At 49.9% G+C, this 141,684-nt stretch overlaps 3 protein-coding genes and 2 long non-coding RNA genes across 13 annotated transcripts; 2 read left to right on the forward strand and 3 right to left on the reverse strand.

Moving 5' to 3' along the window:
- Positions 1-48,431: 48,431 nt before the first annotated feature.
- LOC131500308 (uncharacterized) lies at positions 48,432-53,210 on the reverse strand. Its single transcript, XR_009256230.1, has 2 exons — positions 53,096-53,210; positions 48,432-50,521 (listed from the first exon to the last, which is right to left on the reverse strand). It is a non-coding gene; the product is annotated as an uncharacterized LOC131500308 (long non-coding RNA).
- Positions 53,170-63,492, forward strand: C17H19orf12 (chromosome 17 C19orf12 homolog). 5 transcript variants are annotated; one of them, XM_058709331.1, is made up of 4 exons: positions 53,356-53,468; positions 55,219-55,475; positions 58,883-59,052; positions 62,428-63,492. In XM_058709331.1, the coding sequence occupies exons 3-4, from the start codon at positions 58,893-58,895 to the stop codon at positions 62,691-62,693; spliced, it is 426 nt and encodes a 141-aa protein (XP_058565314.1). In that variant the 5' UTR covers positions 53,356-53,468; positions 55,219-55,475; positions 58,883-58,892; the 3' UTR covers positions 62,694-63,492. The 5 variants fall into 5 exon arrangements, with proteins under 5 accessions (XP_058565311.1, XP_058565314.1, XP_058565312.1 ...); XM_058709329.1 differs by lacking the exon at positions 53,356-53,468 and adding an exon at positions 53,511-53,799; XM_058709332.1 differs by lacking the exon at positions 53,356-53,468 and adding an exon at positions 53,511-53,799 and having other exon boundaries at positions 55,219-55,365.
- A 2,200-nt stretch (positions 63,493-65,692) lies between these two features.
- On the reverse strand, positions 65,693-103,356 carry PLEKHF1 (pleckstrin homology and FYVE domain containing 1). Of its 5 annotated transcripts, XR_009256229.1 has the most exons (3): positions 90,580-90,711; positions 82,219-83,295; positions 65,693-68,132 (listed from the first exon to the last, which is right to left on the reverse strand). XR_009256229.1 is itself a non-coding variant. In XM_058709323.1 (2 exons), the coding sequence occupies exon 2, from the start codon at positions 83,276-83,278 to the stop codon at positions 82,433-82,435; it is 846 nt and encodes a 281-aa protein (XP_058565306.1). In that variant the 5' UTR covers positions 83,279-83,295; positions 103,097-103,356; the 3' UTR covers positions 81,642-82,432. The 5 variants fall into 5 exon arrangements, 4 of the variants coding, with proteins under 4 accessions (XP_058565306.1, XP_058565308.1, XP_058565307.1 ...); XM_058709323.1 differs by lacking the exons at positions 65,693-68,132; positions 90,580-90,711 and adding an exon at positions 103,097-103,356 and having other exon boundaries at positions 81,642-83,295; XM_058709325.1 differs by lacking the exons at positions 65,693-68,132; positions 90,580-90,711 and adding an exon at positions 91,246-91,266 and having other exon boundaries at positions 81,642-83,295.
- A 20,834-nt stretch (positions 103,357-124,190) lies between these two features.
- Positions 124,191-133,349, reverse strand: POP4 (POP4 homolog, ribonuclease P/MRP subunit). The gene is made up of 7 exons (XM_058706653.1): positions 133,153-133,349; positions 131,147-131,199; positions 129,315-129,538; positions 127,812-127,889; positions 127,583-127,644; positions 125,876-125,977; positions 124,191-124,719 (listed from the first exon to the last, which is right to left on the reverse strand). The coding sequence occupies exons 1-7, from the start codon at positions 133,157-133,159 to the stop codon at positions 124,583-124,585; spliced, it is 663 nt and encodes a 220-aa protein (XP_058562636.1). The 5' UTR covers positions 133,160-133,349; the 3' UTR covers positions 124,191-124,582.
- Positions 133,350-133,491: 142 nt separating this feature from the next.
- LOC131499017 (uncharacterized) lies at positions 133,492-139,125 on the forward strand. Its single transcript, XR_009255705.1, has 3 exons — positions 133,492-133,659; positions 135,725-138,636; positions 138,880-139,125. It is a non-coding gene; the product is annotated as an uncharacterized LOC131499017 (long non-coding RNA).
- Positions 139,126-141,684: the final 2,559 nt, after the last annotated feature.

Below are 141,684 nucleotides of genomic sequence, written 5' to 3' on the forward strand. Positions count from 1 at the left end.
GCCTTGAGGAGCAGAGCTGTTGGGGCTGGGAAGTCTTTGATTACCTACATCTGTTTTTATGGAAACTTCTGGGAGCCGTGGAGGGGAGAGGGAAGTATAAACAGCGCGGCGTCAGTGGCCTCCTCGCCAGATTGTTGATGGGGAATCGCCCGCGAAGGCCTGGCCTTCGATCTGCGGCAGGAGTTATTAAATGATACGAGCGCAGAGAGCCGGATGGAGCCGCAGGAGACGAATCAGGGCTTTATGCCCCTCGGTTCTGTGCAGCAAAAGAAAATAACCCCGTTAAGTGTGAATTAATTGGCTCCGGTAATTGGCGCGTGGCGCTGCCTCTGGCCTCCTGGTGGGCTGCGGGGGATCCGGGGCCCGTCCACGGCGGCGGAAGCCATAAGGCCCGTGAACAGGGTGGGAGTCCACGCAGGTCCAAGCCGCTGATGAACTGCTTCGCCGCCCCGCACCCAGGCTGCTTGGAGGGGCGCTCACTTCTGGCGGGCGTGCAGGTGAGTCCGCAGCCACACCAGACCTGCCCGCCTGGCACTGGCCTTCTTGCCCCTCAGTTGGGGGCTTCCATCTTTGTTTTCACTGGCATCTGGTTGCTGCAAGAGGCTGGGTCCTAGGCAGGGCTGCAGGACGGACACACACACACACACACACACACCCACACACACACCCCACACTGTTCAGCTCCAGAGAGGCGATCTCGGGAGAGCTGATGGAGTCTGCCCAGTGTAGTCCTGATCTTCTAGTCATGGCTATTACACACAGTTGTCCATGTTGCGCACTGCACTCCCTTTGCTATGCCATGTGCCCTGGGACTGTACTCGCTCAGGGAGGCACCTTTCCCAAAGGGCACCATGCCAGCTATCAGAGACGCGCTTCTGGCCCTGACCATACTCCCCACCTAGCAGCCACACCCCGTTATAGCCCCTGCCCGGCACACACCACACTCCTTTCTGTGGTGCTCTTTGCCTCTCTGCACACCAGAGCAGTGTCCACCCTTCGAAGCCCCTACAAGCAGCACCTCCCTCCCAGCTTTTTCTGTTGTGTTTTCCTGTTGCTCCCTGCCTCCTTCTGGAAAGAGTACCTCCTCCCCTGCCCCCACCCCTGCTCACACACTTGCTCTTTAAGGGAACTGCTCCTCCCTCACTCCAGTCCCATGGGTCTGGCAGAGGCCACAACCACCTTCCCTGCCTGCACCTGATCCCTGCCTCAGTTGATTGGCCCCAGGTGGGCACACGACCGGAGCCAGAGCTCTTCCCCAGGCTGTTCTGAACCCTGCAGCTGGAAGGAGAGATTTGGTCCTTTTGTGAGTGGTAAGGATATAACAGCCTCCAGGGACCTTGCTTCCTTCCCTCGTGGAGAAGGCTGCCCTTGGAGAATTAAGGAAATGCAAAGACAGGCAGTCCTGGTCCCTCAGGCTGTGCCCTGGCCCAGAAATCTCTTCCTGCTGAGGGCCTGTCACTGGACACCTAAGGGGTTGCATTGCCCTCTCAGGCCTGGAACTCATGCCTATGTGAGGACGGTGGGCCTCCCAGGATCCTGAGAGGGGTGTGCTGGGAACGTGTGTCGAAGGTGTAGCCAAGCCCGTGCTCTCCCACCCAGACAGCCTGCTGTGCTCCAGCTCCCCTTCCTTCCCCTTCGGATGGGCACAGACAAAACACACCATTGAAAAGAGCGCATGGAATGTTCTAGAGAATTCCCAGGGCTGTTGGCAGCCCTTCTCACCCATGTATCCAAGGGCCCGGCTGGAGCACGCATGTGGGCAGGGCCTCTGGGCTGTGGACCTGTGAGGATTGTCCACGGGGTTGTGGCTCTGTGCCCCACACTTCCAACAAAGGGACCCCTTGGGGTCAGTGGGACCTCAGCCTCTCTGTTCTCTGATCTGTTTTCCAGGAGGGAGTGGCAGGAGCAGTGCTCTGGGCCCCGTGGACGTTGGCGATGTCCGTGCCGTAGGTGTCCAGGTAATGACCAAAAAGCCTGAGGTGCTGAGGCTCAGACCGCTAGAACTGGACCAAGGCGGGGTCAAGTGATGGTTCTGCCACTTGCGCCTCTAAGAGCTCATGCAAGTCACTTACCCCTCACAGCCTCAGGGTCCCTCTGACAACTGGGCTCAGTCAGGACAAAGCAAGCTAATGTGGGAGAAAGCCAGCCCCTGGTGCATGCTGTCATCTCCTTCAGGAGGCAGGCGCTGTTCTTGCGGCTCTTGGCCCATTCCCGACCAGGTGCACCCTCCACTTGCCCAACAAAATGCCTCGAGCCAGAGAGGTGGCAGCCTGAGGTACTGGCCAGACAGCCCCTCCCACGGGAAGTCCTCTGGGCACCCGCCCTTCACCTAGGAGCCACAGGAGGACAAGGGGACATCTGCCCTCCCTGCTTCTGCACTGGGAGGCAGCCCCCCAGCGACACCCCGCCCCCGCCCCGTGCAGGCAGAATTAGATGCAGCCTGCGGAAATTATAGGCTGAGCAATATGTTGAAAAGTGTCCAATTGTGTCTACAATGTAGCAGATGTCTGCATTGCCTCCCACAGAAGTAGTGTCAGAACTTTGCTCTGTGGCACCCGGAGCCTGTGAGGAGTCCCATGTGTTTAAAAAGCCAGCAAACCAGAGGGCTTCCCACCGGACACGCAGACACCCACTCTCCCACTGCAGGGTCTTGGCACCTCAGAGCCTAAAGGGCTCTCTCCCCCAGCTGACCATCCTCCAACAGATTCTCGCAGCTCTTAGAATAAAATCCAACTCCTTTCCAGGGTTCCGGCTGCCTCTCCCTCCTGCTCCCCTGGACTCCCATACTCCAGCCACTCCAAACTTTTGCCTTCCAGAACCTACCACACTAATCTCTACCAAAGGCCCTTTGCATTTGCTGTTTCCTGGCAGGAGAGCTTGTCCCCCAGGCATTGGCATGAATGTCTCTTTCTCCCTGCAAGAGCCCTTCCTGACCTTACCGCAGTCACTCTGTTGCCTGCCCTGCTTTGTTTTCATGAGCTCCCTTTTTTCCACCTTTATTTGTCCCATGCTTTATTTGTGTGTTGGCCACCTGTATCCTTGCAGCCAGACGTGGCCTCTGTGACAGCAGGGGGGCTGAGTGTGCCCTCAGACCCACAGCTCAGTAGCTGTCCCCTGAGTGGAGGGGGACCAAGCCTCAGCCACTCCCACTCTCAGACGGGGACATGTCTCTCGAACCTCTGATGGGCCAGCCTGTACCCTCTGCAGATTCTTTCCTGTACCACCTGCTTGCTGACTCTTGGTAGAGCCCATGACATTGTTTTGCAGCTCTGACCTGAGCTGCTAAGATGAGCCGATCTCTGTCCCTACTACCAGCTGGCCCTGCAGGCTGCTCTCCTCTACCCTGAAAGAGACCCACAGCCCCGCAGAGACACAGACGCAAGATAGGGCACCTTGGCCTTCACTAGGGGCGGAAGTTGTTTCTGCCCTGCTGTTCCTGGGTAATGTCCATTTGAGAAACCTCTTCCCACTTTCGGTCTAAGTGGTTCAGGTGGGGCTTGTTCCGTGGCCGTCCCTAGTTGCAAGGTGAGCCTGTGGGATAGTCCTTGCTAGTCAGAGATTTCCTTTCCCCTGGATGTAAGGTCAGCCCTGGAATGGCCATATGATGCAAGCTAAGACCAAGGAGGGCTTTTATTACACTCTCAGTATGTAATTGCCATTGTCATACGTGTTGCTCTGGAGAAGGGTGGAGTTTTGATGACAGCCCTAAGGGGAGATCTGAGTGGCTGGGTGCAGGGGTATGGGGGCATGTAAGGGAAGGCTTCCTGTGGAGGTGAGCTTTGACCTGATACCTGAAGGATATGTAGGAATTGCCTAGGAGAAGCGGCAAGGGAGTGAAGAGAATCCAGACAACAGTGAGAACAGTGTATGCAAAGGCCCTGTGGCAAGTGTGAGCATATTCTAGAAACTAAAGGTGGGTATGGCTGGGGTGTGGAGCACAGGAGGTGAGAATAAGGAAAGGCTGAGGGTTCGGTGAGTCCAGACTCTGCAGAGCCTTGTAAGCTGGTCTCTGGAAAGGCCCTGAAGTTTAAAGTGCATGTGTTTGGAGGGGAGAGTCTAGGAGCTGTGTCTTGCTGGCTACTGTGTGTCTATAGCTGCTGTGTGAAGATTCTTCTAAACTTCAGCCCTCAAAGGGGTGGACCAAGTCTGTGGTGGCCCTGAGCGTTCTTCTAGAAGCCCTGACTACCCTCTGAGACCACCGACCAAAAGGTTCCTCCTTTCCTCTTTGGCTCTACCCCATCCTGTAGTCTTTCAGTCCCCTCGCCTCATCCAGTCAGCAGAATCACAGGTGCCAGCCAGCTGGGCTCTCCATTGAGGGCCTGGGAGCAGGGCCCGGGCAGAGCCGGGACAGCACTCCTTCTCACTGCACACACCTTCACCAGGCACAGCCCACCCCAAACACACCTCTGGGGTGTGGCTTCCACGTCCATCGAATGGGGAAGTAATCCCACCTGGCCATCCTTACTCAGGCCTGGGAGGCCCAGGGGAACAACAAGGCTGAAAGGTATGTGTAGGTGCATTAAACTTCTCCTAAAGTAAGAGAAGGAGATGGGGAGGGGGAGATGTAGGGAATGGCAGTACTGAGGTTGTACTAACCAGGGGGCAAGCCTGGGCTGCCCCAAGGAGGAGGGCCCACAGGGTGCAGGCTGTGAGGGGGCAGGCCTGAGGGCTATCCCTGTGAGGCACCCTTCGGAAGCCTGAACAGAGAGGCCACCCTTGTGAGCACGTTACTGAACCAGGGTCGCGTGGTTCTCATCCTTGATTCTGGGTTCTCATCTCATTTAGCCACTCGCTGGGGTCCTTGGGCTGAGAACTGCTTAGACTCTTTGGGTACAAGGGGATCTCATGTGGGAAAAGACAAGAAAGGCTCCAGCCCGTTCCCGCGGTGGCGGAGGGAGACATATGGTCTCTTCCTGACACATTCCGGGTATGAATTTCCTGGGACTGCTGTAACGAATTACCACAAACATGGTGGCCCGAGGACAACAGATCTGTTCTGTCATACTTGTGGAGGTCATCAGCCCGAAATCAAGGGGTCAGTGGGGCCACACTCCCTCTGAAGGCTCTTCGGGGGAAATCCTTCTTGCCTCTTCCCGCTTCTGTGGGCTCCCCCAAACCCTTGGCTCTCCTCGGCTGGTAGCTGCATTGTTTCAATTTCTGCCTCCACCTTCTTCCCCACGTGTGTCTCTGTGTCTCTCTCCCGTCTCCCCCTCCTTCTAGGGACACCAGTCATTGGATTTAGGACCCACCCTACTCCAGCATGACCTTGGCTTAACTTCATTACATCTGCAAAGACTCTACTTCCAAATAAGGTCGCATGCACAGATATTGGGGTAAGGACTTCAGCACATCTTTTTTGGGGGGGAACACAATTCAACCCACAATATCCCCCATCTAGAAGTCATCTGGGGAGAAGTGGGCTCAGCCTCAGTGTTGACTGAGTGGAGCCATTATTGCCCTTGAAACAGTTAAGCAGAATCTCCCAGAACTGGAGAAGCACTACCTGTGAGGCAGCATCCGCACCTTCTGATGCGTGTGAGGAGGAGTCGTCTCCCAAGCATGCGAGCAGGTGCCAAAGTTGGGCACTGAGGCAGGAACCCATGGACAGGGTGGCTCCAGGTAGACACACTCTGGGCCCCCGAGTGCAGGGTCAGAAGGAGCAGGCCCACGCCTCCTGACTGGAGAGCAGGAGGAGAACAGGGTGCAGGATTCAGTGTAAGTGTGAATCTGTTGCCTAGACACGTGTGCATGTGGGCACATGGAAATAGGGCTGGGATAGACATCCCCAAAGATGTCAGGATGATGGGGAGGGAGAGCAGGGCCTTTAGCCTTATCTGTGACATTGTTATTGTTTTGCCGGGAGACTATCTTTATAAATAATTTAAAAGAACAGCCATAACCTCCACTAGCCATAGGTGACTTCCAGATCAGGCCACGTCCTTCTTTTCTCCCTTGTACCCTGGGAGTCTGGAAATAGCCCTGAAGTCCAGGTCTTGGGCCCCAGATGCACGGAGGAGGGGTGTGGTGAGAAGGATTGGAAAGAGGGCCCAGCCAGCCATGGCACATATACATATCTGCCCTTGAGGTTGGGCCGCCATGTTCCTCACCTGAGCCATGTTCTAGCCCCCGACAGGGGCAGAAAGTGCAAGACCTATAGCTTGGTTTGGGAAAAGGGGGTCTACCACTCCTGGTTTCTGAGCTCACACAGCCTGGAAATAGCCTTCTAGGCCACTGCTCCGGAACATTCTAATCGTCCTCTATGGTGAGTGGGATGGCCAGCCTAGAAGGGACTTGGCCTGTTCTGGGCGACTGCCCTGACGAAGTGCCCAGCCTGATCCCGAGGGAAGATCTGGAGACTATCAAACATGTCAGCGCAAAGTTCTGAGGACTTTGACACTTTTCCTCGCAAGCTACAGAAGATAAGAGAGTATGGATATCTGAATCCAGAATGCCTCGTCTTCAGATTTCACCTGGCTGATGTCTAGTTTAATCTAGTCGTATAAAAAACTGGGAAGGGAGCCCCTCTGACACTCGTGTAACTAGAACTCCCAATTAACCAGCCCTTCTGCATATCCACACCACAGTGAAAACATCCTTGTGGCCCCACGGATCTGCACGCTCATGGAGCATCTGCTGAATTATCAACAAGACATTTAAAAAGTTCCATGTACATTCAGTATGCTATTACTTACATAACTGCTTGGTTGGTTTGTTTTTGAAAATGGTCATGCGATCCAGAACCCCTAGTGGCTGTATTAACAAGGCAGCCGTGAGGGGCTCAGAGCTGCCGCTCGTTCTGGGAAACGCGTACAGAAAGGTGGTCATCGACCAGTGCTCTGGTATTACCAACACTCCAGGATTACAGGTCATGACTGCTTACTTGAAGGGACTTTAGGTTCCTATTTGACAAATGAAAACACACACTGATTATGCTGCAGTGAGCTAAGTGATCCAACCTCGGATAAGAATCGAGAGATGGCCTGAAACAGGCCCAGTCCCAACATCCAGTTAGAACGAAGAGGGGCTTGGGTGTGTGTAAGGGGTGTGTGTGTGTGTGTGTGTGTGCGTGCGCGTGCATGTGTTCACACGCATGCATGTGTGCCTTTGTATGTGTGGAAGGGCCAGTGGAAATCTGGGGTATCAGTGTGTGTGTAAGGGAGTTGTTGCTAGGGTTTGGTACATGTATACGTGGTCTCTGTATCACTCAGCTCGGGCCACCATGACAAAATATACAGACTGAGTGGCTTAGACAACAGACATTTATTCCTCACAGTTCTGGCGGCTGGAAACTCGAGATCAGGCACGTGTTCTCTCCTCTGGGTACGCACATCCATGGTGTCTCTCTATGTGACCTAATCTCATCTTATAAGGACACCAGTCAGATTGGATTAGGGCCCCCTAATGGCCTCAGTTTAACTTAATTACCTCTTCATTAAAGGCCCTGTCTCCAAAGGCAGTCGCATTCTGAGATACTGGGGGTAAGGTTTCAACATATGATTTTTTTGCGGGGGGGTGGGGGGGCGGGGCACAGTTCAGCTCATAGCACCTAGTTGTGTGCGTGTGTGGGGTTGGCATGTGGGTGTGCATGGAGGTGGTCAGTGGGTGGCCTTCACCCCTCCTGCGCCCCACCCCGCCCCCATGCTACCTCTGGTTACAGGAGCTGCTCTGGAGAATCAGGGCAGGTGCTTTGATTATTCAGCAGACAACACCCTATTGTCCCAACTGGGACATACATTGTATTATTTTCTGTAAATTTAAAATTTTGTGTAATGTGACTCTGGTGCCCATCCCACCTGCCTGTGAGAGACTTTCTTCCTTTTGGGTCTCTCCATCCTTCAGTATCACGCAAAGTGCTCAGTATCTTTACATGAACATTTGGGGGTACCTCCAGTCTTGGGGTTGCTCTGGTTACCTCGAGATGCCCCCTGCTGGCCTTGGGAGTCTCCACTGCTCCCCTGGGCATGGCGTTTTTAGAGCTCAGAGCCTCCAGGCCGAGGCCCAGCTGCACCCTCTCCTCGATGAGGTCCTGACAGGTGCTGAGGTAGAAGACAGTGGCTCTGGAATCTGAGCCCCTCTAACTTGGCCAGGCCTGGGAACATCCACCATCCCCTCCCTGCTCTTGGTTCTCTCCTCCATCGCCCCGGGATACCCAGGAACTCCTATACTGCTGTGCACAGGGCTGTGGCCAGGGAATGAGCAGCTGTGGGGGCAGCAGGGAGTGGTGGGGACTGGTGCCCACTGGACAGGCAGCTCTGCGGAGGCCCCTCAACAACCAAGTGCGACCGTGGTGGTGTGGATTCAGCAGGGGCCAACGCTACCAGAGCCTTTCATTTTCTCAGAGAAGCAGGGAATGTCTCATTTTTAATGTAATTTCTCCCAATTTTTGAACACCGGCAACTTGTGTGCTAATCAGATGTATCCCCTGGGAGAAGAATTCGAGCACCAGGCCTGGGCACTGAAGGGGGTTTTTGGTGGTGGAAGGGCACAGCTGGCTTCTGAAAGGAGTTATGCAGAGCACAGGGAATAAGGGACTGAGACCCCAGCCTCGCTCTAAGGAACTTCCCTCCTATACCCAGGAGGGATCTCAGGTGGGAGAGGGGAGGTGGCTGGCTGGAGAGCACACTGGGGCTTGGTGACAGCTGGGACTGAACGTGTCACCTGACTCTCCCACCAGCCACCCAGTTCACCAGCAGCGGCTGTGTGAAGGTGAGGACAGGGGTCACTTTGGGGCCCTGAATACCCTGTTGTATTTTCAGAGCAATAGTCTGGTGGATGGGAGACAGGGCTGGTGGAGGTGGGATGAGCCTGCCCTTCCTGGCCCCATAGGGTCACCCTGGGACTGGGACACATCACACTCCCCCATCTGCTGCACCACTTGGGGCTGGAGGTGGAGCAGGCCCAGTGGATTCAGTACCCCAGAGGCGGCAGGAGGGCCCTGAAGAGGCAATGCTTGATGTTGTTGTCATCCCAGCGTGGCTCCGGGTGTGGCTGCCACTGAGCACAGTGGGCCCTGGGCTGTATCCTCTCCCTCACCACACCTCAGCCGCCGAGCTTTTGTGCCTTTACCAGCCTGTGCAGAGCACATCCCAGCCCCAGATCTTGCGCTTGCCAGGTCACCCTTCCTCCAGACTGTCACATGACTGGTCCCTTCTCCACATTGTGGAGGCATCACTCCCCAGACCATCCTTCCCTTGTCTCCTTCTCTTCCCTGTTATATCGCTTGTTGTGTTATCTGCATAGGACATACTGCTCTGCAAATGTATCTTGTTTGTTGTGACCTTCCTGCCCCTGGAATATCAGCTCAGTGAATTCAGGGGTCTTGGACTATTTGTTTCACTGCTCTGTCCCCAGTGCCTAGAATAGTGTCCTGTACCTTGCAAGTACTCACTAATTATGTATTCAGTGAATGATGGATTGGTGATGGATGGAGGGATGGAAAGGGACGGATGGATGGATAGGGATGGATGGTGAATGGATAGATGGGGATGGATGAACAGATGGAAAGAGAGAGAGAGGGGAGGAGAGAAGGATGGGGTTGGTCCCGGGCAGTGGGGAGGTCAGCTATGTTGAGATAGCAGTCATGGCAGACTGGTGCAGTGGCCCCAGGCTTGGGCCTGTGGTGGATAGTAGGTGCTGTTGCTCAGAAGTAGTGCTCTGGCCCTGGTTGCTTCCCTAGGGCAGAGGAGGCAGCCAGATTTGGTGCCTGGGGCTTGGCCCAGTGCTACTTCTATCTCACCGGGCGACTTCAGGAAAGTCTCTGCTCCTCTGGGCTCGAGGACTTCCTTCATCATCCAGGAGTTACAGTCCCCAGGCTACCTTCCTCAGAGGGTAGGGGAGGCTCAAAAAAGCTTCCATTTGCGGCTGCTCTGACAAGCTCAAAGACTGTCTTCCCAGAGGCACATGTGTCCAAGGAGGCAAGAATGAGTTTGTTCATGGTGGAATCATTTATGACAAACCATTGGAAATACCCTAAATGGTCAGCTACTCAAAGTGGGACCACACCCCCCCCAACTTATTGTTGGGTACTGGGCGGCACTAACGTGCTGGCCAGCCCCTATGGTGCCCGTGTGGACCCCAGAAAGGAGCCTCCTCTGAGCAGGTGAGTTACGAAGAGGTGCCCCTGCCTCTGGGCTGACAGAGCCACATCTGGCCAGAGAGCAAGGCTGAATTCAGCCCCCAGCCTCAGGACAGCAGCAACAGGAAGACCTCCAAGGCACCTGTTGCAGGGGAAAAAGGCAAGTTGAGGAACAGTATGGTGCATTTCTAGGGAAAAAGCCCCAGAAAAATCTCTCTCTCTCTTCCATCTCTCTCTCTCTCTCTCTCTCTCTCTCTCTCTCTCTCTCTCTCTCTCTCTCTCCCTGTCTCTCTACCTATGTCTCTGTCATGTGTATCTACCTATATGTATAGCATCATTCGTATCTATCTACCTATGTATCTACCTGTATCTATTGGTCAATCATCTATATCTATGTATGTACATATGTATGTATGTATGCATATACCTATGTGAACACATATAGGATAAAAGTCTAGTCGTGACTCCCCAAACTGGGAAACAGTGGAGAGGTCCTGGGTGCAATGGGGTCAAAGGGATCATAGTCTTACTGCAGTGTTTTCATTTGTTATGAGGAAGCCACATTCAGGCATCAAGGGGGTGCTTAAACAATAGGAGAACATCCTGGGCCCTCCTCAGCCCAGGTACCTGCTGGAATCAGAAGAGAAAGCCACGTCTATGCTCTGTGGTATTCAAATGGCACCACAAGCGTCACTCCTTCCCCGCCAGTTGTCAGGAGAATTCTTCAGAGACCCATGAGGATGGGGGCGCTTTGTAGCCATGCGCTGACGGTGCTTTTATGAAGTTGGTTTAGAAGCTGTAACAAATTTGCTGGTAATGGTGTTTTGGTGAATGAGGCTGTTTTTAAAAACACTTAGCAAAGTTGCTAAAAATCACATTCATTCTGGGTAATTGAAACCCTAATGTGTTGCTGGCGTGGCAGTCATGGCATTTCCTGGGCACGTCACTGCAGGGGAGGGGGCCTCTGGTGCCTGCTGCCTACCCCACACCAAGGCCCTTTGGACTGGAGTGTGACAGCAGCTGTGGTCCAGTGAGCTTCTGGCACTCCTCCCGCCCCTCCTGTTCCTCTGCTGACCTGGACACATGGAAGGCCAGGCCAGGCCCAGGTCCACTGTGGTCCACTCTGACCCTCCCTCCCTCTTTCTCTCCCTGTGCTTTCATTTATGCAATAGTATACAAGTGTACCCTAGGAAATACAGTGAAGAACCCGTAAGTTTTAAACCCATAGGGTTAAAGTTCTTTTTGACTAGCACCAAACTCCCAAGAGGCTACCTCTGTGATCAGTTTAACCTGTGTCTTTTAGAGCAGGGTTTTTCAACATTGGCACTGCTCACATTTGGGGCTGGATGATTCTGTGTTATGGGAACTGTCCTGAGCTTTGTCAGATGTTTAGCCTCATAGCTGGCCTCCGCCTGCTGGGTGCCAGTCCCACCTCCTGCTGGTCGTGACAACCCAAAATACTCCAGACATTGCTACATGTCAGGGTGGGGTGGATATCACTTCCCGCTCTGAACCTCACCAGTTCTGCATCCAATTCCCAGCATGTGTTGGGGAGGCCCTGCCTCAACCAGCAAGCGATGTTCCAGCACCGGCCAGGAGCCCTGCCATTCAACTCAGTTCTCACAGTACCTCCTGGGATGCCACTGTCAGATGTCACAGATCACGGGCTCAGTCCTACAAAGCTGGCCCCTGTCCCCCCAATTCAGACACCGATCACAAGCCCAGTTGTCTCCTGTGCTTCTTATCCACTGGCTACACATTGGAGGTTCCCACAACCTCCTCCTTGGCTTTGATCAGTTTGCTTGAGTGGCTCACAGAACTTGGAGAAGCATTTTATGTACTAGATCACTGATTTATTGTAACAGGATAGAATTCAGGAACAGCCAGATGGAAGAGACGCACAGGAAGAGGTACAGGGAAGGGGCTCAGAGTTCTCAAGTCTCTCCCCATGTGCCACACCCCCCAAATCTCCAGGGGCTCTCGTAACCCCGTTCTTTGGGTTCTTATGGAGGCTTCATTACATCGCTCTGACCTATTAAGTCACTGGCCATTGGGACTGATTCAGCCTCCAGTCTCTCTCCCCTCCCTGGAGGTTCGGGCGGTGGGGGCGCTGAAAGTTGCCACCCTCAAAATACAAGATTGGCTCCCTTGGTAACTGGCTCCCATTCTAGAGGTCACCAAGGGGCTTTCCCAAGGTCACCCGATTAACACAACAAAAGACACCTTTAAAGCTCACTCCACTTAGGAAATTCCAAGGGTTTTGGGAGCTCTGTGTGGAAAACCCAGACAGAGACAGAATATGTATGTCTTATTATAAATCACAGTATCACAGAAACACTGCGCAGCTGGTTGGTAATAATACTTTGTGGGGTGGTTTTGTTAAAACAAAACCCAAACCAAAATACAGTCCCATAATATGCTTTTGTGTCATTCTTTATTCTCTAAGATTTCTCCAGAGTAGATCGGAAGAATGCGACTGCTGTATCGTAGAGCGTGTTTGTTTACCATGTTTACATACACCACAGAGTGCATCAGAGAGGCCCCAACTTCTCCCACCCTTGATATATGAGGGTATTTCCCACCACCCTCTCCAACACTTGGTGTTACCATACTTTTACCTTCTTGTCAATTTCGGGGGTGAAACATGGTGTCCCCTTACTCCACCCTCCTTTCCATTCACCGGTATTTGCACATTTGTCTGTGTACTCAGCACTAGTTAAGCCCCTCACGTATGTCAGGCTCTCTTCTGGGTTCTGGGGCCACGGTGTCAGGGACATAGAAGCAGCTCCTGTCCAATAGGAGGTGGGCATAGAGGCCAGGCTCAAGGTCAGGGCCTGCTGCCCAGAGGCAGCAAGGGTGGAGAGGAGAGAGTGTCCAGGCAGAGGGAGCAGAGGGCCAGGGCTGGTGGGCAGTGGAGCCTGTGACCAGCTGAGCAGGGTGACCACTTGTGGCCAGAGCCAGGGTCCTGAGGACCTGGCCACGGGAGCCCCTGAAGAGTCTGAGCCAAGGGGATCAGGCCCTCACAGAACCAGAGGAGCATGAATCTAGCATCTGGGCTGCTGGCCATGCCCATCTGAGTTTCCTGAGGCTGCCCTAACAAAGCAGCTGAAGATAACAGAAATGTATTCTCTCTCAGTTCTGGAGACCAGAAGTCCAAAAGCAAGGTGTCAGCAGGCCTGTGCTCCTTCTGTGCCTTGTCCAGGTCCTGGTGGCTCCCAGCTGGTGGCCGCATAACTCCAGTCTCCGTGTCTGGTCTGTCTCCATCCATGTCTTCCCTCTTGTCTTGTAAGCACACTTATCATTGATTTAAGGCCTGTCAGGGTAACCCAGGGTGAGCTCATCTGGAGAGCCTTAACATATCTGCCAAGACCCTTTTCACAAACAACGTCACATTTACAGCTTCCAGGACATGGCCTAGGTTTCTGGGGACCCACCAGTCACCCCACTACAGTGGCCATCTGGCCTTGCTGTGTGCCTGAAGCAGAGCAGAATGAGGCCGAGAGCACAGAGAAGCAGCAGGCCTAGTCCTTACCCCCATTTCCCTCACCCCAGGCCGGCCACCCCTGGGGAGGCAGGGCGGGAGCCCCTGCCCTGTCTGCCTTCACCTCCCTTGAAGCTTCAACTGCCTGTTTCCAGGTTGGAATCTGGCTTCGGGTTGCCAGAGTTTCTGAATGCGATTATCAAGACAACAAACACTCTGGATCTTTAAGTGAAAACTCTGGTTTTTATACATGGCCTCAAAACTTTTTTAAAACACCAGATAAACGATCGTGGGCCAGCTCTGTCTCCATGGCCAGTTTGCCCTCTCTGTTCTAGATGGACCATTACACGGCAGTCCTTGCCCACTCGCTCTGGTCGGGCTCACCCCACACCGGGCCACGTTGAGAACTTTCTCCTCATCTCAGTTAGGCCTCAACTCCTGTGGGAAGTTCTTATTCTCCTCTGAGACTGAGCAGTGAATGCTTAGAGGCGAGGTCACCTGTCCAAGGTCAGATTGGGTGGAGCTGGAATTTGAACTCTGGCTGCTTGCTTCCTGAGCTGGTGGGTTTAAGAGCAAACATCACAAGGCAGTTGAGAATTCCTTAGAACTTCCTTGCTGGATTATGGGCTCCGTCTGCAACCCTGATCCATTTCCTGGAGGCATTTTGATCTTGGCGGTCTGGTCACCGTATCTGAACCTCAGTTCTCTCATCTGCCATGTGGAGCTAATGCTCCCCACCCTGATTACCTCATAGGACTCCTTGGGGCGCCTGGTGAAACCGGGCCTGAGAAAGCACCTTGAGAAATAACCAGCGCTGTGCACAGGGAGGGAGGCACCATTAACTATGGGGTAATTCTGTTCCCGAGGCTCCTGTTGCTAATCCAGACCTCTGAGGGCCACAGCGCTGATCTTTTCTTTTCTTTTTTTTTTTTTTTATTATTTATTTTTGGGACAGAGAGAGACAGAGCATGAACGGGGGAGGGGCAGAGAGAGAGGGAGACACAGAATCGGAAGCAGGCTCCAGGCTCCGAGCCGTCGGCCCAGAGCCCGACGCGGGGCTCGGACTCACGGACCGCGAGATCGTGACCTGGCTGAAGTCGGACGCCCAACCGACGGCGCCACCCAGGCGCCCCAGCGCTGATCTTTTCTCATCCTCCTTGGCTAATTTTCCCAAACATCAGGCAGCTAGGCGAAAAGCTGCATTTTCAGATGTAAATTTTTCTCTGAACCACGGAAGCTTTAAAACCACCAGATGAAGTATAGAAAGTGCTTGACAATTTCTTGAAGCATCTCTCGTTCTCTGGGTTGGAATATCACGCATGAGTATATGTGTGTGTTGTGTGTTTTTTTTAATCCCGCTATCATGAGCAGCAGGTAGCAAAATGTTGATCTTTAATGTGTTAGTAAAACAGCATACATTTGAATATTGGCTTTTTCTGCCATCTGTACCAGTTGACACTGTTTCTCATACCAGCTTATTACATTTCTTGTACAAACATAACTTTTGGGTGTCTCTGTTGATTTATGCTATAGTTGCTCTGGTATTTGTGTTAAAATAGCATTTTAAAACTTATAAAATATTGCTATTTATTCCGTCCTTGATTCTTTGCCATTTGACAAGCGCTGGAACAGCGTACGCTTCCCGAGGACTACATTTTCGGCTGTGGTTGTGTTGGAGGGGCAGCGGGCTGGGGGCAGGCAAGCCCACAGCTACACAGGTTCAGGGTCCAGCTGGGCCCTCCTATGGTGCTGAGCTCACAAACGCCTCTAGGCAGATTCTCCAGGGTTATTTTTAACTCCAAATGAGACAAAAACACCAAAGGGTGGGGGGGGGGGGGGTGAGGGGAGGGAGTCTTCATAAAGCTGGATTTGCTCAGTTTGAAGAACTTTTTATTCCTTAATTCTGTCCTCTTTCCCTTCCTCATGTCAAAATGTCCTTTCTTAGGTGAATTGAAGAAGATTTTGGATGACAGCTTTTGGGTTGTTGTTGTTGTTTTTTTTTCCCTCTCCAATAGCTTTCCTTGGCAAAATCATGAGTTCTCTAGTTGGTTTGGGGGAGTAGCTTTAGCGATCTGCCAAGTCGACAACTCTGGGGCCCACTTGTGCAAAGCTGGGTGGGGGCTGAGCCCTCTGCCAGATTCTATCGCCGCAGAGGCGGTGGATGGGGCTGAGGTTGGGGCCGGGCTGGGCTGGGTGTCCTCACCTTCCAGGGGGGAGGCTCTGTCGCAGCGGAGGGAGCCTGCAGCCGGCTGGCGCATAGATGAGGCATTCTGCCACTCTAAAAAAAAAATCTGTGCAAACTGCCACAGATGGAGGAAGAGCCAGTATCCAAATTGGAGGCTGTTTCGCTAACACGTTAAAGATTAACGTGTTTTTACTGGCTGCCGCATGCTATAGCAAGATGAGTTTTCTTTTTAAAAAGGAAGGAGAAGAAAAAGAAATAGGAAGAAAAGAAGAAGCAGGAGGAGCAGCAGCCTGTTTAGAACCAGTGCTGGGGTGGGGGTGCGGGGCAGCCCCTCCTGCCTTCTTCGGTGCCCTCCGCCTGAGGGAGCCCAAGGGTTCCGAACACAGCCCCCATCTCCAGCTTGAACGCCCTTGCCCCTTTGTGCAGAGATATTCAGCCCACCTCCGTGCCCCTTATATAGGCTGTGCATCCTTCCTTCTGGCTGGCAGATTCCAGTTCCCTTTTGTTAAGGCTCAAGTTTTGAAGGCATGTGGAACCCAGTTTGAGGTGGTATGATGATATACCACCCAAGTATAATGATGACAACTAAAGTTTCTTGCGGTCTTGACATCCGTGCTCAGCACTCCCCTATGATGTCCTGCGGGATACCCGTGAGAGGCACTCCAATTGCCCTCATTTTATACAAGGGGAAATTGAGGCATAGACAGGTTAAGTGACTTGCCCAGGGCCACACAGCTGAAAAGTGAGGTTTGAGTCCAGGCAGAGGGGTCCAGAATCAGTCTCTGACTCTTGCAGCAAAGGTTAGCTGCTCCCTCCTACCTCTCGCTCCTGGCCAACCAGACCCCCTCTTCCCTGGGCTTCACACCCAGTTCACATTCTTATCCCGGAGGCAGAAGGGTGCAACTCTTATTTCTTCCTTAATTCCCAGCCTGGCCTTAAGGACAGAGCAGAGGTTCTGTGGGTCTTCATGGGTTGAAGTGGGGCTTAATTTTAACTTTTGCGAAAAGGGACACAAGGTGGGGAACTGGTCAGAGAGATCTAACATGTAATAGGTGTAATGGTAGAAAGCCTGATAAACAGAACTGACAGCTCCCATCAGGCCAGTGTGTGTGTGTGTGCGTGTGTGTGTGCGCGCGTGTGTGCGTGTGGATGGAGGCTGTCCAGAGGCCTGGGGTCCAGTCCTAGTTGTTTTCTTCTTACAGATGCTTTGGGCTGACTCCCCAGCATAAGGATGCTCCTGAGCCATCTCCTGATAGGTGCCCTCCGTAGGAGCCTCTGGGCCTGGCACCTTCCCATGATCAGTGGTAGTAATTCAGCTGACTTTACCCTGGGGCAGAAGGGTCCAGGAAAACTGGGATCCGGGGCTTGCAACGGCAAAGAAGTGCCTTCCAGTTGGGAGAGGAAGGTGGAGTGGCGAGGTGGGGGACACCCCCTTACTCATCGTCACCCTGGGGATGCCACTGAGAAGTAAGGCCCTTGACAAGCTCATCTCTGTGGGTTAGGGCCATCCATTACAGGGACAGTGGTGGCTCATCACACAGGCCAGGCTAGGACAGGGGGGAACACTAATGGTTGCTCCTTAGTCTAGTGAAACAGAGTCAGGATCAGCCCTCAAAGATTCAAGAACACTGGTATTTGTGAAAGCTCTCTCCACCCAACCCCCAGGGGCAGCCCGGGTGGGAAGATTTCTGGCAGGCAGCCCCAAGACAGGCAGCAAGAATGCTATGGAAACTGGCTAATCTGGCTAAGCCAGGCCCTTGCCACTCCCTCTGTGCATGGCCTTGTACAAGCTGGAGCCTTGGTTTCTTTATCTCTTTAATGGGCACACTGGTGATCCCAGAGATTACTGCTTCGTGTGTCTGGACTCAGATTCCACTGAACACTTCTCCCTAGAGTGGTCCTGGCAGTGCCCAAGGATGGTTTGAAAAGGAGACACTCCAGCTATGGACACAAGAGGGTCATAGGAGGTAAGGACTCAGCAGGAGGAGCCTGGAAGCCCACTGTGCAGTTGCCCTAGAGCCTGGGCTCTCCAAGTGCCCCACTATCTCCTTCACATACCCCATGATGAACATCATTGGTGGTTTTTTATGAACACTGGCCTCTTGTCCTAGACTATAATCATCCCCTGCACCCAGAAGGTTTCCTGCACACAGCTGGGGTTGAATAAATGTTTGCTGAATGAGCAATGGCTCTCAAGAGTCATGCCAACTGAGCCCCTGCACACAGGATCCCTGGGACCCCCATGCAGTCCACACCTCACTTGTCCCCAGGTCCCTGCAAAAGGAGTCTGTGAACAAATACTTCCTGGGCCTGACCAGGAGCAAGAGAACAAGCAGAGGTTACATACCATGTGCCTAAGTGTTTGGTTTAGACCAAGCTTAGAATATACCATCATAAAGACCTGGAAAGCCAGGTTCCATTGCTGAAATCTCATACTCTTTGGAGCTCTGTGCTGGATCATGGCAGCTGGGGGACCCACTCTGGCCCTACCTCCCACCCACACTCCTCCTCTTTCTACCCTGTGCTCTGTGTTGTGCTTGTCCCACTACGCACAGGGACACCACAGCCCGCACTGTCCCAGTGCTGACTCTCTTTCCCACAAACACTGCCCCTCAGCCGTCCCCCGGGGGCCTAGGGCAGACCTTCTCAATCTGGACACTATCGACACTTCGCACCCAATAATTCTCTGTTGTGGGGCCACCCCGTGCATTGCACAATGTAAACAGCCTACACCCTCAGCCTTTACCCACCAGATGCCAGGAGCACCCCTCCTCCAGTTGTGAAAACCAAAATGTCTCTAGACATTGCTAAATGTCCCCCAGGGAACAAAGTCACTCCCAGCATCTCCTTAAGAACTACTGGCCTAGAGGTACACAGTCCTGAGTTCTGCTCAGGCCCCAGAAATAGGCCTAGGGCTGTTTGGGCAGGGCATTCCAGGTTGCTAGGCACCCAGAGTGTGGTCAGGAAGGGGGCCCAGTCTTGGCGTGGGTGCATTCCCTTGGCCAGGTGGAATTCTCACCTGGTGTGGAGGGACTGGCCAGATGTAGGCTGTCTAAGGGCCGTGCCATCTGCTTGCACACCCCCAGTGACATGGGGCCCACGGAGGCAGCTGGTTCTCTCGTGCCCAGCTCTGACTGGTTCAACATGCCTTCAAAATAAAGCCGAAACCCTTCCCCTTTCCCCCAGCCCCCAGCAGCCAGCCCTGATCCTGGAGGATAAGTGGCTCTCTCCTCCCTGACTGCCTGTAGTCTTTGGGGCTCTGTGGCCCCTAGGTGACCCCTCGAGTAGGCTCCTTGTCCTCACTGAAGGCCCTGATTCCTTCAGTGTGCAGCCAGGGTGTTGTGTGGCCACTCCAGGTGCCCAGAATAAGTCTTGGCAGTGCATGGGTGAATGATGCTTATTTGAATAGTTCCAAGCGCCTTACATTATGAACTTAGAAAAAATAGCACATCAGGCCTAGGATGTCACTGGTGTCTTAAGGAAGGGTGGGAGTTTAGGGGCGCCTGGGTGGCTCAATCAGTTAAGCATTCAACTCTTGATTTTGGCTCAGGTCATGATCTCAGCATTGTGGGACTGAGCCCCACATCAGGCTCTGCACTGCTTGGGATTCTCTCTCTCTCTCTCTCTCTTTGCTTCTCCCCCACCCCCAATAAATAAATAAGCATTTTTTTTTTTATTTTTTTTTTTATTAAATTTTTTTTTTTCAACATTTTTTATTTATTTTTAGGACAGAGAGAGACAGAGCATGAACGGGGGAGGGGCAGAGAGAGAGGGAGACACAGAATCGGAAACAGGCTCCAGGCTCCGAGCCATCAGCCCAGAGCCTGACGCGGGGCTCGAACTCACGGACCGCGAGATCGTGACCTGGCTGAAGTCGGACGCTTAACCGACTGCGCCACCCAGGCGCCCCAATAAGCATTTTTTAAAGAAAGGAAGGATGGGAACTTAGAAGCATTGCCTTCCTACTGGCCAAAGATAGCACAATTTGAGTATCAGGAATGATGGCTGCAGTGGATAGAAATGAATGAACAATGCTTAAATCCGTAACTTTATAATGACACTTAAAACAAAAGGAAACCTCACAGGTCCCCTTTGGAGAGGACGAGTGTGCATTAGGTTTGCCTTGAGTGTCCTAGTTTATGCCTGTTGCCCTTTCACTCAAAGAACTGTCCTACTTTTCATGATACGTTCACGATGAATTATATCCTTACCCGTGCCTCTGCAGGATGCAGGCTAACTAAATTGTTATTTTGAAAACTGGTAAATAAAGCAAATGAATGCAGCATTATCCTACCTTTATTCTCCAAACTAGACCTCAGGGGGACCAAATAATTTTTGACGTAACAGGAGCAAGTCCAGCTTCACAGAGCAGATAAGCTCACGAGGAGAGAGCCCAGTGGTGAGGACACATCAGGGGGCTGGCCCCACATGGGGGTTGCTGGGGTTGAACAAGAGACCCTTGCTGAGACGGCAGATGCCAACCACGTTGTCAGAGACATGAGCTCAGGGCCTCCTAGTAGCCATCACCCTATGCTGGAGCTTACAGCTGTGTTCACTCTTGAATGTAAGATCCCATGAACAGGCATAAAAAGGACAGATGTAAAGCCCAACATCTGGGCCCCATCCAGTGTATGATGCAGAAGGGGAACTTGCTCAATAAGGAGTTATGTGTAAAACTGAGTGCTGGGTATTCAGCCACAGGCAGCCAATGTGGGTCTACAGAACAAGAACTGACAAGAGAGCCAGTGCTCAATTTGGTTGCATGAACAGAAGCACGGTGTCTGAGACAAGGGAGGTGAAAGCTTTCTTCCTGCTAGGCTCCCCAAAGCACAGCTGAAGTCCTGGCCCTGTCTATGGAAGGATGCACAAAAGGTATCAAGGTTCTGATAGTGTTCAAATGACTTCAGGGACAAGGACTGAGGAAGCTAGAAGCCCACCCTGTCCACTGCCCAGAGGGGAGCAGAGTAAGTCAGACATGAGAAGTTTCTTCGCTGTTAGCTGAAACAGCCTAACAGGGGCCCCTCATAGGGGGCACTCTGGCCTTGCTGCCAGGGACTGGGGGGCGGGGTGGGCAAGAGAAGGAAAGTGGGTGGGGAGGGACTGCATCCCTCCAGGCCTCCTTGGTGATATGAATCTCTCTGAATTCATTTTCTAGGGCTGACATGATGAAGTGCCACAGGCTGGGTGACTTACACAACAGAAATTTATTTGCTCACACTTCGGCAGGAGAAAAGTCCAAGACTGGGTGTTGGCAGCCTTGGTTTCTACTGAGGTCTCTCTCCTTGGCGTGGAGATGACTAGTGTCTTCATACAGTCATCCCCTTGTCTGTGTCTGTGTCCTGATCTCTTCTCGTAAGGATGCTGGTCATACTGCATTCTGGCCCCGCAATGACCCCATTTATATGTAATTAGCTCTTACAAGACTCTATCCCCCAATACAGTCACGTTTTGAGGTCCTGGGGGCTAGGACTCCAGCACATGAATTTTGGAGAGGGTGCAACTCAGCCCATAGCACTCCCTAAGCTGGTCCAGGGTATGGACTTGTCCAGAGAGGGTGGTCCCTGCCACCAGGAACGCCCAGCCTGTGTGGTTAGTGTTCTTGTACAACCTCAGCCCGCTCTCAGCCATGTTACCCCATGCAGCTGCTCCCTCAACGTGTCCTTGTCAGTTGGAGGGACTGGGTCCTCTCCTAGTGAATCTGCAGTGCTCGTGTTTCTGTCCGCAGAGCACCAGGCAGCATCCTTGACTCCACCCTCTTCCCCACTCCCAGTCAGCCTCTGTGTCTGTGACGATGCCTTCTCTGTCCCATCAGGATCTGTCCTGGGCCCCTGACAGGCACCGCTCACTGCCAGCCCCGCCCTCTCTGCTGTTCAGTCCAGCACTGGGCACCCGGACTCGGGCTTGTGCCGGGCATTGTCTTCTCCCATGACTGTCTCCTCCTCTGCCTGCCAGCCCAGGATGCCCTGCTTCCAGGACCCCTGTGAACCAGGACCCCCTGTAAGGACCACAGCCCCAGGTCCACCTGGGGTGGGTGAGGGCCGGGTATCAGATCCCCAGGACAAAGGCCCCCACAGTCCCCACCAGTGACTGAGGGAGTCCCCACACTGAGCACTGTGGAAAGAGGGCTCTGCTTTGATGCAACATTTGTTGGCTTTTTAATTTTTTTTTTTTTTTTTTTTTTTTTTTTAGTGTTCAAGCTGTCAAAAAAGTATGTTTGCCGAGTCTGCATGTTTGTTTTGGATTGTTGTTCCCTAGAACAACATGGAAGGGGGTGGAAGTGCCTGTTCTGCACAAGCAGGAGGGTGGGCAGGGACGACTGCCCTGGCTGTGTTCCTGGAGGCAAGCACCTGGGCTTGAGGGACCGGGCAGCCCAAAGCTCGCTCCCCAGCCCTGCTGTCTGGGCCTCACGACCAGGGTGTGATGCGTGGGGGCAGAGTGGAGCCTGGCAGTGTCCCCCTGAAACCCACCGAGCCTCCCGCAGGCAGAGCTGGGTCTTGGTGGTGGCGCCTCCCCACTGCTCTTGCTTTCTGGCTGTTCTGCTTGCACCTACTCCCCTACTCTCTGTGGCAGCTGGGCTTAAGTGACACCTTGTGTCATCGGTTGTGAAACAGACCATTGCTGATACCAGATTTGAGAGAATAAAAGAAAGAAAACCAGGTGCACGTTGATCCTAAGATGCACTGTGATTCCAGCATGTTTGAGGGTGGGAGAAAGAAATCTGGTAACCATCTCTTTGCTCAACACACACTGGCTGCCGAGGGTCTTGTGGCCTCACCCACCCCCAGAAGCCCAGGAGGGGAACGAGAGGCAGACGGATAGTCCCAAACTGGGGAAACGGCCAGACCTGCAGAGGCCACAGCCCCCAGGCCCTGTGCCCATGCTGGAGGGGACTGAGCTGCTGGGAGGAGGGCAGGCCTTCTGGGATAGTGGCTCCACGCTGGGTCCTTCAGCTCCTGTGAGGTGCAGCAGCCCCGGGGTCCATGAGGTCTCTGCCTTCCGTTCCTGATCCTTTTGAATGGGAGGGGATTTTAACGTCGGGTCCCTGCAGCAGGACAGCTACGCTAGTGGGTGTGAGGATGGCCAGGCAAACAGAGGAAAGCCAGGACATGTGGGAAACATGGTGACAGGGTGGAGCTCTTGCCCCAGGCCTGCCTGAAGCCAGTACTTCCCCCTGCACTTTTTATTAACAAGAGCTAATATGTTTCTTTTATTGCTTTAATGTCAGTTTCACTTGGGCTTTCTAACTTGTAACAGAAAGCAATCCCACCCATGTACTGGAGTTGGATTCCCTTCTACCTTCCAGATGCCCTTCCTGAGTTTTACTGCAATCTTCTGCCTCAGTTTCCCCATCTGCGAAATGGGGATGACGGCAGTGCATCTGCCATAAGGTTGTTGTGGTAATTTCATGAGTTAATACTTGGGAAGGGTCTGGAAGAGTGCCAGGGCATAGTAATTGCTGCATAAATGGGTGTGATTACTGCTGCTGGTATGATCATTTCAGTGCCTCCAGGCTGCCTGTGACTCAGCCCCAGACAGCCTACGTCTGCCGACGTCTGCCGCGGGCCACACCTCCGGAACCACGATATAGAGAAACCTCTGAACTAGTGCTGGTTTAAATTTCCAATAATTTATCAAGAATCGAGAGCCAGATTTCCTCTGGGAAATATTGGTTCTTAGGTTTACAAAGTGTCTTGGTTGTAAATACCCATAAAAATGACACTTCGTTGGGCCATATTTATTCCTAAGCTGGTCAAAAGATATTAGCACATCTGACTGTGTAAATCTGCCAGCCCCTGAATTCCTGCATGGCTCTCAGCATGCCCTCCAATCAGGGCACGAGAGAGCAGGATGTCCCAGCCAGGGCTGAGGACCCTGTGTAATGCGGGCCGGGGGGGGGGGGTCGGGGGGGGGAACTTGCCTGGTGGCTGAGTCACGCAGGCAGAAATAGGGCAAGCTATGGCCTGGTCAGGGCAGACCTTTGCATGGAGTGGTCCCTGGGGCCAGGAGAGCCACAGTGAGAGGCCAGCTGGGTCTGACTGCCTGAGGGGGACTGGAATCGGCTGGAAGGAGCCAGGCTTCTGATTGTGGCTGAGAATGAGCTCATGCGAACAGTTATAGGAGCACCTTTTGAGAAGCAGCCCGGAAGGTCCTAGTGTTCTGACCGTGACTGCCTTTCATTCCCCCACATGTTTTACCTCTAGAGACACTCTTTCTGTCTCTCAGATGCTGCCTCCATGGACAGTGCCCCTCCAGGCCTTTGCCTAGGCTGTGCCCAGTGCCTAGAATGCCCCCCTCTCCCCACCTATCCTGACTGTATTTACAGGTGGGATTCAACCCACGCCCTCCTCTCTGATCTGCTGTAGCAATAATGACACCACCCAGCGATTTCTTCTTTCTTGTACACAAGAACAAACACAGTCTCCTCCGAGGCAGAGCCTGGGCTGGAAATCTCTTGGCCCTCTGAGCACCTAGGACAGAGCTGGCACACAGCCTGTCACCTGGTCAGCGTGTCCCTGATGGTGAAAACCAACACGACAGTAATTGTCACTATTTTCTGCCTGCCCCACATTGAACTGTTGCTGGCTACGGGGTGGTTATACTCATTTTGGAGATGCAGAAACTGAGGCTCAGAGAGACTAAGTGGCCAGCTAGCGACTAGCAGAGCTGGGACTGAAATGTGGGCCACAGTCCCGTCCAGCCTGGTATCTTCCTCTGTGGCTGTGTGCAAAGGGAAAAAACAGAGGAAATCGTTCCCGAAGTGACTCGGGTAATTCAGAGAGGGAGGGCTGCTGTTTAGGAAAACGGGGTTCGGCTGCTAACTTCAATCCTCTGTTTGAGTGTAGACATGGCTCCTGACATTGTGGCCAATTTCTAGATATTGATTTCTGCCTTGGGAAATACTGCGTTGTATGAAATGCAGAAATCTTACAGGCATCTGTAAGCAGCAACTGACACAGGTGAATGTACACAGTTGGCATTCAATAAAGACTTGTACATGGTATCGATTAGCGAATGACACCAAGGCCCACTGCTCCATGTGGCCTGCGTGAAAACAATTCTCAGCGTCGTATAAAGTGCCCTATAAGGGCATCCGTCTCTGGGAGGCAGCAGAGTTTTTAAGTGCAAGAAAGAGATCAAAACAAGAACGGTGTTAGGGGCAGCGTCTGGGTGGCCTGGGGAGAGGGCAGGGCTACTTGGACACGAGGTTTCATAGATAAGGAGCCCAGCGGGAGCCCTCGAAAGAGCCTGGCCCTGCCCATTTCTGTGAAAGCCTCACCTTCCCAGGTAAGCACTGCCCACTCTCGTTTGCTAGATTGCTGATAAATCATGAGTTCTTCCTCACACATAGACACTCTCTGCGTTTTTATTCCAAACATTTAACTTGCAGAGTTGACAGAAAGGCTATAGATTTCCCCCCAAATATCCATTTGCCTTGCCATTTATCTACTTCGATCTGAAATACAGAACATGATGGGTGCCCTAGGTAAATCAAGCATTTCCTGTCTTCCGAAATGGGTTTGCAAACGCTTATTTCATGCCATTACCATTTTTCTGTTTCTAACAGTAAATCAAAAAAGTATCGCCCATTCATCCACTTTAAAAGTAATGCCTTTCTTATGCGTGATTACACATACCCAGTGGAGATCTGTGTGTGTGCACTGTAAATCTACTCCTTTAAAAGGTTTCCCCTAAGTACACTAGTGACATAAATTGGTGTAGAGCAAATTTATTTATTTAATGGGTTTATTCTTTTAACTGGTCTGATAACCATTACTGTTCACTGTTTGGTTTGGGGGGAGGAGGGAGTTCTTATTAATGTATCTGATTTATTTCCATGGCAGATATTTATGGAAAAGGGCTCCCCTGGAAATGAGGGTGAGTGTAATTTATTGGTTTAGGAGGGTTATTCTTAACTGGCCCTCAGGCAACCCACATGGTGTTCATAGAAATCAGGAGAGTCTCTTAAAGTAATTGAAGAAGGAGATGCTGCAGACCACTGGGAGAGAATTTCGGAAGGCTGTTTTCAGACAAAAGTTTTCCTAAATGCTAAAATAAAGGAGCACAAGTCATAAAACCTGAGTTGATTAAAAAAAAAAAAAAAAAGGAAGGAAGAAAAGAAGAGGAGAGAGAAAAACAGAAAGAGAGAGAAAAGAGAAGTGTCTCAATAATAACATCCCCAAAATGTTTTGGCAAATTGAAGAGAAAAGAGAATCTGCTAATCAGGCCCGTGTAAACTTGCTCGCTTTTGTAAATCTTGTTTGTAGCTCCTGATGGTGTTGGAGTGAAAGCAGACAGGCCCAGCTGGTGGAGGCGAGGGAGAGAAAAGCTGAATTTTTAGCAGATCAGGTTTATTTTTAGGCATTTAAGAGTATCTTTAGCTTCCCAATAAATGAGTCCATCAGAAGGCCGTATATGAAATAATCAAAATGTAAAAGTATGGAACAAAAATCTGAGGGCCCCCTGACTATGATGTGTACTGCAGGACCTCTCCGGCCCGGCAGGGATGAGGACAGCCAGCTTCCTGTCCCCTAGCCAGGCTGCCCAACCTTGCCTGCAGGTGGCTGCAGGGGCTCACGGGCCCTAGGCATGCTGTCCTCTAACACCTGCTCTTTCTGCATCCTTGCTCAAGGGCCAGTGAACCTGGACGGAAAGCCAGAGAACAGTGACCTTCTAGGAACTGAGAGCCTGGTTCGTGGGGGACGGGGCTGAGAGCTGCATGAGTGACCGTGGTCTAGAGCTTGCCTGGGAGGGAGCGGACAAGGCTGGGCCATCAGGAATGAGCCTTTCAGGATAGGGAAGAGGGGCGAGTCTCAGAGAATCTTTGGAATCCGAAAAGAATCTGAGGTCCTGAGGTCCTGCCCAGCAGAGGCCCTGAGGCTGATGATCAGAGGTAACCCATTTGCTGGGCCCACATATTGAGTCAGCCCATCTGTTCACGCAGAACTGGGAGGCATATCAGAGCCTCCATTTCTTCTGGAACCTCCTAGGAACACAGCACGGTGCCAGACACTGGGCAGAGCAAGCTGGCCTGGTCCTCACAGCTTTTTATCTGGTAACACTGACAATCCTTTATATGAGAAATCAATATGTACGCACATGATGGGCCCTGTGCTGGCTTTGGCAGCAACACCTTTTTTAAACCATGCTTTGCTCCTGCCCCCAAAGCGGGCTCCATGTCTGGGGTAGACGAACAGCCCGACGGTGGCAAGGTGGGAACGTCTGTGACACAAGCTGGCCTCTGTCAAGTGCTGGGGAGGCCAGAACACTTCTTGGCAACATTCATCCAAACTTTTCTCTGTGACCTTGGGGCCGGGCACATGGTAGGTGTTTTTGTGACAGGCAGACCCAGTGAGGTGGGCAGGGCGCCGGGTGCCGAGGGTCATCCCTGCCCCACAGATGTGCAAAAAGGGACATGCTGAGAGCTATGTGGGTCCTCCTGCAGAGAGGCCTCGGCCCAGCCATCCAGCCTCACCCCGGGGACCACAGCCACTGCTGGTGAGGCCAGGCTCCATGTTGCTTCCAGGTGGCCCCGGAGGAGACGTGGTGCCCTCGTCCATGCAGTTTGGGCCCTGGGTGTGCACTGCTGCTGAGCGAGTTACGTTCTGTAAATGTGTGCATCAAAACACCAGGTGGGTTACAATTACCAGTAATAAAAAGGGAGACATTGTTAGGGTCCCCGTTCCTTCCCAGGGCCTGACCAGAAACTGCTTTCAAGCCTGCCGGCAAGCCCGGGATGGTCAAATTCTTTCCTAAAGTCAGAGACTTAACGAGATTCCCAGGGTCCTGCCCTGTCCTGCTGAGGATTTAAAGGGGATGTTCTGGGTAAGAAGTAACAAACTACCAACTGGATGACTCTGCAGTGGTTTATTGTTTGTTTGCTTTAAATTATCTACTTTCTTATATGAGCAACAATGTTGAAAATGAGTGGTATTTGCTCTTTGGACAGTCTCAGAGGCGCCCTGCCCAGCCTCTGCCTCTGGTTCCCCACGGGTGACAGGTCTGGGCGCCCTGTCTGCTCCAGGAGCCCTCGTCAGGGGATCAGCAGAGGACCAGAGAGCCCTGCAAGAGAGACCCAATGGAGGTCCCAGGCCACCCCAGAATGCCCCAGAAGCTCCTCCATGCTCTGTGCCTCTGCTCTGGCTGTTCCCTCTGCCCAGCCCTCTTCCCCAGTCCTTGCGTGTCTCCTTGTCACAGATGTCACCTCTTCAGGGAGGTCTTGGGCCGCCTGCTCCAAAGTGCCCTGCTTTCCAACCTCTCACCTTCTTTATTTTTCCTGTGCCTGTGCTGTTATCTGAATTGTCCTCTTTGTCATCCACCTCTGTCAATGAGAACGTGGGCTCTGTGACAGCAGTGACCTCTCTCTGTGTCTACTGCTCGGATCAATGGTGAGAACAGGGCCCGACGCCCACAGCAGGAGCCCTGGTAGGTGTCTGCAGAATGAAGAAGAATGAAGGAAAGACTTGCTGCAGACATCAGCCTTGCTGGGCACATGGCTGAGACAGGGAGCTGGGGCTCCTGGCCGCAGGACCCTGGACAGTTATGCAGCTGACTGCCCATACCGTGTCCTCACCCCTGCAGATGCTGATCTAGTTCACTGAGGTATAAGTGTTGGCGGGAGGGTGACTTTTAAAACTTAGTGTTTTCATTGTGCTTGGCTTCATTCTCCAGTTTTCTGGGTCTCAGAGGCCAGGCCAGAGCTGTGCAGATCTCTCTCCTGCTCCGAGTCTTGGTGGTGGCTGCCAGCCCCTGCTTTCCTGGCCGGCCGCTGCTCGTCTTTCTTCTCTATCCCTTCCCCTAAGGGAGCGTGTTCCCTGCCCGGCATGGCTCGTTCAAGCACCCCAGTTTTCCTTTCTATCTTTCTCCACTTTCAGTCCCTGCCTTTTGTGTGCAGCCCACCCCCAGCCACAGCGGAAGCTTGGAGGGGGCAGGGGTCCCATCCACGAGAGGGGAGGACCCCATGATTTGAGCCGCAGCTGAGGCACCACGAGAACAGCTTCAGGGCAGAAGTGAGGCCCTGGATCGGGCTGGTCCTGCAACAAGCCTCCGCCATGGGCTGGCTTTTCGATTATCCTGGACGGGAAGTTTCCTTCCACGCTGACGGATGCGTGCCTCCCCACAGCCTGTGTTCTGTGCAGACATCTTTACCCGTGGACACAGAGCTCGGGTGGTCTTTGGCCATTCCTCAGGGAAGAGGAGCCCCTCCTCCACAGACGTGTGGAGTCATTCAGTGCCCGAGAATTCTGGTGGCCTCGGTCACCCACTTTGGCCGATGGCCTTGATCACATACCCTCGGGGCCTCGCCACACTGTGTGCATGGCAGTAACGATGTCCCTGAGAACCATGTGGGCAGCCAAGGAAAGAGGGTCCAGCGACCCCATGACAACAGAAGGGTGTGTGTGGGCCGGTGTGAGGAGGAGTTGGGGCCCACTGAGCCCTCTGGCCCGGGAGCCTTCCCCTGCTGCACCCCACTGCATTTGTCAGCCGGGTTATCAAAGTGGCCCCGGGGGAGGCAAGTGTGACAGAGATGCCAACAATTAGGTTTGTAAGCTCCCTGTGTCAATTTGCTCTGAAAGCAGTGAGTACATCTTTGTCAGGGTAGGCCTCATCTTCACACTCCGAAGCTGTGGAGGGTAAGCATTTTAAGCCGCAAATATCGTTATTCATAATAGGTTGGCAAATATTTTCAGATTAAGCTAAGTACCAAACTCTGGAATTATGACAGTGAATCCTTCAGCTTTCCGTGATCATTCTTCTTGCCCTGGTCTTAGGCTGGGAGGCCCCCAGAGCAGGCGCTGTCCTTAGGGGCTGTGCAGTCTGACCTCCCCACCCCCGTAGCAGGAATCTCCTCACCCTCTTCCTCCCCTGGACGGCGTCTGTGTGTGCTCTCGGACACCTCTCGGGAAGGGCCATTCATACCTTCAAAGGCAGAATGCATTCCACAGCTGGCCTGTTCTAACTCTCAGAAGATGCTTCGGGTTACGTAACCCAACCTACAGATCTTGTGTTTAACTATACCGATGGCATGCGTCTGTGTGTCACCAAAACCCCTCCTCACGTGTTTGCCAGGATTCAGAAGAGAAGAAAGCGTGACCCCTGCTCATGAGAAGCTCATCTCCATTGTTGTGGAAGTAGACAGAGCACACACGGCTCTTGGGTCAGACAAAAGCGGGGAACAGAAGGGCTGAGAGAGTTCAGGGGAAAGAAGCGGGGACGCTGAGGCTGGCCACGAAGGATGGACACAGCATGGATCTGCAGAGTCGGGGGGATGGGGGGTGGCTTGCAACCGCAGGACCCTCCCCACAGAGGAGGACAGCCAGGGCAGAGTGTGCTTGCGCGGCAACATAGGTTGTGGGGAGACGGTTGGGGTAAACGTATTGAACTAAGAGCCCGTGAAGGCAAGGCCTTACCACAGTAATCCACTGCTGCTCTCTTCTGGGGGTGCCTCTGCGCAGCTCCCCACCGTCCCGCTGCCTTCCACCTCTTGGGCCTCTCCCTGACCAGACCTCCGATGTGGGGCATGCTCCAGGGCAGGAGCCTCCACAACAGAACGCCACCCCCACCTGCTACCCTCCATGGACCCCAACCCAGAGCAGACTCTGTCTTCCCTAGGGCTCCAGCTGAGACCTGGGAGACATTCCTGATGCCCCTTCTCTTCTGTCCCCACATGCAAACTGTCATCAAGTGGGTCCATCGGTACAGCATGTGTCCCATACCCTGTCTGCCCCCCTCCCCACCTGGCTGTCACTCTGCTCCATCATTCGTGGAGTTAGAACCCCAGTTAGCTTCCTGTCTTAGCTCAGGCTGCCATACAAACAGACCACAGAGTGGCCGGCTTAAGCAACAGGCATGTATTTTCTCACGGTTCTGGAGGCTGGAAGCTGCAGACAAGGGTGCTAGCATGGTCGGGCTCTGGTGAGAGCTCTCTTCCTGGTTCACACTCTGCCTTCTCCCTGTCCTCAGACGGCAGAGGGAGGCAGAGGGAGGCAGAGGGAGGGCCAGCACAGTGGCGTTTCTTCTGATAAGGGCACTAATCCCATCATGAGGGGCCCAACCTTGTGACCTCATCGAATCCCAATCACCTCCCAAGGGCCCCACCTCCTAATACCATCACATTGGGCATTAGGGCTTCAACATATGAATTGGGGTGAGAGGAGGTACAGACAATCATTCAGGTCCTGACACCTCCCCCCAACCTCCTTTATTCCCCCAGTCCCTGCTCCTCACATGGGGCCCTGTTTCAAAGTCAATCTGATCAGCTTTCTTGCAGGCCCCAACCTGCCCCCACAACCCGCCTAGTGGCCTGCTGTAGCATCTAGAACAAAGCCCCATGACCTAGTGGGCCCAGAAGGCCCTGCAGGCCCAGCCTGCCCCCTGCCCCACCCCAGCTGCTCCCGTCTCCCCTTTACCCTCAGGACGTGGAGGCACAGAGTGTTTAAGGGACTTGCCATAGTCATGCAGCTGCAGTAACAGAAATGCTGAAAACATGAATGTTGGGGCCCTGATTTTTCCTGCCCTCCCTTGTTCCCCAGTCCCTAACTCCCAAGCCATGACAGCCAGCTCTTGACCCCATTACTCACGCATGGCCTCTGCAGGCTTACTGCCCTGCCTCCCCAGCCAGCTTCTACTTCTTCTGGGCACTTCCCCTACCTCTTTCCCCACCATCGAAAGCTCTCTCCTGTGTCCACTTCCTTTAGGACCATATGACACAGGCACCTAATCAAATAAATAAACACTCTGGGCTAATGGGCTGTTAGGAGTGAGTGGGTGACTGGGCTACCCCACCAGGTCACTCTTGTCTTTAACTGGGACTGTGGGGGTTACTTGGTCTTAGTGAAGGACTAGAACAATGGTGGGGTTTGGGGTAATTCATCAGACCCAACTGAGTGGTGGTATGTGATCAAAGGGTATTCCGCTGGCAAATCCTTGTAGTCTAAAGTCGATCTTGGTTACTTAAAGCAAAATAATGAAAGGAGACCTTCTTTGCCCTTAAATGAAAGTATATACTAGGAAAGATGGTCTAATGAGAGGGCTGGGCTTTGTCTCAATACACCCAAGTCCCCAGTGAGGCTCTGAGAGGCAGGGCCGAGCAGCAGAGCAGCCCCTCTGGCGGGACACCTTGAAGTCTAGACCTGGAGGGAATTGACTGCGTTGCAGGCAGGCACCTGTCGGGAGGGAACGGGTGGGGAAAACCAGGCAGGTGGGGGTAAAACTGGCCTAGTTAATGACTCAGCGCAGCAACCAGCTGTGTGACTGTGGGAAGTCGTCTCCCCATCTCAGCTTCATTTTCACCTCTGACAAAGAGTGAGGGGTGGCTGCCGGAGGAGACTTCCTGTCCATGCTCAAGGACTCCCGAAGAGCGACCCCCCAGATCTTACAAACTAGCTAAGTAAGCCTGCCCTTGAGGGTGTTCTGTAACAGGTGCACAGTGGAACAGGAACCGCAGGGCTCTGGGTGAAAGGACTTTTCAGCCACTTGTTTGGCAGCACAGCATAAAAATGAAAGGGGAGGCCAGTTGGGAGGGCCATGGCTAGCCCTGGGGCACAGAGGAGGGCAGCCCCAGAGCCCATGTGGCTCTGTGAAGTCTGCAGTCGCCTTAGCTCTCATGCCCAGGACTATTTCCAGTATCAGTGATGCCCATGGATGTGCATCAGAAGCAGTTAAATGTCCTGTTACCTGGAAGTCTCCTTGCTCGAAAAGCAAGGATGAAGGTCTGGCTTCTCAGGCAAGTCTGTGTCCAGAAGAAAGGATACTGGCCACACAGAGGAGAGGATCCTGGTTTGTGAGATGGTTATTTTCTTGCTACCCAAGGGGAACTTAACCCTGTGCAAATAAACCCTGGGCTCACGTGTGGGGTGCTGAGTATGAGGGGGTTAGTCACATGGAATGACTGGGGTGCCTGCAGGAGGAGGAGCAAGCACCCCAATCCCACCTAGGTGCTGAGCTCAGAACCTGCAGGCGCAGCAGAGGAAGCCAGCCGGGGAGGAGCCAAGAGGACACAGCCATGGGTGCAATCTTGGGTCAAAAGGTGGAGGACACCAGAGTGTCCTGAGCACAGAAGCTGGCAGGGACTGCCATGGAGTGGGTGTGGGAAGAAAGATGGGGGCCTGTGACTACCTCAGTTCCCCGCAGTCCTCTCAGAGTGACGACCTCAGCAGGTGGCTAGGCTCCAGGAAAAGGAACATGGAGGATGGGGAGGGGCAGGGGGCCTGGGATGGAGGTGTAGATAAGAAGGCAGCCATTGGTGGGGCTGAAGGGACCCTGCATTGCCCCTCAGAGGGGGTCTGTAGGTCCCCCTACGATGGGCCAAGGTGATGCCAACATACTATCCCCTAGAAAGAACCCCCAGCAGGTGGGAAAGGGAAGTTCAGCATCAAGTGGCTGAAGGCCGTACTTAGTAAAATGCAGTAATTTTACTTCTTACATCAGTGAAACGCAGTGCCACAGAGAAGTGCCCACAGACATAAAGCTCACAGCCCAGAGCTGGCAAAATCACAGTAAATGGTGGCCATGATTACTGTCTCCAATTTCAAGTACTGATTCAACTTAAAAAGAAATATTCCATTTTCTTAAGACTTATTTTTTTTTTAAGTTTACTTATTTTGAGACAGAGAGAGTGCACATGTGCAGGCACACACAAACAAGGGAGGGGCAGAGAGAGGGGAAGAGAGAGAATCCCAAGCAGGCTCCATGCTGTCAGCACAGAGCCAGACACGGGGCTCAGACTCACAAGCAGTAGATCATGACCTGAGCCGAGATCAAGAGTCAGACGCTCAACCGACTGAGCCACCCAGGCGCCCTGAGACTTATTTGTTTAGAGCAGTTCTAGGTTTACGACAAAAGTGAATGAAGGTGCAGAGATTTCCCATTTACCCCACCCCCACCCCCCCATCCCAACACTTGCACAGCCTCCCTCCTTATCAACACCCCCCCACCAGAGTGGTGCATTTGATACTAGTAATGAACCTGCACTGACACATCATCATAGTTTCTGGCTCACTCTGGGTGCTGCACACTCAATAGGTTCTGACAAGCGTATAAGGACCTGCCTCTATTATTATGGTGTCTCACAAGGCATGTCTGCTGTCCTCAAAATCCCCTGTGCTCCATGTAGTAATCCCTCCTTTACCTCCCTTTTAAAAATCACTTTTTGAAAGACCCCAACCTTCACTTAACACTCATGTTTTTTAAATGTTTAATTACTTGAGAGAGAGAGAAGAGAGAGAGGGAGAGAGAAAATGAGTGGGGGAGGGGCAGAGAGAGAGAGAGAGAGAGAGAGAGAGGGAGAGAGAGAATCACAAGCAGAATCACGTGGGGCTCAAACTCATGACCTGTGAGATCATAACCGGAGCCAAGATCAAGAGTAGGACGCTTAACCAACTGAGACACCCAGGTGCTCCTTAACATGCATTGTTTTGACTGTTAAGGATTGAGGAACTACCAGGAACCAGGTAGGAGGATTTTGAGTACATGGTTAGAACCATTTAATCAGAGAAGCTGCTGGTCTTTCACAAATGTCTCTTTCTCCCTCTGTCTCTCCTCCAGCAGACCTCACAGGGTCCCTGATTGCATAGAACTAGGAAACCTGGTGAATGGCAAGCTTCCTAGAAATTCCTCAGAAGAAAAGTCTCTGCTGCTCCACAACCCCGTGGCTCAGGCAGCTTGGAGAGCATGCAGGGGCCTCCTTAGCCCCGTAGCCACAGTGACACAGTGCAAGGGAAGCAGAAACCCTCGGAGTCCACATACACACAAATCACTCAAACTTCGTTTTCTTGCCGACACCAGAATTTCTCTCTGCCCAGCGTGGCAGCATCTTGGTCTGACTCTAGCATGTTTTAAACTTCCATCAATAAAACGGAGATGGGATGCAAATCGTCTATGAAGTGGGGTTGAAAATCCTGACAGAGACCAAGGATTTCATGAAATTGATGAAAATAGTGTTGGAGAGTTTCTGGGATCATGTGGAAAGCCCTGCGCCTCTGGCCAAGTTAGATCAGATAAGGATCAAAAGAAAGAAAATCGACAAAAATGTTGACGTGATAGGAGTTCAAAGGAGGATGATTCGAATATCAAATACTTGGAGCCTCACATGGTTTTAGAAGAATGATATTTTTGTGATCACCCTGTGGAAGTTGTAAGTAAAGGATGCCAGAGCATGGCATGTACTTTTGGCAGAAAACCACTCTCCCCCTAAAAATAAGACAGTCATAAATAATATAAAAGTTATAAATGAAATGTTATGAAATAAATAAGATAAAATAAAATATGAAAGCTATAAATAAAAAAATAGTCGATCCATCCTTTGTCCTAAGATTTAGAGCATAGCGGTCATATTAACCTAGAATTTAGTTTAGTAAAATACTGAAAACAAACTTCTTGTCAATAGTTGATAGGTTCAATTTTGTAGACAATAACCAAATCATATTTGTACCCATTTTAAGTGGATTCTGTTTGGGGCTTTTTGTTCTAAGAGCACAAAGATGTCCTAAGGAGTCAAATGTATTGTTTGTTTTAGTTTTTGATTTTAATGAAACTGGTAATTCATGACTAAGATTGGTAATTATAATTATTAATGTATTTATTTCTAACTTTTATTTTGAGATGATCTCAAACTTACATAAAAGTTGCAGAAATAGAAAGAAGATTCCTGTATATCTATCCCTCAGATTCTCCAAATGTTTCATGTTACTATACTTTGTCTTATCATTTTCTTAATTGACAGGTAGAAGTATAGATGTATAATTTCTTTCCTGAAACACTTGGGAATAAGTTGCAGATGCACTTCCCTATTTTTCTTAAGTATTTCTGTGTATATTTTCTAAAAACAAAAACATTGTTTTATATAACCACAGTTGAATTATCAAAATCAGGAAATAACCACTGATATAATAGTGTTGTCTAATCTACAGATATTGTTCAAATTTCACCATAAGTTGCTCTTTTGACCCTGTGAGAACCTACTTCACACAGGCAACTTGGCTGATGTCTTGGGAGAAGTTCCAAGGAGATGGAAATCCATTCACGTATTTTCCCATCCAACCAACCAACCAACATTTACTGACCCCTTGCCATGTGCCAGGGACTATGCAGGGGCTGGAAACCAGAAAGAAATCCTACATAGATGCTTAGAAATGACTTTATTAAACTAAGAATCTAAATGTCATGAATAAGATAGCACCTCAGTACCCTCTGTCACAATACAGCCTGAAAAGTACAATCGTGCTCCGTTATAACATTAGGCCAAATGGACCTGGTAAACAGCAAGTGGCAAGCATTGGATGTCCTAGTAAGAAAACACTTGCATGCCAAGGATAGAAAGGGAACCCTAGAAATATTCAGGGGATGCCATGTTGATGAGGTTTTTAGAGGTCTCACTGGCCTGGGACATGGCAGGATTGTTGTATCATCTCCTACTAAGAAAGAAGCACAGTACTTGGTTTACCCCTGGGACTCTAGGAACAGCACACTTGGTAATATTTCTCCAGATTCATTACTCAGATGACTTGGAAGACTACCAGTTTTGAGGGAGTCCAGAGCAAGAGAGGGCTCTACAGCAATCTGCTCTTCTGCTCAGGTTGTATGACTGGAGGAACCAATGGTGATAGACTCAGTATCCTCTATGATGGAGAAAGGTTCCATGTTGAGTCTCTGGCAAGCCCCAGTGGGAGAGTCACAGTGTAGACCTTCAGCATTCTGGAGTAAGACCATTCCTTCTGCTGCAGAGAACTACTCATACTTTAAGAACCAGGTCCTGTTGTGCAACTGGGTCTGGTAGAGACTTAGTGCCTACTAATCAGAGAGCAGTGACTGTGCTGTTGGACTAACCATAATGAGTTGGGCATTGTCAGACTCAACAAGTCATTGATTGGAAGGGCACAATAGTGATCCATCATGCAATGAAAATTGTGTATTCAGGATCAGGTCCACTCAAGGAAGTCCAATAGAAACATGTAAATTATGTGAACAGGTGGCTTAGACCCTTAGATCATCTGTCTCTGATGCAATGACACTTCTCCTTTAGCTCACACTTAGAGCCAGTTATGGTCTGAATGCTTGTGTTCCCCCCAAGTTCATACATTGAATTCCTAACACTAAACGTGGTGGTATTAGTAATGGGGACTTTGGGAGGCCATGAGGATACAGGCCTCATAAGTGGGACTAGTCCTCTTATAAAAGAGACCGCAGAGAGCTCCCTAGCCCTTTCTACCACATAAGGACACAGGGAGAAGTTGGCACTCTGCAACCCAGAAGAAGACGGTCACAGGACACCGAACCTGCTGGTGCCATGATCTTGGACTTCCCAGACTCCAGAACTGTGAGAAATAGATGTTTATTGTTTATAAGCTACCTGGTTCCTTATGTTCTGTTATAGCAGCCCAAAAGGACTAAGATATGACCTTCTGGGCTTATGGTGGGGTGGTAAGAAGCCTTACGAATGACATATATAGTCGATTAACACATAATTTGTATGTTATATGTAGTATATACTATGTTCTTACAATAAAGTAAGAACATATGTGCCTATGTCCCCCTGACTCAGGAGGAGAAAACTTGGATCTGGCTTACAGACAGACTGGTTCAACATGTGGATGTTAAGTAAAAAACTATTGCCCTCAGGCTGGGACAAGGATAGCCCTCACTTTGTGTGAAAAATGTATTGATAGTGAAGAAAAATGTTAACTATAATATTTAAAGGGTCAAAATTAATGTAAAAAAAAATCCATGATGAGTAAAATACCAAAAACCTTTTTTTTTTTTTTTTTTTGAGAGACAGAGGGAGAGAAACAGCACATACGCTTGAGCGAGCACAGGAGGAACAGAGGGAGAGGGCGAGAGAGAAAATCTTAAGCAAGATCCGTACCCAGGGCAGAGCCCAATGAGGGGCTCGATCTCACGACTATAAGATCATGACCTGAGCTGAAACTGAGAGTGGGACACTTAACTGACTGAGCCACCTAGGCGCCTCCCAAAATACCAAAATTTGAAATAAACAGAGGATCAGTAACAGTACTGTCCTGGGCTATATTGGAGCTTGAGGCAAAAGGAGAAATCAGTGATACTAATCTATGGAAATGGGCACCAGTGTACCAATCTTTGGCCTTATTTTAAGGCTCCACCCATCCCAGAAAGCATCTTGTGCAGAGGAAGCACTCAGCATCTAGGAAGATAAGGCGATTCACTCTATGGATCCATTATCAGCCAACCCACTGTTTGGACAATAAATAATTTCATGAATGGCATGGCCACGGTGGCAAAGATCAGGCTATATGTGGGCCTAACATCATGTGTTTCCTTTTATTAAGGGTGATCTGGCTACTGCCACTGCTGACTCTTACCTGCCCGCAACATAAACCAATACTGGGTGCTCAATATGACACGATTTGTTAAGGAGACCAGGACACTGGTGAGAAGTTAATTATGTCAGATTCTTTCTGCCCTAGGGGAGACAGTGATTAGTCCTTGCCAGAGTCAACACTTATTCTAGATATGGATTTCCTTCCCTGCCATAGTGTCTTCACCAGCATAACCATCCAAGGACTTACAGATGCCTGGTTTATTGGCATGGGATTCAAACATTGCCTCAAGCCTAGGGATCTGTTTTACAGTAAAGGGAGTAGACAATGGACTCATGACCAAAAGATTCATCCAGAAACAGTTGGCCTAATAGAAAGTCAGAATGGCCTATTGCAAGGCTGTGAAGGGGAAAACCTGGGACAGCACACTGTGTAGGTGGGGTGCTATCCTTTAGCATATGTGCTAAACTCCATGTTGGTCCTATGTTCCCAATAGCTGAAATCCATGAGTCGGGAACCAAGGGGTGGGGTTAGAGTGGCTTCTCTTACCATCACTCTCAGTGACTGACTTGAGAAATCTGTGCTTCTTGTCCCCACAACCTTGGGTTGTGCTCTGGCAAATAAGCAGTCTTGGTTCTTGGTGAGGGAAGAGGGAGTGGAGGGCAGTCTCTCCCACTAGGGGACATTGCAAATGTCACTGAATTTAAAGCATAACTACCACCTGGTCACCCTGGGTTTCTCATGTAAGTGGGCCAGAGGCAAAAACAAAAGGGGTGGGCAGGCAGAAGCTAGGACAACTAGATTTCCACATGTAAAAAACTGAAGAGGGACACTCTACCTCACACCATTCATAAAAATCAACTCAAAATGGATCAATGACCTGCATGTAAGAGCTAAAACCATAAACATCTCAAAAGAAAACATAGGGGTAAATCTTCATGACCTTGGATATGGCAATGGGTTCTTAGATTATGACACCAAAGCCATGAGCAGCACAAGGAAAAATAAATCGGACTTCATCAAAATTTAAAACGTGTGCATCAAAGGACATTCTCAAGAAAGTGAAAAAATAATCTAGGGAATGGAAAAGATATTTGCAAATCATACGTCTAATAAGAGTTTAATATCCAGAATATAGTGGACTCTTGAACAATGCAGGACTTGGGGTGCTGACCTCCACACAGTGGAAAATCCATGTATAATTTGTGACTCCCCCAGAACTTAACTACTAGTAGCCTACTGTTGACGGGAAGCCTTACCAATGACATATACAGTCAATTAACACATAAATTGTATATTATATATATTATATACTATGTTCTTACAAAAAAGTAGGCTAGAGAAAAGAAAACAATATTAAGAAAGTTATAAGGAAGAGAAACTACATTCATAGTACTGTACTGTATTTATCAAAAACAAAAAAATCCACAAGGAAGTGGACCCACACAGTTCAAAAGTGTGTTTTCTTTGCTTGTTTTTTTTCAAGTTTATTTATTTTCAGGGAAAGCGTGTATACATGAGTGGGGGGAGGGGCAGAGAGAGGGAGAGTGAGGATCCCAAGCAGGCTCTGCACTGTCAGTGCAGAGCCCAACACAGGGCTTGACCTCACAAACAGTGAGATCATGACCTGAGCCAAAACCAAGACTCCGGCGCTTAATGGACTGAGCTTCCCTGGAAGCCCCAAAACTGTGTTCTCAAGGGTCAACTGTATATAAAGAACCCCTACAACTCAACAACAGAAAGACAAACAACTCAGTTGAAAAACAGGCAAAGAACTTAATAGATATGTCTCTAAATGAGACCTACAAACGCCCAAAAAGCACACGAAAGTTGTCCAACACCACCAGTCATGAAAGAAATGCAAACCATAACAAGATACTGCTTGACCCCCATTGGAAACGCTACTAGAAAAGAAAAGAACAAGTGTTGGTGAGGATGTGGAGACTTTAGACCCCTTGTGGTGGGAATGTAGAATGACACAGTGGCTGTGGGAAACAGCAGTATGGTGGTTCCTCAAAAAATTAAAATTAGAGTCACCAGCGATTCCATTCCCAGGTATATATCCAAAAGAACTGAAAACAGGGACTCAAACAAATACTTGGAAGCCAATGTTCTCTGCAGCACAATTCACAATAGCCAAAAGGTGGGAACAACAGAAGGGTCCCTCAACAGATACATGAATAAACAAAATGTAGGGCAGACATACAATGGGATATTATTCAACCATAAAAGGGAATGAAATTCTAATACATGCTACCACATAGATGAACCTTGAAAGCACTATGCTGAGTAAAGTAAGCCAGGAAGTAGATTAGGTTACCAGGGGCTGGGAGAGGGGGAATAAGGAATTATTGCTTAATGGGTACAGAGTTTCTGTTTGGGCGATAAAAAAAAAGTTCTGGAAATAGAGAGTAGTGATGGTTGTACAATATTGTGAACATAATTAATACCACTGAATTGTATATTTAAAAATAAGTTTGGGGGGCACCTGGGTGGCTCGGTTCAGCATCTGACTCTTGATTATGGCTCAGGTCATGATACCAGGGTTGTGGGATCCAGCCCCGTGTAGGGCTTCTCGCTGGGAGTGGAACCTGCTTAAGAGTCTCTTTCTCCTTCTGTCCCTGTTGTGCATGTGCACTCTCTCTCTCTCAAAAAAAGCAAATGTTCTGCTGTATTTACTACCACAACAATAAAAGGTAGTGATTATGATGGATGGGAAGTCAAGTCCTGATTATTATGAAGGACAGAGGTGTTGCTACACAGTGAGGGAGGGCCAGGTATGTCTCATCTCAGGGGATTCACATAGGCACCTCTTGGTGAATGTGTGTCCCGCAGTAAAGATAAATGGGCAATTGTAGCAACCATCGGCTAAAAAGAGCAACTAAGGACCTAGGATGCTCCGGGGTTGAGGTCTGGTCACCTCGCCTGGCATATAATTTAGACAAGTTCAAGTGCTGGCCAAGAGAGCGGAAATCTAGAATGGTTGGTATTAGTATGCGAGATGATGAATATCAACTGTGGCTCCAGGGCCATCTACAGGAGGGATTTCGGCTGGTCTCTGCCTTGAGGATGTGGCGACAGATTGGATTTAATGCGGGTGTGAGTGGACCTGAGGGGGACAAAGGTGGACTGTATCAGACATGCCTTATGCACTGCCTGTCCCATATCCCCTTGGCCTCAACTCTGCAGCCAGCTGTGGTTGTGGTGAACGATTTCACGCAAGCCTCAGCTTACCTTGCCCTGATCGCACCTTGCCTTAAGTGCGTTTTTTGCTTGTGGCCCCAGGGTTTCTCTAATGTCGTGGCTTGGGATGGCAGAAAGAGCCCTTTCAGCATGCACCATACACGATACACATGCAGCCTGGAAGTGCAGGAGATTAACATTCATGGGAACCCTGGGCAGGGGATGGGGTTTGGGAGGTGGGGGGAGGCAGAGAATTCTGGGAGGCCTTTTGCACGCTGCTCAGAAGTCTGCACAGGGCTGAGCCCTGGCTGCCTACAGCAATGACCCGCCAGCCTTGATAATGCATCCTTGCATCCACTTTCTCTCCTCCCCTTTTGCCACTTTCTCCCCTTCCTTTTCCCCATTCCTGGGATAGCTTCTCAAAGAAGCCATCCTTGTTTCAGGACTTTTCTCAGGCTCTGCTTTTAGGGAAGGACCTAGGTTAAGACAGTGTCTCCCAATTCCAACTTCCCCTGGAAAAGCACTAAAGTAGACAAGTGGAATTTCTGTCTGTGTCAGGCTAAAAAGGATATGAACACAAAGTACTTAAGATGCTTGTTTATCACACAGACCTGGGTTCTGTAGCCTGCAGCCAGTCAGGAAATTCTATGTAATCACAAGGTGTACAAATTTATCAAAATGGGCATATAGAGAGTAACTCCATCGTAGCAAAATGGTGAAGATATAAGTCGTTGCTGTCACAGTTCCCACAAGTGAAAGGCTTCGTCCGTTGGATTAAAGTCCGGAGCTTCTTGAGCGGTCTGCAGCGCCAATGGTTTCTGGATTTCCTGATCTCTAGCTCCCCCTCGTGGTATCTTCAATTCATGTTCTGAGCTTAGCTGTGAAGCCTAAAATTTGGCTTCCACAAAAACTATGATTAGTGGAAATTTGTTGCAGGAGAGACTTCTTTTATTGCTGTTTCTCCAAGGAGTTTGTTCCTCCAGCAAATAACTGTTGAGTGTCCATGTGGTCTGTAGAGCACGAGATATCAGTTGAAAATGTACCACCTTTCCACAGATGAACAGTGAAGGAGGGTGTTAAACCCGTGTCCAAACAGGTGTGTGCAGGGGAGACAGATGCCACTGTTTGCTTCAATCCCAAATCAGAATTCATCATCCAACCTGGCTCCAGAACAGATATGGGGAGCATATGCTCTCTTTATAGTTTGCCCACAATCTATTTTAGTGCATCAGTGCAGGGTGATGTGAACTGTCCTAAATGTCTTATAAAATAAAAAGACAACTTTGCCTTAATCGAGGCTTAGCAGCTTTAAATTTAGTTGGGTTAAGACTTTAGCACGCTCCAGTGGGGCTGATTCTCATACACTTTGGGTAATTCGTATGCATGAGAAGACATTATCATTTTTGGTGCAGTTCTGAAAGGAAGTATTAAGGGCGAGAATTTGATTTTAAGTGATGGGAAGAAAAAAAAGGTGTGAATTTAGCTCCAGACTCTGCAGAGGATGGAAAGATGTTATATTTCTGTTTGAGACGTTGCAAATCATTCCAGAATGCCCTCTGAACTTCTCGCTCAGTCCACCTGTCCACAAAATGGCTGGGATTCATTCAATTGTGCTACCTCTCTGATAAACAGTCTTTTGATAATAGACAATCTTAAAAAAAAAAACAACCCTAAAATCACTGCATGGACAGCAAATTGTTCTGCAAAGTGATGGTGTTTATATAATACACCAAAAGACCTTTTTAAAAAGTACTCAAGATTTGTCAGTATTCTCAAGATGATATTTTCTTTGTTTTAATAAGATCAGCGGTCTTGTGGGCATGTATGTATATTTATGTATAGCTAGAATTTAAAAATTGCCATTTAAAAACCCATAAAAATTGACTAGGATACTTGTGACTTCTAAGAGGAAGGGGGTGTTGCATATTTCATTATGGGAATACAATAAACTGTTACGTATAACAGCTGTCCTTCACTTAGAAGAAAGGTAGGCAGCAATACTAAAAATGTGACCATGTGAAAGGCAAGGTGTTAGTTTGGAGCTTTAGACCCCCAACTGCTGATACATGGCATGGATCTACATGGCTATGGACAGGGTAGTCCAGGAAGAGAGTGGGAACACACTGAGGCCGGTCCATTGGGAAGAGGGCAGCAAGATGGGGAGAGCCTGGCTGGGCCCCAGAAACTTTCAAGAACCGGGGTGTCTCGGTATTCTCTCTCAGGCTATTTGATGGCTGATGCTGTCACATCTATCCCTCTCTGGTTACTATAAACCTTAAAGTCTGGGACACCAACATTTTGTGTTGGAGACACTTTGAGAAGGTCCTGGGAAGATCTGAAGTTCCCATTCATTCAGGCCAGGCAGGCTGAGTAGAGAGAGTCTTCTGAAGCAGAAGCTGAGACAGAGGGCTGAAAGAGGAACCAGAAAGACACAGGCTCCTGGGGCTCCCCCTCTGTTTTCCCCACCTCTCTCTGGCAATCTTTAGGATTCTGTGTTGACATTCCACTGTAAGTGGGCTGACAACTTCAATAACTTTTGTTTATTAACATGAATAATGACTTCCATTAAACCTGAAATACTTGGAGACACCAACAAGGCTGATAACTATGAAATAATAATTATTTTAAAAATTTTCTTTAATGTTTATTTTTGAGAGAGTGAGACAGAGTGTGAGTGAGGGAGGGGCAGAGACACAAAATCCGAAGCAGGCTCCAGGCTCTGAACTGTCAGCACAGAGCCTGATGCGGGGCTTGAACTCACAGACCGCGAGACCATGACTTGAGCTTAACTGACTGAGCCACCCAGGCGCCCCTAAACAATAATTATTAGTGATAATCACTAGTGAATGCCAAGTACATACTAGTCATCTTTTAGGTGGCGAAGAAACAGGGGTAAATAAGGCATAGTAAGTTCCTCTCCTGTGGATTTCACATTCCAGGTGGGAGAGTGTCGGGCAAATGAGGGGTGCCCCATGCTCTCAAGAGTCTATCTTATCCAGGCTGTTTTTCTACTGAAAGGTTTGGCTTGCAGTCACCTCATTCCAAAGCATGGGTCATTGCAGATTTCTGATTCCCGACCAAGGTGGACAGACTCCTCTAGCTCAGGCCTTGGTGTCCTTCCTGGATCCCCTGACAGCACTACCTACAGTCCCCTCTATAGCATCGCAACACTAAGTGCCATCCATTTGTCTCCTTGTGTCTTCCCTCTCCAGGACCTCAGGGACCCATGATGAAGAATCGCATCTCTCTTGACTACTGCTCTATTCCCCCATCTGGAAAGGGGGCTGGCACCGACAGAGCGCTGAGTCCATGTTGGCAGATGGTTGGTTTGGCTGCGACATGGGATACCATTAACAGTAACTGGCCACTGAATTTGCATTGACTAGAAAGAACATAAGAAATGGTGGCTTTAGCCATGTAGTACTCTCCTCTGGACCTTAAAAAAAAACCTGCCAAATAATATTAATGGTAACCATTTGTGATAACCGGTCTCCAAGACAGTTCTCAATGACCCTCATGTATTGTAGTCACACCTTTGCGGAGCTCCCTGCCGTGCTGACAAATGCTGGGCTGCACCCACGCACAGGAAATTGAGGAAGTGACGGTGTGTAACTTTCAAAGCTAGATCATAAAGATAGGTGGCTCCTGCTTCGTGTCTTGGATCATTTGCTCTGGAAGAAGTCCACTGCTTAGCGGTGAGGATGCTCAGGCAGCCCTGTGGAGCAACCGAGGTGTCAAGGAACTGAGGCCCCCTTGCCGAGAGCCATGTAAATGTGTTCTGGTGGAAGCCCATCCTCCAGCCCCAGTCAAGCCTTCAAATGACTGCAGTCTCAGGACAGAGCCCAGGCTAGAACTGCCCAGCTAAAGCATGTCCAAATTCTTGACCCACAGAAACCGTGAGATGTATTAGACCTTCACTGTTGTCTGAGGCCACTAAGTTTTGAAGTAACCTGTTATGCAGCAATAATCACAGACAAGGCCAAGTTGGGAGCTGTTCCTTAATCCAACTGCTGACATTTCCTTGGTCTGATACACATTTTAGAAAAGGAGCTTCAGAAAATGTTACATTGTTAAAAGTTGCAACCTTAGGGGTGTGCTCACTTTGCAAATGCAACTTGAGAGATGCCCCTTAACCTCCAGCTCCTTGCCAGGACATTGCTACCCCTGAGCCCCTCCTACATAGATTCTGGAGCTTTCACTGCAAGAAAAGCAGGCTAACAAAGTGAGAGCCTTGACTGTCTAGTTTATTCCCACAACCAAGGTGGACAGCAAGAGTTGGCTATCTGGCTCAGAGGAAGCGAAGCTGGGATCTGGCTGGGAGGAGACCTTTCCTTTGCACACAGTGCGTCCTGCTCAGGGCTGAATTAACTCAATAATAAAGGAAAGGAAGACTTCATGCTATGTAAATAAACCCCAAATTCGGCCATTATTCATTTTTATTGAAATGGCATGCAAATTACTTAACTTAGCAGAAAGCAGCCCGGTGAAAACAAGGGGCATCAGGGGCCGGTCACATTCGTTGCAAATCCACACACGACGTTCCACTAGCCCTTAATTACTTGCCCGTGCACACCGGCGGGGCTGCGCCCTTTGTCTCGCTCGCTTTGCTGGCGGTGCTAGCGACTGGGACTCCCTCCCCCGCCCGGAGCAGATGGGCCCAGGGCCTTTGTTTTCCGGGTGAAGCAACGCGGCCGCCCCGCAAGCCTGGCCTCCGGGGCTGCCTGAGCAGGGGTCCCCGCAAGCCTGGCCCCCGGGACTGCCGAGCCGGGGTCCCCGCTGAGGTCTCTGCGCTCTCTGCGCTCCCTGCGCCGTGGCCTTCCCCTGATTGTCTGCCGCATTATTGGAAGCCTCTTTGCTCCCATTGTGTGGGCGCTGTAATCTCTGAGGTTCCTGGAGTTATTTTGAGGAGCTTACTTGAGAGCAATCCCTTGGCTCGCTCAGATCACTCTCCACGCTGCCGGCTCTGGCAGAGCCGCCACCACGCGCGGGCCTCTGATCCCCAGGACTGGCCTGGTGTGCCGCAGGCCCTGCTGCCCACCGACCTGGGCTGGCTCCTGCCTGGGGCTCCGCTAGCAAAGCTGATGGCGACTGAAAAAGAAAATCCTGCAGTGAGGATTTCGACCAAGGAAGGGGCAGCAAGTACTTAAGCCCAGACACCTGCTGGGAGCTGGGAGGTGGCCGAAGGAGGGGGCCCCTGGTAGAAAGGGCTATTGGGGGGTACTGGGTGTCCTCTCCGCATCACTGAATTCCTGACCCACGGAAATTGCCAGAGATGATACAGGTTTATCTCCCCCGACCTTCACCCAGAAGTCCCCGTTATCAGGGCCTGAGTACTGAGGTGAACAGAACATCATTAACTGCGCTCCTCCTCCCTCACCCCCCTCCAGTGGATAAGCATCCATGGGATCAGAGGGTATCTGCTTTCATAGCAGAGAAGCCGCTTGCGGAAAGGAATGTATGCCAATGGGATCCCTTTTTCCACTGGTTTCCATCCTGAAGTCAGGCACATGCTCCCCCAAGGCAACTGAAATTTTGCAGTGGATGGCCAGCTGTGGGTTAGGAATGGGGATAGGGAGAAGCTGAGACCCCAGGTAGTGCCAATGCTGTTGTGAATTCCAAGGCACCCCTCTTTTGGAAGCTCCAGCTATGGGATTATTTTCGTGTTGGAGAATTCCAGGGCCATTCTCCTCTCTTACTTTGTCCATATTCATAACTTCTCTGTTTTACCCCCCCTCAGCCTCTCCCTGCCTTCCAAGGCACTCAGCACCTTCCACAGCAGTAGCCTCCATCCTGTCCCTGCCATGAGAACAGAGGCCTAGAGGCCAGGAAGTGTGGGGTTTTGTGCTGATTCTGTGACTAACAGTGTAACCATGGAGAGTCCTTTCCCCTCTCTATTTCTTGGGGAGCCTAAGAAATCATCTGGAGACCAGGGCGCCTAGAAGATTTGAACTCTCTCTAAAGGCTGTGACTGGGGGGCCTCCACTTTTCCCAGGGCCCAGGAGATGTCCCCCACATCAGTAGTTCTGGACTCTAAGCTGAGAGTGTGTTTCACCAGGGACGTGTGGAAATGGTGGCTAGTCTCAGAGCTGGTTCTCACAGGGCTGGAGTGCTGTGGGTAGGTATTTGGGAACTTTTCATGGTCCTTAAATCCTTTCATTGTGGAGAGGTCCACTGGGCTTAAAGTTAGATTTAATGTCCAAGATTTGAGGACCATCCTTTTCCTGGAGGCTGTGACTTCCTGGCAGCTAAGATCATTGTGGTGGAATCAATGAACATGCTTCCAGATCCCGGCCTGGCCTCCAACAGCTGGGGGTCTGAGGCCAGTGAAGTAACCAGGAAGAAGTCCTGCCTCCCCCTCCCCTCTGCTCTTCTCCCCTCTGGGCTGCCATCCGAAATAGGATATTACTTAACTGAACTGTGCTTGAAGCTTCAAGGTCTCTATTGTATTCTAACATTATTTACTCCTTCTCAAAATATTGTTTATTGGGTTCATTTAATTCAAGGGCTCTAGGTATTTCTTCAGAAGTAATAAAAAAAAATCAGTGCTAGGCACTGAATGGTATGCCTACCCCCACCCCCACCCCCAATTCCTGTTGAAGCCTGAAACCCCAGTGTGACTGTCTTTGGGGAGGAGCCTATAAGGAGGTAATTAAGGTTCAGTGAGGTCTTAAGGGTGGAGCCCTGATGTGATAGGATTAGTGTTCTCATAAGAAGAGACACCAGAGACTTGGATCCCCGCTCCCTACCACAAACACAAAGAAGAGGCCATCGCCAAGGTGGAAGGCCTGCAAACCAAAAGATCTCTGAATGAAACCTGCCTTCCCAGCACCCTGATCTTGGGCTCACAGGCTCCAGAACTGTGGGGCATGTCGTGTAAATCCCCCGGTCTTTGGTAACTTGTTACGGCAGTCTGAGCAGAATAAAGCATGTGTGGATACGACAATGTATCTGACATGTTGAAGAAACTCTGTGTACCAGAAACTGACAACAGACACACAAACGCCAGGGGTCACTTAGTCACAGTCTGTACTGCAGCAAAGCAACCTCCCCAAACCCTCCAAACCATCCACATTCTGCCACGGAACAAAAGCCCAAACACATCAACGTTTAAAACAAAACCCAAAAAACAACAAAAGCAGCATTAAAGTAAAAACTACTTGGGAGAAAGAATTTCCATCCTATGAGCAATTTGAAATAAAAACTTCAGACTCATAATAGTGACTCTACCATCATTTTCTGTAATAAAACATCTATTATAACAGATATGGCAATACAATAAAAGTCCTATTGTTCCGGAAACTGTATTATAACTGAAACAGGATAATTATAGAAATACTTGCATGAGAATTGCATGTTCAACAGAACCATTGAAAATCACTCTTCTCACACTGAAAATAAGTCTTCCAGGTACAGAGAACTCTTCAGTGAGATCTGAAATAGAAGGCAAGGTGGCCTTTTTTTTTTTTCAAATCTTTTATAGCAGCATAACCTTCCAAAGCCCCCTCAGGGCCATCTGTAACATGTCTCCAAGGGCCCACCTGGCTCTGAGTTCCATACTTTATTTGGAAAACTAAAATCTGATGGTAGATTTTGAAGCAGGGCATCTCTCTATTCTTTCCACAGACAGATTTTAGGGTGAATCTCAGTTCTATCAAGTTCATTTTGTAAATTCTAACTTAGAATTTCTAGCTTCTAGAGCAGCGGACCCCTGGAACATTCTGCAGAGATCCAATCGTTTTTTGAAAGCATTGCTGGCACTGCGGCTCTCCCAGCCTTGTGGTTGACACGGGGGCTCTTGGCTCTGTTCCTCCTGAAGTCCTCACAGCAGCCCTTCGGTGTTGAGAGCAAGGATTCTTCTCATTTAGTAGCTGAGGAACCTGGGAACTGTCTGGATGGGAGGAGGGGCAGGGGATTTGTCTGGAAACTGCATTTGCACCGTAAGCACGCTGTTTTTCCTTAGCTTGCCTATTTATTTGATGTGGCTTTGGGGAAACTGACAAAAATTACAGAGGAGTAGGAGGCCAGAGGGCCTGTGAGCCATCCCTTGTCACCTGACTACTGACTTCTGATGCTCCCTCCCCGTAACTTGGCACTTGCAGGGCTGGAAACTGGAGGAAATTCACAGAACCATGATGGTGGCTGAGGGACCAAGGGAGTGTGCAGGGAGGAAATAACAACAACAACAACAACAACAACAACAACAACAACAACAATAAACATACTCAGCACCATGGCAAATAAGTAGACAGGTGCTGAGTGATGACTGAAGGGACATGATAGCCATCTACAGATATCTGAAGGATGTAAACACCAAGGAAGAAGATGAATTAATTATTTAGAGGCACAGTGATGAAGCTCCGGACCAGCTCCGTTACCAGCCCCCAAACCACCTTGCCCACAACAGTCCTTTCAGAATTAAGCTCCCCCAAGACCAAAGACAGGCAGCTTGATGGTCCCTCTGCACACAACAACTGTGATACAAGGCATGGGCCGAGCCTCCTACTTTCATTGTGCCAGCATGTACCATGTGTGTACTCAGATGCTTATCATCACGGCTGCCACTTGTTGAATACCTGGTGTTTTGCGTTGAATTGTGTCACCCCGAAGACTTTGTAGTCCTACCCCCAAAACTTGTAAATGTGACCTTATTTGAAAATAGAGTCTTTGAAGATGTCATCAAGTTCAGATGAGATCTTTAGGGTGGGCCTTTAATCCAATATGAAGAGGGAAGTTGGGGCACAGGCACAGACACACAGGGAGAATGCCACGTGATGACAGATGCAGGGCACAGCTGCAAACCACAAATGCCGAGGACTGACAGCCACACCAGAAGCTGGGAAGAGGCCAGGAGTGATGTCCCCCACAGACTTCAGAGGGAGCTTGGACCTGCCCACACGTTGGACTGCTCTCCGAAACGGAGACAATAAATTTCTGTTTTAAGACACCCACTTTGTGGTGCTTTGTTATAGGGCCCTACCTGCTACAGCAGTGTGATGAATATTTCCCATATGAAAGGAATGGCTTGCATCTTAGGGAGAAGGCTGGGGGCAAGGGATACCCCCTCCATCCCAAGGGCCAAGGAAGGAAGGGTGTCCTAGGCCCACCATATGGGGTTGGAATCCCTCCTGACCCAAAACCCTGGCTCTATGGTTGCAAGTCTGGATCAAGATCCCTGGGAATCCCTAAGCACAAGACTATGGAGCCTCCTTAGAGGTAATCTAAAATAGAAAGAAGGCTCAGTTGGTGGAGCATGTGACTCTTGATCTCGGGGTTGAGTTCAAGCTCCATGTTGGGTGTAGAGATCACTTAAAAAACATAAGAAATAAAAATTAAAAATGAATAAAAAACAAAAAGAACACTGTAAGATTTTAGTGTTCAAAATGACATCAAGTTTACTCATATGCTTTGATTAAGAGGTTGCAGGGGTTTATGTGTGTGTGACCTGTATATGGAATTGTCCAGCTCTGGGTCTGGGTTTTTTTTATCCTGAAAAAGCCATAAAAGGTAGGAGCTAGCTAACTCGAACTCTAGAAAAGTTGGGGTGGGGGGAAAGGTGCTGACTTCAGGGGGCCCCATGGCCTTCAGGCTGCATTCCTTCACATCCATCCCTTGCCCTCTACCCCATTTTAGATGGACCTTGCACCTTGCACCTTCCTCAAGCCCAGAGAGTCCTCCTGGGGATCGTGTCTCCCTTTGGCCCCTGATTCAGGATCTCTGACTCTCTGGCTTAGGGACATTTCTCCCTCCCCTCAGTGGTCATGGAGACAGCCCAGCAACCTTGGGGAGCCAAAGATGCTAAGTTAACATTTGGTGAATGTGTGGATCATAGTCTGAAGCTGGCTTTATGAATGCAGACCAGCAAGCTTTGGGATTCTTGCACCCTTCTGGAAAATGGTGGATTGTGAAGGCATGGGGTGGAATCAGATTTCCTGCCTCTCTGGGCACATGAGGCTCACATTTGGGACTCTGGAGATGTTTTTCGCGAGAATAATCTTGATCCCTATACATTTCCTCCTTTACTCTTCAGTAGTATCCTATGGGACAGGGACTATCATTGTTGTCATTTCCCAAATGAGGAAACTGAGGCATAGAGAAGTTGAATGACTTTCCCAAGGTCACCCAGCCAGATCTTAGGACTGTAAGCATTATGAGAGCACTATCTGTATGCTGGGCCAGGGCACAGTCACCATGATGGCGACCCTGCTGTGCACCTCCTTCACAGGACCGACTCTACAGGAGGCCCAGCTGACACTATGAGACTGTGGAATCATCTGTTACATTTATGGGCTTCTGTGTATGCACCCACTCATACCAGAATGAAGGTGCCAGGTTGCTGATAGGTGCAATGTTTGCGGGACTTCTTACAGTTCACCTTCTCTTCTCAAGAGGGTCCTGACCTTGAAGTTTCTTTCCCTTTCAGCATCTTTCCTGCCTACCAGTACTCCCCTTACCACCTCTAGGGAAGGAGTCAGCAGCCCAATTCTTTAATGAGCCACCAGAGGGAGCTGCCTGCAGAGAAACTAGAGAATCTCCCCCAGGTAGGGGCCTGGAGATGATTGAGCTATTCTTAGCCTCAGTTAACTTTCATTGTTGAATGTCACCCAAACTCAACAAAAGCTCCTACTCAGAAATGGATGGATTTCACTGTGGCCAGGGAACCCTGGTTAATGCTCAAGGCCCTTTCTCACAGGAGGACAGAAGGGAAACGGAAGTAACAAAAATGATGATAGTTATAGAGTATAAAGTTTCAATTCTGCAAGATAAATACATGCTAGGAATCCATGCAGCATACTGCCTACAGCTGATAATATTGTATCATACACTAAATGTATACTAAAGAGGGTAAATCTTATGTTGTGTTCTCATCTCTCTCTCTCTCTCTCTCTCTCACACACACACACACACACACACACACACGATAATAGTAATAATAAAGAGAGTGGGAAAAAACTTCTGAAGTGATTGATATGTTTATGGTATAGATTGTGATGATGGTCTCACAGGTATATGCTTATCCCCCAACTCGTTGGCTTATATACCTTAATATGTACAGCTTTTTTAAGTCAGCAAATATATATACCTTTTTTTTAAAACATCTTATTGGGGCATGTATATACTATAGTATATATGTCTGTTTAAATATATGGTATATATATATGCATATGTGTTTATATCTGTGTGTGTACATACATGGTATTTATATGTGTATATATGCATGTATATATGTGGTATATACATATGTGTGTACTTTCCCACTCAAAAGAGGAAAAAGAAGAAAAGGAAACAAGATGACTGGTGGTGTAAAAGAGGCCCATCCTCCGGGTGTCTACAGTACCCTGGAAAGCCAGGCTAAGTGCTGGGTTCAGCAAGGTCTTCGAGCCAGGTGGACCCAGGTTAGAGTCTGAACCCTGACACACCCTACCTGGGTGGCCTTGGGCAGACCCACCTCTCCATGCCTGGCTTTTCCTATCTGTAATATGGCAGTGGCAACCATGCCTAGGTGACAGGACTACTGCCAGGATTAAGTGGTATAGTCCACGGAAAGCCACCAGAGCCTTTTTCAGATTTGAAATGGTTCAAGGCCAGCCCTTGTGAGCGCGTGTGTAGGAGCACGGGGGTGGGGGAGGGGGTGGGGGGAATCTCCTCCATACTCTCTCGAAAGTATCCCCTGCACCCCCTCCCCACCTCTGCCCCCTCCCAACAGTCTCCCCAACCTCAGCTTTGTCCTGGAAGCTGGAGTCCCCTTCCCTTGGAACCCTGGGAGTAAATCGAGCGCTTAGCCTTTCAACCCCCCAGACCCAGAGGCGTCTGGTGCCAGCACCGGCCTCCAGCTTATGTTGGACTTTGGCCCATACATTCACCGAACATTAATTTAGTACCTTTGGCTTCCCGTGGTTGCTGGGCTTCCCGTGGTTCCCATGATCGCTGAGGGGAGGGAGGATAGTCCCTAGGCCTGAGGGTCAGAGATCCTGAATCAAAGGTCAAAGGGAAAGAGGATCCCAGGAGGCCTTTCCGGGCCTGAGGGAGTTGCAAGGTGCCAAGCGCATCTAAAACGTGTGCGGGCTGGGGTAGAGGACAGGGGATGGACGCGCTGGAGCGCAGCTTGGGGACCACGGTGACTTCAGCCTGCACGGCCCAGCCTGTCGGAGGCCTGGGCCCGGAGGAGGAGGAGGGGCGCCGCCTGCGCCCTCGGGCTCCGCGGCGAGCCTGGGCCCGGCCGGCTGCGGGAGCGCGGCGCTACGCGGCGCCGGGGTGAGTGGCGGCCGGAAGGCCCCCCTTGCGGGCGAGCCGGAAGGCGGGAGGGCGGAGCCCGGGCCGCCGCGGGTGCCGGGGGACGCTCGGCGGCGCGGGACTCGGGTCGCGCGGGTCTGGGGCTCCCGGCGGCGACGCGGGCGGCGGGCCGCCTCCCAGCGGGGGGAAGGGCCTCCGTGCGCCGGCGTCGCGCGGGGTGAGGCCGGGCGCCCAGGAGGTGGGGCCGGGAGGCCTGCGGGCTGCCCTGCCGGGCCTAGCCTGTCACGTTGCTAGGGTATTCATTTTCCATATGAAGACACTGAGGCACGGAGAGGCTGACGTCACATCAGAAGTAAGCAGTAGCAGCCGAGCTGGGTTTAGAACCCGGGCTGCCAGACTTGGGGGTGGGGGCTCGTACGCAGCGGTGCGCCACGCAGTGACCCGGGTTTGTGTGTGTGTGTGACCTCCTCAGTTACCCACGTGTATGTGTCCTCCTCAGTAACCCGGTGGGTGGGTATCACCCTCCTCAGTGTCCCAGGTGCGTGGGCGGGGGGGGGGGGGGGGGGCGGGCAGGATGGAGTCCTAGTTAGGATACCGGGTGAGTCAGCACCCCTGGACTCGCCCTATGGGGAATGTTTAGAGATGACCCGAATGGATGTCAATGATTTAGGAGGGGCGAATTAGTTTGGTGAGGACAGGTGGCTTCTTTAGCCTTGAAAAAAGGAAACAGACTTTGAGAGGCTGCATGGGCCAGGTAGGTAGGTAGGTTGGTAGGTAAGGTCACTCTGCCCAGGCCTGTGACAGAGAGAAGGCAGTACCTGCTTTGCTGTTCATGGGCCTGTTCATGGGCCAGGTAGGCCTGTTCATGGGCCAGGTAGGTAGGTAGGTTGGTAGGTAAGGTCACTCTGCCCAGGCCTGTGACAGAGAGAAGGCAGTACCTGCTTTGCTTTGGCCTCCTTGGTACAAGAAGATAGGCCAGGGCGGCTTGCTCTCTTGATGTTTTTTTTTCTTTTTTTTTTTTTTTTTAAGTTTATTTATTTATTTTGAAAGAGAAAGAGCATGGGCGGTGGAGGGGAAGAGGGAAAGGGCGCGTCAGAGAATCCCAAGCAGGCTCCGCACTGACAGTGTGAAGCCCCACTGGGGGCTGGAACTCAGGAACCGCCAGATCATGACCCGAGCCGAAGTCAAGAGCTGGACGCTTGCCCACAGAGCCACCCAGGCGCCCTGCTCTTTCGATTTTTTACAAGAAATCTGAAATCAGATGTATGTGAAATCAGATCTCTTAATACTGGCAACCAGCTGAGTTTTTAAAAAGTCTATGGGCGGGGCGCCTGGGTGGCTCAGTCGGTTAAGCGGCCGACTTCGGCTCAGGTCTGGATCTCGCGGTCCGTGAGTTCGAGCCCTGCGTCGGGCTCTGTGCTGACAGCTCAGAGCCTGGAGCCTGTTTCGGATTCTGTGTCTCCCTCTCTCTGACCCTCCCCCGTTCATGCTCTGTCTTTCTCTGTCTCAAAAATAAATAAACGTTAAAAAAAAAATTAAAAAAAAAAGTCTATGAGCTAATCTGACAATGCTGCTGGGATCCAGGAGTAACCCTGGCCCCAGGGCATACAGAGGTGGGAAGACCAGGTTTACAGGAGCCAGTGCACACAGTGGAAGTTGATGACTTCCAACAGATGAGTAGAAAGTACTGAAGACTGCAGGTGAGCAAGATCTCTGTCTGAGTCCTTAGGGGCTTGCTTTTCTAATTTTTTGTTTTTTGTTTTTTAAACAGGGTGCATGGAGGTCTGTGTTAGAGCTGAAGCCCCCCTCTCTCTCCTGTCTCACAATCTGGTCCGTCTCAAAAAGCCGCGCTGCAGTCTCAGGGATGGGCTCATCTCCCTCTTTCCCAGAACCTTGCTGTAATCAGCAGACCAGCCTGGTGCGTGGAGAAAACCAGGGCTGCAAGTTGGCATTTGCCTTCCCTGTGGCTGGCAGATGGGCTTTCTGTGACCAGAACCTGTTTTGTGGACAAATCTGATTCTGAAATAGGTGTGATATGGGAGGGGAGGCCCCATTCCCACTCTCTGAGGTCTGTCCCCATCAGAGTACTCTTCCTCCCTCCTCCCTCCTTCCTCGCTTCCCTGTTGCTTACAGACAAAGGCAAGCTTGGAGTGGGAGAAGGAGCAGGACTGCTTCCTCCCTCAGTCTGGCAAGCCTGGAGAAGTCAGGAGGCTGAGCTTCTTAGCAAGGAGTCAGGAGAAGGGGTTACAAACCTTTCTTCCACAAGAGTCTATTGATGCTCTAGCTTCTAAAATGATTCCTGCAAGGAAATTAAGCCAGCTTTCCCTTGGATTGAGGCAGCCACAGTGCCACTGCTTTCTGTGGTGTAGAGCTATTGAGCCCAGCCAGAGTTGGGCCACTTCTTCCCCTGCCCTCCCACACACCGTGACACCTGCTGGTCCTCCAGTTCTGCAGAGCCCTGGGCCTGTGCCTTGTGCTGGTCTGCCTGGGCAAAGTGGAGGTTGAGAACAGCACTTGCACAATGATGCCTTATGAGCCCCTCTGGGTTTATGTAAAGTCAATCAGAGCAGGTCGGAAGCTAGGGTTTTTTTGATGGACAATAGAGCGTGATGTGGCTGTTTCCTGCCTCGTTTACATGTGTTTTCTTGCTGTGCAGAAACGGTTTCGAGAGTGCAGATCATAATGTTGCAGAAAACCTGTTTTAGGAGTGGTGTCTGGGCAGAGTGCACTGGCCAGGAGGCCAGCCTTGCAGACCACCCTTGGGGTCTTCATGTGCCCGGAAATGGGAAGCTCACTGCAGCTTCCCGAGGGGCTTTCCTAGGACGGGAGCTTTGTCTCCCTTTCCCTAGCATAATTGACTGATAAAAAGCTAGATATAAACCAGATATAAAGTATACAATGATTAGACGTTCTACAGGAGGGTTTTTAGCTTTTTAAATTTTTTTTTTCAACGTTTTTTATTTATTTTTGGGACAGAGAGAGACAGAGCATGAACGGGGGAGGGGCAGAGAGAGAGGGAGACACAGAATCGGAAACAGGCTCCAGGCTCCGAGCCATCAGCCCAGAGCCTGACGCGGGGCTCGAACTCACGGACCGCGAGATCGTGACCTGGCTGAAGTCGGACGCTTAACCGACTGCGCCACCCAGGCGCCCCAGGGTTTTTAGCTTTTTGAAAGGCTTGACCATGAAATTAAATGCCTTTGGTTATCAATATTTGAAATAAATGAGCATTTGAAATAAAACTCATTTTGTTTTCATAGCTTCACAGGACCATGGCTACTGGGTGTTTCAAGTCCCACCCTCCATCCCCTCATGTTGTAGTGACTTCTGCTGTGTGCAGTCCCTTAGCTCTTGTAATGCTATTTTACTCTTGTGACACTTGTGAGTGGACAAGTCTTGACCCTCAAGTGGGCTGCCTTCCAGGGAGGAGAAGGCAGCATGTACTCTGCGAGAGGCTGCCAGTAGTGAGCAAAGGTGCCTGGAAGCTGGGAGGTGCCTTGATGGGTCCAGGACACACGCAGCCAAAGCAGGAACGGGCATCCTGACTTCTCCTCCAGTCCCTCGAGCGGCCCTTCAGGGCCTGCCCCTCATTGCCTCTATACCCCACTTGGTCAAACAGACGCATTCGGGGGATGCTTGTTTGCAGTTTCTGAACTTGAGGACTAAGTAAGAGATGTCAGATGTCCTGGGTCACGCTCTCTTAGGGTCTTGCTGTCCAAAGTGGGGTTAGAAGACCAGCTGGAGGCTTGTTCGAAATGCACAATCTCAGCCCACTCCTACTGGCTGTACTTAGCAAGGTCGTCAGTGGTTCCTGTGCACTGTGGAGAATCACTGATCTCAAGAATATTGCAGGGACCAGAGCACAGGAGACTTCTTACCTCTCTGGGGACTGCACAGAAGTTCTGAAACCTGACTGTGGTGATCCAGCAGGCCCACACACTTCGTTCTAAGGGCTCAAATTGCTCTCCCAGGATTGGGAGGGTAATTTTACATTAGAGGCTGGTTCTGGATTATCCTTGGGTCAAAAAGAAGATGTAACCAAAAGATATTGAGCAACAGGGTCTGCCCCAAACTTTGCAAGTTCCTTTAGCAACATTCCTTTAGCAAATGTGTCAGCTCTGAGTGAAAACGGGAGTGATGGAAAGGAAGTGCCCACTGAGTCTTGGGTTCAGCTGAAGCGGGAAGGAGAAGCACCAGCTCGGGCCGCTTTGATTTTAGCCCCCAGCCCAGGCAGGTGGCCCATCAGTGTAGTGGCTCTCCATTCACGCCCACCCTGGGTCAGAGCCCACCCTGCCCTTGCCCTGCCTGCCTGCCAGTTTCCCCCAGTATGGCAAACAATTTCCTGACCTCAGAGAAGTTTTCTAAGGTCATTGTTCCAAAGGCCCATCTGTCTCTGTCCAAACATATGCAACCCCCTGGAATTCTTTGGTTTATTTTATTCTCCAATTGTTTCATATTACCATGTCATCCTGTCTCTGTCTTTGATACCCCACATGCAGAACTGGTTTGGGTTTAGGAGTGGTGTGTGTCAGTAACAGAATGTCCATTTATTTATTTTTTACATTATTTTTAAGAGAGAGAGAGAGAGGCACAGCACAAGTGGGGGAGGGGCAAAGAGAGAGGGAGACACAGAATGGGAAGCAGGCTCCAGGCTCTGAGCTGGCAGCACAGAGCCTGATGCGGGGCTCGAACTCACAGACAGTGAGATCATAACCTGAGCCCAAGTCAGACGCTTAACCAACTGAGCCACCCAGGCGCCCCCAGAATGTCCATTTAGAGCCATCATGTCTCAGGACCTGCAGTATTCCCGACTCGCACTGGCCACTTTGCATCCATTCTACTTACACCTTTCAAGAATCCAGCTCGTAGGTGGTTTGTCTCCATATTACAGGTGAGGAATGTGACGGTCTGCTCAGGGTCATGCAGCGGGCAAGTGCGGGCACAAGTCCGGTGTGGTCTCACAGCCCAACACTTTCCCCTTTACTGGCTTGGCGTGAGCTCAGTTGCACTGTCACACAAAAGAGGACTCGAGGCCAGGACTTTCTGCACCCTGCCGGGCTTTGCACACTGGGGATGCCTGAGCCAGCAGGACGGTCGCTGATGCAAGAGAGGTCAGTCTTGCCTCACTTGTGGTGAACCGGTAGAGCCTGCAGTCGGGGTTGCTCCTTAATCTGTCCTAAGTCAGAAGTTAAGCAGAGAGAAAAGAAGACCTTTCACCCATTCTGCTGATTCTGTTTGCTTGTTAACTAAATGCTACCCTGCTTTGTCTGTGACAACTTTTCACGTGACGGAGTGCTGTCGGTCGTGCGTATGGTGGAGCTACTGTTCTCTACTGAAAAATGAGGACTCTTCCTCAAAACTCTAGGGAGAGTAACATTTGGGTGGAAATACACTGACACCCATTGAAAGTCTCCCTCTGAAATGCTTCCTTTGAGGCTTGCCGAGATGCCCGTCGTGGTAGGAGACATCATGAAGCTGCTCTGCTCCATTTCCGAGGAAAGGAAAATGAAGGCGGCCGTCAAGCACTCTGGGAGGGGCGCCCTGGTCACAGGGGCCGTGGCCTTCGTCGGGGGCCTGGTTGGAGGCCCACCCGGACTAGCTGTTGGTAAGCGTGAATCCCTTGCAGGGGCGGCCAGCCTGGTGGGTGTTGTGAAGAAGGCCTTTGAGACCACGGAGACCTCATAAAGGTCTCTGTCCCGTGTGAGATGTTCGGTCAAGTTGCTTCTGTGAAATGATCTCTGTGTACATAATGTATCCTATTGAAAACGCAGCTTCTGAGTGTGAATGTCTCAGAAGTGCAGGGCGTTCTTGGAAATGGCATGTGTCATGCAGACCTGGGGGATGCCTCTCCCCGCAGGGGTGTGTCCTAGAGTCCGAAGATATCGGGGTGTCCTGGGTCCCTTGGATAGTCTCCTAACCCCATCACCATTGCATATCACTGCAGAAGGGAACCAGGGAGGAGGCTGGGATTTGCTGAGCACCTGCTAGGAGCACATGCTGTCTGGCCATTTTACATAAGCCCATTCAGAGAGACTGCCCCATTCTGAAAGCAAACAATCTAATGCAGAAACAGCAATAAACTATGCTAGAGTGGCCATCCCTGCCCCTTTCTTTTGCCACCTGCTTCTATTTGAGAGCCAGTTTCTGGCAATGAATGGAGGTTTGGCTGATTTTCCCATCATTCCTTGGAGATAGGATGAGGTTGCTTCCTTTGGATTAGGAATAGGAAGGAAGAATTCCTGTGTGGCCTGAACTGTGGGCTAGGGTGGCATTAGTGAGCTGGCTGCTGTGTGGGCCTGACTTGAGGAGGGGCTGGATTATGCCTCCCTTGAGGTGCCTCAGATGGACCCTGAAACATAGGAGCATTGGCTAAAGACATGGCCTGCTGCATTGGGCTCAGTGAATCCTTAACTGAATGCCTGCCTTGTGCTGGGGAGGCTGTGCTGGGGACATCGGAGAGCTCAGAGTCTGGTGGAAATCCTGTCTGTACACGAGTATAGGCTGGAGAGGTGACTGTGTGTCTGCCAGGTTGGCTTCTGTTTCCCAGCTCCCCAGCATGGCTTCCTGCTCTGTTCTGCCTTTCTATAGCAGGATGGGCATATCCGAGGACATTTCATGAAGCTGAGATCACACTGGGGAGTGAATCAGCATGTGGGTGGCCCCAGACCTTCCACATGTACATTTCCCTTTCCAAACTGTGAATTAGTGAGTCCTGACTTCAGCTTCTCACCATCCAACAAGCAGCCAGTGAGGGCGGAGACCAGGCCATTGCCTCTTTCCTCAGCGACATTCTGTATCTTTGTCCCACCCCATCTAGTGCACTCAGGGGCGGTCTTGATAGGATCGTTTATCATATAGCTGTTCTCAGATGCCATTGTGGGAGCATATATTTTATTCGGATTATGTAAAAGCTGGTGGAGAACAGGATGTCTGCAAAGAGAACCCGGGGGATTCGCTACTTGCAGCCCCTGCTCGTGGGCGGGAGTATCATTTTACCCAGAAAACAAAGGAATTTTCTCTTCTCCAAAGAGTTAGTAATTTGCTGGTCGATATTCCTGGCGACTTTTTGCATTAAGTGCTGCTCTAAATCAAATATTGATGTTCTCATAAAGGTTTAGTGCAGATGTGTGCAACTCTTGTCGACTCTAAGCACTTCACGGGTGTCATGGGGAAAAGTTCAGTAAAACTTGTAAATTACTGATTTTCCCTCCCCAGAATCCTCCCTGCCTTAGGAGCAGAAGGGGAGCCTGTCCAGGGGCAGTGCTGAGGCTCCAGGACTCTATGTTGGCCTGGTCTCTGTCTCAGGGGAGGGTGTGCTTCTTGAGAGGGTGCAGGTTTACGGCGTGTGTGTAGGGTCCAGCCTACATATGGGTCCTCCCTGGCCCGGGGCTGTATTCTTTCAGATAAACCTCTTATTTGGGAGCAGTAGTAGATGTACAGAGAAGTTGGCAGGACCATGCAGAGAATTCCTGTATATCCCTCACCCGGTTTCTGTTCCCCTAACATTAACGTCTTGTATTACAATGGTACGTTTGTCAAAACTAAGAAGCCAACACTGATACCTGACTATTAGCTATTCTTCAGACTTTATTTGGATTTTGGCAGTTTTTGCATTAATGAACTTTTCCTGTCCCCAAATCCAGCTCAAGATATCACACTGCATTTAATCCTCATGTCTCCTTAGTCTCCCCTGGTCTGTGACGGTTTCTCAGACTTTGCTTGTCTTTCAGAGCCTGGGTAGCTTTGAGGAATATTGGTCAGGTATTTGTAGAATGCCTCTCCGTTTGGGTCTGCCTGATGAGTTTCTCGTGATTAGCCTGGGGTTATGGACCATGGAAGGAGGTGGTGTGCCTATTTCATAGTGCCATTTCAGGGACACGTGACACCCACAGGGCCTCCCTGGTGACACCCACCTTGCTCACCTGGTTAAGGTGGTATTTGCCAGGTTTCTCCACTGTGAAGTTACCGTTTCCCATTTCCATGCTCTGCTCTACTCGTTGGAAGAGAGTTGTCATGTCCAGCTAGCTGGGCTGCATATTTTAAATACCTGATCATTGATATTTGAAAATCATGGGACCTTTTGAAGATACAAATCTAGCATTCTGTGCAGTACCAATGGGTTGGCAAGGGGTGGCCACGGCCCATTTAGACAGGGAAACAGCTCCCTGTCACCCACAGGCTCACCCAGCCTTCCTCATTCCTCTCAGCCCCCTGCCTGGCCCCTGAAGGCACTAGGGTTTGAGACCTCTGCCCCAGGGTGCCTTTCTGTAACAAGCCTGCATCCCACTTGATTAGACAGGACTTTCCGTTGACATAAGGGCATCAAGTCCCCAAATCGTGTGCCTTAAATTTGATCATAAATTTACATTTAAAAACACTGATTATGCCCTTTTGGGGCTGCTGAAAAAGAAATAGTTGAGTAAGTTAAATCTGATATTTATCATCATACAGCTCTGGAGGGGTTGCATTAAAAATAGTTGTTTCAAGAGTAAAGGTCTCCTTATCTGTCCCCAGGGTCCTTTAAGCACATGATTTCACTAGAAATTTCCAAAGTTCAGGGGCAAAGAGCATATTAGACACTCAATGGAGAAAACTCTGCCTCACCACTGAGATAATTCTCCTTGAAAATGCACTTGATCCCAGCTCTCTCCTTTCAGATGAGGGAGATTTTTGTGGGAAGCATGGGAGCCTTTGGCCCCTGGAAAAGATTGTAGTTAGCACAGCTATGAGGTGGGAGACGCTTCGTGCAGAGCTTAAGGAAGGGCATGCTTGGGTGTCAATTATACGGACCCAAATGGACTAAAGACCACATAAACCTCTGCCCCCCGCACTGTGGGGTAGAGCGGGCACAGAGCCGAGCCCGTTCTGGCCCTCCCTGAATGTGCCTACTCGTCATGGTGGTGGACGTGCTCTCTGCAAGAACCTGAGACCGTCATTTACGATTACGGCCCAACTAATTAAGCCTTCCCTTGTTTTCTAGGGGGGGCCGTCGGGGGTCTATTAGGTGCATGGATGACAAGCGGACAGTTTAAGCCAATTCCTCAGATCCTAATGGAGCTGCCACCCTCTGAGCAGCAAAAGCTCTTTAATCAAGCCACCGCCATCGTCAGGCACCTGGAGTGGATGGACGCCGTGCAGCTGACCACGCTGGTCATGGGCAGTGAGGCCCTGCAGCAGCAGCTGCTGGCGATGCTGGTGAACTATGTCACCAAGGAGCTCCAGGCCGAAGTTCAGTACGATGACTAGGTCGTTCCTCCTGGGACGCAGGGGTCTCGTGTACGTGATTCAGACCCACAGAAGGGGACAGGGGGTTTGGGAAAGCCCCACATCATCAGTGTGTTACCTTGCGTGGAATGAAAGCTGCTGGAGAGGTTACTGCGGCGCGGTATCATGCTCTGGAGATTATTTATGAAGATGTCGTGTTTTGGGGTCGTGTGCACTAATATGCACTGACCACCCTGTGGCTGGAAGGCTGGTGAAGAGCGACATCAGTGACAGCTTTCCGGGTCCACTATTACTCACAAGGCAGTGTGGCGGAAGGCCCTTGTGTTCCACCTCCCCACCTGTGAAGGAGTCCTGTCCTAAGCACCTGTTAGAGGACGCCTGTCCTAAGCACCTGTTAAGGGACCTGTTCCTCCCCTGGGGCCCTGGGTCTCAGGACCTGGGAGCTGGCCCATGAGGGAATCACATTTCCCTCATGTGCCCCTTCCCTGGCCAGTGACTTCCAAGTGTCCCTTCCATGGAGGGGCGGTCGGCATGTTGAGTGAAGCCACAACATCAAGGCCCCCAGCCCTTCTCCCACGTGGCATACCTGGGCTCTCACCGTCCCAGGGGCTTACTCTCCCCATCTGAAAAGTCGTGGTAGTTCTTGAGGTTTGCTTTTCAAATTAAGTACTTTCAGTAAAAAGTGTTGCTCTTTCTGAATTGATAGAATCTAGGAAATGCGTCCACCCTAAATTCTCCCTTAATACTATATTCACTTTGTTTTCGGAACCGTAACTTGACTAGGTGTTATCAAATTGCAATAAATGTTTTCTGAACAGGCCTCTTCTCACATATTTTGTGTAAAGCATTTCTAACACCTGGAGTGCAAGGGAATGCTGGATTTGTGGCTCTAAAGGATGACAGAAGCCTCCCAAGTCCAGTGCTTGAGACCCAGTTTTCCAGGTTTCCTGCTTCAGCCTCCCTGTGCTGCCATGTGTGCACCCTGCCCTGAGCCTCCCCTACTCCCCTGGCACCTGCAGAATGCCTCTTAGGTCTCCAGGCCCTGGGCAGGACAGCATCTTGGGGCTCTCTCTGATGGGAAACGGCACGGGCCTCCCTGGGGGTACGGAGGAGGCCCTCCTAAGGAGAACCAGTGTTCCAGCTCTTCCATTGGTGTAAAGGAAACTTCAGAGTGAATTAGAACCCATGCTGATTAAGAAAGGATTGAGCCTTTATCTCACAGAAAAGGTGCTCTTTAGCTGGCCTCAGCTAACACAAGTTAGGTGCCCTGGCACAGGCCACACCCCTGGAACTGATTAAGCCACTGGTCATTGATGTGCTGTTTGAGTTAATGGGGTGCAGGTAGGGGGCCATTTGGATGGCTCTTCTAACTCATAGAGGGTGATTGGGAAGTTTGGGGAAGCCTCACCCATGCATTACTTCTGTGTTGGGTGGGCCTGATTCTTCCAGGCCCAGGGGACACAGGGGTCCTAGGTAAGAAGCCCTATACTGATGTCCACTGAAGTGCCCCTCTGGCCTACCTGCCTTGATTCCTTGGAAAAACACTGGCCCAAGTGTTGGGTGACCAATTATGGGTCAGATGGAGCAGGCCTTGCTGAATGAAGTCACCCTTGACTAGCCGGGTCCTGGAGTGACCCATACTGGACTTTGGGCCGAAGAGGGCAGACCAGACCTTGAGTCCTGTCTTCCATAGGAAGTAAAAGCACTTTCCCTTCAGGATTTCCTTTCAGCTCCTATGGTTTTAGTATTCTTATTTCTGTGTCTTCTATGAAAAAATCTTCATTTATTTATTTTTCAATAGGTAACACCAGCCTGGTACAAAACTTAGAAGATGTCAGACAGTACAAATGTAAAAGCAAGCCTTCCTCTTGCAGGGACCCCTGTTCCAGTCCTCTCCCCAGAGTATTCCTTAACTCTGTTTTTAACCAGTCTTTTAAAACCATTCATTTCCTTTTATTTGTTAGTGTTTGCTGATGAAAGCTTAGAAAAATCCAGAAAAGGATGATGTTTTACCGCCTAGATTATCACTCTTTGTTTTTTAATGTTTGTTTATTTTGAGAGAGAGAGAGAGAGAGAGAGAGAGAGAGAGAGAATCCCAAGCAGGCTCTGAGGTGTCAGCACAGAGCCTGATACCGGGCTCAATCGCAGGAACCCATGAGATCATGACCTGAGCTAAAATTAAGAGTCAGATGCTCATGGGGCACCTGGGTGGCCAGTTAGTTAAGCGTTCAACTTCAGCTCAGGTCATGATCTCACAGCCTGTGAGTTTGAGCCTCGTGTTGGGCTCTGTGCTGATGGCTCAGAGCCTGGAGCTGCTTCAGATTCTGTGTCTCGCTCTCTCTCTGACCCTCCCCCGCTCACGCTCTGACTCTCTCTCCTGCAAAAATAAATAAACATTAAAAAAAAATTCAGACACTCAACTGACTGAGCCACCCAGGCACCCCTCAGAATATCACCCTTAACAAATTTGGTGTGTTTCATGCAAACCTTTTAATGCTATCTGTGCATATTTCCACCATATTTGCGTTCTTACTGTTTAGGCCTCTTTGAACACTTTTACCAATTAACATTAAGTAACATTTGTGATATAATTTAAAATTCCTTGTAAATATGTAATGGCTGTATAACATTCCATCACACTTAACCATATCCCTGGTATGGTTTCCATTGCTGCAGTGAACATTTTTGTGTTAACATTCGTTTCATATTTTACATTACGATAGTCTTTCAGATATATTCCTCAAAGTGAAATTAGTGTATTAAGAAGTATGCAATAGGGGTGCCTAAGTGGCTCTGGCAGTTGAGTGTCCAACTCTTGATTTTGGCTCAGGTTGTGATCCTAGGGTTGTGGGACTGAGCTCTGCATCTGGCTCTGCGCGGAGCGTGGAGCCTGGTTGGGATTCTCTCTCTCTCTCTCTCTCTCTCTCTCTCTCTCTCTCTCTCTCTGCCCCTCCCCTGCTTGTTCATCCACACTCTCTCTCTGTCTCTCTCTCCAAAAAAACAATTTTAAGTATGCAATATATTTTTTTACATTTTACATTTTATTTATTTTTGAGACAGAGAGACGGAGACAGAGTACTAGCAGGGGAGGGGCAGAGAGAGAGGGAGACACAGAATCCGAAGCAGGCTCCAGGCCCTGAGCTGTCAGCACACAGCCTGACGCGGGGCTTGAACTCGTGGACCGTGATATCATGACCTGAGCCAAAGTCAGACACTCAACAGACTGAACCACCCAGGCACCCCAGTATGCAATATTCTTTAAAGCTGTTATATCCTGTCAAAATTCTTTCTAGATAGTGTTAATAATCTGCTTTCCCCACAACAGGGTTTGGGGGTGCACATCTCACTGTATCCTCACCCAGAAATAGGATGATAAGTGTCTTAAACTTTATTTGTTGAGTGATTACTGACATCTTGGCTTGATTAGTTTTTCTTTGATAGTGGGGTTGACAAGGCTGGGGTGATCTCCTGGTGGCCGTCTTCCCAGGTGGTGTTGAAGCCCCCGGGTCCTACGGCCTGAGCAGAGGGCTGGCAATGGGCTGGCCCCCTGGGGCTGGCAGGGCAGTAGCTGGCTGGGCGGTGGCAGCGGGGTGGCCAGGAAACACTAGGGGGCTGCCAGCAGGGTAAGGAGGCAGCTGAGGAAGAAGCCTTGCTGGTGGTGGGGGGGACCCAGTAATTATAAAAAGAAACCATCTGTTCTGGGCCGGTTATTAACCTGCTTTGGGTGTTGACATGACAGCGCCGGGCAAGATTTTTCACAGGCAGATGGTGTATTTTTAGCTAGAATGAACTTTTTTATTTTTCTGTTTTTTTATTTTATTTATTTATTTTTTTGAGATGTCTGGCTTGGAAGTAAACACGACTGGGGTGTGTTGCAATGCATGGTGGGGAGGCTGTCAGGAATGGGGCTGGAGGTTTGGAAGGAAGCAATTCTCTCCCCATTAGTTATTGAGAGGTGCCATCTAGTGGTCAAGTATGCACATCCTCTGTCAGTTTCCCTCCCAGCCTTCTTGGGTTACCTGACCGGCCAGGACGTGGCTCCACCAGGATGCCTGTTATTGAGTTCCCCTTGGGAGGGCGGCTAGGGTCTTCCTGAGGTTTTAATAAGCCATGAACAGAACATCAGCCATATCTCCTGCAATCTTTTTGCATAGAAACCAGAATGTGTCTCAATCCTGAACAATCAACATATGGCAATTAAGAAATGCCAGGATTCATCTAAACCACACAGGGAAAGGGGGCTGACTGATGCGTTTTCAGTTTGTTGGGAGGAGGTAAATGGCTTTATTAACCGGAGGAGGCTTCTTGGACTATTTGATAACAGTGGGTCAGGAGGTGAAGCTCGAGCCGGCCAGCTGGATTGTAGCCTCAGGGCAGCTGTGGGTATCCCAAGTGCTGGCACACAGAAGGAGCCAGAGGTGATGGCTACTTACTTAATTTGTATGAGTTTTAAGGGAAGGACTTCACTCATTCTCATTTGCAAAGCAAATGCCAGGATAATAGCTTCTGTTACATAACAATTAATTGGTAACAATAAATACAAATGATCAAACCCAGAACTGGCAGGGATGCAGGAAGACACACACACACACACACACACACACACACACACACACACACATACACAGAGTGCTGGAGAAAATACTTGGTGATACAGTCTTTTGGGAGAGTGATTTGAAGAAAAAAAGTCACAGGAACCATAAAATTGTATACACTTTCCAGCCAACAAATTTCACTTCAGGGAAAACATTACAATAAAATAATTCAAATGGAAAAAGGATAAAGATATTCATAGCACTGCTGTTTATGGCAGCAGGAGAAAAGGGAACCAGCCCCAGTGCTGAGCAACAGGGACATAGTCAAACTGCATATGTGGGCAATATAATGGAATACTAATAGCCAATTTTAATAAGTAGTAAATGGGGATGGGTATATGAAATTCGGTAGAACTTCTCCATACACATTGTTTACCTTACAGCCGTTTCACCCTTCCATGCTTGGGGGGGAATAAAGAAAAAGACAAATTCTAACAGGTGCTGGTGACCCTCCAGGCTTCCAAAGCGGTGAAGGCATGGTTCAGAAGAAGCAGTGTGCAGCAGACAAGAGGCCCTGCGTTGTGGGCATCTTGTGCCCCGAGGCGTTCTAGTGTTACGAAGTGTGAGTGCTTTACCTGTCCCTAAACCACACAAGGACCAGCCTGGTCCCCAGCTCCCTGGGGCTGCCTCCTGGGCTGGACTCGAGGCTGAGTCTTCACGAGCATGCTCCGGGAGCCCTACCTCCTCAGAGGCATGGCCCCACTGTAACATGAACTCCTTGAGCTCCACCCCATGCACGTGGCACTTGTACCCACGGACTCTGGCAGGAAGGTCAGCCATGCCGGGAACCATTTTGGATGTGGGGTCTTCTCTCTAGTGTCTCACCAACAGAATCTAACACAAGCCACAAATGTGAGCCACATTTCTAAAAAGCAAGAAGAAACAGATGACATTCACTTAATAATGTAACTTAACCAAATAGACCAAATATTATCAACTTGTAATTGATATAAATGATTATTGAGATCTTTTCCTTCCTTTAAAATATTAAGTCTTTAAACCTGGTGTATAGTTTTTATACTTATAGCACATTTCCTTTCTGACTAGCCACATGTCAAGCCACATGTGGCCAGTGGCTACTGTATCAGGCATCACAACTCTCTAAAATACATAATAGAAAATGTAAAGATGAAAGATTTTTCTTTTCCACTTGGGTCGCCAGTGACATGGACATCTCCCTGTAAAGGGCCGGGGACCTCTTTCTGTCCCTTCTTTGTTCTGAAGTTCAGGATCTGGGCTTGTTTGAGGTCCTTGTTAGAGGTCAAGAGCAGGTTGGATGGTGTTGTGGGCTCAATTGTGTGCTCCCCAAATTCATAGGCTGGAGCCCTAACCCCCAATGTGATAGCATTTAGAGGTGGGGCCTTTGGGAGGTAATCAGGGTTAGATGAGACCATGGCCGGGACACCCATGATGGGATTAGTGCCCTTATGAGAAGAGACATCAGAGACCTCACTCACTATCTCTCTGTGAAGACACAGTGGAAAGACTGCAAACCAAGAGTTCTCACTAGAATGCAGCCACACTGGCACTGTCATCTTGGGCTTCCAGCTTCTGGATAGTGAGCAATAAGTCCATTGTTTACATTAAGTACAAGCCCATTGTTGATGAGTACCCAGTCTTTGCTACTTTGTTGTGGCAGCCCAAGGCCACTGAGACAGATGGGGCACTGGAAGGTTGAGGACTTGCTGGTAACTCCCTCCTCACCCTCTCTAACTAGATTTAGTGGCAAGGGCATTTTCTCTCTGTATCTTGGGATAACAAGCTGGTCTGGTGTGTGGCTAAAGACCTTCTCCCTGGATGAACCTGACCATCCTCAGCAAGAGGGCTGCTTGCTGCAGCCACTAACAACCAGCCTTGTCCAGGGGCACCTGGGTGGCTCAGTCACTTAAGTGTGCAATTCTCAATGTTGGCTCAGATCACGATCTCATGGGTGTGGGATCAAGCCCCACATTAGGCTCTGCACTGCTTCGGATTCTCTTTGGATTCTCTCTCTTGCCCTCTGCCGTCTGCTCACTCTCAAAATAAATAAATAAAACTTAAAAAAAAAAAAAAAAAAGAACCAGACTTGTCCTTCCTTGTCCTTCCACCCTGGTACAGGCAGCCCACAGAGGCCTTCGATCCCTCCACTCTTCCCACACCCCTCCCAACCCCTGCCCCCGCACCTGCCTAAAGAACACCTGAACACAGACTGGTCTTACTTTTGGTTCATCATCGCTAAGCTCAGGGAGGTGGCAGTGTTGCAGGCAAGTATCCTGTATTCTCCCAGACCACTTCCGCTCCTGCTAACCTCTTCTCCCAGCTCCCACCCCTCCCCCTCTGCCTTCTCTGCAGTGTGGCATGGTGCCTGTTTCACTACAGAAAGGGAAGTGTTTGGGAGAGAACGTTCATTGCCCACACATCTCCTTGCCCTTGACTTGAGCCAGCCCCTCCTCTGGGCACCCCTCTCCCTCTGGAGGCTGCTGCTCCAGTCTTTCTTCTCCTTCCCCTTCATCACCATTTCCCACTCTGTGCAGGGTTTCGCCCATAAGCATGTACACATGCATTTCTTCCGTACTAAAAAACAACAAAAATTTCAACAAGGGTACCAGGACAATTCCATGGGGAATAACTGTCTTTTCAACAGATGGTTCTGAGACAACTGTATAAAAAATGAAGGCGGGCAACCCCCCATCTGATACCATATAAAAAATTAACTCAAAATAGATCATTTCTTAAATAAAAACATGGGAATAACTCTTTATGATCTTGTATGAGTCAATGGTTTCTTAGACATGACACAAAAACACAAATGACAAAAAGAAATTGATAAATGGGACTTCATCAAGATTAAAAACTTTTGTATTTCAAAGGACACCATCAAGAAAGTGAAAAAAATAACACAGGATGGGAGAAAATAATTACAAATCATGTATCTGATAAGGGACTAGTATCTAGAATATATAAAGAGCTCTTGGAACTTGAAAATAAAGAGACAAACAACCCAATTAAAAAATGTGCAAAGGATTTGAATAGACATTTCTCCAAAAAACATATCCAGATGGCCAATAAGCACATGAGAAGGTGCTCAATATCATTAGTCATCGAAATAACAATGAGATGCCACTTCTCCCCTACTCTGATGGCTAAAATAAAAAAGGCAATAACAAGTGTTGATGAGGTCGGGAAGAAATTGGAACATTTATATATTGCTGGTGGGAACATAAAATGGTGCAGCCACTTTGGACAACAGTTTGGCAGTTCCCCAAAATATTAAACATAGAGTTACCATATGACCCAGCAATTCTACTCCTAGGTATATACCCCAGAGAACTGAAAACATGTCCACACAAAAACCTGTATGTGAATGTCCATTAGCAGCATTTTTCATAAGAATCAAAAAGGGTTAACAACCTAGGTGTCTGTCAGCTGATGAATGGATACACAAAATGCGGTATGTACATTGTCTGAAACATGCGATGGGATGTTATTCAACAATAAAAAGGAATTATATACCGATACATGCTACAACAGGGATGAACGTGGGAAGATGCTAAGTGGGAGAAGCCAGTTGCAAAAGACAACATATTGGACGATTCCACTTGTGTGGAATGTCCAGAATAGAGACTGAAGGCAAATGGGTGGTTGTTAGGGGCCGGGGGAGGGGAGAACGGCAGTGAGCACTCATGGGTGTGGGGTTCCACTCTGGCATGGTGAAAATCTCCTGGAATTAGATAGTGGGAACGGGTGCACAATCTTGTGAATATACTAGCAATCACTGAACGGCCAACTTTAAAGGGCAGATAGACTTTATGGGATGTGAATTATATCCCAATAAAGCTGTTTAAAAAGCACCTCTGGGAGCGGCTGGGTGGCTCAGTCGGTTAAGCAACCAAATTCGGCTCAGGTCATGATCTCACGGTTTGTGGGTTCGAGCCCCGCGTCGGGCCCTGTGCCGACAGCTCGGAGCCTGGAGCCTGCTTCGGATTCTGTGTCTCCCCCTCTCTCTCTCTGCCCCTCCCCCACTTGCGCTCTAGCTCTCAAAAATGAATAAACATGAACATATATATATATATATACACACACATACATAAAGCACCTCTTCCATCTCTAGCCACTGCTGCGTTTCTCTTCCCCTTTGCAATGGAATTCTTCAGATGACTTCACCAGTTTGGCTCTGTTCTCCGGGTGCTTTCCAGCGGGCCTCTGCTCCTACCACCCCACTAAATGTTCTCCTGTCACAGCAGCCACATTGTAGGCGACCACTTCACGTGACATCCACGTTACTGAACACAGGCTGGCTCTTGGTCCTCATGCCACCCGATGACCCCCGTGGGCAGCGTCTGGCACGGCTGGGCCCCCTGCCGGCTGCCGTGCTCTCCAGGCCCTCCTCCGGCCTGGCCGGCTGCTCCCCAATCTCCACCTCCACCTCCGCGGCTCTGGCCTCCGGTCTGTCCTGTGGGGTTGTCCACGTGTGCAACAGCGTTTGTCAGCCCGGACTCTCGCCTGCGCTCTAGTCCTTCCCGTACAACTTTGCATTCAGTCTCCAACTTTACATGCCGAAACTGAGCTCCTGATACCCACACTCTCCGCTCAGAAACCATGACAGACAACCACCACTGGTTGGTGGCTGGCCCCCAGCCTTCTCTGTCTCACAAACCAGGAGCTTCACGCTTGCAGCCGCACTGACCTCTTTCTCTCACACCCTGTATCCAATGCACTGGCAGATTCTGTTGGTCCCACCTGCAAATATATCGGCGTTTAATGTCTTAGCACCTCTGCACGGAGCCTGGTGCCAGCCATCATCACCTCCCACCTCCTTAGCGGCTCCCAGGTTGCCCTCCCGGCCCCCGTGAGTCCAGTCCATGGCAGCCAGTGGTCCTGCTAAAAGGTGAGTCAGGCGTGCTTCTCTGCTGAAACACCTCCCATGACTCCTGTTATCTCGCTCCACGCAAAGCCAAAGTCCTTACGATGCCTCCAGGGCCCTGCTCCGTCTCCCCAGCCTTGGACATCTCCAGCAGCTCTCCCCTTCTCTCACTCTGCCAGCCACACCGGCCTCCTCCGTGCTCCTCCACCAGCCTGGGGACATCTCCACCCCAGGGTGTTTGCACTTGTTGCTTCCTCTGCCCGGGATGTTCTTCTCCCAAATATCTGCCTCACTTCCTTCAGGTCTCGACCCAAGTACACCTTTTCAGTGATGCCTTGTCTGGCCACTCGATCTGAAATTGTAGCCACCCAGCTCTCACCGTCCCCCTCTCTGTGTTGTTGTTATCTGTACACTCAATCCTTCTCAGATACTCCATTATTACAGGATCTATGTCAAGGAGAAGGGTGTTGAGATTATTTCTTCAGAAACCAAATGAAAAAAGGCTCGTCAACAGAGCTGAACTAACAAGGGGCAGGCCGAGTGCCTCCATAGTGCACCCCTCTTGGTTGGGAATATTCCTAGTGCTGGAAAAGACCCCAGAGGTATGAAAGAGTATATTTTCCAGTTGTGCTTGTGGTCTGTCTCTGTCTCTCACACTTTTACGAGTGTGAGCTCTGCGAGCGGAAGGATACAGCTCCACAGCTGTATCCCCAGTGCTATAGGTACTCAAGGGGCTCTTGTTGAATGAATGAATAAAAATAACACCGATGGGCTTCCTTGGGGTTTCATTTTCCATCTCACGTGCAGGCCCAACACCAGCACCACCTCAGTCTCCCACACCGGCTTCTCTTGAGCACAAGGAAAGGCCACATCCCACGAGCCCGCTGAGGTGAGCTCCGGAGTCAGGCTGCGTTCCAGGTGACTCCCCAGAGTCGCTGCAGTGAGAGAGCCCTACAGAACGCAGTGCTGGTGAGGCTGGTGAGGTGTGGAGTGTCTGCAGCCCACATCTGCTGGGGGGTGCAAACCGGCTCAACCACTGCAGGGGACAGCCGGGCAGCATGTGCTAAAGCTGCACATATGTATGTCCCGTGGCCCAGCACTGCCACCCCAATCATACCCTTGACAGAAATGAGAGCTTTGTCCACCAAAGACGTCTACGGAATGGTCATGGCCCCTTTTTTTGTGACGACCTGGAACTGCAAACAACCCAAATGCCCATCCACAGTAGAGAGGACATATGGTTGTGGAGGGCCCACCAAATAGAATATTTCACCACAATGCAAAACACCAAGTACACACAGATGCTTACAACAACATGGAGAGTCCTACAGACAGAATTTGAGCAAAGAAGTCTGAACAACAACAACAAAATCTTAGACTATGATTCTATCTATATGAAGTAAAAAAAAAAAAACAAAACAGGGGAAAACTTACGTGAACACCAGTCCCTCGGAGGCAGGGACCCTTGGAAGAATCTGAGGGAGGCTTCTGGGTGCTGGAGATGCTCTGTATCTTGACCTTGGTGCTGCTCCTGTGGGCCACCTGTGTGTGTGTGTGTGTGTGTCTGTGTGTGTGTGTGTGGAGTCTGAGCTGAACACTTAAGATCTGCACACTTTACTGGATGTAGCTTAGACTTCGATAAAAAACCCAAAAGTCCCAGCGGGTACCCCAGGTGGCCAACTGCCCCCACTTCTGAACTTCATGTCCCGCCCCATGCTAATTACCTCCTTGTACTGCTCTGAAGACATATCGATTTTCCTAACTGCTTACTCCTTGACCTTTGGAGAGGAGATCGATGTTCAACATACCCTGGACTGAACAGTGGAGGATATGGTACTCTCAGAAAGTACATCCTTGCTGAGCTCAGTGTCTCTGTGTCATTTTGTCCTAACTTGACAGGGACTGGACGGGCTTTGTTTCCCCAAATCAGGTTTGCATCTGAATTATGTTTGTTCCTCAGAGTTTTGACTCATGTGATAATCAGCTTGTGAGACATTGAGGCTGCCTGAGTGAGATGTCGCTTTGTCTGTGACTTGAATAAAGGAAACAATCACTGTGTCCATTGTGCTTTTGAATGCTCTGTTTTCATATCTCGGAGCTGTTCATCATTGGGTGGGTTTCTCCCTAATTGAATTGAAATCTGCACACTGTCTTTGCCACAGCCTCATTGTGGGATGAATATGGGCCCCATTCCCTTTCCCTGGGCCCTCCTGAGAGCCAAGCTGCCACTCCCTGCCATGTGACTCAGGGCCACTCCTCTCTGTGCAGGTGGGAGACGTGGATATGGACCCTCACACCCCTCAGTATGTCCCCTCAGGCCTCCCAATTGTGCTGGTTGTCCAGACCCGGGTCCTGTGCCCACTCCTAGAGCCAGGATGTGGATGGCTCAGCTGTACTAAAGCCCGTGGCCAAAAGTAAGGAAGAGGGCTTCCCCAGGGGTGTGTGAGAAACACGCCTGTGACCGCCTTTATTCTCATGGCCCTATCACACTCACAACACTTCTGACAGCACATGTGGGGATTCTCCCCCACACCGAGCAATTCCCCACAACCAGCTGGGTGTCCTACAATTCAATTCAGTTCTGACCTTGTCCCCCTGGAGTTAGTGCAAATGCCACGGACAAGACTGCCCCCACTTCCGACGTCGATCGCAAGTCCCAGGGTGTCACCTGGGTCAGGGTTCCCATGACCCCCCTCCTTGGGTTTGATAATTTGCCAAAACAGCTCACAGGACTCGGTGAAAAACATTTACTGGTTTACTATAAAGGATATGATAAAGGACACAGATGACCAGCCAGGTGAAGAAATGTGTAGGGCAAGTACGTGGGAAGGGGTGTGGACCTTCCCCCTTCCCCAGCGCACCTCCCTTCCAGCAGTTCTACGTGTTCACCAGCCCAGAGTCTCTCTGAACCCATACTTCCGGGTGTTTTACGGAACCATCATCGTGACTGATCATTAACTCAGTTTCTGGTCCTTCTCCCCTTCCTGGAGAATGAGGAGTGGGACCGAAAGTTCCAAGCTTCTAATCATGGCTTGGTCTTGTTCACTAAGTACTGCATTAAGACATAAGGCACTCCTGTCACCTGGGAAATTCCAAGGTATTCAGGAGCTCTGTGCCAGGAATTGGGAGTAGAGACCAATATATACAAGTGTATTACTTCACTCCAGGAAACACCAGAGTGTGAGCACCCGAAGGAGAAACGTGTGCACAGGTGAGCCATGGGCGCCCACCACCCCATGAACCCACTGCAGCAGCAGGGGGCAAGGAGCTGTGAGCAGGCCAGTGTTTCAAGGTGAGGACACAAGTGCAGAACAGAAGATGTGGGGAGCCTGGGCCTGTCCTGGGGGTGATGACTGCATCCCAGCCCCCGCCCAGACTCCCTCTCACTGAGCTCCTTTGCCTTGACTCCATTCTTTTAGACCAGCTCCAGCCCAAGCCTGGGGAAAGAGATTAGCAAGTGGCTGGCTTGGGCCAAGGCTGAGAGGGTTCATCTACTTCCTGGGTGGGGGTGGGGACCCCAGGAGGCTTGGTTGGAATACAAAGGAAGGCATTTTGGCATTTTAAGAATGTTGGCAATTTGCAAACCGCATAAAGTTTCCTTTTGTACACACAAAGGAAGACTTGTGGGGTGTGTGTGTGTGTGTGTGTGTGGTTCCAGAATCCTGGAACCCTGGGTTTCTACAGCTCTGGGTGTTGCTGTGGGCACCCAGGGGTCCTGTTAAGCCCAGCTGTGCAGAGAAAGAATGGGCAGCACCAGCACTGGCTTCAGGCACCCGACTCCTCTCCCTCCCAACTTGGAGCCACAGTGGGCAGAAACCGGTCTCCGGAAAGTCTGTTATTTGGGGTCAAAACATTTGGCCGGACCCCCTGAAGTGACACTCCAGGGATTGAAATTTCCCCTTGTTTTTGCCCAGAAATATCTGGCTTGGTCTTCGCCCACCCCTCTTCTCTCCCTCCCTGCCTGCCCGCCTGCCTTTCTGTTTTCTGCATTGGAACATTTCAGTCAGAGCTGGGCTCTGTGGTGGTGAAGGGAGCTGGCAGGAGACAGGACTCTGGGAGGGACATGGGACAATGCTCTGGCCACAGCCTCTCATCTGGCACTGACTCTGACTCATGTCAGGGGTGCACCTGCCCCTGGGGCCTCAGATTCCCTGCCCAAACAGTGAAGGAAACATGAGCTGCTCCTGAGAGCCTCCCTGGGTTTTCACTCTCCTTGTGTGACACCCTCCCCGCAACTGTCCTTACTCCCTATTCCTCCCTTGCAGACTGCTCCAAAAGCTAGTCTGAGGCTTTGACATGGGGAGTCTGGGAAACTAGGAGGGAGGCTGAGAGGGGAGGAAGGTGTGTGTGTGTGCACGTGTGTGCACAGGGCTCCCTCTCTGCTGGGATAAAGACTATCTTGTGGGGTCTGGCCTATGCCCCTCTGTGGTCTTGCCTGAACTACTCCCCCCAGGGCCCTAAAGGAGCTCCTTCAGTGCCCCCCGTGCACCACAGGCTCCCTCAGTTTGGGCCTGGCTTGCCTGGAAAGGTACAAGAGTGGGGGGACAGGAAAGGGAAGGGTCAGGAGACCCCCCAGTGTCTGTCTCAAAGGCCTGGGTGCGGGCACCAGTGGAGACAGGATTAGCTGGTTAGGGGAAGCCGGTGGAGTCAGTTTCAGACACAGGGGCTCTGAGGTCCCGGTGACCCCAGCATCTTGCCATCATCCTCCATGAGCTAGGGGAAGTCTCAAGGCCACCTTCAAAGAAAGGCATCTGCAGAACTCTGCCAAGAATATGAGGGCTGTAGGTGAATGGTGAATGAGTGGTCCCCATGCCCTCAAGCAGCCTGGACTCCAAGGCCAGCTTTGGTGGGCACAGGTCTACTCAGACACCTCGTGACAGGTGGAGGGTGGGAGCCACAGCAGAGGCTGCAGGTGCTCTGGGAGCACGGATGGGACAGTCAATGCTGCCCTGGGACAACCAGGAAGGCTGCAGAGCAGAGGTGGCAGCAGCACTGGGGTCCACAGGGAGGCCCAAATTCACAGACAAAGGCAGATGCTGGGTTCAGAGTCGGCAAAGTCAGAGAAGAGAAGCCTGGGGTCTGGCTCTGTTGGGTTTGGTGACGCAGAATTCCTCCTGTGGCTCATGGACCCAGCCCCAACATCTGAAATCCCGGCACAGGTCTCTGAACCTGCTCAGGGTTAAGGCAGAGCATACGCGTCGAGGGGGTGGGCCCCTTCGTGGGCTCCCTCCCCTCAGACATGGGAGCCTGGGTGCAGAGACAGGCAGGAAGACAGCCCAGAGCCTCCTGGTGCCAGGTGTGAAAAGCCCGACTCAGAGGCGGCCTCTCCCCTGCCCACAGCCCTCAGGAGGGTTACTTCCTGCAAGGCCGGGTCAGAGGCAGGCCAGCAGAAATGGCTGCCTCAGTTTGCAAGAATGGCATACGAGCTCCAGGATCCTGGCTGAGAACTGGGTCAGCCTTGCAGTCACTCCTAGTCTGCCCGGTAGCCGAGTCCAGCAGTGGCCCTGATGTCCCCTGCATCCTCTTTCTAGCTGAGTCCTCAAGAACAGGCTGAGGCAGGGGAGAGGCCCGGCCAGCTGAAATCCTCTGATGCCAGCCTGAATGATGTCCCCCTGCAAACTCGTCTTAACATCACGTCTGCAGAAAGCTCTGCCTGGAAGGGGGTGGAAAGGAACTTCCTGCCCCTGCTGACAGGGCAAAGGTCAGTGTTTGGGGGGAAGTGCTGGTCCCCAACCCTCCAGAAAGAGGCCAGGGCCAAAAATTCTCATCCAGCACCTTGACTGGAGGCTCCAGAGGTGAGGCTCAATGAGCATTTCATTATCATCCCTTCTGCCCCATTTCTTACTTGATTCATTTATTTAACCAACAAATGTTCAGTGCCAGGGACAGGAGGGCAGTTAATAAAACGACCCAGAGTTCCAGTCCTAATGGAGATTACCATCCTTTCTGATAAAGTCATGACTTCCTTGAGGCTCAACCAAACACCACCTTCTCCAGGAAGCCCTCCCTGATCACACAGCTGTTCTGGGAGCTCTGGCTCCTGGCTTTGTCTATCCTTCTCTCAGGACTCAGGCCACATCCCCTTCAGACTCAGGATGGCCTTATGTAACCTGGCTCTGCCTTCCTGAGACTGATGCTGATAGATGGCTTACTGAGAGACGGCTCTCAGAAAGTGGCACATGCTGTCACCACCAGCACCAGTACCACTGCCTCCACCATCATCAAGGAGGGATAAGATTCCTCTGGTCCTGTCAACCCCCTGCCTGACTCCCTGCTTCTGGCAATTGCGCCCAGCACCCATACAGGTTGGGCCCTATTTAAGAAGACTCAGCACCTAAAAATCCCAATAGTCAAAACTTCCAGGGAGGGGTCACTGGCTTACTGCCCGCAGAGGCCTCCCTCAGTATCCTCAGAGTCCTTCGGGAGCGCCGCATCCCTGCCCAGGGGCAGGTCAAACTCTAAAGGGCCTGCCTGTCAGTCAGTCCCCAAATGCCATGAGGTCACTGCTGAGACTCCACTTTCCACCTGGAGCGACTTCTGTCAGGGCTGATGCCACAAGGGCGCTTCAGGCAATGCTAAGGTGGTGGGGGGCTCCAGTGCCCCTCATAGGCGTAGGCGTGGTCCTCAGAACCTCCCCTGGCCCATCTCCATCTCCCAGGAGGAGGGGCAAGAGAGGCCCCTCCCCGGGCTGAAGGATCAGCCTCTGGCAGGCAGGAGTCCATGCGCAGCTGGGAGGAAGGATTCCCAGGCGGTAGACGGGAGCATTTGGCTGGCAGGACAGCCAATTCCCGTGCCCTTGCCAGGCCTTGTAAGCGAAGCCCAGGAGACAGTGAAGGCTAGGACATAGGCCCAGCAGACCCAGTCCTGCAGCCAGACCTCAAGCTTCATTCTGGGGAAAGGGAACATTGTGAAGAGCAGAGGCATCGATTCAGCCTGAGGACTCCTGACCTCCTGCATGTGTGGGGGTGGAGTGGTAGCCAAGGGCGAGGGTCAGTTGTGCGGCCTTGGCTTGGGGCAACTCCAGAGCTTTTCAGGATCACACCTGTTGGGGAGGCAGGTGAGAGAATGCAGAACCCAGCAGCCTGGTGGACAGCGAGCCCCTTTTCAGAACAGCCTGGGGCGGGGGTGGCTGGAGGCAGGGCCTGGCCTGACCCTTGACCCAATCCAGGCTGACAAGGTTGTCTCTGGAGGGGAGCAGACATAAAAGAGTGAGAGATGGGGTCTCTCGAGGCATCCCCTTCTCTTCTTGGGCCCAGATCTTCTTTTCTGAGAGGCCCTGCTTCCTCCCAACACATTCCCCTTTGTGCTTTAGTGGCCAGGGGCACTGGTCATCACTCGACCTCACACACTAGCCCAGGGCAAAGTTAAGCCCATGGCATTTATTTAGCTTCCTAGTACACCATCTGCAGTCATCTAGAACATCTTGTAGAATAGGGGAGGGGCCAGCTTTTTAGGAAGAGATGGAGACAGCCAAGGCCAGCTGTCTGCCACCTACCACCACAGGCAGATGAGGCCTCAGTGGAGCCTAGTTCCTTGTCTCAGGGATCCTAGGGGTCTGGGGGGCTATACAGCCCCTCTCTCTGCCTCAGCCATCTGCACACAGCTGTCAGGGCAAGCTTTTGAAAGCCAAGAGCAGACGTGCTGCCCTGCTGAAGGTCCCAGTGGCTCTCGGCACATCTGAGCTGGTTCCGCCACCTCTCTGGCCTCAATCCAGCCATGCTGATCCAGAATACATGGACTCCTCTCCTCCTCAGGGCCTTTGCACTTGTCATTCCCTCTGACTGGAACACCATCTCCCCAGATGGCATTGCTGACTCTCCCACCAATCACAGGGAGCTTGCCTCTGTGGTGTGCTGCCCTCCACCTGCCCACTATGTCATACCTCAGTCCCTGTCCCATCACAGCACATACTAGGACCTACAGCACCAGCTTCTGTGCCTGTCTCCTCCGCCAGAGGAGAAACCTTACGAGTGGGGACCTTATGTTACTCACAGCTGTGTCCTCAGCACCTGGCATGGCACAGAGCAATGAATCTGCATGAATGAAAGCCCTCCAAAGGTTGCTGGCCACTCGAGCCTTTGGGTCCTTATAGGCTGTACCTAACACCTTGGGGCTCAAGGAAGCAGCCACCCTCTCCCAGTCCTGGGTAGGGGGAGATACAAGGAGAGCAGGTCTAAGGGTCCCAGGTTGAGGGACAAGGCACCACTTGCCCAGCCCTGGTGAGGAAGTCATGGACCTTGGTTACCTGCCCTGCATGCCTGGGTCTTGTGCTCTGTGCCCCCGTGTCAGGCACCTGTAGAGAAGGCTGGCAGTGCCCAGGATCCATTGCAGGCATGCTTCCTGTCCAAGTGAATGCTGCCCCTGCTGCTTCTACTCCCCTCTACCAGGCAAGGGAGGCTCCAGGAGAGTGCGGCTGTGATCGAGAGGCCAGTGGCTGGAGCTGGGCACTCCCCCCAACCCCAGCACCAGCTCTGGGGTGAAGGGATGGGGCTGCCTGGCCTGGCTGTGAGAGGGTATCTGATCTGTCTTCAGGAAGTTGTCTCTCATCCTGTGATGTGTCCTGCCCTGAGCCCTCCGCCCAGGCAGAACCAACCTGGACCAGTTTGTGTGCCTCAGGGAGACCAAGGGCTTGAAAACCAACACGTTCTCACCTCTGACCCTCTCCCACCTGCTCCCTCTGCCTGCACAGAAAGGCCATAGGCAGGCCCCGGTGCCTCACACTTTACATCTTCTATCCTCCCTCACTGGGCTGGAGGCTTGCCGTCCCTGGGATCCAGCGACCTGCCAAATCAGAGGTGGCATTCTAACCAGACCCTCAGGATTCTATTTGCATGTGAGGATTTGAGAACTGGCAGAGGGCAATTCTTCACCTAGGGCCTGGAGCCCAGATAATGGGGTTGAGACCTCCGATCCTGGCCAGAGCCCACTGTGCCATGAGGGCTAGGGGAGGCTTTCCTTCCCCCAGAGTCACTACTTCTAGCTGACAGTGATCTTCCCCTCTTCTGCCACAGGGCAGAAGCAAATGCAGGAGACCATCAAAGGACCCATGACCCTATGGCCAGCTGCAGGCCAGGCATCAGGAGGCTGGCCTTCAAGCTCCAGTCCCAACACACTCGCTCTGAGTAAGGCCAGTCGCTGCACTTGGGGCTCTCCCACTCAGTGACACGACCCCCAGGAGCAGGCCAGGCAGGAGGCCGCATGGGAAAGCTTTGAGCCTGGAAGGCCCAGGCAGAGCTGGACAAGTGGCTCCGTGTTTACTCGCTGTCCATCCACTTAGATGACTCACACCAAGTGAGCAGGGCTACGGGTGCTGGGCCATGGTTAGAGTACCCAGATGGATGGCGAGGTTTCCTTGGGAACCAGCCAAGAACACATCCACGTGGTGTGAATGTCTGACCCCACTATGCTGCCAGTGTTCCCAGGAACACCCAGCGTGGTATACAATTGTTGACGTCTGCCACCCAGCATGGTTTCAGCCCCTCACGAGCCATGTCTGAAGCAAAATCCTCCTGAACTTTTTGACCACGCAAGTCCATAAATGTTCTTTTTATTGTTAAATCAGTCTGGGTAGGGTTTCTGTCACTTGCAGTGAAGAGTCCTAACAGAAAACGCTGCCTTCCCCAGCCACAGGGAGAGAGGAGGGCTTGACTGACTGAGAGGCATCAGACTCTTGGACAGCTGGACAGAGGTGAGATGGGGCCAAAGGCCTGGGCAGACTGCCCTGGACCCCCAGGAGTCAGGCTGCACCAAGCCTGGTGGGTACTCGGAGCATGGCTCTCTTGCCTGGCTCAAGGTGAGCCCACATGCCTGGCCTGACAAGGCCCAGCCACCCAGGCCAGTGGGCCTCAGCAAGATGCACGGGCAGACGGTGGTTTCTAGGGCTCCCAGTCTTCCCTGGGGGTGTGCTTGTCCCAGGGCCAGGTGCTGTGGTGCACGTCCTCAGAGAACAGGGGACCTCGCGCCAGTCCTACCTTCCCTCTGGTCCTGACAGGTACCCGGGGTTGTCTAGTTCAAGGGGTCATCTGGGGCTACAGCTCATAGGGCTGAGAAATAAATTTGTTCCCAAGAGGCCGAAGTGTTTGGGTTTGCTAACTGGAAAGAGAATTACCTGAAGTGGAGCAGAAGGCTGCCAACGTCCAGCCCAAAGGCACTGGGGGCCGAGAGAGAAAGAGCCATTCCCACTGCGCCTGCCACCCACGGGGCAGGGTCCCGGGGGCTGCTGGGCAGTCTGGGAACTCTGTTCTCTCAGGAGCACGGGCAATGGAGTCTGACTGGATGCAGAAGGGACCCGGGAGGCCCTCCCGCACAGCTGCAGATTCGGGTCAGCTGTGGAAGGACGACCAGGAGACGCCGGAGGCGTAGAACTCCACGCGGCTGGGCCAGTCGCCGTCCCCACTGCCCTCCTTGTCCTCGTCAGAGTCATCATCGTCCCCGCTGGATGCTCCGCAGATGGCCCCGGCCAGGTAGGCCGGCTGCCGGGGGGACCCCACGCTCTGCTCCTCCTCCTCCTCCTCCTCCTTCCGCTTCTGGGCGGCCAGCTCGCGGTAGCAGAGGCTGCAGACGCGCAGGGGCTTGGGCGACAGGCGCGGCAGGAGGAAGCGCTCTCGGGAGCACTCGGCACAGACCACGAAGCCACACTTGCGGCAGTGGTGGCGCCGCGTGAGGGCCGAGAAGCGCGTCTGCGTGCAGCGCATGCAGATGTCCGTGGCCTTGTCGGGGATCCAGGGCGCCGCGTGCTCCGTGCTGGGCTGGCGGCCCGTGGCCAGCAGCTGCCGCCGCACGCACTCCTCGATGTGGCTGATCCACTCCTGGCGCTCCGTGGTGGAGGCGGCCGACACCACGAAGGACTTCTTGGCCGTCTTGATCATCCAGCGGTTCTTGGCCTGCAGGGTCTCGGGCAGCGGCTCCAGCGTCACCTCCTCCAGCGGAATGATGTGCTGGCTGCGGTACTTGCGCTTGTTGAGCACAATGCTGCCGTACACCAGGATGTCATTGAAGAGGAAGAAGATGCGCGGTTTGGCCTTCTTGCGGCACTCCTTGGTCAGCACGCCCTCGCCCAGCAGCACCCGGCCTGGCAGGGCCAGGGGCTGCCCGGATGCCCCGAAGCAGCTCTCGACCGCGGCGATGCGCTGGCTGTTGATCTCCGTGTTGGCCAGGTAATCCACCATCTTCTCTGGCAGCCTGGCTGTGGGAGGAGCAGCAGGTGAGGGAGGCATCAGCTTGCCCGGCACAGCTGGGGGTAGGCAGGGAGCGGGAGGTGGGGGGGGGGGGAGTGGTGGTGGGACCACACTGCCCACCCCGCCAACTCACTGAACCCACCCAGCCAGACCAGCCACTCATTACCCTACTGCGACCCAGAGGGCCTAGACAGCCACCCAACCAAACAAACTCGGTGTCCCAGAAGCCAACTCTTAGCTATGGAGAGATGAAGGGGGATTCCCCCGTGAGGGGCATGAGGAAGTCGGCTGGGGATGGGACGTGTGGCTGCGCCAGGCTACCACTGTGGGCAGTAGGGGCTCGATTCCCTGGGGAGCCTTGGGATACAGGGTAGAACGCGTCTCAGCGCTGACCACCCCAGTTGAGCCCCAACTCCCATCAGGGGCTTCCAGGGGCACCGAGGACCTGGCACGTTGGGCCTGCCCCAGGTGGAAGGGCACAGGTGCATGTACCAGGACACCAAGTGCCAGGCCACGGGGGTCTGCATACCTAACCCACCAGTGACTCCCCCATCCATCAAGCCAAACCATCACAGACCTGCAACCCACTCACTCAGCCTGTGAGCTCAGTGGTCACCACTGCCATCATCGCAGGTACCATGTGCTGAGTGCTTTCTGCACGTCAAGCATGAATATCTTATTTAATCCTCACAACAATCCTAGGAGGTAGAATCCCGCATTGACAGGAGGGAAAGTGAGGCTCTGTGAGTAAGTAGGGGGCCCAGAGCTTGTACCCCGGGAGACAGTGCCTTCCTCCGTGGAGTGTGAGGCCCACTCTGTCCTCCCCTGCCAAGCACAAAATGTCAGTGGCCCAGGTCTCATGCAGGCCCCCTGTGCTCTGTCCACACATATTCCCCTGAGCCTGCAGACTCATGGCTTTGAAGACCACCCAAACACTACTGACTCCCCAGGTCAAGCCTCCAGTCCTGGTTTCTCTCTGAGCTGTGGGTGTCCACCTGCTCACGTGATTTCTCACCCGCTCATCTGAGAAAAGGTCCTCGAATTCAACATGCCCAACACAAACCCAGCTTTTTCCTCCAGCTTTTCTTCTTTTCCATAAACAGAACCATTCACCCAAATCTAGGACTCATCCTTGAATTTCCTCTTTCCTGTACCTCCAACATTCAGCCCATAAGCAAGCTCCGCCATTTTTCTCTCTCACACTGAGCCAGAGGCTGCCTGCTTCTCACCACACAGCTACCCCGTTGAATCTGCAGCAAGGCGCTATCATGCCTGCCTGAGATAGGCTCTCCCATGCTGGCTCCCTCCTGTGACCTCTCAGCTCTTATTTCCCTTCAGAAAGGGTCTCTGACAACCCCAGCTCAGGTAGCTTCTCCCCAGACCCAGGACAAGGTTGGCAAACTATGGCCTAAGGGCCAAGTCTGGCCCATGGCCTGTTTTTGTACATAAAGTTTTATTGGAACATGGTCACTCTCATTCATTTACAATTGTCTGTGGCTGCTGTCATGCTGCAAAGGCAGGCATGACTAGTGGTGACAGAGACTATAGGCCGTAAGGCCTAAAATATTTACTCTCTGGCCCTTTACAGAAAAAGTTTGCTGACCCTTTCTCGAAGATGTTACGCTGTTTTGTTTTGTTTTGTTTTGTTTTTACAGGATTTATTAGGACTTTATATTTTCCTGTCTATCTATCACTTGCTTATGTGTTTTCTATTTTCCTCACTCAGTTGTAAGCTGCATGAGAGTAGGAGCCTTTTCTTGTTTGCTACAGTATCCCCAGTGCTTGGAACAGTGCTAAGTGTTTTGTAAGTCGCTAGTGAACGAAGGGACCTTTCCGAAGCTCCCAGACACCCACCGTGCATGAGTTAGCTCTTACTTCTGAAGAGGAAGCAGGTAACAGCTGATGTCACTGCCAGCACCATGTGTACAGGCACACACAGCATGACCCTGGCCAAGCTGATCACACATGTGGTATTTCTGGGTCACCACAGTGTAGTTCTATATGTCAGACTGCTCGTGGGAAGCTAGAGCAGGGCCCCGTATGGGGGTCGGACACACTGCACAAGAGGGGTGCTCGGCCCCCTGAGTCACATACCACGTGCCCCCTTCAGACCACAAGGCATCCTGAGAAGCTCTGCCCACACCACCTTACGAAAGAACAACTATTTTTAGGTTGCTAATCTTGGCTGTGTGTTGCAAACCTAGCTGATTATTGGTGACAGCCTGGGGCTCTCCTGCCAGGACTGATTACTGGGTCCCTGCTGTGGATAGCCTGGCAAAATTCCAGAGGCCACCCTCCAAGCCCTTGGGCTGCATGCTGGGACCCTGGGATGGGCTGGATGATGGCTGCACCGGAAGAGCTCAGAGCTCCGTAGAAAGAGACCACCAAATGCAGTGAATGTAGTGCCTGCGGTGGAGACAAGAGAGATGTCTAGCAGCAGGGGAACAGCAGCAGGGGAACGGGTCCAATAGCCAGGTCCGCTCGTACAAGGGAATACTGTCGGCTGTAACTATGACCCAGCCAATCTATGTGGGCCAACATCAAACGGTGAGTGGAAAAAGCAACCTGCTGACTGGTGTGTGACACTATATAGGCAGACATCACACAGCATTTCAAAAGTGTTCAAGATCTAGATCTCTGAATAAAGATGGACAGGATGGAACTTCACACTCATGAGGGTGGCTTCTATTTAAAAAAAAAAAAAAAAAGCCCCGAAACCCCAGGCAATAACAAGTGTTGGCAAGGATGCAGAGAAGTTGAAACCCTGGCACACTGTTGCTGGAAATATAAGTTGGTGGAGCACTAAGGAAAAGAGGATGGAGGTTCTTCGAGAAATTAAAAATAGAAATACCATATGATCCAGGAATCCCATTCCTGGGTGTACAGCAGAACAACTGAAAGCAGGGTCTCCAAGTGGTATTCACAATAGTCAAGATGTAGAAGTGTCCATCGATGGGTGGACAAAATGTGCAACAGAAGCCTGTTCTGCCACAGAAAGGAAGGAAATCCTGCTATAACATGGATGAACCTTGGAGACATTTATGCTCAGTGAAATAAGCCAGTCACAAATATACAGCATGGCTCCACTTACACGAGGCACTTCCAAGTAGTAAAATTCATAGAGACACAAAGTAGAAAAGTGGTTGCCCAGGGTTGTTATTTAATGGGTGTAGAGTTTGTTTTGCAAGATGAAAAGAATCCTGGAGATGTTTCACAACAATGGAAATGCACTTAATTCCACTGAACTGTACACTTAAAAATGTCGAGGTTTAAAAAAAAAAATGATAAACCCAAACCAAAGTCAGCAGAAAGTGGCCTGGGGAAGGGTGGCCTGGATGTGACCAGGAATGGGGGGGATCAAGTTGGACTGCACCTTAACCTATGATATTTTCTTTCTTTTATTTAGAAAAAGCAGCAGCAATGTGATAAAATCACAATACCAGCCAGTTCTGAGAAGTGGGAAGATGAGCTTCTTTTTCTTTCTCTAAATGTAAGGTCCTCAAAAAGAAAAGAGGTCAGGACAGTGTCTGCTCCAGGAGCTCTGAGCTTACTGGCTGGGAGCTCTGGCCTGCAGTGCATGCAGTGGGTCACCAGGTGGGGCCTCCCCTGACCACACAGCGTCAGGGTCCAGGGACACAGGAGATGCCAGGAGCCCTGAGCAAAGAGTGCTACCTGTTTCCTCCAAGCACACCTGTGTGTCAGGCTTCCTGGCAGAACTGGACGAAAACCCAATCTTACCACCACAGACTGAGGCTTAACACGTTTGGCAGCTGAAGCAGACAGACTTTGTGCCGGGACAGAAGATAGCAGATGGCCCCCACCTGGCTCTGTGGGGTTTGGTGAGCTCTAAGGGGCCAGCCTGCCCAGGTCCCCACTCTGACCTGGCGCTACCCAGGTGGGAGGCATGGAGGAAGTGAAGGGCAGCACCCAGGGAGGGGAGAGGTTCAGGCAGGGGAGGGCCTACAACTCTGTCTCCTCGTCCCTTGTAGGGGCACCAGGATGCCCCATGCAAGACTCCCATACTGCTTGTCCCCAGCCGATGATCTATAGACCCTCTCCAGGCCCTTATGGCCCCTGTTCAGCTGCTGGCAGCAAAATGTGGCCCAGGAAGTGTGGGGGTGTTTGTGAAAGGGATTTGGGCCCTGAGCTGATCCCACACACTGACTGGGGCATCCAGAAGGCTCACATGCCCTTCTCCTCCATGAGCCTATAGTGGGTCCCAGGTTGGGTGAGGGGCTGGGCAGACAACATTCTCCTGGGGTTCTCTCCATATCTGCCCTCCCTTCCCACAACTGTAATGTCACACCTTGGTTTGACATGGCCTGGACATTTTTCTTGGTAAATATGGCAGCTCTTCACCCAAGCAGATGGGGAATCCTTCTTTTTACCGTTCTCACCAAAGAAGTGAATCTCTCTCCTTTAGGACAGGGGAGGGGAGAGCTGACCCCATTCCTCTTGGGACTAGCCTGCCTCCGGACAGCCTCTGGCATTGGGATAGTGCCTGTGCGGCCTCCGCTGTGGTACCCAGCACCCAGGGTGCTGACAGAGGGGGGACATTCCTGGAGGGTTGGTCAGTATCTGACAGCAGGGAAATTAATAGACCTGGTTTTGTTGTTGTTGTTTGCTTGTTTGTTTGTTTGTTTGTTTTTGGAAGGTTTGGGAGGGTGCCAGGCTCCTGGGCTGGCCCTCTTGAACACAAGTGATCCCACCACCTGAGCTGGGCTGAAGGTGCTCAGTGAGCACCGGGGTCTGGGGAACCATGCTCCAAGTGTTGCTGGATGGCCAGGGTTCTGTGCATGATGGACAAGGTGTCTGTCAAACCTACCTCAAGTCTGACCCATTGCCAGCTTTTCTAAATAAAAGTCATTGGAACATGACAACAGAGGCTGGTTGCAAAGCCTAAAATATTTACATTTGGCCCTTTATAGAAAAAGTTTGCAGACCCCTGATCTATACTACCCCATACTATCAAATGCATAATACAACTCCTCCAGGGATGCACCTGACACGGGGCTGTGTCCTGAGGGAACTTGTTCTCTCCTCTCTTCCACTCAGAAACAGCCTTTGTGTTTTGAGAGAGATGTCTGGGGCCCCACCCTGGGAACCCTGGAAAACAGGACCTAGGAGGGACACCAGCTCCACCCTTCTGTTAGAGTTACAGTTGGGGACACTGCTTATAAGAGAGGGAGGAACCTGGCCAAGATCACAGAGAGGGGGAATAAGGATACTAGCCCCTTGGACTATCCTTTGGCTTCTGACTGGGGCCAGGCTGATTCATCACCAGCTCCTCTTCCCTCCAGCCCCAACCAGGCCCATTGGGCTTCCACACCTGCTTGATTTCACCTTCCAAATATTTACTGTAAGTCTGACCATGTGCCAGACACAGTCCTACTGTGTTTTGCACCAGGTTTCAGCAAGGAACTAGGGACAAGTCCTCCAGTAACAGACTTCCTGGTGGGGCAGCCAGACTAGTAAGTAAATCAACAGGTAATTTCTGACTGTGAGTGCTAAGTGCCATGAAGAAAAAGACAGAGGATCTGCCTGGCACAGCAGGGGTGGGGTGGGGGTGAGGCAAGGTCTGGTGAGGAAGTAACCTGGCACCAACCTTAATACTGTGAAAGAGTCAGTCATGCAAAGGCTAAGGAAAGAATGTTCTGGGCCTTGGGAATAGCTCGAGAATCTGACCCATGGAGGCTGTAGAGGACGGAGAGAGAGGTAAGACATAAGGTCAAAGGGACGAGCAGAAGCCAGTCCTGAAGGTCCAGAGGCCAAAATGAGGGTCTGAGTTTTTCTCCAAGTACACTGAGGAGAGTGCCATGATCCAAATGTCCTCTCCTTCCAGAGGGGGCCACCCCTCAGCCTTGTCCAGCCCTGTGCTTCCCCGAGGCCCTTCTCCATGAAAAAAATAGTAATAAGGAAAATAAACCAGAGGCACCATTAACTAAGAGCTTACAGCTCACCACGTACAAAAGTAAGCACATTATAAGTATTATCTCACTTAATCCTCACAAAAGCCCCACTGGGGAAAGTATCACCTCCATCATCAAAATTACTGCTCAACGGCTCAGCTCCAAAAATAACCATGAGCTGCGGAAGGCTGTTGTTGACCGAAGACAGAACCAGAAATCCTGAAGTCCAGAGCGCAGGGCTCCTCTCCAAATGCCTGATCCCCTGCGTACACTCCAGCTCCAACCCAGGGATCCCTTGGGGGTGGTGTAGGCAGGTCCCTTAAGCTCAGCTGGACTGCCTCACCTCCTGTCTTGGGGCTGACGGGTGCAGGGACACAGGCTGAAGTTAGAGTCATCTCTTGGCCAGCACAGACCCCAGTGGAAATTATGTGCCCAGGAACACCCCAGTACTAAGTGGAAACTGTGTGCCAAGAATTACCCCAGCAAGGATAGTCCCCTCCTTGCTGGCTTTTGACCCTCTGGGGTGAGATAACAGCTTTGCTCAAATTGCAAATGATATTTTCCTTGGACTGTGGAGATAAAGTTTCAGAGTGACTCTGAACCTTGGAACCTTTAGAACCTTCATTTTCCCACCTGCAAAGAGGGCTGATGACACCACTCCCCTGCCTAACTCTTCCGTGTTCAGGGAGACAGAGTGAGGGAAAGAGATTCCAGTTCATTCCAGGTTGGGACTATCTCTATGGGCCTGCCTCGGTGACTTCCTCTGTGAAATGGGAGATTAAGCCCCGCCATTTCCTTTGACAACTCCTGCCAAAAGTCACAAATTCCAACGCTTCGGGGTTCAGATTGTTCCTCAGTGAGAGAGGCCAGAGAGGACCTAGGCCACTTGGAAAACACTGCCACCTCCCCCACCCCCACCTCCCCAGTCCACTGGGGCAGTTGTCTTGGTCCACTTGTGCAGACCCCGAAAACCGGGACCAAGAAGTGAGACCACGACGATGGCGTCAGGCCAGGTCTCTCAGAACCATCACGGGAAAACTGGCGTGCAGAGATCCCTGTCACCCAGGGGGCAGATCCGGGGGCGCCTCCGTCGCCCGTCGTGCATTCCCGGGGATCTTGCTTTGATTGCCCAGCTCTCTTACCTGCGCTCACCCCTCTCTCCCTGGAGCTCCTGGAGCCTCCACCCCGCGTCCAGCACCCCCAACCAGCAGTAAGCGCCCTTCTCCGCTCCTCTGCTCGGGTCAGAGTCCGAGATGGCCCTGGCTGCGCTCCCGCCCGGCCAGAGCCCCGGAGCCACCTGGACAGGGTGGCCCGGGGAGACTGGAGGCGGCGGGCACACTGCTCGCCTGCTCCGCGCGCCCCGGCCAGCCCGGGGGCACTTACCTCCTCCGTCTGGTCCCCGCGCGCCTGCACCCTGCCCAGCGCCCGTCTGCGAGCCCGCTCCCCGGCGCTGCTTTCCGCTCCGGGTCTGGGCGCCCCTGCCCCTTCCCGCGGCCTGCGCTACGGCCGGCCCACTCCAGTCAGACACGCCCCCCACCGCGGCTCCGCCAATCGGAGCTCGGGAGCGCGGGCGGGGGCGGAGCCTGGACGCCCCACACTCAGAGCCCAAGTGCGGAGGAAGTGTGCGCGGGCGGGGTATCCCAAGTTAGAATCGGCCGGACCTGCATGAAATTACTTTTCGGAATCTCTCAGGGCTGGTTCTCCAGTCTAAATCCCCCAGTCGCCTGCCACCAGTTTCCCCTGCCGAACGCAACACCGCAGCTCCGCACCCTAGCTGCTCGCATCCCGCTGTGGACGCGTCTTCGCTGCGGGCCCTCGAACAGTGGGGGGAGGAAGGGAGGCGGTGGAATTATTGTGCCGTGTGCTGCCTCTGGCTGGCTTCCCTGCTGCTAGCTGACACAGTCATCTGCTCTCAGCCACCGGAAATTAATAATCATAATATTAAAAATCAGCAGCATTTAATCTGTTTTAAATTTTAAACTCTTTTTATAGTGGAAACTTGCAAACATACATTGATTGAGTCCAGTTTAATGGGATCCAGGTACTCACCACCCGCTCCAACATTTCCAGCAGGGACCTCCCCACCCAGGCCATCGCGTGCCTTCTAGGACCCTGGACTGAAATTCCCAGCCTCACCACTCCAGGAGGTCTGTCCCAGACTTCCTCTGGTACCCTCCCTGCACTTCCATCTCACACTGGCTTCTTCCTGTTCCTCAAAACCCCAAGACTGTTCCCACCGCCAAGGCTGTTAGACCACTTCTGGGCCTTTGTGCTTCCCTTGCCTCCAGATATTCTCATGGCTGCATTTTTGGCATTCAAGTCTCAGCTCAAACTGCCATGTCCTCAGAGGCTTCCCTGGCCGCCCAGAGCAGCTTCCTGCCTCCACTCCATCACCCTCAACTACCTCACCCAGTTTTATTACTTTGTAAAGTATTTCTCCAGCCCGAAGGCATCTTATTAGATCACTTGTTTACCTGTTCATGGCTGGTCTCCCTCACCTAGGCTGAGCCTCATGGGCTGGACTATACTCCTCTCATTCATTCCTTTGTCTCCAGAGCTGAGATCAGAATTCAGCACTTAGTAGAAACACAGTAAATGTCTGTGGGTCAGATGCAGTTTGTCTTGCCAAATAGGGCAGACCCTGGGCACTTGGGAGAGGAGCTGGCTCAGGCCCATGCAGGATCTGCGGGCCAGGACCGAGGCAAGAGACAGCAGCAGGAGCCAGAGTGGATCTCTGCCTGGAGGCTGGAGCTCGGAGGCAGGAGCTGAGTGGCGGTGACCTGGTGACCTGCTCTCCTGGGTGGTGTGGGCGGAGCCTGTGAGGTGAGAATGTGCCTCTCCAAGCCCAAGAGGAGTGAGGCCAGGACTTGGACTAAGAAAGGAAGGGGATGAGGCAGGGGAGGAGAAGGGACGGAGAGGCCTGGAGAAAGAAGAGGGTGGAGGTGGTAGGCAAGTGAGGGGGCCACCGATTGTGGCCTTGGAGAGCCCACATCCCCACCTCTATCACCTTCTCTGCTATTACCTCCTCAACAAAGACAGTGTTTACTGAGCATCTGACAGAAGCTATGGCCTCATAAACGTACTTAAACTTATAAAATGCATTGCCAACATTTCATATTGAGAGATTTCATATAAAAATCAGGATTTTGACCTTCTAAATCAGAGGATTTGAAAACACTGGTCCCCCATCTCACTGTGGAACTGTCCCCTTTAGATTGCGCACATGACCCCATTCACTACAGTCCCCACCTCTCTCTGTGGTTCCCCTCTTGCCCTACTTTACCCATTTATGTGCCTCCGGTTGAATAAGCACTTGAACTGATGAGTTCTGGTGGTATAGCCAGGCCTCCATACAGTACAGAGGAGGAGACAAGGCCCACCCACCAGAGGCTGACTTATAACCAGAGAGGTCGGTTGGGACTTTGAGACACTGGAAAATGCCATCCCAAATGTATGCACTGCTGGTTGCCAGGGGGTAGTGGTGCTGGAGGGGGACTTCGAGCAGAACCTTCAAGGCCAGGTTCCATGAGTGCTTCAGCACCAGGTCCCCCACATCCTAGCAAGAGGGGCCTCTTGGGGAAGATAGGCCCTGCCTGGCGTGAGGTAGCCATGGGAAGGGAGCTGGATAGCCTTTGAAGGCAGGGCTTTCTGGTTTGAGACAGCGCCCTGGCACCCAGCACTATGCCTGGCATGGAGCACGTGTCCAGGAAGGGACGCCTTTCCCTGGTTCTACAAAACCAGAGGGAGGAGGCACACCCCGTAGGTCCTGCGGCTGGGAGACCCCAGCTAGCCTTGTCACAGTGCTGGTCCAGGGCCCACTGGGGCCTCAGTCTCCTGGTCTGGCCTTCCTTCTAGCACTGACATTGTGTGGATTTGGGTGGAGCTCTGGGAAATCCCCTGGAGGTGGCACAGACTCTGACCAGCTAGTCGTCCACCCCTTCCCAACTGGGACCAGCTGTGGGTGGAGAGGACCTGGGTGGAGGGCTGTGCTCCTCCAAATACGAGGAAAAACTCGTGACTCAGGGAAAGGCAGAAGTTGACTCAGCCAAGCCACAAGCTGTGGAAAAAATGAGGTCTCCCTGAGGCTTTTTTTGCTCCTCGGGTAAGAAGCCCTTTCTGAGGGAAAGCTGGCTTCCAGACTTCAGGAACCAGGCCTTCAGGAAACTGCCAAGGCTTATGATTTTCAAGCTAGCAGTTCCGGCAATCACCTCAGTGGAAAACACCAGGCATTTATCTTGGATCTTCTTCTCAAGTTTGTCTAAGTGCCAAGCACTGTGTGCTAAATACTTCATACTTCATATTCTCTTATCTGTCCTTAGGCTGGACCTGTCATTCCCCACTTTGAGCCTAAGAAAGTGAGGCAGACACAAAGCATTTAGGGCAAAGTATCAAGACCAACAGAAATGCTGCAGCAAGAGAGGGAAGCAAATGGGGCTAAGTATTAACAGGTGAGGTCTCTAAGTCAGAGGTTGGCAGGCTTTTTCTGTACAGTCAAATAGTAAATATTTTAGTCTCTGTGAGCCAGGATCCCTGGCTGCCGTTCAGCTCTGCTGTTGCACAGTGAGAGCAGCCCTGGATGGTGCTCAGGCCCGTGGGCAAACTTGACCTAGGGACCCTAACGTTTGCTGTCCTATCAGGTTATGAAACATTATTCTCCTTTTGATTTTCTTTAAAAAAACTTTTTTAATGTTTATTTTTGAGAGAGAGAGTGCTAGCAAGCACAAGCTGGAGAGGGGCAGAGAGAGAGAGGGAGACAGAGGATCTGAAGCGGGCGCTGTGCTGAGAGTAGAGAGCCCATGTGGGGCTCGAACTCAAGAACCGGAGATCATGACCCAAGCTGAGGTGGATGCTCAAGCTACTGAGCCATGCAGGTGCCCTTCTCTTTTTGATTTTCTTTTTAGCTACTTAAAAATATAAAAGCTCACAGGTCATGCAAAAACAGGCCACAGACTGGAGTTTGCTGACCCCTGACTTACAGATGTTCATCATACCTTTCTTCTTATGGTTTGAAAATATTCAAACCAGTGGGGCACCTGGGTGGCTCAGTCTGTTCAGCTCAGGTCATAATCTCACAGTTCGTGGGTTTGAGCCTTACATCAGGCTCTGGGCTGATAGCTGGGAACCTGGAGCCTGCTTTGGGTTCTGTGTCTCCCTCTCACTCTCCCTCTCTCTCTCTCTCTCTCAATCTCTGCCCACCACCCCCCCCCCAACTTGTGCTCTCCCTCTGTCTCAAAATCAAAGAAAGAAACATTAAAAAAAAAAGAAAATATTCAAAACCATAAGTTGAGAAAACAAGAAAAAAAAGGAAACAGTGGTTGTCCTACTTACAATGGGCAGGTCATGAACTTGACTTCAAATTGGTTTGATTCCCATGATTCTGCATGCTGCTTTCTTTATTAGTAATACACATAATGCACCCAAGGCAGAGTCTCAAAGCCGTGGAAATGTGGGACATTTGGGAAAGATTTCTATTTGAATGGTTATGGAGATTGATTTTAAAGGAGGTGATCTTGAGAGGTTTGGAAACTGATTTCACAAGAAAATCTCTCCAGATTGCTGGATTTAGGATTGCTGAAGTATTGGATTTGAAACCACAAAAGAGCGGTGGCTTCCCGTCCGCCACACCCCTGCCTCTGCAGCGTCAATATTTATCCCTTTCTGTGTGTGTGTTTGCCCAGGTTTGACAAGTCTGCACGTCCTTATGTTTGCGAGCATTATTGTGCCTGCTTCCCATCCTGCGTGTTCCCATGAGGCTCTGACCAGGCCAAAGGCGAAAACGAGAAAAATGAGAAGAGAAACATAATCCCTTGAAAAATGCTTCAGGTGGATAAAATAAACGCTGCATCTAAAGACAACATTCAGAATGATCTAGACACACCTAGTTCCTAGAATAGGGTAAAGCAAGAGGCCTCTGACAGCACTAGTTTGACAAAGTTACCTCTGGGTCATTTATTCATTCAGCAAACAGTCATTGGACACTGTGCCATTGCCAAGCAGTGGAGCCAGAGATGGACGCAGCACTGCCTTTGCCCTTGGGAGACTCAGAGCTGAGCAGGGGGCAGACCTGTGAAAACATCTATCCATGAGGAGCGAGAACGCTCACCCAGGGCAGAGGACAGAGGTCATCTCAGGTGAGAACTGTCATAGTTGGATAACACAGCTTGGAGCACAGTTTTGGCACCAAAAAGTCAGCCTTTGGGGCCTTACTGGCAAAGAACTCTTCATCTGCTGCATTTAAGGCAAGAATGGGAATTTTAGGGAAGGAACTTGCAAGCTAGAGAGAGACAAGGGCCCAGCATGTGGTGTGGGGGAGGGCCAGGGGAGGCTTTCCAGCTGAGAAGTGGGGCTGGGTCAACCAGGAAAGACTTCAAAGGATGGGGATGGCTTATATTGCACTTGAATTACTTGCTGAGCTGCCTGAGATGCCCCACATTTTTGGCCATTCCCCTTTGAAGCTTCATGAAATCCATAACTTTGCTGCTGGGAATGCAAATCGTTATATCCAACTTGTATGGTGGGCAATGTGGCGACATCTATCACACTGAGAAAGGCACAGATCCTTTTGTCCAGCTGATCCACTCCCAGAAATTTATTCTTACACATTATTGTGTGTTTGCAGAAGGATATATGCTCATATTTATTCATTGCAGCTTTGCTTATGGTAGGGAAATAATGGGCTGGCCCAAATATCCATCAACAGGGGGCTAGTTAAGTAAATTATGGCACATCCATACAATGGCAGGGCTTACCACAGGCAAAGGGAAGAAGGCAGGTCCGTATGTCCTGATGTGGAAGAATTTCCAAGATCTGTTGAGCAAAAAAAGTAAGGTGCAAAAAAGTGTGTGTGTGTGTGTGTGTGTGTGTGTGTGACCTCCTGCGTGTGTGTGAAAATTATTGCTGGCAGAATTCACGAGAAACTGGTCAGAGTGGTTGCCTCTGGAAGGGCAAATGGGTGGCATGGACCCATGGGAGGGGGACTCACATTTTATACCCTTGTTTGGTTCCCTCCCACATTGGAAAGATGCACCTGTGTAACCAGCAGATATTGTGGAAATGACAGTGTGTGACTTGCTCTCTTGGATCACTCGCTGTCCCTAGTCATGAGGATGGCCAAGCAGCCATGTGGAGAAGCCGTGCCGTGAGAGACTGAGGCCTTCCTGCCAACACCAGCACCAGCTTGCCAGCCACGTGAGGGATTGTCCAGTCCCTGGGAAGCCCTGAGGTGGCTGCAGCCTAGAATGACACTTTAACTGCAACCTTCTGAATGACCTTGAGGCATAACCATCCAGGGAAGCCCCTCCCTAACTCCTGACCCGCAGAAACTACATGAGATACTAAACGTTTATTATTTCAAGCCACCCAATTTTGAGATAATTTGTTATGCAGCAACAGATCACTTATACATCTTTTTATTTCTTCTAGACTTTGTACCTTTTGCATTTGTGCATATCCAAATAGTGGTGATTGATGATAATAATCATAATCATAACCTAGTACACACCATGGACTCTGCGTGCAATAATTCAGGAATGTTACCACTGGTGGATATGGGGTGAAGCGGCGGAAAGCAGTGCAGGGCAATGATCCCTGGACTAAGTAGGGCTCCCCATGAGTGGTCAAAGAAGAAGATGAGGAGCCTGACTTCCACGTGTGTGTGTGCGGGGGGGGGGGGGTGGGGAGGGTGGTACCTGTGCAGGGCACAAACAGCCCTTAGGTGCAAAGGTTTCATACTAGCTGCCTGCAGGTTCACAGGCCCTTTCCGTTTGGTCAGCACACTGAATGTTAAAATCTGAACTTGATACCCACCAGAATTGCTAAAATTATAGATGGTGACAATGTCAAGTGTCGGCAAAGATATAGAGCAAGTGTGTTCTGGAGGGAGTATAAATTGATATAACCACTTTGGAAAACCATCTGGCAGAGTCTACTGAGCTCAACATAGGCCGTCCCATGGCCTAGAAATGCTGCTCCTAAGTGTATATCCAAGAGAAATGAGGGCATGTGTCCACCAAAGTAAATGTGTAAGAATGTTAGAAAAAATGTTATTTATAATAGCAAATTAAACGAAGCCAAGGAGGGGTTCATTGAAATCTCTGATCTCTAACCAATCAGCCAGGAGCACAGGGGACAGCCTGTACTTGTGCCTGATGTCTGCAGTGGGAAGGGTGGTCTTGTGGGACTGAGCTCTCACACTGTGGGATCTGATGCTGAAGGGTCATGGTGGACTGCTTTTCTCAATTCACTCCTTCCATGCCAAGGCCCTACTTCCTGTGGGCTGTTCCCAGCCAATGTCTGTGTGTGCAGGGTGCTCGTACTGGTCCGTGCCTGTGAGATGTGGGACCCTGGGCAATGTCTTAGTTGGGGCTGACCTAACGGGTTATAGACAGGGGAGCTTAAACAGTAAAAATTGATTTCTGACCCTCCTGGAGGCTGGAAGTCTGAGATTGGGCACGAGCACAGTTAGCCTCTGGTGAGGCTTCTAAGTTGTAGATGGTCTTTTCCTTGTGTCCTCACACGAGAGAGAGAGAGAGAGAGAGAGAGAGAGAGAGAGAGAGAGAGAGAAAGCTCGCTCGCTTTCTGGCCTCTTCTCATAAGGGCCGGAAGCCCATTCCCGAGGGCCCCGCCCTTGTGGCCTGTGTACCTCCCGGAGGGCCAAATCCCATCCCACTGGGATTAGGTTGCCACATAGGAATTTTAGAGGGGACACACTCAGTTCCCCACAGGCGGCCTTGGCTCAGAGATTCCCCACTGGCCTGGCCCACGCTCTCCTGGAACTGCTCTGCGGTTTGACACTCTCTACCCAGCTCTTCCCACTCCCTCTCTTTCCAGGTGTCCCAGGGCAGAGTAGCCCACAGGCTCTCCCCACCTTTTCTGGAAACTCTTCTTTATCCTTCACCGGTCTTCTCTCTAGTTCATGTGCTTGCATGTCTGCTCTTGCCCCCCTGTCTGCTTCCTGGAAGGATGTACGGGTGGTACTCCCAGCACCTGAGACCCCAGTCTCCAGAGGTCCTGCCTCTGCTCTGCCCTCCCTTTACCCCCTGTTTCCCAAACCCTCAGCCCTCTCCTCCTTTCCTGCTGAGGTGACTGAAGAGCTTTGATTCATCCACTCTTCACATCTTAGGGAAGTTTTCTATTTCTTGTTTTAATTAAAAACTAAGAAAAAAAATTTTTTTAGTTTTTAATTAATTTATTTCTTAATGTTTATTTTTGAGAGAGAGAGAGAGAGAGAGGGGCAGAAAGAGAGGGAGACACAGAATCTGAATCAGGCTCCAGGCTCTGAGCTGTCAGCCCAGAGCCCAATGCAGGGCTTGAGCCCATGAGCCATGAGATCATGACCTGAGCTGAAGTTGGACACTCAACCAACTGAGCCACCCAGGTGCCTCTTTATTTATTTACTTTTTAGTTTTAATATTATTTTTAATTGAGATATTGTTGACATTGAACATTAGTTTAATTTCAGGTATACAATAGAGTGATTCCATATTTGTATATATTGTGATCACCACAATAAGTCCTGCTTGTTTATTTTTGCTTTTGTTGCCTTTGCTTTTCGTGTCAGAAACAAAAAATCATCAGTAAGACTGATGTCAAGGAACTTAGCACCTGTGTCCTTCTGGGACTTTGGTGGTTTTAGGTCTCATGTTCAAGTCCTTAAGGCATTTTGAGTTAATTTTTATACATAGTGTAAGGTAGTGGTCCAGCTTCATTCTTTTGCATGTGGCTGTCTGGTTTGCCTACGTCATTTATTAAAGAGACTGTCTTTTCCTCATTGCATGTTCGCAGCTCCTTTGTTGTAAATTAATTGGTCATATATGTGTGGGTTTATTGCTGCACTCTCGATTCTGTTCCACTTACCTGTGTGTCTGTTTTTTATGCCAATACCATACTCCTTTGATGACTATAGTATTGTATAGTTTGAGATGCGGGAGTGTGATGCCCAGGCTTTGTTCTTCTTTCTCGAGATTGCGTTGGCCAATGGAAGTTTTCTTGAAACAGAAAACTCATCATCTCTTCCATGATGCATTCTACTCCTATTTCTTGAGACAAACTCCAGCAGCATCTTCAAAAAATGCTTCATCAAACCTCCCTGCTTAGACTCCATAAAGAGGATGAGGAAGGACAGTGTTTTTAACAAATGGTGCTGGAATAACTAGATGTCCATATGTAAAAAAATGAACCTCCAGGTAGATCTCATGTTTTATACAAAAATGTACTAACGATGGATTGGTGACCTAAATGTAAGACATCCAAGTATAATAGTTTTAGAGGAAAACATTGGGAAAAACCTTTGGGCTTGGGTCAAGCAAAGAGTCCTTAGATAGACACCAAAAGCATGATCCAGAAAGGAAAAAAAAAAAGGAAAAATTGGACTTTATCAAAATTAAGCTTTTGTTCTGTGAGATACACTTTTAAAAGAAAAAAGCCACAGGCTAGGGGCATATATTTGCAAATCACATACCTGACAAACAGATATATATTCAGAATATGTAAAGAATTCCCAAATATGAACAAAAAGGAAATAAACTGTTCAATTTAAAAATGGTCAAAATATTCCAGTAGGTGATTTACCAAAGAAGATATATGGATGGCAAGTAAGCACGTAGGAAACAATCAATATCATTAGACATTAGGGAAATGCAAATTAAAATTATAATGAGATACCACTGCACACCTATTTGAATGGCTATAGAAACCAAACCAAAACAAAAAGTGATAATACCAGGTGCTGGTGAGGATGTAGATCAACTGAGACTCTCACACACTGCAAAATGGTACAACCATTTGAGAAATGGTTGGACAATGTCTGAAGAAGCTGAACATACTCTCACCATATGGCCCAGAAACCTCACTTGTACTTACTCAGGGGAAATAAAGACTTTTGTTCACACCAAACCTGTTCACAAATGCATATAACAGCTTTATTCATAAAAACCAAAAATTGGAAACGGTCCAAATGTCCTTCAAGCGCTGAATGGATGAACAAAGTGCGGTATATTCATACAGTGAAATGAAAAGGAACTCAGTCCTAATAAGGAACAAACCACTACAGACCCAGTAACAAGGATGGAGCTCAAATGCGTTAAGTTAGAAGAATCCCAGACTCAGAAGTTCCGTACTGAATGTTCCAATTTAAATGGCATTCTGAAAAGGTGAAACTGTAAGATGGAAAACATACCAGCATCGTTTCAGGTCAAGTGTGGGGTTACTACACAGGAGCAAAATGAGGGTAATTTTGGGGTGATGGAAATGCTGGTGTATTCTGCTCGTGCTAATGGTTCCACAGCACACATTCGCCAAAACACGTGGAACTGTACACTAAAAGAATGTGGATTTTACAAGTGAAAACAGATACATAGTTACATAGTCTGTAATTTAGAATCTCCTAGCACGTAGAGTATTTCCTACATTTGTTCTTCACATGGTTGTCAATTACACTGGAATTTGTGTGTGTTTCAAAAGCTTAATGTATTAGATTTAAGAAAAATGGCAAAGTCTGAGAGTTGGGGTTTGGTGGCTATCTAGGTAGGAAAGAAAATCATGCTGGAATAGACACTTGTCCAAAGAAGACATCCAGATGGCTAACAGACACGTGAAAAAATGCTCCACATCATGCATCATCAGGGACATAAATATCAAAACCACAATGAGATACCACCTCACGCCTGTCAGAATGGCTAACATTAACAACTCAGGCAACAACAGATATTGGTAAGGATGTGGAGAAAGAGGAACCCTTTTGCGCTGCTGGTGGGAATGCAAACTGGTGCAGCCACTCTGGAAAACAGTATGGAGGTTCCTCAAAAAATTAAAAATACAACTACCCTATGACCCAGCAACTGTACTACTAGGTATTTATCCAAGGGATACAGGTGTGCTGTTTCAAAGGGGCACATGCACCCCAATGTTTATAGCAGCACTATCAACACTAACCAAAGTATGGAAAGAACCCAATGTCCACCGATGGATGAATGGATAAAGAAGACGTGGCGTATATATATACAATGGAGTATTACTCAGCAATAAAAAAGAATGAGATCTTGCCATTTGCAACTACGTGGATGGAACTAGAGAGTATTAGGCTAAGTGAAATTAGAGAAAGACAAATATATGAGTTCACTCATACGTAGAATTTAAGATACAAAGCAGATGAACATAAGGGAAGGGAAGCAAAAATAATATAAAAACAGGGAGGGGGACAAAACAGAAGAAGCTCTTAAATATAGAGAACAAACTGAGGGGTGCTGGAGGGGTTGTGGGTGGACAGATGAGCTAAATGACCAAGAGGCATTAAGGAAGACACTTGTTCAGATGAGCCCTGGGTGTTATATGTGGAGATGAATCACTGCTTTCTATTCTGAAATCATTATTGCACTGTATGCTGACTAACTTGGATGTAGATTTAAAAAATAAAATAAAAAATAATTACTTTAAACTAAAAAAAAAAAAAGAAGAAAATCATGCTGGAAAACTTGCAAGTTACCTATTGTTAGAGAGCAGTAAAAAAAAAAAAATAAGAAAGCACGCTCAATTTTCCATTGTCAGGAACTCTTTCCCTAAATGCATTAGGTAAAGGTCTTTCTTGCATTCTCCTAGGAATTCTTTAGCTATTTCCTGACTGGGAGGCCAAGGTCAGAACTTCCCCTCCCCTTTCCAAAGCCAACAAGAGGGAATTTCCCAAGAGTCCCAGTTTCCCTCACCCACACCTTAATAAGCAGAGCTCTGAATAAATAAAATAAATCAGCAAAATCAAAGACATAACAACAATAACAACAACAAAACGCAAAACCTCTCACACCAAATGAAATAAAATACAGCTAGAAAGAAACAAACAAAACAAAACCAATCTAGGCATCAAAACAGCCTTACAAAGGCCCTGGGGAAAATATCATGCCAAAAATCTTTCTAAAGGGGCAACTGGAGTTAAGAGAAACAATATTTCTGAAATGAGCCTAGTTCTTACTGTTGCCCTGACCCCTAACTCCACCCCTGACGCTGCAGGGGGCAGAAAGGGGAGCTGAGGACAGAATCCTATGGGGACAGCTCAGTAACACCTTCCAATCAGAGACAAATAGATGGAGGTCAGGAGTGGCCTTGGGAAGAGACGTGGAAATTATTAGTGGTTTCCATGTCCCCATGGTCTCCAGGGTCTTATGGAGGCAGGTCAAACCACCTGGCCTTTGTTTTGATTTTTGCTGGCTGGGGAGCACAGCTAGACACAGGAGACAGAACAATCATGTCACCATTTCTCTAATTTGTCGAACCACAAATTCCAAAGGGATTCAGGAAATGGATGGCTTCTTCTGGGTTTGACAAAATGTAGGAATGTCTTCTCACCTAGAGTCGAACTGTTCTTTGAATTCCTTTGATTGCGATGAAAAAAACAACTCTAGACGCCAGAGGCAAAAAACCGTTCCTATTTCCCATCAAAGTCACTACTAAGCTGTACCTGGGACCCACGTGCCCTTCTCCTGCCAGTGTATTGATGGGGGGGTATCTCATCATCCCAACTGCTTTGTGATCCAGAGTAGGCATTGTCTATTTGGTACCCAGGGGGTTTGTCTGGAGCCTATGGCCAGGTGCCTGCAGGAACTATGGGGCAACCAAATGTCTACTGACCCCTCCCCTAAGCCCCCTCTCGCCAGGCTGTCAGCTCACAGGGCTGTCCTGAAAGTCTGGTATTGATAGAAGAAAGTACAGAGAACTTGAAACAGCCAGCACGTAAGGGCCCTTTAAAGAGTGCATGTGAGTGTACGTGTGTGTTAACAAAACTTTAAAATATTTACTGTAAAATGAACAACAGCTCCTCCCCCCTCCAAATTGCAACAAAAACTCCCAAATGCTTCATCAAATTAAGTCTCAAGGTTTAAAAAAGCAAACAAAACAGCACTCAAAGGCTTACCTTGAATCCTTCCCTCCTCCTATCCTCCTCCAGCCAGCCACTTTGATCTCTTTTGGCTGATTTGTCTCCACCATGCAGGCTTTTCAAAGCGTTATAGTTAGTCTCAGTCGGGGGGCTGGGGGTTCCTCAGCACCTTGAGCCCAGGCACTGTGTGTGTGAGGTCAAAGACTGAATCTGCAGCTTCTCCGTGGGAGAGAACAACCAGCTCAGAGCATGTGGATTAGTGCATCAGAGGCGTTCCAAGGCAAGCACATAGCAGCTCTCTGCGCTGTGACCAGGGAGTGGTTTTGGAGTATCTATTTCCTGTTTAAGAAAGTGGGTCCCTTCTGGTTTTCATTCTCTGGTATTAAGACTGCCCTGAACCCCCTGTACCCTTCCCCCACCCCTCCCTGAAAGGAGCACTGGTCACATGGGCCTCTGGCTACCGTCAGTGTCAATTAGGGACAGGGTTTCACCTGGCCGGAGTGTTTGTCTGGAGTCCAAACTTTCTTGCTCAATTTACATTTTTTCCTGAATTCATCATGTAAAGCATAGAGCAGACTTTCCCAATGGGCAGTACTGCATCTAACTAAAACCCGGAATGTATTTATTTGCCTTTGGTTTGGAATATTTCCCAGTTCTGAGCCCAGAAGGCAGTTTTCCTCACAAGGTCATTGCATACAGTTGAGCAGGTTGTTCACTGCACAAAGTGGTCAGCAGAGATGAAAGAGAGCCAAAATCTAACCTTCACTCCACTTGCCAAGCTGTGCCCAGTCCAGAGGGGGCACCTTCTTTAAGTTGTCAGTCTAGAAAGGGAACTTGGAGATGATGGAGATTCTTTTTCGATCCACTAATGACAATACACCCCCGTTGAATTATTATAGGATCTCTCATCACATAAACCAACCCTTGATGCTTCTTTGGGAAGGTCAGTCTCCTGGGTCTCTTGGAGAACTGGGAGATGTTCTCCATGAGATTCATGCTTAAAATCCATGGTTCTCAATTGTGGGCAATTTTGCTCCCCAGGGAGATTGCACAATGTCTGGAGACATTTTTGGTTCCACAACTTGGGGTACTCCTGGCTTCTAGTGGGTGGTGACCAGGGATGCTGCTAAATGGCCTACAAGGCACAGGACAGCCCCCATAACAAAAAATCCTACAGCCCAAACGTCAACAGTGCCACTGTTGAGAAACTCTATCCGAAATGAACATAGCAAAACCACCAACTCAAGCAGATTGTCCCGTTGCAGTTCTGTCGAGTGCCTGGCTCATTGCCAGCCCCAGACACGATGGCAACCTGGCAACCATCATGATGACTGCGTCTATGTTTCTTGTTTGTTCCTGTCCAGCTCTTGGGAAGGCCTCACCTCACTGTCGGGGCCTTGGCCTGCGTCCTTTCTCAGGTTAGAGTACAGCGGATGAGTCTGGTCCTTCCTTACTTCCATCTCCGCAGGGGTCAGTGAGGCCCTCCAGTGAAGGGGAGTCCCCGGGCAGGGGCTGCAGGGTTCAGGGGCCTCCTCCCTGCTGGGCTCCTCCCCCTGTATCCAGGTTTGGGCAGTCAGGGAAAGCTGTGGTTTCTACAGATACTTGTGGCCCCCAAAGCTGCTCCTCCCTGAGCCCTCAGAAGCTTTGAAGCTCAAAGGTCGGATTCTGGATTGGGGAGTGGTTCTTTGCCATTAGCGTCAGCATCCGTTCTTTCTCAATGCGCAGGCTTCCGGCTTCCTGCCTATAGGTGGTCTGTCTTTCGTGTCTGCATTTTTGCTGTTTCCTGGAACACTCTTCCCTGTGACTGTCACCTGGGAAATCCAGTCTTCAGGCCTCAGGCTGAGTGTCTCCCCAACTGCAAGGCGCCCCTGGCCCCCAGATAGAGGCGGAGGAACGGCTACTCTTCGTTTATACCCCCACAGCGCCCCCTGCTGGGCCCTGTTCCTGCTCTGTCGCTCAGCATCCTGAGTCCTTCTGTGACTCTGCCTCCCTAGAGACTAAGGGCCTGAGGACAAGGGCCTTGGGCTCAGTGCCCATGTGCACACGCACAGTGGTTGCTCAATACTTGCTTTGTTGATTTGAGTTTCCCCTTAGAAGCACAGCTAGAGTTAGGTTCTGAGGCCAACTGCCTCCGATTTCAGCCACACTTGCTACATGCAGAAGCTGTTCTCTGTAAGAGGGGTCTCTTTGGACTCTGGCATCACAGTTGCATTTGTAAGGGATTGCGTGTGTCTGCTGTTTATGACCGGTTTCCCTTTAGGTTTTCTGATGGAGAAAGAAACCTAACATCCATACCTCAGTTCATTACACGTGCAGGGGGTCCTTGTTAACTGAGGACGACTCTCAAAAATCCCTGAAAGCAAATCAACTCAATCAGAAAATAAAAAAGGAAAAAAAAGTGATTTGACCTTCAAATATGAAATAAAGTTGTGAGAGTTGCAAGGATACCCTTGCAACTGCCTGAACATTCTCAGAGTGAACAAAGCTTGAATCATGTTGGTTTGGAGAAGTATATGCTTTCAGACACAATGTCTGATCACTCAGTAAGATATCCTTCACTTAATGTTTGACTCTTCCTTCTTGGTCATAAGAATCAGTTCTGTGAAAACATTTAATTATTTTATCAATTTTCTTAACCCATCGAAATTCAAATCATTCTCTTTTGAAGCACCTGTTATTAGCCTAACTGATGTTCTCCAAATGTTATCTATTACGTTTTTTCTTGACGAATTGTTCATTTTATCAAAATGAGAAGTTAAAAAAATTTTTTTAAATGCTTGTTTACTAGCATTTAAAGAGAGATCACCAGCATTGGAGGGCAGAGAGAGGGAGAGAGAATCCCAAGCAGGTTCTGAGCTGTCAGCACAGAGCCTGATGTGAGGCTCTAACTCATGAACTGTGAGATCATAACCTGAGCTGAGATCAAAGGTCAGGTGCTTAACCTACTGAGCCACCAGGTGCCTCAAGACATTTTTTAAAAAAGAATTTTGCCTTGAATTTTATTTTTTAAGTTTATTTATTTATTTTGAGAAAGAGAGAGAGAGAACAGTGAGGGGAAGAGAGAGAGAGGGAGAGAGAGAATCCCAAGGAGGCTCAGTACTGACAGCGCAGAGCCTGATTCGGGGCTCAAACTCACAAACCATGGGATCATGACTGAACTGAAATCAAGATTCAGATGTTTAATCTACTGAGCCACTCAGGAGCCCCTTGAATTCTGTTTTTTAATGATAATATCATTACATCCACCCCTCATATCATTAGTATTTGCTACACAATCTTTAGGCACACAAATATTGCCAAAACAATCTTTCTCCATTGCTTTAATTTAATTTTTTTTCCTAGCATGAAAAGATACGGTGAATTTCTCATCTAAAATCCACCTTCTCTGTCCCCAGTCTCTGCCCTGGTACCACAGCGCACAGTATCAAGGAGAAAAGACTCTTCCTAAATCCATCCATCTTCAGGGGAGTCCTGAAGAGATCTTGTGGCCTTAGAGGTCACATAAGTGACCTCTGACTTGCACTTCTGAGTTTGGGGCTCCTTAAAAATGCTATTTCAGTGGGATCATCGTAAGGCATGGGCAGCTTTCAGTTAACAATAGTAATACCTGTGAACACTTGCTGGGCATTTTCTACGTGCTCAGCAGTGCGCTCAGCGCTCTTGTCCATAGTTCACTCGAGCCTGGAAATATCCCAAGAAAGTTAGTTCCACTATCAACCTCATATTCAGTCTCATTTTGCACGTGAGATAAGTGAGGCTCAGAGAGTTCAAAGGACTTTCCCAAGCCACCCTCCTGGAAAGTGGCAGAACTGACACTCTAATCCAGGGCTGTCTGGCTCCAAAGCTCTTGCTCTTGGCTATTTATGTGTATGAATGAGCCCTTGCCTTACCTGGGTCTGCCTCTGTTTCCTTCTGGCTGCATCCTGTATTAGCATTCATGTCCCTTTGTACAGAAGCTGGTCCTAGGGATTCCTGTGTTTGACTCTCTAATCCCTAGGTCTTACAATTTGCCTTCAACCTTGTTAGTGTAACCCAGATGTAACTGGGGTCCCACGTGGCTCAGTGTGTGTGTGTGTGTGTGTGTGTGTGTGTGTGTGTGTGTGTGGCAGTCAAAGAAAGATGGAACCACATCCACAAAGTACTTTAGAGAACTTCTAAATCTAGGGTCAGACTCTTGAGGACATGTCGCAAGAGAAAACACATTCTTACGGTTCAGCAAATGTTCAAAACTCCTCTCCATCACCGCTCATTTCCACCTCCTAGTAGGCAGTGGCAGCTCTCCAAGATTCCTTTCCTTCCCCACTCTGGTCTCCCGGCCCTCCCAATTCTCCCTGACACGCAGCCAGGCAGCTGTCTGTTCCTTTTCTTCCTCATCTTTTCCCATCTCAGCTTTTTATTATGTGGACCAGCTTCACTTCTCTGGTGTCTTTAGTTTTCTGTTTTCCTTTGTCTATTGTCCAGGTCCAGCACATCCAGTCGTAGGTCAGCGTATGACTCAGAAAGCGAGAATCCTTTCCCCTGGGAAGCTACAGAGAGAGAGAAAGGAGAGAAAGAGAGAGAGATTTAGGAGGCCGAAAATGTGTTTAGTCTCTGTAGCATGCGTGAGATGCATTGAGCTGCCCTGGGGGTGAGGACGATGGCATGTAGCTTCTGGCAGGAGAAGAGAAAGTATCTCAAAGCCACATTTCCTTGCATCTTGCCCCCTGGCTTCTCCATTGAAACATTCCCTTCCCTGTGCACAGGACCCATTTATTTTGAAAGATGCTAGCGTCCGCCCAGCCTGGTGGGCCAGCCAGGGCCTCTACCGTTGGAGCAGGTGTGTGTGGGGGACGGGCACTCAGCCCCGATGGCTGTCCTGACAGCTAGAATCGGCGTTTTCATCTTCTCCAAGCAGCAAAGCTCCCCTCCTGCCTGCAGACTTTTTATAATGGCAATAAGACAACTCTGGGGAAGATCATCTTGTATTAACTCCGGGGAGTAATCATCTAATCACATTCCAGGCTGATTTGAGGCACTCATCTGGACCAAATGCCTCCCCACACCCCGGGAGCGGCTTTATGAGGCAGCAGCCAGGCCCCATCGAGCCTTATTGCTTAATTAAAAACAAATTCCTGAGTAATTTATTTTTTTGTTTTTTATTATTTTTTTTATTTTTTGTCTTCCCGTAAAACTGCCAGCCACACAAAGGGTGAGGGAGAAGCCCAGGAGTTGGGAGAGGAAGCTGAGATTTATGGCTTGGCTGCTGTGCTGGCCACCTTGCCACTTGCTCGGGGTTCACATTAAGTGAGAAACCATCTTGTGTGGCTGGATGCTGCTGGGTTCTTAGAGAGTGAGAGGGTACAGCACACAGGCCCATGGGCAGGACACCTGGGGTTTTTAAGTGATGTCAACCCTCAACCCCCGACCTGGGGTGTTGGTACAGCTTCTCTGGGCTGTGCCAGACCCTCCAAAAGGCCACCACCTAATTGGGGCCTTAATCTACCTGTCTAGGGCTGTTGGAGAGGCCAAGTAGTGCCACCTGGCCCCTGCTTTGGACCCTGTGAAGAAACGTACAATCTGCACCCTAGGATTCCCACTATTCCCAAGAGGAGTGTGGTCTTGGTTTCCTCGCCTGAACTTGAGGGACAGATCTCCCCTGCATCACAAGGTGATGAGGGGATCAGAGCGGATAGTGGCATCAGAGAAGCTGACAGTTCCCTCTCGCTTGCAGGGGATGGGAACGTGGTATTGGTGCACTTTCAGCTTCAGACCAGGAGACGAGAGTCCCAGCTTCCCAGGAGAGGCTGCAAGAAGGGAGGCATCCTCTGCCCCTTTGTATCAGGATTCACAGCGGGGGCAGAGCCTCGGGGAGAGCCAGCAAAAAGGAATGTGTGTGCTCGTGCGTGCGTGCGAGAGTGCAGTTGGCAGGTGTGTGTGGGGGGGGTGGGGGGACGGCGTCAGTGTGTGTCTGCAGAGGCCCAAGGGTCTCCTGTGCCAGCATATTTGTCACATACCCTCGGGCCAAGCTGCGGTTCAAATCCCAGCTTCACTCGGGCAAGTGGCTTAACCTCTCTTGGCCTCAATTTTCTTATCTGCAGCATGGAATGATAGCATTGATCTAATCAGGTTGTTGTGAGGATGAAATTACTTAATATGTGCAAAGCACTCAAAATAGTGCCTGGCAAGGGCTTCCTAAGCTTTCGTACACCTGTGAGCACGTACACGTGACTTCTTAAAAATTTCATACATATAAACTTCTTCAACTCAGTTCACGTTTTCCCATAGACTTTAACTTCAAAAATTAGGGGTGAGCCTTCTAGAAATAATTTTGTGCCTATGATAAACCCAAATCACCAAGAAACAGTGGCCGATCTTTACATATCAAGTCATGGTTTCTGCAGGAATGGGTGTGGCTTATATTAGGGTACAAACCGGGGGTAAATTGGGCTTAGAACTGAAAAGAAAACAGAGTTCTTTTGCCTATTACAATTCTGATCACCTAAACACTGCCTCTGGAGTCACAGCTTCTACAGGGGAGCTGAGCCTCAAATGTGCTTCTTCTCACTTTCCTCTCCTCCCACATCCATCAACACCTCAGAAATAAGAGCCAAGTGGCCAAAATGAGCTCTGGGAAGATTGCAATTAGGAGTGGAGATCTTGAGCCACTTCAAATGAGGGAGGCTTTCCTGGGAAATGTAAGGGTCATCCATTAGCATCTGCAGAAAAACATTCCTGAGAAGACAGTCTGCAAGAAGCTGTTGCCTCAGAAGGGAAGGCGTGCCTGTTGACCACAGTGGGCACCCAAGGGGCCCACAATGGGGGCCCCAGAGAGTGACCATCACCAAAGGCGGGCCGCTGGAGGCTCTCCAAAGTGGCCTCTTGCTTTCCTTCTCTGAGAAGCTGCGGGGCTCGGCGGTGGCCCAGAATACCCTGATGGATTTGTGGGGGTTTGTGGGGAAAGCAGTGGCCCCAGAGCCAGTCTTCTGGGGTCCAAATCCCTGCCCTTTCATCTTGCCAGCTGTAGGCCTCTTCTCAGGGCTCCTTGGTGAATTTGGAGGTTGAGCGTTGCCTCAAGGGGGTTTTGCTAGGATTCGAGGTTACTCGTAGAGCACACGGTAGAGGCCTAATCATGTGGATTCCGCAGCAGACGCCATTGATACGCTGCCCACATCGGGCAGGTCAAAGCCCAACAGCCAGTCTCTGCATCTGTTTACCTGGGGGCTTTCTCCAAAGCTCCAGAACTCACCTGTGTCCACCAAAGAGCAGTCCAGCCATGCCAGAGAATCAACTTGCTGGGATGGGCCCTCACCAGCTGGCCTTGGTGGATAAATGCCCCCACTTCCTCTCCCTTCAGAGGGCTACTCCGAGATAGGCTCCCCTCTCTTCCTCTGGTGAGAGATCCAGCTCAGTGCCCTGCAGCTGCAGCTTGCCTGGCAGCACACCCTTTGTTGGCTCCCTTCCCTTTTGTCTCACCCCATTTCGCCCCTCCCCCCCCATCCTGCCCCATTGCCAGTGTTTATCTTCACCTCCCAAATAAACTACTTGCATTGTTTCTGGCCTTTACTTGGATGAACCTAAATGCAGACAGTTCCTCCCCCTGGCCTTACCCCTCTCCTCCTAGCTGCTGGACTGGCAAAAACTTGACATAGCAGTAATGTCGTCACCCCAAGCCCAGCCTTCTCACTGAAACCAAGTACACCTTGTATACTTGTATACACCAAGTATACCTTGTATACACCAAGTACACCTTGTATACACCAAGTATAGCCAAGACTGCCCACGTTTACACAGCTTTATCTATGATTTTTCCCTGCCTGGAAACCTTTTTCCCTTCTGGCAGAAATACCTGTTTTCTTGGGGAACTATACCCTTCTCTCTCTCCATCCTTTTGATTCAGGGGGGACTGAGCCCAGTCTTGGCTCCCAAGATAGACATGAGATGTGAGTCTGGCCGGTCAGAGCACAATGTTCTCTAGTCATAGTGGTTTGGGGATGTACGCACGATCCAGGCTAGGCCAATGAGAACCCAACTCATGTCCTTTGCTTTGCTAATGGGAAAGAGATATCCTTGCACTGGGAAGCTCAGGCTGGTCACACGTGAACCAAATACTTCCCACCATCAGTTGGCAGGAGGCTGAGTGACAGCAAGGCTGACACAGAAGAGAATATAACTGAGGAGGAGAAAGGTCAGATTTCTGACAATGCCTTTTGGATCCTTGAAACCAGCCATGTCTGAAGTTACAATTGCCCCCATCCTTTCCAGTCATATTCCAGGGTATTGGGCACAAACCAATACCTGCCCCCCCCCCCCCCCACACACACACCATTTTTTATTAGGCCAATTTTGAGTTTGGTTTCTGCACTTCCAACTGATTAATACAGTTGACGCTTGAGCAATGCAGAAATTAGGGGCACTGACCACATGCAGTTGAAAATCTGTATGTAGCTTTTGATTTCTCCAAAACTTAACTACCAATAGCCTGTTGACTGAAAGTCTTATAGATAACATAGTTGATTGACACCTATTTTGCATGGTATATGTATGATACACTGTATTCTGACAATAAAGTAAGCTAGGGAAAAGTACACATTATTAAGAAAACATGAGGAAGAGAAAATACATTTATAGCACAATGCCATGTTTATGGGAAAAAAAATCCAAATGTAAATGGATTCATACCAGTCAAACCCATGTTGGTCAAGGGTCAATCGTACAGAATTCAATCCTGCTTAGCTTTCTGATTGGGAGGAGAGAATGTGACACCTTGATCGAGACTGTGTATCTATATCTGTGGGATGTAGGTTCTTCATGGGCAAAGTTGGTTTAAAACCATCCAAGGGTTGCCTGAAGAAGTGTGTCCACAACATTTATCAGTTAAGATGTTTTCAGCCCTAAGTAGCAGAAACTCAAACCTAAATTGACTTACCAAGAAGGAATTTTATCTCATATAGCAGGAAGTCAAGAAGTAAAAAAATTAGCAGGGTTCTTCACTCAAGAATTTGGCCATACCCTCAAGGATCCTGGTTATCTCCATTCCTCTGCCATGGGTTCTTCAGGGTGGGATCTTTCCCTCAGACTGGCTTCTGGTCTCAAGATGGCAGCTGAGTTCCAGGCTTCCCACCTCCGAATAGCACCATCTAGAGAAAGAAAAGGGATTTATGGGCTGTCTTTCTATCCTTGCCTAGAAACAAAGAAACTGCTCCCTTACCACCAGTAAAATTGTGTAACAGGATAAATTAGATCACACCACTGTAAGAAGAAGGTCTCAATGTCTCTCAGTGACTTTTTAAAAAAATGTTTATTTATTTTTTAGGAGAGACAGAGCATGAGCAAGGGAGGGCACAGAGAGAGAGAGGGAGACACAGAATCCAAAGCGGGCTTCAGGCTCTGGGCTGTCAGCACAGAGCCTGATGTGGGGCTTGAACCCACAGACCATGAGATCATGACCTAAGCCAAAGTCAGATGCTTAACCAACTGAGCCACCCAGGCGCCCCTTTATATCTCAGTGACTTTAAAGGACAAAAGTTTATTTTTCATGTATGCTACACGCCTTAGCAGGTCAGTAAAGGGGCTCTTGCTAAACTCACTCGGGAACCTAGGCTGAGGCATCAGCTGTCATCTTGGATGTTGTAGGTGATTGTGCCAAAGGGAAGGAGGTCTGGAGGGTCTCATACCCGCAGGTAAACACTCTAGCTTAGAAGTGACACACATGACTTCCGCTTATAACTCATCGGCTAGGGTTGGTTTTATGGCCTCACTTGACCACAAGGAGACCAGGAAATAAATATTTCCCTGCCCAAAGTGGGGAGAACTGGAAATACTGGGCAGACGGCTCTAATAATCACAACAACTGCTCTCATGGGCTAGGATGAGACCACATGTCCATTTCTACACCAACGCCTGGCCAGCAGAGCAGGATGACCATGGTTGGCTTAAACCAATTGTTTAGGTGGGTCATGGATGCTGGCCAGTCAACACAAAGGCCTCTACAACCTGTGACTGCTGCTGTAACTAGTGAGATACACATCATGAGCGTATTTTCATTGGCATTAGATGGGGGAAGGGGCTGTAGGGAAGATGGCTGGAGCGCACATGATCTGTGTCCTGATGGGGCTGAGTCTAGTCCAGGCTTTCTACAAGGGCTAAAGCTACTTCCAAAATGCACTTGGGTGCCTGGCTTCAGTTTCCCGCTGATGGTGCCTGGGGTGACTGTGGGAGTCCCCACCAGCAGGGGGTACAAGGCTGTTCCTGACACAGGTCCTAAGTGTCATGCCTGAGCTCACCAGGATGTTCCAGAGTAGGCAGCTCAGGGGTCGCTTCTGTCAGGGATCCATCGGGGGAGCAGAGCCACTAGGAGATTATATGTCCTAAAGGATTTGTTACAGGGATTTGACCTTATACCATCGTGGGAGCCAGTTAAACAGTCTACATGAAACTATTACTTCTGTGTCTGGTCCTGGGACCCACAGCCTGAGGGGCAGGTGATTAGGAAGGAATGGATGTGATGGGGAGGACACGAGGACAACCTGGCTCTGTGTGAGCCTCTCCCTGTCTCCCAGCCTCTGATTTCACCCATGAGGAGGGACTGACACCCTTCGTCATGGCCCAGAGCCAGAAAAGTTGAAGGAGGACCCAGCAGGGGCTGGAGGTGCTGTGGGCCTGGCTGCTTGGCTGCTGCCCACACCAGTCAGATGAGCCAGGAGGTCTGCTCAATGTGAGCAGCAACCACACCCTAAACCCTGCCTGACCTCCAGAGCCCCGAGAAGGAGCCAGCCACCACTGCACTTCCACCTCCCAAATCCGTGGGGCCCACCCTTGCTAACTGGGAACTGTGCATGGAAGGGAATGCTGTGAAGTGTAGTTCCAGCTCATGCAAGTTGCCATGACACCAATCCATCCTAAGAACCTTTGCTACCTTGCAACTCTTCCCTCCTTTAAGAGCTCAATGAAGTGGACATTTATTATTATTATTATTATTATCATTATTATTGCCACTAACATTCATCCTCCCTTCTTTTATTTTTATTTTTTATTTATTTTTGAGGGAGGGAGAGAGGGAAAGAAAGAGAGAGAGAGACAAAGAGAGAGAGAGAAAGAATCCCAAGTAGGCTCCATGCTGGGCTCCATTTCACAAACCGAGAGATCATGACATGACCTGAAATCAAGAGTCAAGTGCTTAACTGACTAAGCCACCCGGGCGCCCCCATCCATCCTCCTTCTTTTAAAAGTAACACCCTCAGCCCCTTGGATGCTTTAGCCACAGTCTGATCAAGTGGACAATTGAGGGTGAGGGAATTCTAGGTGCATAAAGAAACATTTCTTTCTTTCCAGAAAGACTTCAGCTATACTGAGAGAGTGTGAGGCTTGTGCAACCACCTTCTTGCTGTAACAGGGAAGCCTGTCTGAGCAAGGAGGCAACACAGAGCAAAGATATAACAAGAGAAAAGGGGTCCTGAAGACATTGTTTCATCCTCTGGATCAAGCCATTCCTGAAGGCAGTTCTACTCTGACTCTTCAATTGTGAGGGCCAATAAATCCACCCCTGCTTTAACCAGTTTGCTTTGGGTTTTCTATTATTTATAACAAAAATAGTCTCAACTGATATACTTAATAGCCATAAGCAAACTCAGTGTCTCTTGGGGTGACAGCTCAGAGCCTTGTCTACATGGGACCACAATGGAGAAGAAATACCCACCACAGTGCTCCTGAGCCAGAGAAGATCATGGGCTTCTGCAGAGGGGTGGATGAAGCAGGGTAATGGAGCAAGAAACTAGGCTGGAGTCCAGCTCCAAGCCTGACACTCGGTGGCACCTGGGGCATGCCCCCTCACTCCTCTGAGCATCATTTCCTTACTTATACCCTTGTCATCATGTCTTATGTCAGGTGTTCATACAGAGCTCCCTAGAATAGACCCAATCTCATGCTCCATGCATTTACACAGCCCCATTTTTACAGATAGCTGAAAAAAAAACCCACAAGGAAATAAAATGATCTGACATATGTGTGATTTGCTTTGGTATTTTATTTTATTGGTTTTTTGACATCACTTTTTAAAAAAAAAATGATGATCACCACCTGCTATATTGACTGCAAGACTCATTAAAGTTGTTTGCAAATGACTTTTTGAAAATAGTCCCATGCACCTTTGGCAAGGCACGCTGAGACATGCTCCAGGCTGCGGATGGGTGACCAGTTAGGGATGTCAAGAGAAACCTCTTAGAAGCATAGTCCACAGAGGTGGCCCCGAAATGACCATACCAGCCATGGGCACATTCAATGATTCACTTACTCATTCTCTAGACACCTACATTGAGCTGGCCTTTGTGCTGAGCCTGGGACTCAGGGGGATTTCTCTGAGATCATGGTCAAGGAGACAGGTGTGTGTTTATAACACCGTATAGAAGGGGTGTGACAAACCTCGGCACCCAGTATCTGGGCTCGGCTGAGGGGCACCTGGCCCAGCCTTAGAGACAGGGGCCACGTGTTTGGGATGGCAGGGCACTGTGTTGGCAAAGCCCAAGCTCTCAGACTGGTTTGGAGCTAATGAACTATCCATTCAGTAACAGAAAGAGTCAGGACAGAGCACATCTTAAATGAGACTTACTGTGTGCCTGGCCCTCTACATTTCTTACAACATGGCATAGATAGTCCTGTTTTACAGAAAGGAAGCTCAGACTCCCAGAGGCCAACCTACTTGCCCAGGGCCATGCAGCTTGGAAGTGTCTGAGCTGGGATTTGAACCCAGATTTTCCTACCACTGATTAAACATATACAGATACCTGGGTCCCATCCCCAGGGATTCTGGTGTAATTTTAGGAGGTGAAGTCTGGGCTTTGGTACTATTTGGAAAGCGCACTATGTGGTTCTACTATGCAACCAGGATTGAGCAGCAAGAAGGGGGACCAACTGAGATAGGGTGGTCTGGGAAGGCCTCTCTGAGAAGGTGGTGTTTGGTTTGCTCCTCACCTCTGCAGGAGCTAAAAGAGCTGGGTATTAGACAAGAAAGACTGCCCTGGTTTACCTGGGACTGTGCTAAAACCTGGCGGCCCCAGAGAAACCCCACCTGGAGCTCTAGGACAGGAGGGAGATTGGAGGTGGGCTGGAGGGAGGGCTCTGCGGGCCTCATAGGATTTTATAATGTGCAGGAGGCTGGGAGAAACGTTCCTTGGTCTCCCTGAGGGAAAGCCTAGGATATGTCACCCACTTGAGTTTCAGGGAGCAGTTGAGCCTTTGGGTCTGAGAAAAGAAGCTTCAAGAGAATGCCTCTGATTCGGGGACTGGAGTCTGAGCTTCCTGACTTCTGGGGGCCCATTAGCACTCTGTCTTCATTATTTAGGGCCATGACTTACCTGTTACTCAACCAAGCCAGAATGGGGCTGCCACCATAAACACCCCTGGAATGGGGCCCGGGCGGCTGGCAGGGCCTCCTCCGAGAAGCATCAGCCTCGGTGAGCGGACGGTAACTATCATTTACATTAATTAGGCAGCCAGATAATAGGGAGTTCAATAGTTATTGCAGTGTTTAAATTCTGCAGCAAACGCTGCTAGGAGCCAGGAGCTGGCAGGGGTTCCTGCCTTGCAAAAGAGAGACCTGTCCTCACCCTGGCAGACAATGGGGCTTGAAATTCAGGGGGAAAGGGAGCCTCCCTCAATCCTGATTTGGGAGAGGGGCCCAGCCACAAGATCCAGCCCCAGCTGTGTGAGCCGGGGTGAGTCGATCTCAGTGTCCTCGGCCAGCAAACTAGGGCTGACTTCTTGGGGATAGTCCAAAGTTCTACCAAGACTGTGGCCATGGAGGGGATAGCTTTGACAAGTGACAGGTCCCATGTGTTTGGAAGATGAGACCATACACCACTGGAACTCTGAGTTTTCTGGTGATAGCACACAGTAAACCTTGTCCATTGTGCTTTGTTCAGGACAGTTATTTACAGATGAGGACACTGAGGCACTGCGAGGTGGCTTGCCTAAGGTCACAGAGCCAAGCCAGGTAAGGACATCAGAGATGTGTCCACACCACTCTCCATCCCTGGCCTAGCTTTGCCATCTTCCTCCTCATTTCTGACCACCCCAGGCTTCCTTCTTCTTCCCCCACCTGCCTGTTTGCCCACATGCCCCCTCTGCTTTTCTCTGAGAAGACCTCAGCTGTTGTGCCCACCACCTTGGCCCTGTCAGCCTTTCCCCCAGCCCCGCCCTTTAAGAGGTGGGCCAAGCTCCGCTCATCCAGCTGGGCTGCAACCTTATGGGCCACTTGGCTGTAAGTGTAAGCTCTGGCGGAGACCTGGGGGTCGGCTTGTGAACCCAAGATCTTGTTGATGGGGTGGCATGTGCACCCCTCAAACCTGTTCCCGTGTATTCCTGAGGCCGACACCCTGGTCCAGGCCACAGATGTTCCTCATGGGCCACGGCCTCCTTGCTGGTCTCCAGCCCTCACTCTCGCCCCTCCCTGGGCTGGCTTCCCATTGCCCTGCCCAGTGCCTCAGGTGCTAGCTGCTCATCCATACTCTCCCCTCCCAGCCCTACTTCCCACCTCCAGTTCCTCTGCCGGAGGTCCCTTCCTGCCTAAAGCCAGCTCAGCTCTCTGGCCTCGTCTTAAGGTCAGGTCCCAAGAGAAGCCTGTTCCACCTCCAGACCTCTCAGGTGTCCCTGGCATGGACCCTGTGTCCCTTCCCCCCCCCCCCCCCCCCAACCCCTGCACTTGTGAGGCAGCCCTCAGCCCATGGGCACCCAAGGCGTTGGGCCCAGGTGGCATGTTTGGTCTCCCATGGGAAGGGAGCTTCGAGGACAGACCCTGCCCTCTCTGGAGGCCCCGCTCACTGGGCTCGATGGTGCTCATTGCCTCTCCTGAACAGGGGGAGCTGGTTTGAGTTCAGGGTGGTGGTGTGCTAGTAACTGTTGAACGAGCCCTGATGCGTAGCATGGTGTGAATACTCCCACAACGGCCTGTTTCGAGCTGCCAGCATGAGCGGGGAGGAAGGCAGAGATACACACACTGGCTCTCCTGAGCCCCTCCAGCACACCACTGGTTTAGGTCCTGTGTTATTAGGAACACCATCGCGGTCACACACGTTTTGGGGAGACGAAGAGCGACTAAGGACGCTTTTCCACCTCAGCCACTGCAAGGCAAATGTCCACCGAACGGAGGGGCAGGGCACTGGGAGCTCTATCCCCGCCCCTCCCCCGGCTTCTGGCAGGGGGTACAGCTTAATTCACATAGATTAAATGAATCTACCACAAGCACCACACTCCTTTATTCATGTCATTTGTGTTTGTAAATTAAGGTCAAGAGTAAGTTGGATCTTGAACTTGGGTTTTCTGACTGTACGCCAGGCTCTCCGGGCCAGGTTGCCCAGCACCAGCCACACCTGCCTCTACCTACACCCTAGGTCTGATGGGCACAGCTGGAAATGACAGAGAAAGTGCCTGCCCCACACAACGCATGTCACGGCTGTTCATGGAGCGAAAGCCCATCTGGCTGGGCAGCTGGGAAGGGCAGGGCTGCGTGGCACCTGGGCACGGCCGCTGTCTGGGTGCCTGCTGGCACAAACTGGTGGGGTGGCCTCTGGGTCTCAGGACGCAATGCCGCTCTGCTGTGGAAAGCCACAGAGGAGGAGGCATCCGTCTGGGCCAGATGGAGGTGTGGGGAGGCCTTCTGACACAGAAGGGCTGCTGTGTGCACCAGCCCTTATCCACCATTAGGGCCCCACCCTTGGCTCACTGTGTGTGTTTGGCCAGACAAGTATTTAACTGAACACTAATTATGAGGAAGGCAGCATTCTAGATTACACACAGGTTACAATGGATATAATGGTGTACAAGACAGGCCAAGTCCTGGTGCTCATGGAGCTTACATTCTAGTGGAAGAAAACGACAATAAACAAGCAGGAAAGGTTACTGGGAAGTGCTGCATGCAGTGGGAGATGAGGTCACACTGCTAAGCGACTGGTGTGGGGGCCTCTGAGAGGGAGGCCAGCCGGCTGTGGAGAGCTGAATGTGGAGGAGGGAGCTGCCTTGTGGTTGCGGGCCCAGGGGAGGAGTCCCAGGCAGATGGTACCAACGCTCTGAGTGGGACAGAGGTAGGTAGAAAAGGCACAGGGGCGGGACACTGTGGAGGTGAGAGAGGCAGGCTGGCTTAGCTCTTGGGGGGCCCCTCGACGACCCTGGTCAGAAGCTGGCTTTAACGCTAAGTGTACTGGGAAGTCACTTGTGGGCTTTGAGCAGAAGAGGCGGCCCCACTTCACAAAGGGCGCCTGGACTGTGGTGGGGCCACACGTGGAGGCAGGGAGGCCGCGAGGGGCTGTGGCTGTGAAGTGGTGGGTGGGTGGCTGAGAGCAGGAGGAGGTGGAGGGAGAGCCATCAGGACATCAAGACAGATCAGAGAGGGGGCAGGTGTGAACACAAGGGAGGGGTCAAGGAGAGCTCCTGGGGTTTCTGGCTTAAGTAACTGGAGACAGAGCCCGTTCACCGAGGTGGGACTGAAGGGGGAGTGCACTTGGAGAAAGTCGATAATTCTTGTGCAGCCACGTCAGGTCAGGATGTCATTGCATATCCAGGTCAATGAGCGGTGGCTTCCGTTCCCTCAACAACTGTTCACTGAGTACCCATTCCAGGTCAGCAAGTGCTCCTAGATCACTGGGGATACACCAGCCATCAAAACAGTCATTGTGAGTTCAAAGGAGCTCACAATGAAATTAGGGGAGGCAGACCATAAAGTTCTGGATTCCGGTCGAGGGTTGGGGGAAGCTAGGCTGCTGATAGGATCTTCTAAGCCGAGTGTGTTGGGAGATGTGGGTGAGACCGGCTATGGGGAAAGGTGGGAGGGAGTCCAAGGATGGAGTTCAGGGCGTTCCAACATTTAGAAGCTTGGAAGAGGAGGAGGATCCATGAAAGGGCAGAGAGTGGCCAGGAGGCAGGGGACCAGGGAGTGTGGGGACACAGAAGGGCTTCAGGAGGGAGGGACTGGTTAACCCAGTCAGGTGCCCTGAGAGGCCACGTGAGATGTGGAGAGGGGGACCGCACTCTGAACAATGTAGTTCACTTGAGTGAGACTGCTCAGTGGAGAAGTGGGGGCACAATGGGCACGCTCCCCGTTTCATCCTGTCTCACCCCACTCTACCCACCCAGCACAGCCTGTTGTACCCTGCCCTCGGCTGTCTGTCCCCTCTCATGTGATCCATGCAGTTACCTGGCATTTAGGTCCATCTTCCTCCCCGCCTCGCGCCCCCCAATCCCAACCAGGACTCACTCTAAAGGACCAGGCCAGCAAGCTTTGCCTGTGGAAGGTGCATGAAGGGCAGGCCAGGACACAGAATGATTGATTCCCACCTGGGGCCTTGCAGGTTCTGGGTCCCTGCTGGGGACGCCAGCTTTGCCACTCCTCTGTGCCCCCCGTCTCTGTGTCTGTCTACTTAGCAATGCTCGTCCTTCACAGCTCAGGAAAAATTACCAAGAATGTTATTGACTCTAATTTTAATTTGTCTAGCACTCTTGTTAATGATGTCTATTTAAGACATCCATTAAAGGCCCATGAGGTTAATTAAATGGACAATTCCAATACAGTTCTATTAGAACCCCCCTATTAAATTAATATTATAGGCATTTAACAGATGTCTTAATTAGGCATTATAGCTAAGAAATGCAAACTAAATTAAAACGAAAGCCATTGTCCAGAAAGAAAGCTTTTTACCATAATTTATGGCTTTTTTGGGGAATGTTCATGTTTACTCTTCAGAACCTGAGAGATCAGTCATTTGACAATCTTTTCCAGCATCCAGGAAACACCATCCTGAGAGTCCCAAATCTTAAATCACAGTCCAGACGCCACAACTGGAAGAGACTTTAGACACCATCTGGAGTCCACGATCCTTAAACTTCAATGACTAGAGGAGCCGGCTGCGGTGTGGGAGAAACACGAAGCTGGAGTCTGCAGCCCAGGGGCTGGCTGCTTTAACAGGTGTCCTGCTGACCCTCAAGCAGAAGTTCTAGGACCCCACCTCAGGAAATGCTGGTCCAGTCTCATGGCCCCATTTGCCAGGGGCTGACAGGGAGGCCCCCAGAGACTTCTGGACTGGGAGCATGGGTCAGTGGGATTCCACACCTTGCCCTGCGGATTAGAACTTCCCTAGTATCTCTCTCCTCCACTGAATTGGACAGAACCTGAGGCACCTCCTAGGGTTTGGGGCTGGTAGCCATAGCCCCGCGACCCCTTCCCGCCTTTCTTCCTGCTGGCCTGGAGCCTCGCGGGGAGGTGATTTCCTCGGTCCTCCATGACTGTCTGCAGTCCTATGTTCCCACTCTCCACATCCCACAGCTGCCTGGATCAAGCCTCCCCCTCCAGGGGTCCTCCCTGTCCACCCTGCCACCTGTGCACATATGTCCTCCCCCACCAGACTGTGCCTGGCCCTGGTGGCAGGGTGAGGGAATCTGGCAACGGAGAGGCAGCTGGACCTAAGTTCCTGTACGAGCCAGTCACGGGACCCAGTGGTGATGGGCTGGCTGGATGAGCTAGTGGTGCAAGTACCCTGAACAGGGGTGTGGCAGGCCGGGCCAGTGTGGGGGTTGGAGCCTGAGGGACTCCAGCTGGGGCCTCCTGTTCTGGTTGGGACAGCTCTGTGGCTATTATGTACTGAAGTACATCCCCACAAATTCCTGTCAAAGCCCTAACCCCCAATGTGACTGTACTTGGAAATAGAGCCTTAACTAAGGTGAAATGAGGTCATAAAGGTGGAGCCCTAACCCATAGGACTGGTGTCTAAGAAGAGAAAGATACCTGATTGCTCTCTCTCTTTTCCCGCAGGTATGCACAGAGGAAGGCCATGTGAGGACACAAGACAGTGGCCAAGGAGAAAGCTGTCACCAGACATCAACTTGGACAGCAACTTATCTTGGACTTTCAGCCCCAAGAAAAGAATTTTTTGTTGTTGAAACTGTCCACCTGCAGTATTTTGTTAGGACGGCCCAAGCTAACACAGTGGCCATGACCCAGGCCACCCCTCACTTTCCCCTCCAGGTGTTTTGTCCCTTTCTTCCCCTGGAGAGGCTTTGGCCTGTCCTCTGTAGGCCTGTGCTATGGCCTGTCCTCCACAGAGTCGGCCCTGGGGAATGTAAAGGGCCCTAGGCTCTGCTCACTTTTTGGAGAATAGTGGGTCCCTGGGCTGATGTCTCCTGGCCCTGCAGCCCCCTGAGACCCAGGGAAGCACAAGTCTCTCCAGCACATGAAGGTTTATGCGTGAGGCGGGTTTAGATGTGTCTCACACTGGCCTACACATTCAAGGCCTCAGCTCCACCAGGATCCTGCTCCCTGCACAGGGGAGATGGGAGGCTTGACCACAAAGTACCACACTGGCCTCTGTGACAAACCTTGTGCCACAGCTGTGGGAGCATGGCCAGCCCTGGTCCACTTCCCTGGGCTTCAGGCCTTGTTCTGGGGAGCAGTTAGTGCAGCCTCATCAGGATGCTCACTTAGAGCCAGTGTCCTGCTGGGCCTGGGCCCTTCTCTGCCTAGGAGGACGTAATGGGCCTTAGGGCACAGGACCCAATGGCCCCCAGGTGGGCTGTGGGGACCACAGGGCATCCTAGAAACAGGCATGCACAGCAGCGGCTTCATGGCAGGTGAGTGTTCTTGTCAAGTGTCCTTGGGGAGAGGGGGAGAGAAGTCTACCAATTACACAGCCACTCACATGAGAACTTGAGTCTGCGCCAAATGAAAAACAGATTTCATGTGGCAAGTGGCACCAACAACTTTTCCGGAAAGCAACTGTGTATTTACACATTGGCTGCCTTTTACGTTACAGAGGGGAAGGCAAGAGCAATGTGCTTTAGGGGGTTATAGCACCTATGCTGTGACCAGAGTGGCACTTTCAGATGGTCAGAAGGACGAGCCACTTCATATGGGAAGCAGCCATTCCTTCAGTGGGAACCCGGGCAATAAAGGGACCACGTACATGCTCAGAGCAGCGTCTTTTCGTCAAAAGCATGGCTGTGCAGCCAGACCACGGGGTTCACACCAGCTCTGCTCTCTCAGATGGTAAGGCCCTGGGCAGGCGAGCGCGGAGTCTGAGTCTTTTGTGGCAAAACAAGGCTGTTAGCACACAGGGCTCAGTCGCCGGGCCAGGCCGCCCATCGGAAGTGGTGCTGGGGCCTGAAACCTGCCCCACAGGCAGCGATGGCCGCAAGGGGAGAGCATCCACACCACCTCAGGACCATCCTGACGAGCAAGGACACCACACAGACGGAAGCAGGCACCCTCTGAGCCTTTGGGGGGGGGGGTGTGTAGTGGCACCGAGCAAGGTCTTCCTGCTCTCCTGTCATAAAGTTGGTGTTTACCTCTCCCTGGGGTGTCTCTCCTCCAGTGTGGAGGCCAAGTGGGACATATGACAAAGCTGCTTCTCCTGGAGTAAAGGAAGAGAAAGCTCATGGATTTGCTGCCAGTTTGTCACTAGGCATGTTTCTGGTTGGTCGGCAAAAGCCCACTTCTCAAAAGGAAAGGGGCCGTGGGTCCTTCTGAGCTCTGTGACGTTCCTAATACAGAACACTGGACGCTGGTCCACGCCCTGTCCTTGCTCATGCCTGCCTAGAAGGACGTCAGCTAGCGGCCTAGAGGCACACACCACCACACAGGGCTGGTCAGACAGAACAGCCAAGGCTTCAGATAGCAGAATGGAACCAGGGGCTCAGCTGGGGTGGCACAGCTGGGGACTCAGGCTTGCCTGGTAGATCAGAGCTGCAGTCTTATTTCCCCTCAGCCTACCTTCCCTGGAGCCTAAGAGTCACAGGAATACAACGTTCTGTATACAGGTCCGAGCTCCCAGTACTGAAGAGCCATTAAAGCACACCCTGACGCGGCATGCTGCCTCCGTGTCCCATCCCAGTTCTAATCCCTAGAGTGAATGAGTCCAAAGCCCCTCTGCGACATCACTCCTCACTCTTCTGCTTCCTTGGAAAAGCAAGGGGAACTCCAGTTAGGTCAAGGAGTTCGACAGTGGGTGTGATGTAAAACAACATGTCAGATACACTGACTGACCCTGGGAATCGGGTGCCTGATGGCAGCTGTCTACGGGGTGAAAGTGAAGCCGCCACCCAGGCACAGCCTCTGGCTCACTTCCCTTCCAAACCAGCTGCGTCGGAGGGACTGTTTCTTCTCAACAAGAGCCTATTAGTGCCTACTAATATTTTATTATTACATAAACAACGGATTCATCGCAGACCATTCAGGAAACACAGAAAAGTATGAAGAAGAAATAAAAATCTAATAATGCCACTAGTCAAGTCAACCGTGGTAATCCTGGTGTTTTCTGCCGGTCTTTTCTCTCATGGGAGCAATACAAGTTCAAAATCACCTAGACATGGCCATCCCTACGTTCCCTGACTTCTTCGTTCATTGTGGTGTGTTTTTTTTCTGGATGATGAATTGTTCTTAACTCCAGTGTTAATGGGGTAGAGGTGGTCTATAACTAGAACTGGCCTGGCCATCTTTTCACCGAAAGGCGGGCACTCAGGTGTTTCCAGTCCTTGGGGTCACAAACAATTGCCTCCATAGCAAAGAGCTCACAGGTCAAATGTTCCCTTTGCTTTGAATTTCTTTGCAGATCGCTCACTTGACCGAAGCTGGAATTTGCTTCCATAAATATAGGAAATAAAGCCATCAATTTCCACTGTGAACACACAGTTTAGCTTGGGGATAACTGGAAAACAAAGGAGAAAAAAGGATGAGAAAAAAAAAAATCCTAACAGTAAGTTCACGTTTATGCAGAAACTATTCCTAAAATGTCTGTATTAGAAAGTAAGCTAAGGGGTGCCTGGGTGGCTTAGTCGGTTGAGGTCTGACTTCAGCTCAGGTCATGATCTCGCGGTCTGTGAGTTCGAGCCCCGCGTCGGGCTCTGTGCTGACAGTTCGGAGCCTGGAACCTGCTTCGGATTCTGTGTCTCCCTCTCTCTCTGCTCCTCCCCTGATCACGATCTGTCTCTCTCTCTCAAAAATAATGAATAAACATTAAAAAAAAAAAAAAAGTAAGCTAATAAGAAATGGGAAACCCACAAAGGTTAGCAGTACCAGGATCACAGGGCATTATTCAGTCATGTGGCCAGTTTACTCAGACCGTAGATATAACTCAACACCCAATTTTCAGGGTCAAAGGCTCAAGCCAAATTCCCAGAAAAAGTGCTATAAATAGGTCTTCCCACATCACCTTAAGATGGACTCATGGCCTGTGCTCACGGGGGACACCTGTGTACCATTTTCTGAGGTTTAGAATGAGAATACAAGGAAATGGAAGGCAGCAACAAGAAAAACCAAGCTCCAAAATTTAAGGAACCAAAACCTCCCACTGTGGTTCTGAAATCTCAGATTTGCGGGCAAGGAGTATGGAAATCTCGACAGACCAGTGGTGCACACCCATCTCTGCTACAACAGTGAGCTCTAGCACATCAAGTGGATGACCCAAAGGGTCACCAGAAAGGGAAAGATCTTGGAACACTCCAGGGACAGGCACCACCTTAGCTCCCCCCATTGTCTGCTTAGCCCCCTTCCTCTGAAAGGCAGTAGCCTTTGGGCAGGGTGGGGGGGGTCTCCGTCATAGAAGTAGACTCAGGTGTCTGGAGGCAGACCCTACAGCCCTTCCTTCCATTGTATCAGGCCGAGGCTGCTGACTGGGTGCAGGGATGCCTCAGGGAGAGCCACAGGGGCAAGGATGCCCTCTGAAGGTGTGGACTGCATGGTCAGCAGGTATCTGTAATCTGTGCTGACGTGAGAGACCAAACTGACCCACTGAAGCCACTAGTAAAGGGCTGATGAAGCTGGGGAGGCCACAAACCACAACGCCCTGAGACACAGTTACGTACCTTTTAGGCGGTCTTCTTTGGTGATAATTTTGAAAACGTGCTTTGTTTCCTGTAGAAGGATTCCTGTAACGCCCACGTAGGAGGGGCATTTGGATTTTGTGACTGCAAAAGAAAAGGGCATTTGAAGCCTTGGCCTCTGTGGTGCTGGGGGAGCCACAACCAGCTAGGCAGGGGGAAGTTCCTCAGCTCGACAGGGACCAAGCTGGATGAGAAGTCAAAGTCCCAATCCCTTGCCTGTGGCTTTGTAGCCTCTGGGCTGCTTTGCCAAGGTGTCCTTTGGAGGGCCTGCAGCCATGGGGTCATGGGAAGGACTCTGGAGCCAAGAGGTCACGTGTATGTCTGGTACCACCAAGACCCACAGGCTGCTGGGAAGGGGCCAAGTGTCACTGATGGAATCTGAAGGGACACCTGTCCATCATGGTCTTCCCATGACCTCCCAAACTCTGGCCAGAATGGAATCTTGCTACCGGCCATCGAGCAACGAGTAGGGTGAACTGCCACCACAGGGAGCCAGCCCCTCACCTCTCCTGACCCATGCCCCAGTATAGCCAGCGGACTGAGCGCTTGCTATGTGCCTGGCACTGTTTGAGGTAGCTGCTAGGCACAGCAGTGAATAAGACTGTCCTAGGTTCTGTTCTCAGGGAGCTGATGTTCCAATGGTAGGAGGGGAATGTGTACCAAACCACAAAACTGTGTTTTGACAGCGGTAATTGCTATGAACAAAAAAAGAACAAGGCAATGGGGAGGAGGGTTTTAGTGTTGGTAGACCCTCGGGGGAAGTGACATCTGAGTAGGGGTCTGAATAATGAGAAGCAGTCAGTCTGTGAACACACAGAATTCTGGGCAGGGAGAAGGGACAAATGCAAAGGCCCTGAGGCATGGCCAAGCTTGGTGTGGGAGAAGCAGAAATCAGGCCACTGTGGTTAGACCTGGTGTTCAATAAAGTCACAGGGGCCTTTCAGACCACAGTAAGGAAGTAGAAGAGAAACATGGTCTGATTTCTGGTATAAAACCTTCCCTCTGGCTGCCTGGTTGGGGGAGAAGTGTGTCAGCAGCTTCTACAGGAATCCAGGGGAGATGGTGGAGGCTTAGATTTGGGGACTAGGACATGCTGATGGATGGAGGTGAGGGATTAAGAAAGAAGAAATGTGATCTTTCCCAGGCTTTTGGCCTGAACAGCCAGGGTAAACACTGGTACCATGAACAGAGATGGGGAACCCCAGGGAAAGGGCTGATTTATGGAGAGGCCTGGAGCTGTTTTGGATATGTGCAGCTTATGACACCCATGGACATGTGGGTGGCTACATCCAGTGGACAGGACAGCAGGATGAACAAAGATGTTCAGGGGAAGGTCTGCATTGGAGAGGACAACCTGGGAGCTGTAAGTCCATAGCTGACATTTAAAACCATGGGGAAGTGGATGAAAGGGACTTTCTGTTCAAGGCTGTGGGCAAGTGCCAGCAGCTGCTGTGCCCTCTGGGATAGTAGGTGGGGTCCTTGGGTGGAAAGGTACACAAAGACCATTTAGAGTGTGTCCAAAAAGTGCCCATAACTAGCTTAGGTAGCTAGTTGTCTCCCACTCTCAGTGTTGGTGGTCTGGAAATATCCACATGGCAAGGAGTGTGTCTAACCCTGTAGCACAGAGCTATGGTGCCACTGAGTGATGCCTTGGGCATTCGGGTGACCATATGATCTTAGGCAAGTTACCTGAAACAAGAGCCCCATGAAGATCTGCCTTTAACAGCTTGGCCTGAATCATCTGTGGCTGCCTAGGAGGTAAACAGAAGGCCTTAACATACACCATGATCAAGAGTTCTGAAAGGATCAAACAGGTCTACAAAACATCTGTGGCCAACTGGCACCTAAGGTTGCATTTATAGTGATCATAAGACTTGGGTTTTGCCCCAAAGGGCAAGGCTTCAGAAATGCAACTCACGTGTCTGGCTTGAGACCACCGCACAGATCCCGGATGTACTGTTTCCAGAGTTCATGTAGAGGGAGAAAAAGATTGTAACTGTGGAACCAAAGTCAGAAAGGAGTAAAAAGTTAGGTGACATGAGCTGGGCAATGTAACATCGAGAGAGCACAGAGCATGGCCTGATGCCAAGAATCCTGATGTGGGTCACTGGGGACTGGGTGCAGATCCTAGTTCTACAGCAGATAACCTGACTAAAATCAAGTACCTTCACCTTTTGAACCTCAGTTTCCTCACTGCTAGAACCTTCTTGAGGCTAAGTGAGAAGAAGGTGTTGCCCTCCTTTGCCTCTCCACCCTTCTTGCTGGCTAGATACAGCCTTGACAGCTGGGGCTCAGACACCTTAGACCATGAGGCAACATCCACAGATGACAGAGCAGCCACGATGCACCCAGGGAGGCACTGCCTGGGTTTCTGCCACACCAGCCCAGGATGGTGCTCACACAGACTTCTTTTCATGAGAGAAACAAACTTTGATCTTGCTTAAGCCACTGCTACTTGAGGTCTTCTGTTACAAGAGCTGAACCCGGTAAGCCAGGAGTAAACAGGAGTTGCTGGCTGTCATGTACACCCCCATGGAAGGTAACAGGTGTCTGGAAGGTGACTGAGCAGGTGGTGGGACCAAAGGGAGGGAACAGGTAAGAGGACCTCAAAGGCTGTCCTCTGGGGTCATCAGTACTGGTCCTGTTACCTCATGGGGAGTCTGTTTACATGACACTATTGGTTAGAAAAGTGAGAACCTCAGGCTCACACTTGAAGTGGGCTCTATGGGTGCAGAAGCCAGCAAGGAAAACTGGGCAGGCAGTGGCCCCTTCCTCCACCCAAAGGCCAGCTCTTTTTGCAACAGGGGCCATGGACAAAGTGAATGACTTTGTTTTGTGGGATGTGGGAGGCTATCTGGCTACTGGTGTTGGCATGAGAGTCTAAAACCAGTCCTAAGACGCACATATGCAGAACCGTGGCCAAGGAGAGATGCAGTGTCGGCTGGAGGAAGGAACACATCCTCCCACGGAGTGATGCGTCCCTTTCAGAAACTTCTACAACATGTGGGCAGCACATTCTTTGGCAATAAAACCCCAGTGGATGATTCTGTCTAGTACTATTAAAAGCTATAAAGAGTATATATTAAGAAATATCAGTTCCTCTTTTTCTAGGAAAGCTGAAAGACAAACAGCCTGTTGCCATGGGTAACAGACTCACTTATGGTACGAGTCTCATTAGTTAAGGCTAGGACGGAAGCCAAACACTAAAACAGCAAGAGCCTCACCGCATCTCACTTTAAAAGCCAAGCCCAAACACGGTCTGAATTGGTAAAGGAACGCTGCCCCCTTGTGGCAGAAGTGGGAGAAGCTCCGATAGCTTAAGAGGAAAGGGGCTGCCAACTGGCGCTGGGCTTCCCAAGTCCAGCCGAGACAGGGAAGATTAAGCTGCCCTACGTAGAAAGGCAGGAAAGACTTGGCGTACCTCTGCTGCTCTGGCTTAATGTCAAAGAGCCTCAGCTCCCTCCTCTGCCTGGCAGAGAGGCCTTTGGATTTTTTTTTCTTCTCTTTTCGCTTCCGGCGAGCGGAGTACTCCAGAACGACAGCCTTGCGTTGCAGGTGGTCCTCGCGGGCTTGCTGGCTCATGTGGGGCAAGCTGCGCTTCAGGAAGGCCCTCACGAAGGCCTCAGCCTGCTGGGCTCCCGGAAGCTGCACAGGGACAAGGTGGCACGGTGCCCACTGCTCTGGTTGGGACAGCCCTGGAACCCACGCCCTCTTACACAGCACTGTAACCGCAGATGGGACGCCATCGCGGACCCATCTATCTGCCCACTGAGCCTCACACAGCCACCCATGTGCTGGATGTTAGCTCCCACAGCTGTTCAGATGCGAAAGTCACACTCAAATGCCAATTTGTGACTGCCACACAAAACAGCCACGTCAAAATTCGACTTTCTGCCCTACTTCTTAGAGGTTATTTTGAGGATAAAAAAACCAAAACCCCTTTATATGTGGAAGAAAAGACTTCTCTGACCCTTGGCAGGGAGGAAAGCTTGGGAAACGTATGACAACACTTAATCAGTCATGACCAGAGGAAGGCGAGTTCAGAGAACCAAGATATGGCCTCAAAGGAAGTGATCTGACGCTTGGGAAGCTGGCACCACCTGCTGCTCCAGGGTGGGCCATGCCTTGGGGGGTAGGAATTTTGACACTGTGCCCACGATGCAATCCTCTTTCCTTGGGTTTGGCCCCGTGGACATGTCATGGCTACTCACTAAGTCTGCTCCCGCACCACTTGGGGAAAGGAAGTGCCAATGCATCTCAGCCTCCTGTGCTCAACTTCTCCCACACAGAGCAGAACATCAATTCACTGTACTTAGCAGAGGCTCTTAGGACCTCTGGGCAAAATAACTGTCATAACTATCGTAATTCTTGAAGGAACTCCAAACACCTATGCCTCTCAAGCTGGGAGCTCCACCAATCTACTCCTCATTCAGGTGGCTCTGTCCTACGTCTGCCACAGCCCCAGCGAGCACTGTGTACTGAGGCCCTGCCTCTTCGCTGGGCCATCTCCTGAACCCTGTTGCACTAACCGGGCTGCGAACACCTTGAAGCTCACATGTCAATAATAAGCTCTCCCTTATGGAGGAGAAGAGGGGACAAGGGGGGGCATCAAGATGTGATTCACCTCGTCTTCAAGGTAGCTCACAGTAAAAATGGCAGCTGGCTTCAGCTTTGCACCTTTAGATACTAACTAAAGACTCATGATCATCATCATTATTACTGCGAGAGGACAATTATTTGCTTCTTTTAAATACCTAAGTAGTCCCTCTTCATGGAGAAGCCAGATAAAGGAATATCAATCTTTTAAAATCTTGGTTTCATGTTAACTCCCTCAAGAGGAGTCACCAGGGGAGCTTCTGCCAAACTGACAAAGCATGTGTGCAGCATCCAAATATAATCCATATATTCCACTTATGAAATGTGATTTGCCTGCCCTCTTCAAGAGAAAAGGGGGCACAGTGACAAAGTCAAATGATAGTGCTCACCGCGCCAAGTTTCAGGTGGGCATAGCCCAGTGACCTCAGCACAGTGAAAGATGACACAAGATTAAGAAGTCTTAGTTTACCAAACAAGATAAGAAGAGGCGAGCATATGGAAACAGGCCATCAGAACAACAGATCTTGGCTGAGCCTAACACATCTACTAGAAAGACGAGGAGTAAGATGTGGGAAAGGACATCTAAAGCAAGACTGGAGTACTGAGCCATTCTGTCATCACCTCTGTTGTTCCCAGACTTCCTGCCATGCACAGTACCTGAACATCGAACTCTTTTGCCTCTTTCTGAGAAAAGGCGTGGTAGATCACACCTGGGGGATTAAAGCAAACAAACAAATAAGAAATGATAATTCCTATTGGGTATGGCTATAAAGCAAAGACTTTTCTAACTATGAAAATAACTCTGCTTACTTAGAGATAGAAGAAGATTGGGTGCTATAAAGAGCACAGCTTCAAAGCTTTCTTGGATGCCTCTTATTCCCCCCCACCCCCGACCACCCATCTGAGAAGTTCCGAAGGTGTGCTTTAGAACAGTGCTTCTCAACTGTTAATTTATGTAAGCATCTCTAGGATCTCATTAAAATGTAGACACTTGGGCCCCAATCCCAGATTCTGCATTTGTAACAAGTTTCAGATGCTACTGCAGTTCAGCAGACCACACTAGGAGCTTGGTTAGGAGCTTGAACAGTTGCTCTAGAAGTCTAATTAAGCAACTCATTTAAAAGTTATATGATAGAGGGGTGTCTGTGTGGCTCACTGGTTAAGATCTGACTCTTGGTCTTGGTTTCAGCTCAGCTCATGGCCTCATGGTTCTTGAATTTGAGCCCCACATTGGGTTCTGTAATGGCAGCGCAGAGCTTGCTTGGGATTCTCTCTCTCTCCCTCTGCTCCTCCCCTGCTCTCTCTCTCAAAATAAATAAATAAACTTAAAAAAAAAAAAGTTATACACTAGAGAGTCCCAGGATGCAGATGGTAGGAAATATTACACTTTGTTGACTGTAAGATGTTAAAAAAAAGATTTTTCACATTTTAACATCTATGAAATTGGGATGTATCACACAATAGATGGTGTCCTAAACTGATAAAATACAGTAGGTCTTTATTCAAGTTCAAAATATATATTGATCAATGTGGTTTTGACCTCTAAAAACTTCCACATTTCTTAATTTGCCTGAAGAATAAAAAGATGGCTGTAGGCACAGAGTACGGGTGTGAATGCAATAAGAATAAGACAAAGGCCTGGTTTAAGGGTCAAAAGACTAGAAAATATGGTTTACACAATGCTCTATCAATCTCACTCCAGGTCCCTTATGCTTCCTTGAGTACATATGAAAAAGCAAACTAATGTGTTATATATTATATTATATTATATTATATTATATTATATTATATTATAGAGTCTGGCTCTCCCTCAGATGGAAGAATGGGAGTAAAACTTATTTCTAAAGAACACCCAGGAACGACTTTGCTTCAACTGTCACAGTTGTTTCGACATGAAAGTCTTTTCTGAAGCAATATATGTAACGACTATCCAGCATTCATTACTTGCCATGTACCTGGTTAAAAGTTACATATATTTTCCCAACAATCCTTTAAAGTGGTTATTATTCCTATTATGCACACGAGAAAATTGCAGCTCATATAAGCTGAGACACGTAACTTGGTAACAGAGATAGGGAGTGGCACAGATAGAAATGAAAATACTGATCCAAAGACCAGCTTTAACGGTGTCTACACTCCCCTGGGTGCTTGCTCCCCTCCTTGGCATTGCTATCCTTTGCTCAACTCCCCAGTCCTGGGTTAGCGATACCATTCCCCAGCATGCTCCCAACGCTTTCCACCTGACAAGGGTCGTTCACAGAACAGCAGGAAGGCTGGGCAGATACCACTACCAGTACCTTACAGAAGGGGAAACCAGGTCGTAAAGAGTATCAGGGCCTTAACCACCGTCACCAAGTGGGAGGCAGTGGAAAGAGAGGCGGTAGCCCAGTCGGCGGTAAGGTCTTGGGCCCTCCTTTAACACCACACACCATTGAGCAGGCCCCTGTGGGGGACCTGCCGCCAGCTCTGACATCAATACTTGGCTCAGACACCGAGCCAGGCCAACCGGGACTCTGGGCCTCAGTTTCACTTATGTAAGGCAGGACAATTCCCACACCAGTTCCGTTTGGACTTCGCAGTGACCCTGTTCACCCACTAGCACCAACTCCCCGACCACTTACATCCCACCCCACCCCAGTTTCGAGGCCCTGCACCCCGCTTACTCTTCATCCTCGGGCCGCTTCCGGTGCGCTCTGATGACGTTTCCTGCGGGCGTCGCTCACTCTTCTTCACTTTCTTCAGCAGCCCTCGGCCATCAGAACTTCTCTCGCTAAAGTTTGTGGTGAAGACACTTCTTGGGCCCAAGCTCGCAAGGCACGCTAAATCGCCAGACGGACACGCTCCAACTCTGCCGGGATCGCAGGCGCGCAGGGCTGCTGTCAGATGGCGCCGCCCGTGACGTCACGGACGCGCGTCGACCTAAGCTAGCGCATGCGCCTGGAAGCGGGCCTCGCTGCGGCGAGAGGTGCTGCTGGTCCTGAGGGTGTATCTCCTGTATGGAGGTTTTTCAGCTTGCGTGTCCTATAGACGGAGGAAGGTCAGAAGCCGTGGGGTTGCGGTTAGGACTTGTGGACTGCTTGTGAAGAGCTGGAGTAGAGCGAGGCGAGCCAACTTGAAGAGGACCGCGGGGACGTTGGGGACCAGGGGAGGACGGCAATGGTGGGAATGAGGTCCGTTGGAGTCTTTAATCAGCGTTCTCTACAGATTAACCGAGGCGCTGAAGTTGGGATAGAAGGCTTAGGTTATAGTTTTGTCCTGCTGTGTGATCTCGCTTTAAGTCACTTCCCATTTCCAGGCTTCCTTTTCCCCAACACTTGTGAGTGGGCTGGGCTTGATAGTCTGAACGTTTTCTTGAGACGCTAGTGTCTGTCAGGAAGTTAAAAGGCAAGGAAGGATTCTTACTGCTCTGGAGAAGGGTCCAAGAATTGTGGCTTGGAAGGCCTGATGCACACCTCTCAGAAGTGACCTGGTGTGCAGGCTGAATTTCTGCTGAGTGCTGGGCCTGAGCAATATGGTCCCTGTACTTTAAGTCAGTGAATTTCAACTTCGGGTGAGGTATAAAGTCCTTTTAAAGGAAAAGAAATTCTCAGGGAACCTGGAGAATTTATGTACACAGATCCTAGTTTGAGAAACTGATTTGTTTTTGGATGGTTACCTTGTGCCATTTTGATCTTAAACTTAAAACTGCAGGCCCTGAAATTCAGTGGCTTGTCCTGGTGAGCCTGAACCTTATATATGTATATTACCATCAAAATGGAAACACAGCATTTAAACATATTGCACTTGAAGATGCCTGAGAATAGTTAGGGGTTTATGGGACTAAGTTTAAGAAACTGTTCTTGGGGGTCCATACCATATGAACTACTAAATGTGAATTTTAAAATAGTATCATGAGACACTCAAAGATACTAAGAGCCAATTTCTGTGCTGTAGACTCAAGGGGGCCCTTTTGAGCAGGACCTTTGTGATTATGGAGATAAGGGAGAAGGCAGACTTCTGTCCTTGAGAGCTTCTTTTTTAGGGGTGTTAGGATTATTTAGCTCCCAGCTGACCCATTCTCAAGTAGTCCAGTCATCCTTGGATGACTGCCAGTCTTCCACGGAATTCTGTACTTGTGTTGGGATGAGCACTCTCAGAACTGCAGTTACTTCATAATTCCCTGATCACTAAATCTTTTTTAAAACAAACAAACAAACAAAAACAAACAGGGTTGCCTGGGTGGCTCAGTCGGTTAAGTGTCTGACTTTGCCTCAGGTCATGAGGTTTGTTTGTGGGTTCAAGCCTCACGTCGGGCTCTGTGCTGACAGCTCAGAGCCTGGAGCCTGCTTCAGATTCTGTGTCTCCCTCTCTCTTTCTGCCCCTCCCCTGCTTGTGCTCTGTCTCTCAAAAATAAATAAACGTTAACAATTTTTTTTAAACCCACTTTATTATCCTCAGGAAATAATTGTTTATGTATGTACAGTGACACCTGTCTGTACAGATATTTATATTATTATGATTGTTGTTTATAATAGCGAAACCTCAGAAACAACTCAATATTCAACAGTAGTGGATTAAATAAATGAAGCATGTGCTAATTAAGTAGGTTAATTAAATGCTTTATAATCACAGGGTAAGCTTCAAAAATTCAGATTCCTTAGTACCTCTAGAGATTCTTATTTAGTAGATGGGTCCCAAGAATCTGTATTAAAAAAATATTCCCAGGTGATTTTGTTGAGTAATTAGGTTTGGGAACTACAGTATGGTACGTTTATAGAACTTAATAATTAGAATACCACACAGCCATTAAACAGATTCCAATTTTAAAAAGGTTACAGAATATTAACACAAAACTAAATGTGTACACAAAAAGGATTGGAAAGACATACTGCTATACAGGAAGGTTTTTGTTTGTTTTTAAACATTTATTTAGAGGAGAGAGCGTGAGCAGGGGGAGAGTCAGGGAAAGGGAGAGAGAGAGAGAGAGAGAGAGAGAGAGAGAGAGAGAGAGAGAGAGAATCCCAAGCAGGCTCCCTGCTTTTAGTGCAGACCCTGACACGGGGCTTGCACCCAAGAACTGTGAGATCATGACCTGAGCTGAAATGAAGAGTCAGACGCTTAACCGACTGAGCCACCCAGGTGCCCCTATACAGGAAGTTTTTCATGGCTGTATAAGTGAAAGTGAGTTTATGAGAGATTCTTGTCTATTTTCTAAATTTTATTCAAAGAAAATAAGACAATTTTTTCTTTTTATAGCTATAAATGATAAACTCTCAAGCATGGCTACACCTGTGTTTTCCCACTGGTGGCTTTGTGAAGGTTCCATAGGAAGTCAATGAGAGCATCATTGCAAGTGATCTTCCACGCCCCACCCCCCCAAACAACTTGTGAAAGACTTCAAATATGCAGAAAAATGAAAAGAAGCCTACAATGAACACCCGTGTGCTTTTAAGTTCTACAGTTAGTATTTTGCTCTATTTATGCAGGTTTCTTTTGATTGCTGCTTTAAGACATTCAAACTGTTAGGCTGAGCATTCAAGAAAAGTTTCATATTTAAGCTCAAAAGATTAAGCCTCAACTACCATTAAATAAGTGCATATCTATGAAAATTAGGACCTGCCTTATAAACAAACACCAATAAGGCATAGAGTGAGGTGATGCCTGTTAAAGCAGCTCCTGGCACAGACCAACAGTTTGAGATGACAGCCGTCATGATCTGCATTCTCATAAACCTGCATCAGCTGCAGGCATAGTCCCTGAGGCTCAAGATTAAGAACTTCTCTGACCCTGCTTTGCCTTTGATCTGTATGCTAGCCCAAACGTGGCATATTGATTGATAAGGGGAGCTGGGAGTGTTGGTGGTGGGGGACCTGGACACAGTGGCACCAGCAATCATTCCTCAGGCTTAATAGTGCTGCAGGAGACTAGGCAGTAAGGTTCCATTGCTAACACTGGACATTCCTGCTAGGCAAGCCCTTTTCTGCTGGCTATTGGGTGCTCTGGCTACAAGAATCAAAGAGCTAATGCTTACAGGAGGATGATATATCTCTTGTCCCTCTGGTCAAGAGATAGCACTGTGCTCCCAGTCAATTTAAGGCCAACCATTTAGAAATCTGAGCAGCAGGGACTATGACACTTAGTATGTGTGGCCAAATAACAGTTTCTGAAATCCAGGTTTCTCAACTTTTTCAAAATCCGAAAGTTATTCTTCAAGGCTACCTTGATCCTAGATCTCTGAAATGTAACATTATAGATTCTCCCGGTTCCCTGAAGAAGTTGCATTCTCAGCTGAACGACTGAGGAAAGCTTGGTTTGGGTTCTCATGATGGAGTGTCTGAGTGAAGAGGAGGGTCTTTGGAGGTCCCAAGAGATCTCCTTCACTGTATTTAAGGGGCAATTCCTGAGGCATTTGAAAGATTTGCGGGGAAATCACTGCAAGCTGCATGGAGCATGTGTGCATGCACCCCATGCTTCCCCTCCCGTGTTCTCACCTGTGCTCGGTGTTGGGGAAGCAGCTCCAGGCCTAAGGGCTATGTGTTTACATGTGTATGAGTCCATTCTGGTATAAAATAAGGGAAAGTGGATGGGAGAAAGGAGCTGATGCAAAATCACTTCAAACTGAAATTGGGGTAGGGTTAGAAAGCAAAGAGACCTGGTTTTCGTGGTATTTCAATCCCAAAGCCCTGCTGGATTTAGGGGACGGACTTCCCCTTTCAAAATATTTGAAGCCAGAGGGGGACCTGAAACTGTTTAAAAATCTGACTTAGTGAAGAGGTCAGGCCCTCAGCACAGCTGCCTGACAGGAAAAGGTCAGAGAGAGATGGAAACACCTCTTAGTTTTCTTCAGTCTGTTCTTTAATATGCAATGTACAGCTTAAAATTTGGAAAGCAATATATCTGCCATGCAAAGAAGTAGGAACTGTCACCCATAATCTAGAGAACAGTCACCAGAACAGAGCCATAGATGACCCAGATGTTTGAATTGGAAGACAACTCTTTAAAATACTTTTATAATACTTTAAAACCTTTAAATGCTATTATAGGAGGAAGAGTCTGAGGTGGTAGCATAGGACGACCCTGAACTCACCTTTTCCATGGGCACACTGTATCTGTACCTAACAAAGAGAAGAGTTCTTCCTGAAGAAGTACTGAGGGCTGATTGAACAGCTGCTGCACAACAAAGGATGACACAGCAAATGGAGACACAGTAATGATGGGAAACCCACCCCTGAGACTATGAACTATGATAGTGAGAGATAGCATGGAGGGACCCATGTGCAGATTTGCCTGATCTGGGGCATAGCAAAAAAAGAAAAAAAAAAAAAAGTTAAAGGGCAACTAGACTGTAAGTAAGGAAACCCATTTACTAACACTAGAGGGGCCACCAATGGTGGGGAGAACTACTGGAACTCTCTCTGGGGTTGGGGGCACAGGCAAGCACCATTGTTTATGTTTCCTCTCCCTCTTGATAGCATGAATGGGAGCAGAGCCCAGGCGTTCTGGCTGGCCTGCCACCTCAGTGAACCCTGACCCCTAGTCCACACTAGCTGCAGCCATTCCACCCAAAAGGCCTCCTGCCTGTGCTCTCCCCAGCTCTAGCTATCACACCAGGCTGGCTCTGGCCTGAAGCACCCTGAGGCTTGCTGACACATGCCTGCCTCAGCTGCAGCTGTCCCATCAGGGGACCATCTGCATGGAGGGCCTCAGCCTGTACCCATCTCAGCTCCAGCCATGCCACCAGGGTGGTCCCAACCTGGAGCACCCCAGGACCACCTGGGCCATGCTTGCTTCAGTTTCAGTTGTTCTGCCAAGGTAGTCCCAGTATGGACCACCTTGAAACTCCCCAGCCCACATACTAGCTCCAGATTTTCTGCCAGGATGGCCCCATGCAGCATCACAGGACTACCCGACCTATGTCCACTCCCATCTCCAGCTGTCTCCAGCTGCCAGGGGGACTCTGGTTCAGAGCACTCTGGGATCTTTAGGCCCGTGCTCACCACAGCTCCAGCCATCTCACCAGGATGACCCTGGCACAAAGTGCTGTGGGACCTTCTAGCCTCTGCCTGCTCCAGCCCCAGCCAGCCAGCCAGCCAGTCAAAGTTGCCAGGCACATGCAACCTATACAGGGGACATTCCTACTCAAGGTTACTCCTTCAAAACTAGGAGAGGTAGGGGCGCCTGGGTGGCGCAGTCGGTTAAGCGTCCGACTTCAGCCAGGTCACGATCTCACGGTCCGTGAGTTCGAGCCCCGCGTCAGGCTCTGGGCTGATGGCTCGGAGCCTGAAGCCTGTTTCCGATTCTGTGTCTCCCTCTCTCTCTGCCCCTCCCCCGTTCATGCTCTGTCTCTCTCTGTCCCAAAATAAATTAAAAATGTTGAAAAAAAAAATTAAAAAAAAAAAAAACTAGGAGAGGTAGTTGTTTTTCTTAATTCACAGAAGCAAACACAAAAAATCAAACAAAATGAGAAGACAGAGGAATATGCTCCAAATGAAAGAAAAAGACAAAACTTTAGAAAAAGAACTAAATGGCATGGAGATAAGCAATATACCTGATAAAGAGTTTAAAGTGATGGTCATAATGATGTTTACCAGACTGAGAAGAGTGCATGAATTTAGTGACGACTTCAACAAAGAGATAGACAATATCAAAAAGAATCAGAGTTGGGGGCGCCTGGGTGGCGCAGTCGGTTAAGCGTCCGACTTCAGCCAGGTCACGATCTCGCGGTCCGTGAGTTCGAGCCCCGCGTCAGGCTCCGGGCCGATGGCTCGGAGCCTGGAGCCTGTTTCCGATTCTGTGTCTCCCTCTCTCTCTGCCCCTCCCCCGTTCATGCTCTGTCTCTCTCTGTCCCAAAAATAAATTAAAAAACGTTGAAAAAAAAAAAATTAAAAAAAAAAAAAAATAAAAAAAAGAATCAGAGTTGAAGAATACAATAATTGAAATGAAAAACACACTAGAGGAAATCAATAGTAAATTAAGGGATATAAAGAATGGATCAGTGATCTGGAAGACAGGATAGAGTACCCAAACACCAGAAAGAAAAAATAATTTTAAAAATGAAGATAGGTTAAGGGACTTCTGGGACAACATCAAGCATCCTAACATTCACATTACAAGGGTACCAGAAGGAGAAAAGAGAGAGAGAGAGAAAGGGACAGAATACTTATTTGAAGATTTAATACTTGAAAACTTCTCTAACCTGGGGAATGAAACAGATATCTAGGTCCAGGAATCATAGCTTCAAACAGAATGAACCTAAGGAGGGTTTCACCATGACACATAATAATTAAAATGGCAAGAAGGAACAATAGAGAATCTTAAAAGCAGCAAGAGGAAAGCAAATAGTTATGTACAAGAGAAGCCCCATAAGGCTATCAGCTGACTTTTCAGCAGAAACTTGCAGGCCAGAAGGGAGTGGCATGATATATTCAAAGCGCTGATAGGAAAAAACCCTGCAACCAAGAATATTCTACCCAGTAAAGTTATCATTCAGAATTAAAGGAGAGATACAGAGTTTCCTAAACAGAAGTTAAAAGAGTTTATCACCAATAAACTAGTCTTGCAGAATGTTAAAGAGACTTATTTATGCAAATAAGAAAAGGCCAGGAGTGCCTGGGTGGTTCAGTCGGTTAAGTGTCTGACTTCAGCTCAGATCATGATCTCATGATTCATGAGTTTGAGCCCCATGTTGGGCTCTGTGCTGACATCTCAGAGCCTGGAGCCTGGTTTGGATTCTGTGTCTCCCTCTCTCTCTGCCCCTCTCTGCCTCTTTCTCAAGAATAAAGAAACATTAAAAAATTAAAAAAAAAGAAAAGATCATATGTAGAAATAAGAAAATTATGAAAGAAAAAACTTCACTGGTAAAAGCAAACACATAGTAAAGGTAGTAGATCAATCACTTATAAAGCTAGTATGAAGGTTAAAAGACAAAGGTAGTAAAATCAATTATATGTTAAAAAACTAAGAAATTTACAAAATAAAATGATGTAAAGTATGATATCATAACCTAAATAGTGGAGGGGGGAGTAAAACTGTAGTGCTTTTAGAATACATTTGAACTTAAGTGAGTGTCAGCTTATTACAGGCTGCTATATACTTATGATGTTATATATGAACCCATGGTAACCAAAAACCTATAATAGATATGCAAAAAAGGAAGAGGAAACAAATCCAAACATAACACTAAAGTCATCAAACCACAAGAGAAAAGAGCAAGAAAAGAAAGGAACTAAGAAGAACTATAAAAACAACTACAAAACAATTAGCAAAATGGTAATAAGTACATGCCAATCAATAATTAAATGGACTAGATGCTCCAATCAAAAGACATAGGGTGATTGAATGGAGAGAGAAAGAAAGAAAAAAAGAAAGAGAAAGAAAAGAAAGAAAGAAAGAAAGAAAGAAAGAAAGAAAGAAAGAAAGAAAGAAAGAAAGAAAGAAAACCAAGATCTATCTGTATGCTGCCTACAAGAGACTCACTTCAGAACTAAAGACACAGATTGAAAGTGAAGGGATGGAAAAATACATTCCATGAAAATGGAAATGAAAAAAAGATGGGGGTAGCAATACTTATATCAGACTAAATAGACTTTAATAAAAACATTGCAACAAAAGACAAAAAAGGGTATTACATAATGATAAAGGGTTCAATCTAACAAGAGGATATAACAATTGTAAATATCTATGCACCCAACAGGGAAATACCTAAGTACATAAAGCAAATATTAATAGAAATAAAGAGAAAAATTGACAGTTATACAATACTAGTAAAGGACTTCAACACCACCCCACTTACATCAATGGATAGATTATCCAGACTAAAAATCAATAAGGAAGGAAACAGTGGCTTTGGACAACACATTAGGTCAGATGAACTTAACAGATACATATAGAATATTTCATCCCAAAGCAGCAGCATACACATTCTTTTCAAGTGCACATGGAATGTTCTGTAGGATAGATCACATGTTAGCCCACAAAATAAGTCTCAATAAATTTAAATAGATTAAAATCATGTTAACTATCTTTTCTGACCACAATGGCATAAAACTAGAGATCTATTATAAGGGGGAAAAAAAAACCCAGAAGAACGCAATCACGGGGAGGCTCAACAGCATGCTACTAAGCAACCAACGGGTCAGCGAAGAAATCAAAGAGAAAATTAAAAAAAAAATACCTGAGTACCTGAGACAAATGAAAATGGAAACACAATAGTTCAA

This window comes from Neofelis nebulosa, chromosome 17, assembly GCF_028018385.1.
Source record: "Neofelis nebulosa isolate mNeoNeb1 chromosome 17, mNeoNeb1.pri, whole genome shotgun sequence".
NCBI classification, from domain to species: domain Eukaryota; kingdom Metazoa; phylum Chordata; class Mammalia; order Carnivora; family Felidae; genus Neofelis; species Neofelis nebulosa.

What these genes read in the sequence shown, in the direction of transcription:
- C17H19orf12 (XM_058709328.1), top strand. Translation starts at nt 53,299, where the DNA reads ATGGACGCGCTGGAGCGCAGCTTGGGGACCACGGTGACTTCAGCCTGC. An exon ending in CGGCGCTACGCGGCGCCGGG is followed by an intron (nt 53,469 to 58,882) that starts GTGAGTGGCGGC and finishes GCTTCCTTTGAG; the next exon opens with GCTTGCCGAGATGCCCGTCG. An exon ending in CCCACCCGGACTAGCTGTTG is followed by an intron (nt 59,053 to 62,427) that starts GTAAGCGTGAAT and finishes CTTGTTTTCTAG; the next exon opens with GGGGGGCCGTCGGGGGTCTA.
- PLEKHF1 (XM_058709323.1), bottom strand. Translation starts at nt 83,278, where the DNA reads ATGGTGGATTACCTGGCCAACACGGAGATCAACAGCCAGCGCATCGCC.
- POP4 (XM_058706653.1), bottom strand. An exon ending in GGTGGTCTCAAGCCAGACAC is followed by an intron (nt 127,645 to 127,811) that starts GTGAGTTGCATT and finishes TTTACCTCCTAG; the next exon opens with GCAGCCACAGATGATTCAGG. An exon ending in CAAAGAAGACCGCCTAAAAG is followed by an intron (nt 124,720 to 125,875) that starts GTACGTAACTGT and finishes TTTGTTTTCCAG; the next exon opens with TTATCCCCAAGCTAAACTGT.